The following is a 121,896-nucleotide window of genomic DNA, read 5'->3' as shown; positions in this document are numbered from 1 at the left end:
TATGTAAATGCAGTATTCCATAATGATAAACCTGCAAGTGTGGCTATAACCTTTGAGGTAGGGACTTGGGTCTTGCAAGCAACACATCATCTTTATGCACAAAACACATGTGCTAAGTAAATTTAAAATCTCTTTCTGCATGACAAAATTACAGCACAGACATGATCAACTTAACTTTGTCTCTATATCCACTGTGAATAAACGTGACCTTTGACTTAAAGGTAGTGACACGGGTCTTGCACACAACACGTCATCGTGATATGTCGAATACACGTGGCAAGTAATTTTCAAATCTGTCCATACATGAGAGAGTAATAGACCGGACACGACCACCTGTACTCTATGTCCTTATATGCAGCATTCCAAAGTAAACAACTAATACTAAGTGTGACCTTGACCTAACTAATACTTAGGGACACCGGTCGTGCATGTAACACGTCGTCTTGATATGTCGAATATATGTGGGAAGTTATTTTGAAATCTGTCCATACATGAGAAAGTAATAGCCCAGACACGACCACCTATTCTCTATGTCCTTATATGCAGCATATCAATGTAAACTAACCACTAAGTTTGACCTTGACCTTAGAGGTAAGGACAAAGGTCTTGCATGTGAGTTGTCTTTGTATGTCAAACACATATGGCAGGTACAAACGAAAGTAACAGCCCGGACATGACTACCTATAAGCATTGCATAGTAAACAAACAAGGATGTGATTTTACCTTAGAGGAAGGGACAAGGGTCTTGCACACGACACGTTATCTTGGTATGTCTAATACATGTGGAAAGTCATTTTAGGATATCACCATACAAGAGATAGTGACTGTCCAGACATGAGTTATTGAACCAAACTAGCAGACAGATGGTGCGATTTTCATATACCCACTTTCGGTTGCTTGACACCAATTTTTATGCTTGTGAAGGAAATAATTCATCTGATAATAAATTCTCAAAGTAATTGTTAATCTGTCATTGTTTAAATGTTTTTACAGATGTCAATTAATATTTATTATTTATGTCAAATAATAAGTACTTTTTATGAATGCAATATTATGATACTGCCATAATGACACAGGTAAAAATAAAAAAGCAATTTTGTAAATAGAAATAATTTAATATCATATTTAACGACTACAATATAACCCAGCACCACTGTCATCTAAACTCAGTACTCTCGTTAACAGATGTGGTGAGTTCAAAGTCTGGTAAGATAGCGGCCACTTTTTCCCTAAGTTGTGCACGTCGTCTCTCTTTTTCTTTCTCGCGTTCAATCTCCTCTGGTAGGCGGTGCCAGGCCCGGAAATGACGCTTCAGCAGCAGACTGAAAAGAACATTATGGGTGAACTTAAATTACATGTATAGCTGGCCTTTATGCTTTTAATAGTAAAGATCAAATTAATTATTTAAAATACATTTTTTAAATAAAAGATAACTGTAAACATAAATGTAACTGTATTATAGAACTGAAAAACTAAAAAATGAAGTTTTTCATAAATTTTACTTAAAATGTATTAAAAATGTAAGACCAAAGGGTTAGCAACAAACAAGCATATATGCAACATTCCTTAATGATTTAACTCAAAGTTTAACCTCGACCTCAAGGGTCTTGCACATGACACATTTTTAAGTACTGAACACATGCAACAAGTAATTTTTAAATCCCTGCCTACATGACCAAGTTACAGCCCTGACACAAAAAAACTGGACGGACGGACAGTGCCATTTTAATATGCCCTCCTTTTGGGGGTTATAAGAATAATTATGAAATATTTGCCAGCATGGTCAAATGTCTGCAAGGCAAATGTCTATAAAGAATTTGGGTCAGCTGTTAACATCTATAAGCTGCTCACACTCTGTAGTGTTCCCGTGCCCTGCGATCCTTCTCCCAGTACGCGACCCTCTCCTCGTTGGCGTAATCTCTCCACGCCTGAAAAATGCGCCCCACGATGTTACCCTCATAATGTTTCCGCGCCTTGTGCCCCTCGATGATCATGTGGTGCTTGTACTACAATGTGAAGTAACAAGTTGAAAGGAACATCATATTTAGTTCATTTTAGTTAAATTTCAAACATATCTACATGTTTATGTAAAAGTAATCATTAATTTTTCTTTAAAACAAACTCAAATGTATATCTAATTACAGAGGCTTTAGTTGGAGACTAAAATAGATCGACCATAAACTGACCTTATGACAATCAAACTAAACAATACAGATTGAACAACATCATCATTACCAGTCTCCAGTTCTGGAAAGCATGTTTCACACACAGGAAGTTGGACATTTCTGTGGCGAGGGCTTCCTTTTCCCGCCATTCTTCCTTCACAGTGTGATGCCAGGCAAGCAGGACTTTTCTGGAAACCCACAAAAATTAAGACTGCATAATTATGTAAATTAGAACCACCTGTGATCAACTTTGGTTTGGGCTCTTAATCACAAATCTTATTAAAAAATTAATCCAATCAAACATGTTCTGCTAAAGTTACTCCAGAGGAGATGTATTCCATTATTGGACTTTCATTCCTAGAAAGCATCTCTGTAAACTGACAGGCTGTCTTTTGGAAGTTAATACTAAATGTATTGTGTACGGTATGTCTAAAATGTAAGTAACTATTTTGAACAGTACAGCCCAGTACACTAACAACCCTCAACACAGCAAATATAGTTTTATAAGAAAACATAGCATATTGCCGAAACAAAAGCACCCGAGAGCAAATGACCATGATCGTCTGTTTTTATTTTTCAGTCAATCAATTAGCATAACACATCACTTATTAGAGCCAGAGTTATAAGTCCTGCTATAGATGTACCCATTGCCTCTGGCAACATGTGTACCAAGCTTTCTTTAAATATCTTTTTACCATTTTTGAGTTATGGCCAAGATTATTCTTGCATGAACACGCCAATGACAACGATACAAACACAATGACAATAGCTTGACTCTATTTGAAAAACAGACAAGTTAAAAGTATCTAACATTGACTCTATTAATATCATTCAAACCTCTGCAGTGCTGTTTTAAAATGTTCTTCCGCAGCCTGGTTCTGTTGTCTGGCCATCTGTACTAGTTTCTTGAAGGGTACCAGGCCCCTATATTTCATCACTGCCAGTTGATAGTGTTGGTCCGCCATCTCTGTCTGAGCTCGCAGTTTCTCCTCTAATAACTGTTTCTCTGCTTCTCTCTGAAATACCATATTTTTTACATCCTAAATTGCTTCGTCTCAATGGTTGAAGTCCTTATAGAGTTAACATAGTTTAATAACTTTATTTGTGAATTACCTGAATCATGTACCTACTTTTAGAGGGTAAAGTTTATAAAGATCTGACCACACCCATTGGCTGCATTATGGCTTGACCTCTTTATTCGAGCCATTTTCTCATTACCAATTCATCCATCCCAAAAATTACCTATTACTGCCCAAACTAGTGTTCTTTTTTCTATTCCTTCTTTCTCGTTCAAAGCCAATTTCCTGGCCCTCCTCAAGGTACTCAAGTCATTCATAAATCCAATTAATTACCCGGTACTGCAACCAGTACTCACCTGTTTCTCTATTCGTTTCTTCTCCTTGAAAGCCTCAACCCGAGCTCTCTTCTCTTCCTCTTCCTGTTGTTTCTGGGCCTCGGCTATTGCCTCTAACTCAGTCTACAGACAAAAAAGCGATTCGGTCACATATTTCAAGTTTTTGATCTAGATCTTTCAATTGAGTCATACAAGTATTTGAATCATATAATTCAAAAACATTAAGAGCCAAATACAAATATTTCAATATGAACCTTTTTCATAGCCTTCATCATTATTCCAGAAAGCTTAGACATCATCCCAGAAACCTAAGATATTTTTTCACTAGAAACATGAGACATCATTCTAGAAACCTACGACATCCTTCCAGAAACCTAAGACATCATCCCAGAAATCTTAAATATCATCCCAGAAACCGAAGACATCATCCCAGTTATCTTAAACATAATCCTAGAATTCTTAAACATCAAATCAGACGCTTTAAACATTATCCTGGTAATCTTACATTATCCCAGGAACCTTAAACATCATCCCAGAAACTTCATCCAAGAAACCTTAAAAATCATCCCAGAAACTTCATCCCAGAAACCTCAAACAGCATCTATGAAACTTCATCCCAGAAACCTTCAACATCATTAAAATATCACTTTGGCCAATGTATAAAGCAATTCATAATTCAAATATCTAAATACACTAGTGTTTTTCATGTAAATATTTTTCAATAGTAAACATACCAGTCGTTTTTCCTCAGCCATTCTCCGCTTCTCCTCTCGTTCCTTTTTCTGCTTGGCGCGCTCAGCTGACCTCTCATCCATGTCTGCAAAACATTTAAACATCACAGATATTGACCTCATAACCGAAACATCGGTAGATGTCATCTATTGACCATGACCAACGTGCATACCAAATTTGGAAACCCTACACCAAGTCATTAAGTAGTTAATGATCAGATTTCAATATGTAAGGCCCGTGCCAGACAAGGTTTATGATCCATAATGTCATGGTACGAATTGCTTTTGTATGCATGGTAAGTTTTTTTTATATATAACTTCGCAAAGTATAATAAAAACGTACACTACCATAAACTAAATGCTTTTTCATACCAAACAAACCAAACTGAAATTTCTACATAAGTTCAGAAGTCTTCATCAAAAACAGTAGAAACTCAAAGAAATATAAAAGACAAGGCAACATCTACTTTTGAGAACTTGGACATATTTGGATTTCTCTGATGCAGTACTGGTGTAGGATGCTGGCCGAGATACATCTGTCCTTGCTGACCCTGGCGTTGCACTGAAATGGAAAGTGTGACATGAATTTGTACAGCTGTAAGAAATTGATTTTATCATATTTATATGTATATTTGGAGCTGATAATCAGATACAAATAGAAAGATTGCAAAATGCCCTATTACTAGAAAACTAGCTTGATAAACAGATGATTTTTTTCATAGATTATCATAATGCACATAACAAGAACAGAAGCCCCTCTCTGCCTGCTCATTTAGACAGCTGGGCCAGTATCTAATACTGATCTTATCCTTATCCTTAGACATGCCTCAGGGAATCCATTCAGCCTATTGGTCAGCTAAATATACAGGCCAATCAAAACTCTGAGTTTCTAATATCAGGGATGTGATTGACCTGGCAGCTGGAGGGCTGAAACATTTTCACCCATTGGTTTATGGAGCGCTCATGGGGTCAAAAGCGCACTGCTGTAGATGAAAAAATGGCTTTTTAGAAGCTCTTTTGAGGGCTCTCCTGACTTTAAATTTGAAGCAAACTGGAATATTAACTTCAAAAACTGAAAGCAACCAAATAATTTGTTTTAGGTAATTTTTTTTTTTTTAATTTTTTTTTGGGGGGGAGGGTCTCTGGGGCCATTAAATCCGCGGACAAATCACATCCCTGAATATGGACTATGGTCATAGGTGGTCTAAATATCATCCCAGAAACCTAAATATCATGTGCTATTATCTATTGACAAAATATTATCCCTTCATTGATCAATTAAATGATCATGTTATTTGGCCTTACAAAACAGATAAGTGACAGATGCAGTATATTTCATTTGCTTTTATTTTTAGGGACCATAAAGTCAATTTACAATGTATTACCAGTGGTAAGCAACAAAATGTGGAATAAACTATGACAACTTACGAAGCATTAGAATGATCAGTCCTAGCAGTTTCAGCCCTTCCATTCTGTAGTTTAGAGTTAGACCCTGCACTCTGGGGACGTGTGTTTGGTGCCTTCACAGACTTGTTACTGGTATGGGCCTTGGCAGAAAGGGGGCGGGGCTTGGTCGATGTAGAGACTGTGGGTTTGTGAGCTGGTTCGGGTTTCTTTGAGCTGTTTTCTACAAATAAAAAGTAATTCTACAGATTTATATCAAGAAAAGACAAACGAAAAGTAGTTTTTCACTGCGTTACCAACTTTAAGAGTTATACTTAGATTGAAAGTACATGCAATACATATAAAGATTCAATTCTAAATTTTAGTACTGTGCATGCGTTGCTTTGGCTGGAAATTTAGAAATGATTTATAGTACAGAAATAGACAATGCAAGAAAAAGAATCTTAAATTTAAAAGAGTCTAGCCAATTTTGATGGAATCCCTACCATTATCGAGTGTTGTCTGCTCCGTCTCCTCCATCTGTTGTTTCATTCCCTCCAGGACCAGTTTCTGTTCAACCAGCTGTTTCTGGAGCTCTGCATGTGTACTCTGTTCAATATTTATAAACTCATCATGTAATGCTTGGATATACAATTTGTCTCTTTTAAATGCCACATGTTATTCTGTATTATTTTTAAATTTTAGAAGTCTGTTACACATGAAGGTTTTAAGATGAAATGACTGTAAATAACATGTAAATGAACATAGAATAAACATATGTAGTTTTCACTTTTTTAATGAACATAGAATAAACATATGTAGTTTTCACTTTAACATTTCAGCTGTATAAACAAATAAAAAATAAATTTTCAAAAAATCAGATATTTTTTTGATTTTTAAAAAAAAGAACAATATACATTTACAGAGTAGAATGGGTGTAATACATGCCCAGGTAACATAGGTGACAGTGTCAGTCAGACAACAAAGAACAAACTTTATATGATGTTAATATATAAACATAATATGAAGGTCTCCAAGAAAATGCCCATTCAATTTGTTTAATTACTTGCAGATCTTTTTATCAGTATATAAAACAACTGTTTCCCACCATCTCTAGCTAAGACTGCCACATATGCCCAAAAATGGTCAAAGACAACTAAATAGATATACAGTATTGTTCACAGTACAAGTACGTGATATTTATATAATTGTGAAACTGTTTCAACATGAACCTTAAACTGCAGTTCTTCAATGAGTCTGTGTTGTTCCATGATTTGTCGTTTCTGCTCCTTGAGTATTTTCTTCTGGGCCTCGTGTCTGTGTTCAAACTTGCTGACTTCAAGCTTGTGCCATGGCTGACGGCCATATTTCTATACATTGAAAGTAACATATATATGACAAATACAGTATGGATAAAAAAGTGAAAACATGGCTAAATATAAACCTTATTTGGTTAGTTTTCTCTTTCTAATAAAATATCATTGCAGTCTATGAAAAAGTTTGGCAGAATGCATATCACACATATTATAAATGTTTAAATGCAACTGGCATTGTAAATAAAAAAAATAAAAATCATGTAAGCCTATAAATTGTCCATTAAACATACAAGTATACTAATTTGTGTATGTTCATTTTTTTTCCAAATGTTAGAGTGTGTAAATCAAATGTCTTGGACCTTACAAATGAGGAAATCATTTAGAAATATGACTTTTTAAGAATGGTTTACCAGTTTAATGTCTATCTCAGGGAAAAAGTATTCTTTTCTATTTAAATAATGCAACTATATTTCAGAATTGATACATTTTTATGCATTTAAGACTTTGAATTTTAAGTTCAAATTAGAGCCAAGTCAGAGATTTTCAATAATTTTTCTCTTTTCCCCCAAATATTCATCCAGATTGGTCTGAGGGTGTGTTTTGCACAAATATAACAATTTTTATAAACAAAAATTGTTTTGATTATTGGCACTTAATTGCACATGAGTTGTATTTACCCAAGCGGAATGGGGACAGAGATTTTCTCGCCTGGTAAAAATACAGAAATGCATGTTGGTTATCCAAGAAGTCATTTTTTTCTTGAGTAAAATGATCATGCTTTCAAGGTGTAATCTATCATGGAATATGAGATCAAACAAGATGCCAACCTTGAGTACTTTAGCGTTAATTTCCTCCGGTGAGCAGTCGAGTTCCCCTCCAGGCAATGCTGCCAATTCCTCTGGGGTCAGGTCAAGGTGCCTACGGGTTACCTGTTTAAATATTTATGCAGTTACACTATAACATAGCAACAAAAAAAAAAAAAAATGTAGTAAATCAAAAGTTCCTGAAATAGGCACAAAGCACCACACTTGGCAAACATTCATAAATGTTCAGCTTATGTTTGAATACCATAAATGACTGGGTATTAGACACATTTTTTTCCCTCAGATTTCGATGTAAAAAATGCCTGCGTATAATACCCAGTAACAATTTTTTGAACTTTTTTTCTGAGGTCGATTTCAGGCCGAGCATTTGTTTGGATTTATGTAAAAAGGGATGTTACTCGTGTCATATTGATCGAGTATTTACAGGTTAAAGTGGCAGTTGAAGATCAGGATATGGTATATCGTAAGACGTTTATAATTTAAACAAAAATATTTTTTGATTAAAGTTATTCAATATCATTTGGAATAATAGATTGAATTGAACAATAATTAAACATGCTTATAAAAAAGCAAAGTTTGGCACTGGCAAAAAATATTTTTTTGTTCGATAAGGTGTGAAAAATTCACACTGCCTTAAGTTCTGTTTAACATACCAATACTACAAACTGATGCGATAATGGTCTTGTTTTTTCGTACTTTTCCGCGAAGGTGTTGACATTTTGAGAACAAACCCGTACAATATAAGGTTTATGCATTACTTAACCTTCATTCTCGACAGGTTATCATTTACGATATACTGTCAGAAACATAAAACAAAGTAAAATAAAAACATATTTTGCATTGTCATTGTATGGTTTTAAAGATAACTATCGCCATTTTCACGAAAAAAGTTTTTTTCGTCACTGTCAACAAACATGGTGGCCGAAATTGACAGACGTTTTTGACTTATTTTCTATGCGTCCTTTTACCCAAAACATAGTTTAAAGTTTTTTTCTCAGATTCTTACAGATTTTTTTGTCTGCGTCTTATACCCCCTATCTTCTTATACCCAGTCATTTACAGTACTTTATGTCAGTTTTGTTATGAAAAACACTTTTAATTGTCTGGGTATATGATTGCATTATGCTGTAAATAAAAATCAAGCATAATTAAGTTTAGATATTATACGGACTCTATGATAGGACTCAGTCTTGTTTGAAAAAGGGCCTCAATCCAGCCATTTAAAAAAACGAAAACAGAGAAATCTATTGACCAAACAGCAAAGATTGGATTAAATCCTACAACCACCCACCTGCCATGGTTCTGTGGGTATCCTAGACTGTGGTTCTCTATGATGTGCCTCTCCTTCCCGCGTCAGATTGACCTCACTCCGGTCTGTGGACATTGAATCTCCCATGGGGTAGGCAGGTACACGCCTGGTTGTCTCAAACATGGCATTCTGTCAAAGTCAGAAGGAATACAATTATTTCCAAAAGCTTTTTTCCAGGACATTACAAATCATTAAAATACAGATAATTGATTTAAACAAACATTAGAAACAATGGTACTGAATATGAACTGAACAGAAAGCTACCACATACATAGTATGACAATAATAAATATTATTTATATAACACTCACAATTTTATCAGCTGTGGTCTGCCTCTCCTTGCCACCCTTCTTATCTCGTCTCCCTGTAGGTGCCCGAGACTCGGATTCCCTAGCGGTTGATTCTGACCCCCTGGCGGTTGACACCATACTGTCCCCATCACCCCAGAGTTTCCCACTAGCGGCAGCCTCTAGGAGTTTGGCCATCTTGTTCCGAGTGTTGTTTTGTTCACTCTCCAGGTGGCGCCTCTCCTGTTCACTATGTACATACACTTGCCAAGCGATGAAGTACTTGCGTAGCAGTGCGATACGACTGTGCTTTTCAGCCCTTTGCTGGTTTCTGAAAAAAAACATATGTTTTTCGTAAAATAAAACTACAATAATTTAGAAAGCAGACTAAAGCAATGTTAAAAAGATTTAACTAGATCTATCACACTTGTGGTTTGAATACCCTCCACACAAAACCTTGACAGAGAATAACATTTATTAAACCTTCACTTACATTAAATTGTAAAACACAAAGTGCAATAACTCTTTGAAAAATATTACATATTTATACCTAGAAGTTGGGCTTGAGTGTGACACCGATTAGCTTTTAGCTTTCTTCGCTAAAATATATTGGTATAAACAAAACCCTTTATGCTTATTATGATCAAATAATTTCATCACAAGCTTCCCACCTCTGAGTATTGATGACTTCCAGTTCCTGTCTTCGTGATTCCGTGTCCATCCTACGTGCCCGCACGTAGCCCCGCCATGCATTCCACGCCCGCAGCAGCAGTTTCCAGTCATACATCGCCCGTGATTTACCCATCTGCAGACGCCGCTCTAAGGCTTGGTTGTACCAGGCCGAGAAATGACGATGGAGGATCTGGAAAATAATTATATTTGATTAGGTTATAAGTATTATATAGCAATATCATTTACAGAAGAAAAGACTTTGCAGAACTTAATAAAAAAAAAAATAAACAAATTTAAATTATTCAACTAATTTGACACAAAATTGATTGTGCAAGGTTCTGACAAAGGCCAATTAGTATTATTCAATAGGTGATGGTAAAATTTTCGCAAAGTCAACAAATTCAATTTATTCATAGTTAAAGCATTGGTTGGAAGTAAATCATAAAAGTGAAAGGTCTCGAAGAAGAGCAGATCTACTTTAAGGTTGTTTGCAGCCTCCCTAGCTTCCAGTTCCTGTAGTCGCTGCGCCAGTCGTCGTTGTTTCTCCTCATCCCGCCGTTGTTGTTCAAGCACATGCTGGTCGTCAACCTCCGTATCCATAGCAACCTTCAACCGTGCTGCAAGTTGTATCTCCTCCTTAGCTTGACGCTCCCTGTAAGGTAATAGTTTTATGAAATAACAAAAAATTAGATGTGTTTCTGGTGCATTTAGAATCTGACCCACATGCAGGTGCAGAAGCCATTTAAGCAGAGCTTCATAAGGTTTTATTTTTCAATCCGGACCTAGCACACATCATTTTCACATATATATATACATGTTTTTGTGTAAATGTTAACACAAAAATGAACAATTTTTTACATTTCATCACATAGCGTGTGCAACTTTTTTTACTGAAGTCAAGATGAATAATGAGTAGTAGTAGTACTTCAATGTATAATTCAAAATAGTTCATTAAAGACAGTGCTTTTTTATTATTATTCATTTCTTTTTCTTAATTATGTATTCAGTTGCTCCCTCCATTGTTATGTCATAATTTACATGACATTCCTAGTGAACTCTTGCAGCTCAATAACCTTGTCATGACTTATCTTAAAATGTGTGCCTAACTGTTTATCATTTTTTGTAACGCAGTATCATTCGCAAACTTTTGCTTATCAGAATGATGCCGATGGTCTATTCACAAATATATATTGAAGTCACTTTCTTTGTGATCATACAATATCTATGTTACCATCAATACATATCAGACTTACTTTGCCTTCCTATCCTCTGAAATATTTCTCTCTTCTCTCATTTCCTTGCGTATTTTGGCCATTTCCTTTCTAATAGCCATCTCCTCTTTCCGTCCCAATAGCTCTTTCTGGCGCTCCTCCCTCTGTACCAGCTGTTTAGCGGCAGACTGAACTATCTTCCTGTTTTGTTTCTCTTCCCTCTGTCTTCTCAATTCAGCCTCCCTTTTCTCTCGGTTTTCCTTTACCTAACAAGAACAAAAAGTATGACTAAGGTAGGGGAATTCTTCCTTCTCCATCCCATCATATATCACAGTACATATTGATCTGATAGTTATTGCTCCATCTTGCTTTAAGGCTTCCAAAGTTTGTTGGCCAACTTATCCAATATAAACCCTACCAACATCTTATATCATGCATCCTCACCAGTTTCTCTCTACCCCAGAACAGCCCCTATGGCTGCTTTTTTTAGGGGTCCCTCTGTTTTAACCACTTATAATGACCTAAATTTTATTTAAAAACTATTCGGACCACCTTAATCCATTCATCACACCATCTCTATCCCTGCAATTCCTTGATGTTATTGTAGCTCCATCTTGGTCCATAGGTCCTTCTATTTTACCCACTTCTCTAGATAAAGATCTTTCTTGAACTCTTGCCAGGTGACCTGTTGATCCACGCATCTAACCCAGCCCCTCCCACACCCACCTCCGCCCACTATCGCCCCCTCTCAAAAATCAAAGCACTCCTACACCCACCATTTACCACAGTACCTGTTGTTGTCTTAGTTCCATCTTGGTCCGTGGGTCCTTCTGTTTCGCCCACTTGTCTAGACCCAAATCTTTCTTGAACTCTTTCCGGACCACCTGTTTATTCAACATATTTTTCATCACCGAGGCAACAGCTTCATCCTCATCCATGTTGTAAATGTCTGGGAAAATGAATATTTGCAATTCATCAAGGTTTTAGGAATGTTTTATTGCCAAGCATAACTGTAAAAATTGGGGATTGTTCAGTCAAACATCTATTTTGGGGACCGTAAAATGTACATCAAATGACTCTTACACTTTCTTGACACTTTCTTGACAACATGTACATAAAAGGCGACCCTTTTCATAACAAGAGCCGTCATAACACAGCGCGCTCGACTATGCCGCTTTGACTTAGAATACAATATAATGATGTAATAACACCAAGTTTGGTCTCTTTATGTCAAACCTAACGAAAATTCTTCGATGCATAAGGTGACTTTGATGCTGCCCTCCCACCAGCCCGCCCAAACACGCAAGTCATTCAAATAACTTGATTTCCCGTTATGAAAATGTGGTTAAGAATATATACAAATATGCCTTTCAAAGGAAATTAAAAAAAACATAAAAAAATAAAAAAATTCAAGGGCCATAATTTGTACAAAGGCTTAAAACGGAGTTATGTTTCTTGTTGTAAGATGGTTGTAAATAATTTTGAATTTTATTAAGTGCATTTAATGAACGGTATAGAAGTTTTTTTTATTAAAATCCCAACTTGCCCTTAACTTTTACTTGCCTAAAACTTTAACCTAAGTCAATCAGGGGCCATAACTTGTATTAAAGATATGGAGTTATGTAACCTCATTGGGTGATGGTCCTGAACAATTGTGTGAAGTATTAAGGCAATTGAATGAAGGGTATAGAAGTTATTAAACAATATCCCAACCTGCCCTAAAACTTTAACCTAAGTTCCATAGTCAATCAGGGGCCATAATTTGTATAAAAGATAATATGGAGTTATCTAACCTCATTATGTGATGGCTCTGAACATCTGTGTGAAGTATTAAGTCAATTGAATGAATGGTATTGGAGTTTTAAGTTAAAATCCCAACTTGCCCTAAAACTTCAACCTGCCCTAAAACTTTAACCTAAGTCAATCAGGGGCCATAACTTGTATTTAGGATAATATGGAGTTATGTAACCTCATTGTGTGATGGTCCTGAACAACTGTGTGAAGTATTAAGTCAATTAAACAAAGGATATAGAAGTTATTAATAAATATTCCAACTTGCCCTAAAACTTTAACCTAAGTTCCATAGTCAATCAGGGGCCATAATCTGTGTAAAGAATAATATGGAGTTATCTAACCTCATCATGTGATGGCCCTGAACAACTGTGTGAAGTATTAAGTCAATTGAATGTAGGGCATTGGACTTATAAGTGAAAATCCCAACTTGCCCTAAAACTTTAACCGGAAGCCGACGCCGGGGCGAGTAGTATAGCCCACCTATTCTTTGAATAGTCGAGCTAAAAATCTATTTATTTCAGGAAGCAAAAACTATGCTAGATAAGTTTGAAAGGGACTAGACACCACAAATATTCAAGAAAAGAAGTACAAGAAAATATAAAATATCCAGAATTTTACAATAATATTTACATTTAACCAGACATTAACCTTTGGATGTTTTTTTCTCCTCCCTTGATGACAACATGAGACCGTACTCCTCGTAGTTGTTAGCGAGCATGTTGTCCCACTCTCGTTTCACATCTGACTGCAACTCATGTTTTTCCCAGGCGTCATCCTCATAGTTACAGTCAATATCTGGACCCAGTCCGCCTGTCAGGTTCACTTTCTCCTCCATCCACTGCGACAACAGCTCCTGGGCTGGAATAGATAACAAATTTTACAGTACAAAAAAAGCAAAGACAGATTTTACCCAGGGGAAGAATACTGGTAAATAATGTATTCTACTTTTATTATATATAAAACATGCCAGTATAGATTTATCCAGGGGCTAATTTAAGTGGATACATTTTAACAAAGTGGAAAGTATGCCATTTAACACATTATTTTTTTAACATAATAAAATGTTAATAATTATAGTACAAGATAATTCATGATTTTTCATAAAAATTGTTATGCAGAAGTATTGAAAATTCATAAAATTCATCATACATTCAGTTTTCTTTTCAAGACAAAAAGAATGGAAAGTGCTTACAAAAAGCATAATTTCCATATTTTCCTATCTCAAGAAAGCAATTATTGGTGTATTCATCATACTTGTTGTTGTTATAAAAACTACACTACTTGAAGATACTGACTAAGCAGTCACCACTTGTGCTATCATGGTCTTATTAAATACCACAAGATGCTGCCTGGACACAGGAAGGGTTGGTTAATAGTTAAATTTCGTAATTAAGAAGTGACATGTGAAAGAAATGGCAGGAGCACAACAGCCTTTGCCCAATGAATGTTTCCTATGACAGTTGCATAAGTGTATGTGTAATAATTTAAGTCCTACATTTAATACAATATTTTTCAGATCATTTTTTTTACTAATTCATGGGCCATAACTCCTGTTAGACAAAAATGGTAGGTGCACAGTATACAATTAATCATTTTCAATACAAAATTAAAGTGACACTCTTATTCAAAATCAATACATACACATGTACAACATAAATAAATTTTGAGAGATAAATCTTTATCTACTTACTAAATAATTCATTTATAAAATATTAATTACTGATAACAAGATTATAACCATGATTTTAATAGCTGCAAAACACAAAGATATTAAATGACTGATGAATGCTTAAAGATTATCAGTGATCTACTATAGTCTCTTAAGGTAGAAATGTTGCTTCGAATGAAGACTTAAAACAAAGATAACTTCACCATATTTGATGAAACATAGCGCAGTCTACGCCACTTACAGAGCCTTGCCTTCGGTCTTTACCAGAGTTTGATTGAGAGTTTAGTTTCTTTAAACACTTCGAAAAACCTTTTCACAATACGGCCGTCTGACGGAGCACTGTCAAAACATTATTATGGAAACAGGTTTGTTGAAGTGTTTGAGGAAACTAATCACCTAATCAAACTTCGGTAATAAAACGAAGGCGAACTCTTTAAGTGGCTTAGACTGCCCTTTGTTTTATTTAAAATGGTGTAGTTAAAGAAAAGTTATCTTTGATTTAAGTCTTCATTTTATGCAAAATGTTGCCTTCCAACGTAGCATATATCACGTAATTTATCACGTGGTATACACACACTGTGGTATATTTAAATAATTTTATTAATTGTGGTAAATCTTATTTGGGAGTTATAGTGCATCTTTAAGTTATTATGTTTGCAACATCAAACAACTTCCATGTTCATGCTTCATGTTCAACCTTATTTGAACTTAAGTACCTTCATTGTAAGCCTGCTCATCGTCTTTCACAAAGTCTTTGGTAGCCCTTGCAACAGCCTTTCCTCTGTTCCGCCCACCTGATGCACTGACGCCAAAAGTATGCTGGGCTGCTCTATCAGATGCATCTTCTACTTTCTGTCAAAAAATAGTTGGGTTTATGTAAGAGGCCTAAAAATGTACAAGGAAGGTGGATTTTTGTAGGCCTTAAAAAAACTCAGCAAGTTTGCCTATTTGCATCTTCACTCTTCATTATTCATCAACATTAGTGTTGGAAATCAGTTCTAGTTTGACTATCGATAATTAGTTCCACTCAAGTAACCGATTATCGATAGTACAATCCTTTTTTGAAAATACTTTAATTGTCATTTTAATTGTGTACAATAACCTGTAATCCTTCAGTATGCTTATGTTATGTGTATGTTTGAAGTTATTTAAATCTCTGAATGTTCAAAGACATAAAAGAAAATATTTGCTAAAATTGGCTCAAAGTAACCAAACATGAATAACAAGAGAAAACAAGAAAAACAACTCGCCGGTTAAATTGATGATCGATTATGACCAAATACAATTGATTGTTGCCAATTTAGAGTCCAACCAATCAATTTTGATTATAATCGATCATTGGAACATCACTAAATAATATACATGCATTATGTTAAGTTTACTTTTTCTTACTTTTTATAATAACTTACCTGAATCCAGTTTTGGATGTCTGTATTGGTGGTTACATTCTGAAGAAAAACAGGAAAACACTTAACTTACAGTAAATGAAACTTTTTTAAGACATACATTACAAGAGCGCCAGTGCTTGTCTGTTATGCACCAGTCAATTGTAACCACATCCCCCACAGGTCCGGGTGGATAACGGGAAAAGTGGCAGAAATGGGCTGTGTTTTTACCTTCCAGATGGCCCTGTAGTGCTGAGTAAAAGCGGTGGTTTTGTTTTCCCGCAAAAAAATAGCAGAAAATGGGCTTAACCTAGGATGTCCCCAGGGTGCGGCGGTGTATGGCTGGGATTTTACCAACAGTTTATCCAGTAGGGCCCCCCCACAACGCAGGGACTATGACTTGCAAGGCACGAACTGATGGTAAAATCCCCGCCAAATGTCCCGCACCCCAGGGACCCTTGGTTAACGTTAGGCCCATGTCCCCGCTATATTTGGCGTGAAGACTGTTGCATTCTTAATCTTAATATATCTAAGGGACACAATTCTTTATATACTACAGCATATTTGGACTGGGACAGCAGAGATTTGTCACAGTCATTCAAGTCGTTCAAGTCACATTCCGACTTTATGTTTAAGGGTCCTCTAAAGGAACAATCACAAGAAGTGAAGTGTAATTACCTAATGCTGTGGGTTGGAGAAAAAGGTCGTTCCATTTTTAGCACTTGGAGACCAACAGACGATCAACAAAAAGATCTTACATACTTCTACAACCAGTTCGAGAACTATTGTAAACCAAAATCAAACCGTATATATTCAAGATACATTTTCAAAATGAAAATACAAAAAGATGGCGAATCGTTTGAACAGTTTGTTACGGACTTGAGATTACTCATCAAAGAATGTGACTATCCAGAGGACATTCTTGATGACATGATCCGGGATCACATTGTATTTGGCGTTCGATCTGTGAAACTCCGTGAAAAGTTCATAAGCGAAGGGAACGGTTTAACGTTACAGAAATCTTTGGACATTGCTAGAACGTATGAACTTACAAAATCACACATTCAACAAATGGACAACAATAAAAGTGTAAATGCCGTTACACCAAGGACATATCACCACCCAGAGGCAAAGAGGAATCCAAAACAAAGGTCGAGAGGCAAACTGAAGTATGCTAACGCTGGCACGAAGAAGGCTATGTGTTCAAACTGTGGATCAAAACACGAGACCAAGGACATATGCCCAGCAAGAGGGAAAGACTGTAACTACTGTGGGAAAAGAAATCACTTTGTTAGTGTATGCTACAAAAAGCAAAAGGAACAGAACAAATCACGAGTGCATGAGGTAAATGATTTTTCTTCCTCAGATCTAAGTGACAACTGTGATGGTTATTTTGTTAATACTGTTACTCATGACAAACACAAAAATCAAGCTTTTGTCAATATTTCAGTTGGTAACAACAGCACACAATTCAAATTCAAGATTGATTCTGGTGCACAAGTTAATATCATACCATACCACATGTACAAATCACTTGGTAGCAAAATTCAGTTGAAACACACAAACAGCAAATTGACAGCTTACAATGGCACATCACTCAAAGTACACGGTGTAGTTAGTCTTCAATGCTTGTACAATGGTAAAATTTCAAGAAACGAATTTTACATTGTAGATACACCCTCATGTCCAATTTTAGGTCTTGACACTTGCCTTGCAATGAATCTACTCAAATTTGTATCAGCAGTAGAACCTGACGTTTCTTACACAAAAGACCAAGTTATTTCAAAATACCATGATGTGTTTACTGGTCTGGGAACACTTCCAGGTGAATGTGACATACATATAAAATCAGATGCAATACCTGTAGTACACCCTCCAAGACGTGTACCTATTGCGATTAAGGACAGACTAAAAACAGAATTAGACAGAATGGTTAAAGACAAAGTCATTGTCAAAGTGACAGAACCGTCTGTATGGGTCAACAGTATGGTAACTGTTGAAAAACCCAATGGCTCTTTAAGGGTATGCCTAGACCCTAAAGACCTGAATGAGGCAATAGTGAGACCACACTATCCATCTAGATCAATAGATGATATTTTGCCTGACTTGACAGGTGCAACCGTATTTTCCAAATTTGACACGAGAACCGGTTATTGGTCTGTTAAACTGAACAAGAAATCATCATTTCTGACAGTTTTCAATACTCCATTTGGCAGATATAGGTATCTGAGACTTCCCTATGGTGTAAATTGTGCTCAAGACGTCTTCGTCCAGAAAATGGAGTCTTGTCTTGAAGGTTTGAATGGCGTCAAGGTCATTGTTGACGATATTGTTTGTTATGGCAAAGACAAACAAGAACATGACAGAAACTTGGACAAACTTATGGAAAGATGTCAACAAAAAGGTCTCAAACTCAATGCTGACAAAACCGAGATTGGTAAGTCAGAAATACCTTTCTTTGGACATTTACTGACGTCAGACGGACTGAAAATTGATCCTTCAAAGGTAAGAGCTGTCCAGGAAATGCCGTCTCCTAAGTCAAAGTCTGAGCTAGAGACTATATTAGGAATGGTGAATTATCTGCAACGATTTGCACCCAATCTTGCAGAAATGACTAGTCTGTTACGACAGTTGCTGAAGAAAGACAGTATTTTCCGGTGGGACCCGGAACATGAAATTGCCTTGAACAAAATAAAAAGGGTAATAACTCAAAACCCAGGACAGGTACTCTCGTACTTTGATCCAAATATTGAAGTTGTGCTGCAAGTAGACGCATCACAAAATGGACTTGGTTGTGTTTTGCTTCAAAACGACAAACCAGTTTTCTTTGCTTCGAAAGCATTGACGTCTGCAGAAAGAAACTATGCCCAGATTACAAAAGAGCTCTATGCTGTATTGTATGGCATGACCAAGTTTCATCAAATGACATATGGACGACATGTTGTAGTCCAAAGTGATCACAAGCCACTTGTGAGTATAACACGCAAAAGTTTGCATGTTGCTCCGCCAAGATTGCAAAAGATGATTTTGCAATTACAGAAATACGATTATGAAATTGTTCATGTACCTGGAAAGGACATTCCAGTAGCTGATACACTAAGTCGCAACTATTTGCAAGATGAACAGATTGATATATGTAAAGACATAGATGTTCATGTACATTCTGTCATGAAAAATATTGCTATGAGTGATCAGAAAATGACCCTGATCAAAAGCAAAATTGAGACTGATCAAGAGATGCAGACTCTGAAACACACAATATTAACAGGTTGGCCTGATAAGAGACAGAACTGTCCAAATAGTATTTTACAATATTGGAATTTCAGAGACGAACTAACAGTCATTGACGATTTTTTGTTGAAAGGAAACAATGTTATAATTCCCAAAGATTTGAGACATATGATGCTGGACAAAGTTCATGATTCACACTTAGGCATAGAGAAATGTACTCAGCGTGCAAGAAGTGTAATGTTTTGGCCCAATATGACCAAAGACATAAAGAACAAAGTACTCAATTGTCCCATATGTCTTGAACACAGAAACTCCAATGTCAAGGAACCAATGATTCCTAATCAGATTCCCAGCAGGCCATGGGAAGTTGTGGCTACTGATATTTTTCACTGGAATGACAGTAACTACATTGTTGTAGTTGATCTGTATAGCAGATATTTTGAATGCGGGTTACTCAGAAATATGAGAACTGACACGGTTATTCACAAATTGAAGGGCTATTTTGCTACACATGGAATACCCTCAAAAGTCATTAGTGACAATGCAGGACAATATTGTAGTCAGGAATTTGACAAATTTGCTAGAGAATGGGATTTTGAACATGTTACGTCATCGCCGTTACACTCACAAGGCAACGGTGTTGCTGAAAGATGTATTCAAACAATCAAAAAGATTTTCACAAAATCTCTACAAGATAACAAAGACCCGTATCTTGCAGTTCTCGAATACAGAAATGCACCGCTTTCATGTGGCAAATCACCAGTACAATTACTAATGAGTAGGGAGACTAGGTCTATTTTGCCAGTAACACGCAAACACCTTGAGCCGAAAGTTCAAAATAGGCAAGAAATCAAAAGCAAAATGTCAAAATCAAAAATCAAATCAAAGACATGGTTTGATAAATCTGCCAAGCCACTCACACAATTGTCACAAGGAGAAACAATTAGAATCAAACAAGGTAAACACTGGAAACAGGCAATTGTTAGGAAACAAGTGCATGACAGATCATACATTGTTGAAACTAATGATGGTGGTGTCTATAGACGAAACAGAAATCATTTGTTGAAGACAATTGAAAAACCATTTCAAATCATAGATACACATCCATGCAATGGCAACGACATTCGTCTAACTGAACAATCACAAAATGACAGTGACAGAAACATACAAAATCAATCAGAGCGAAACTTTTCTCATGATAACACTCAGTCGCAACAACAACAACCATCAGCACCAACTGATGTTGCTGGTAATACTGATCAAAATTCTAACATGTACGTCACTAGATCAGGAAGACAGGTCAAAGTACCTCAAAGGTTGGATCTTTGAACTGATTTATGATGTGTTTTGTGTTATGTTGTATATATATTTGTGATACTTCAATATATTTCAAATGTAAAACTTTTCTTCAATATTCTGTGCTGTGAAGGAAATTCATAATCGCCTATATCCTGTAACCGTGTGAAAGTGATATTTGTGGACAATATTTCTACAATGTTAATTGGATATATCAACAGCTATCTGCGGTATGAAAACAATACACTTTCAGATGACATTTCGGGGAGGATTCAAGTGTCCTTATCTGATCTGTTAACATTTAGTTAGAAGAAATTCTCATTAATTTCCAGATACACTCTGCTGGAACAATTAATCTGTCAAGAAGATTTTCTGCTCAGCTGAAAATAATGATAACGCTAGGGTGTTGACCAAATTACTTTAGATTAAATGTGTTCTTCATAAATTTACTAATTTGTTTTAAAAGAAGAGAGATGTTGCATTCTTAATCTTAATATATCTAAGGGACACAATTCTTTATATACTACAGCATATTTCTCTATTGTAGTTATTCATACTGAATACTATGTTTCATATATAGCTATGCCTGTAGTATTGTATTTCACTTGATGCTTGGGTATGAATGAATAAACATGTAACTCCATTTGAGATCTTATGAATCTAACCCATTCCGCAGGTTGTTGTAAGAACTAAACCAACAACGCAACAAAGACAAAACCACAGCATTCACCCAGCACTGCGAGGCCGCCGTGGTCACAAATGACTGGTGCATAACCCAACCATTATTTGAACTGCAGTTCACATATGCCATACTGTTGTCTGTTACATGAATGTACCTTAGGTTTTGACTGTAAGGCATCACAAATATCACCTTAAATTAAATTATTCTTTGGATATCTACTTTTCACGCAAGGAAATGATATGAAATAACATTTAAGGGCAAATTAGCTTGTTCTTTTTATCTTTGCATAAACTCTGATAGGAACAACTGACCCAAAATGGTGTCACAACAATTTGTATGTTATAGGATTTGCAATATAAAAAATCGTTAAAAAATATATCCAAATACAATTAATTGGATGAGTCTGTATCCAATACTATATGGAGACCGTTTCAGAATAGACGTTATGCCTTTTGACCAAACACACTTTTAGATAGATTTTTGCCTTTGTTACCTGAGAACGAGAATAGACACGGGGATTTTCTTGTCTTTTCCATCTATATAAACCTGGCTTATGCAAATCATCCGCCATAAGTATATTTCAAAAGGAAAATTTGGCAACTCCTTTAAAATTGTATTGAAATGTAAATATTTCATTCTCTGGCAGCCATTTGTAAACAAACTCACACGTAAGACTATTGTCACGTGCCTTAAGTGAGATTTTACGAGATTTAAAAGATGGAGGTGGGTGAAAGTATTCTTTTATATTGTAATTTCGTTTTCGCTGTATTCAATGTGTTTACGTCAATCAAGTTTACGTAAACGTAAAAGAATCGTTTACTACAACATTTGCTTAGTCATGTGTAGGCTTAATTTGTAAATTCAAAGACCCTGGAGTGACAGGAACCCCCTGCATTTGGACTCGACCACCAAGGTCATTCGCGAGTGGGCCACTCCACTTTGACAAGTCATGTTAATTTGTAGGGAAGTCGGCCAAGTCCATTTTAATGTCAGAAATATAAACAATTGAAAACTTTCGAAGTGAAATTCTGACAATATTGTCTCTCAGCCATGATCAGTCATTTGTAGAGCAGTATTATTGAAATCTGTAAAAAATAAAAATGGTTGCCACTTGAATAATAAAGACAAGGGAAATAATTTAAAAAGAAAGACTTTTGTCAACTTATATACAGTTGATGATGAAGTGTAAACAAAAAATGCTCATTTTTTCAATCTTTATTTTTCACACAATCACTACAGAGTTGCAGACATTTTCCAGTAAGTGTCCAGTAAAGTTATAAAAAAAAGAAAAAATGCCATTTGTCTCAGTTTTGTTGTGACCTGCTTGTCAGATAAATTTATTTCAGTTCAACATGTTACTTCATAGACTTGGAATATCATTTTTTAAAGCAGGTGGTAGTTTCAGACTAGGACTGCTTGTAAAAGAATATCAAGATTAAAATGAAATCATATGTCCATTAATTTAGTATCTTAGCTGTATCTTTGTCACATTCAATTGTATTTTAATCAAATTTCACGTAATTGTAGGCCACTGCGAGAAGGTTTACTGCATATAAGATTTGTGCTCTCATCTCAAAGATTAGGGTCACACTTGATGTTCAATGTTCAGCAATTTGTATTTCATAGCAATACTTTGTGTCCCATTCATAACATTTTAATATGATTTCAATCAAACTGCTAAGAATTGTAGGACTGTTAGTGGGATTTTTTTTGCTCATATTTATGCTCCCACCTCAATGGTCACGGACATACTTGTAGGTCAATGTTCCAAGATATAGATTTTATAGCAAAGTTTTTTTTGTGTTGGCTATAAATGTTTACAATTTGTATTTGAATTTCAAAGATTTTAAGAGCATGATGAGCCGGTTTGAGATGCATTCAATTGCGAAGTCTCATGGAATGGTTATGTTCACTCTTGGAGGTGATTTGCTTTGCAGTTTTGCTGAAAATGGTTTTCATAGATTCTTAATAGCATTATTTCCTGTTCTGCCCATAGCTTTGTAAGTCAGTAACTATTCATGGGATTTCAATGAATTTCATATCTGTTAACTATTAATATGATTTCAATCTTACCTCTCTTACCTCTTTTACTTGGTAGAATAACTTTGGAAAGTGTGTCACACATAACCTTCATGCAAACAGCTTGAACAGCAAGGTCACACTTACATAATGATTGGATTTATTCACCAATACTTGGTACAGCAGTATATATAATATATATATATATATATATAACAAAGTTAACATTAAATACATTTACAAACATATAATATATTGGATAGTATTGAAACGACAGCAAAGCTTATACAATTATGGTTGATGACAGCTGTTATATATTGATTGTCATATAAATCAAATTTTATTCTTATGCATTGTTTTTCAGTCATCATTGACATGCAGAATATCTCCAGATATTCAACAATAACTTCTCCAACAGTTTTTGACAATGGGTGACTCCAGTTCCGACAGACCCCCACCCTGGGCTTCAAACAATTTTGGGGCTCCCCAGGGTGAGGATGAGCCAAGCAGCAGCTCCATACCCTCCTCGTCAGGAGGGGGAGGGGCTGACCACCAGGTCCCAGACTTCGCTGACATGTCACCAGCATCATTTGTCCAGGCAGCGTATAGGGCTGAACAACGCTATCAGTCTGATAGTGATGGCTTGCCTGGTAATGTGATCTTAAGACACTGGGCTTTGTGCTCATATATTTTAATGCAATTTATGCACCAAAACGCTAATGATATGAGCATTGTCTTTAATATGATGCATTGATGCTACATTTTTATGCCCCCACAAAGTGGCGGCATATAGGGTTGCCCTTGTCCGTACGTACGTCTGTCTGTCTGTACGTACGTACGTCCCGAAGATTGTTTCCGATCTAATTCTTGAAAACCGTTTGTCCAATCCTCACCAAACTTTAAACACATGTTTGTGACCATAATATCTTGATCAAGTTCGATAGTCATGGAAATCGCTTTAGTCATTTAGGAGTTACGGCCCTTTTTTGCCAAAAATACTTCAAAAATATATGTTTCCAATCTAATTCTTGAAAAGTATGTGTCCAATCCTCACCAAACTTTACATACATGATTGTGACCATAATATCTTGATCAAGTTCGATAGCCATGGAAATCGCTTTTGTCATTTAGGAGTTACGGCCCTTTATTTGCAAAAAAAGACTTGAAAAATACGTCCCGAAGATTGTTTCCAATCTAATTCTTGAAAACTGTTTGTCCAATCCTCACCAAACTTTTAACACATGTTTGTGACCATTATATCTTGATCAAGTTCGATAGCCATGGAAATCGCTTTAATCATTTAGGAGTTAGGGCCCTTTATTTCCCAACAATACTTAAAAAATATCTTATCCGATCTAATTTTTGAAAAGGATGAATGGCGCCATATAACCTATACAGTCTTGCGATGCCGTAAAACCCAACTCAACTCAACTTATCCTATATGTGCAGATCATCCTGAATAATCATTATGGCTTATTTTCTGTGACAAAAAATCGAAGTGGGGGCATCCGTGTCCTATGGACACATTTCTAGTCTTGTTCTCAGTTGAATGGCAATATAGGATAATTGCTCAAAGCTGTACAGTTAAATTTCTTATATATAATATGTTAGGGTTGCTTTAAAAGTATATTTGCAATTATCCAATGCCACCTCTTGTAACATAATGAAAGCATTAATATTTAATTTTGTCAATCACTATTATATGATATATATATAATATAGATTTACATTTTAATTGCCTTTTGCAGGCCGATATGCTGCTGATAGTTACAGTGTACAGTCTGTCCCACATGTTTCCATGTCAGCCTCCAACCATGTATACCAGGTGGCTGAATCTTCCTACGAGGCCCCGCAAGACCCCTACCAGGATATGGGCTCCAGCAATGAGGCCCAGATTCTGCAGGAAAACTACTTGGACAACCCGCCAGTGGCAAGCAGTTCTCCGGTACAGTCTGCTCATGTGTGTAGTTTAGATTATCACCCTTTCTTAGCTTGCTTGCTTCCGTTCGTCCTTCCCTCAGTAATTGTTAAGATAGTTTTATTCAGAAAAAAAAGAATAATGTTTAATCTGTTCTTTGTGCTGTATGGTATTTATAAGAGTATACAAATTGTTAACCAACAGTCAGTACTAGTTTGTACATTTTTGTTTTACTGATCATCCAATTTGCACGACATTTTTGTTAAGTCTAGACTTTCCTGGGTTTCATGAAATCTGATTCCAATGTTACCCCGAACCTTGTTAAATTTATTATTTGGCAAAAAAAAACAATTTAAAAAAAAAGAAGTTATTGTGTTGTTTTAAACATAACTTTAGCAAATGATGCAAAACAAAAATATTTTCCTTCTTTTTCACTGAACAATAAAGAAATACTGAATTAAAATTAGATATAGATAGTTGGGTTTTTTTGGAGTGACCCCTCCTTCTCCAAAGTTCTTATTTTGCGAATGTCTAGCATTTCACGTACAAAGTATGTGGATTTATTATTTTTAAAGGTAAGATATGTTGCCACATTTGCATTATATTATATCTTAGGCCCATATTTTATCATAAAATGTTTTTAGCACTAAATTTGATTTTTTTGTGCTAATTTGTGGGGTTGGAAGTGAACCTACCTTTGTATCTGAATATTTCTTAATAGATGCGTTACCAGATGCATCAGCTAGTGGTCAATGCCCAGAGCCAGCTGGGTACCGAGTCTAGAGTTCTCTCCCCTGATGTAGACAGCACTGTTGGCCAATCAGGAGCCAGCATTCTACACAGGCAGCCAATCACATCGCGAGGAATCAGACTGCAACAAGTAAGCTGGAGCACGTTACATGTACTTTGATACAATATTTTTTTTTAGAATATTGGCTATTTTTTGAATGTTTGATCAGTCAGAAAGCAATTTAATGCAGAGACTAATGTGAAAATAAGTTCATTATTTAAAAATATATTGAAATCATAGCACCAAGCTAACATTATTTTGCATGTTAGGTATGAACAAAACGATATCATAAAATACAAAATTCATGTCATGACCTATTTTGCAGTTAGGTATGCATGGCGTGGCTATGTCGTTTTCGCAAGGTGAGGTGTCGGCCTCAGATGACCCTCCGATCTCAAGTAGAGGTCATCTCCATGGCGACAGAGAGCTAGGTCAAGGTCACCATGATGACATGGGTCATGTTCATCATGGAGAAGTTGGGCAAGGTCATGGTGAAGTGGAAATAGCTCACTCCTATCAAAGAGGTGATTAAGGAACTATATTCTTATGTCATGTGGACTAATCTTTTTTTAATTCCAATGTATTGTTTTGTATAAGCAGAAAACTACCTTTGGTTAAAGCTGTAGAATAATTTAGATGTTTTTTTATATAGACTCATTTTTGTAATTTTTATTATTTATCATTTGAATAAACAAGTACATTTTTTTTCTTTAAACCAATAAAGCTTTCATTTACATCAAGAACTCTGCATGACTGCAGTAACGATAATTATGTCTGTGAAGAGAAAATACCACATCGATATGGGATATACAGTTATCAATATCTTTATAATAACAGGTGCATCACTGGTGATGGAAGATATGGAAGGGGCCGTTAGTTCCCTGTCTGGATCTGGTCCCAACGAGGCAGAGGTCACGGTCAGACAAATAAACAAGGTACTTTAAGTTGTTTTTACATACAGAATAAACTACTTAATACTAATAATACTACTACTACTGATGGTATTTTAATCAATTTTGTCAGATAGTTTTGAGTAAGTATACCATAGCCCTATTAATTGGGGGTTAGAATGAAAATATAACACATTGTTTTCCATATTTTGTTCATATTGTAATGTAGGTTGATTTACCAGTCAACAATGTAATTATTTAAACTTTTCAAGATGATTTGACGAGGTTTATCAGTTGTTCCATTTGATAATGCAACAATTTGCTTTTATTTGTTTTGGAAATATAGGCTTACTTTCGGGGGTCAACTGACTTTTTGATAAACAACTGTTACTGGCAACTGGTCAAGTCAACTGATTGTATGATTGACAACAGTTACTGGCAATTGGTCAGGTCAACTGATTGTATGATTGACAACAGTTACTGGCAACTGGTCGGGTCAACTGATTGTATGATTGACAACAGTTACTGGCAACTGGTCAGGTCAACTGATTGTATGATTGACAACAGTTACTGGCAACTGGTCAGGTCAACTGATTGTATGATTGACAACAGTTACTGGCAATTGGTCAGGTCAACAGATTGTATGATTGACAACAGTTACTGGCAATTGGTCAGGTCAACTGATTGTATGATTGACAACAGTTAATGGCAACTGGTCGGGTCAACTGATTGTATGATTGACAACAGTTACTGGCAATTGGTCAGGTCAACTGATTGTATGATTGACAACAGTTACTGGCAACTGGTCAGGTCAACAGATTGTATGATTGACAACAGTATGATTGACAACAGTTACTGGCAACTGGTCGGGTCAACTGATTGTATGATTGACAACAGTTACTGGCAACTGGTCGGGTCAACTGATTGTATGATTGACAACAGTTACTGGCAACTGGTCGGGTCAACTGATTGTATGATCGACAACAGTTACTGGCAACTGGTCGGGTCAACTGATTGTATGATCGACAACAGTTACTGGCAACTGGTCGGGTCAACTGATTGTATGATCGACAACAGTTACTGGCAACTGGTCGGGTCAACTGATTGTATGATCGACAACAGTTACTGGCAACTGGTCGGGTCAACAGATTGTATGATCGACAACAGTTACTGGCAACTGGTCGGGTCAACTGATTGTATGATCGACAACAGTTACTGGCAACTGGTCGGGTCAACAGATTGTATGATCGACAACAGTTACTGGCAACTGGTCGGGTCAACAGATTGTATGATCGACAACAGTTACTGGCAACTGGTCGGGTCAACAGATTGTATGATCGACAACAGTTACTGGCAACTGGTCGGGTCAACAGATTGTATGATCGACAACAGTTACTGGCAACTGGTCGGGTCAACAGATTGTATGATCGACAACAGTTACTGGCAACTGGTCGGGTCAACAGATTGTATGATCGACAACAGTTACTGGCAACTGGTCGGGTCAACAGATTGTATGATCGACAACAGTTACTGGCAACTGGTCGGGTCAACAGATTGTATGATCGACAACAGTTACTGGCAACTGGTCGGGTCAACAGATTGTATGATCGACAACAGTTACTGGCAACTGGTCGGGTCAACAGATTGTATGATCGACAACAGTTACTGGCAACTGGTCGGGTCAACAGATTGTATGATCGACAACAGTTACTGGCAACTGGTCGGGTCAACAGATTGTATGATCGACAACGGTTACTGGCAACTGGTCGGGTCAACAGATTGTATGATCGACAACGGTTACTGGCAACTGGTCGGGTCAACAGATTGTATGATCGACAACGGTTACTGGCAACTGGTCGGGTCAACAGATTGTATGATCGACAACGGTTACTGGCAACTGGTCGGGTCAACAGATTGTATGATCGACAACGGTTACTGGCAACTGGTCGGGTCAACAGATTGTATGATCGACAACGGTTACTGGCAACTGGTCGGGTCAACAGATTGTATGATCGACAACGGTTACTGGCAACTGGTCGGGTCAACAGATTGTATGATCGACAACGGTTACTGGCAACTGGTCGGGTCAACAGATTGTATGATCGACAACGGTTACTGGCAACTGGTCGGGTCAACAGATTGTATGATCGACAACGGTTACTGGCAACTGGTCGGGTCAACAGATTGTATGATCGACAACGGTTACTGGCAACTGGTCGGGTCAACAGATTGTATGATCGACAACGGTTACTGGCAACTGGTCGGGTCAACAGATTGTATGATCGACAACGGTTACTGGCAACTGGTCGGGTCAACAGATTGTATGATCGACAACGGTTACTGGCAACTGGTCGGGTCAACTGATTGTATGATCGACAACGGTTACTGGCAACTGGTCGGGTCAACTGATTGTATGATCGACAACGGTTACTGGCAACTGGTCGGGTCAACTGATTGTATGATCGACAACAGTTACTGGCAACTGGTCGGGTCAACTGATTGTATGATCGACAACAGTTACTGGCAACTGGTCGGGTCAACTGATTGTATGATCGACAACAGTTACTGGCAACTGGTCGGGTCAACTGATTGTATGATCGACAACAGTTACTGGCAACTGGTCGGGTCAACTGATTGTATGATCGACAACAGTTACTGGCAACTGGTCGGGTCAACTGATTGTATGATCGACAACAGTTACTGGCAACTGGTCGGGTCAACTGATTGTATGATCGACAACAGTTACTGGCAACTGGTCGGGTCAACTGATTGTATGATCGACAACAGTTACTGGCAACTGGTCGGGTCAAGTGATTGTATGATCGACAACAGTTACTGGCAACTGGTCGGGTCAAGTGATTGTATGATCGACAACAGTTACTGGCAACTGGTCGGGTCAAGTGATTGTATGATCGACAACAGTTACTGGCAACTGGTCGGGTCAAGTGATTGTATGATCGACAACAGTTACTGGCAACTGGTCGGGTCAAGTGATTGTATGATCGACAACAGTTACTGGCAACTGGTCGGGTCAAGTGATTGTATGATCGACAACAGTTACTGGCAACTGGTCGGGTCAAGTGATTGTATGATCGACAACAGTTACTGGCAACTGGTCGGGTCAAGTGATTGTATGATTGACAACAGTTACTGGCAACTGGTCGGGTCAACTGATTGTATGATCGACAACAGTTACTGGCAACTGGTCGGGTCAACTGATTGTATGATCGACAACAGTTACTGGCAACTGGTCGGGTCAACTGATTGTATGATTGACAACAGTTACTGGCAACTGGTCGGGTCAACTGATTGTATGATTGACAACAGTTACTGGCAACTGGTCGGGTCAACTGATTGTATGATTGACAACAGTTACTGGCAACTGGTCGGGTCAACTGATTGTATGATTGACAACAGTTACTGGCAACTGGTCGGGTCAACTGATTGTATGATTGACAACAGTTACTGGCAACTGGTCGGGTCAACTGATTGTATGATTGACAACAGTTACTGGCAACTGGTCGGGTCAACTGATTGTATGATTGACAACAGTTACTGGCAACTGGTCGGGTCAACTGATTGTATGATTGACAACAGTTACTGGCAACTGGTCGGGTCAACTGATTGTATGATTGACAACAGTTACTGGCAACTGGTCGGGTCAACTGATTGTATGATTGACAACAGTTACTGGCAACTGGTCGGGTCAACTGATTGTATGATTGACAACAGTTACTGGCAACTGGTCGGGTCAACTGATTGTATGATTGACAACAGTTACTGGCAACTGGTCGGGTCAACTGATTGTATGATTGACAACAGTTACTGGCAACTGGTCGGGTCAACTGATTGTATGATTGACAACAGTTACTGGCAACTGGTCGGGTCAACTGATTGTATGATTGACAACAGTTACTGGCAACTGGTCGGGTCAACTGATTGTATGATTGACAACAGTTACTGGCAACTGGTCGGGTCAACTGATTGTATGATTGACAACAGTTACTGGCAACTGGTCGGGTCAACTGATTGTATGATTGACAACAGTTACTGGCAACTGGTCGGGTCAACTGATTGTATGATTGACAACAGTTACTGGCAACTGGTCGGGTCAACTGATTGTATGATTGACAACAGTTACTGGCAACTGGTCGGGTCAACTGATTGTATGATTGACAACAGTTACTGGCAACTGGTCAAGTCAAGTGATTGTATGATTGACAACAGTTACTGGCAACTGGTCGGGTCAAGTGATTGTATGATTGACAACAGTTACTGGCAACTGGTCGGGTCAAGTGATTGTATGATTGACAACAGTTACTGGCAACTGGTCGGGTCAAGTGATTGTATGATTGACAACAGTTACTGGCAACTGGTCGGGTCAAGTGATTGTATGATTGACAACAGTTACTGGCAACTGGTCGGGTCAAGTGATTGTATGATTGACAACAGTTACTGGCAACTGGTCAAGGTCAAGTGATTGTATGATTGACAACAGTTACTGGCAACTGGTCGGGTCAAGTGATTGTATGATTGACAACAGTTACTGGCAACTGGTCGGGTCAAGTGATTGTATGATTGACAACAGTTACTGGCAACTGGTCGGGTCAAGTGATTGTATGATTGACAACAGTTACTGGCAACTGGTCGGGTCAAGTGATTGTATGATTGACAACAGTTACTGGCAACTGGTCGGGTCAAGTGATTGTATGATTGACAACAGTTACTGGCAACTGGTCGGGTCAACTGATTGTATGATTGACAACAGTTACTGGCAACTGGTCGGGTCAACTGATTGTATGATTGACAACAGTTACTGGCAACTGGTCGGGTCAACTGATTGTATGATTGACAACAGTTACTGGCAACTGGTCGGGTCAACTGATTGTATGATTGACAACAGTTACTGGCAACTGGTCGGGTCAACTGATTGTATGATTGACAACAGTTACTGGCAACTGGTCGGGTCAACTGATTGTATGATTGACAACAGTTACTGGCAACTGGTCGGGTCAACTGATTGTATGATTGACAACAGTTACTGGCAACTGGTCGGGTCAACTGATTGTATGATTGACAACAGTTACTGGCAACTGGTCGGGTCAACTGATTGTATGATTGACAACAGTTACTGGCAACTGGTCGGGTCAACTGATTGTATGATTGACAACAGTTACTGGCAACTGGTCGGGTCAACTGATTGTATGATTGACAACAGTTACTGGCAACTGGTCGGGTCAACTGATTGTATGATTGACAACAGTTACTGGCAACTGGTCGGGTCAACTGATTGTATGATTGACAACAGTTACTGGCAACTGGTCGGGTCAACTGATTGTATGATTGACAACAGTTACTGGCAACTGGTCGGGTCAACTGATTGTATGATTGACAACAGTTACTGGCAACTGGTCGGGTCAACTGATTGTATGATTGACAACAGTTACTGGCAACTGGTCGGGTCAACTGATTGTATGATTGACAACAGTTACTGGCAACTGGTCGGGTCAACTGATTGTATGATTGACAACAGTTACTGGCAACTGGTCGGGTCAACTGATTGTATGATTGACAACAGTTACTGGGAAATGGTCGGGTCAACTGATTGTATGATTGACAACAGTTACTGGCAACTGGTCGGGTCAACTGATTGTATGATTGACAACAGTTACTGGGAAATGGTCGGGTCAACTGATTGTATGATTGACAACAGTTACTGGGAACTGGTCGGGTCAACTGATTGTATGATTGACAACAGTTACTGGCAACTGGTCGGGTCAACTGATTGTATGATTGACAACAGTTACTGGCAACTGGTCGGGTCAACTGGTTGTATGATTGACAACAGTTACTGGCAACTGGTCGGGTCAACTGATTGTATGATTGACAACAGTTACTGGCAACTGGTCGGGTCAACTGATTGTATGATTGACAACAGTTACTGGCAACTGGTCGGGTCAACAGCTTGTATGATTGACAACAGTTACTGGCAACTGGTCGGGTCAACAGATTGTATGATTGACAACAGTTACTGGCAACTGGTCGGGTCAACAGATTGTATGATTGACAACAGTTACTGGCAACTGGTCGGGTCAACTGATTGTATGATTGACAACAGTTACTGGCAACTGGTCGGGTCAACTGATTGTATGATTGACAACAGTTACTGGCAACTGGTCGGGTCAACTGATTGTATGATTGACAACAGTTACTGGCAACTGGTCGGGTCAACTGATTGTATGATTGACAACAGTTACTGGCAACTGGTCGGGTCAACTGATTGTATGATTGACAACAGTTACTGGCAACTGGTCGGGTCAACTGATTGTATGATTGACAACAGTTACTGGCAACTGGTCGGGTCAACTGATTGTATGATTGACAACAGTTACTGGCAACTGGTCGGGTCAACTGATTGTATGATTGACAACAGTTACTGGCAACTGGTCGGGTCAACTGATTGTATGATTGACAACAGTTACTGGCAACTGGTCGGGTCAACTGATTGTATGATTGACAACAGTTACTGGCAACTGGTCGGGTCAACTGATTGTATGATCGACAACAGTTACTGGCAACTGGTCGGGTCAACTGATTGTATGATCGACAACAGTTACTGGCAACTGGTCGGGTCAACTGATTGTATGATCGACAACAGTTACTGGCAACTGGTCGGGTCAACTGATTGTATGATCGACAACAGTTACTGGCAACTGGTCGGGTCAACTGATTGTATGATCGACAACAGTTACTGGCAACTGGTCGGGTCAACTGATTGTATGATCGACAACAGTTACTGGCAACTGGTCGGGTCAACTGATTGTATGATCGACAACAGTTACTGGCAACTGGTCGGGTCAACTGATTGTATGATCGACAACAGTTACTGGCAACTGGTCGGGTCAACTGATTGTATGATCGACAACAGTTACTGGCAACTGGTCGGGTCAACTGATTGTATGATCGACAACAGTTACTGGCAACTGGTCGGGTCAACTGATTGTATGATCGACAACAGTTACTGGCAACTGGTCGGGTCAACTGATTGTATGATCGACAACAGTTACTGGCAACTGGTCGGGTCAACTGATTGTATGATCGACAACAGTTACTGGCAACTGGTCGGCTCAACTGATTGTATGATCGACAACAGTTACTGGCAACTGGTCGGCTCAACTGATTGTATGATCGACAACAGTTACTGGCAACTGGTCGGCTCAACTGATTGTATGATCGACAACAGTTACTGGCAACTGGTCGGCTCAACTGATTGTATGATCGACAACAGTTACTGGCAACTGGTCGGCTCAACTGATTGTATGATCGACAACAGTTACTGGCAACTGGTCGGCTCAACTGATTGTATGATCGACAACAGTTACTGGCAACTGGTCGGCTCAACTGATTGTATGATCGACAACAGTTACTGGCAACTGGTCGGCTCAACTGATTGTATGATCGACAACAGTTACTGGCAACTGGTCGGCTCAACTGATTGTATGATCGACAACAGTTACTGGCAACTGGTCGGCTCAACTGATTGTATGATCGACAACAGTTACTGGCAACTGGTCGGCTCAACTGATTGTATGATCGACAACAGTTACTGGCAACTGGTCGGCTCAACTGATTGTATGATTGACAACAGTTACTGGCAACTGGTCGGGTCAACTGATTGTATGATTGACAACAGTTACTGGCAACTGGTCGGGTCAACTGATTGTATGATTGACAACAGTTACTGGCAACTGGTCGGGTCAACTGATTGTATGATTGACAACAGTTACTGGCAACTGGTCGGGTCAACTGATTGTATGATTGACAACAGTTACTGGCAACTGGTCGGGTCAACTGATTGTATGATTGACAACAGTTACTGGCAACTGGTCGGGTCAACTGATTGTATGATTGACAACAGTTACTGGCAACTGGTCGGGTCAACTGATTGTATGATTGACAACAGTTACTGGCAACTGGTCGGGTCAACTGATTGTATGATTGACAACAGTTACTGGCAACTGGTCAGGTCAACTGATTGTATGATTGACAACAGTTACTGGGAAATGGTTTGGTCAACTGATTGTATGATTGACAACAGTTTCTGGCAACTGGTCGGGTCAACAGCCAAATGATTGTTTGATTGACAACAGTTACTGGCAACTGGTCGGGTCAACTGATTGTTTGACCAGTTAATTAATTCCAATATATGTATTATTTCTTTAACTCTAATCTAAGACTCAATCATTGCCCACATGTTTACCTACAGGCCGCAAGACAGGCATCAATGGACATAGAATGTGGGGAACCGGACACCACACAGACAGACGAGGAGTTTATTGGTGTGTTATACTCGAAGAAAATTTGGTTTTTACTTCAAATATTGATTAAATAACAAAAATAATCTGAACATTTATACAACTGAACAGTTTCATTTGTAGCTTGTCTGTTTTTTTAACAATCTTTACTTAAACAATGTTATATTAAACAATATTCAAATCTATAGTTAATTTGATTAACATGTTGCCCAAGACAATGTACATTACAAGGTTAAATAATTATTGAGATACTCGCCTTATCAACTCAAAATCAACAGACAAGCTTTTTTGTTTGGTTCGTGGGACTCTTGTTTTTAACAGTGTGCTCTAGATAATTGCTTTTCAATCTTTGTTTGATATTGTCACTCACCCTTTATCCTATGTATTTCACAAATAACTGCATTACTGGGCCCGCCTTTCATGTGTTTCATTGAAAACTTTTAATTATTCTCCAGGGAACCAGTATAGTAGTGAAGGGGAGGAAGACCTTTCCCAGGTTATACCAAGCCAGCCCCAGCATAGCAACATGGGATATGTCTTAGAGCCACACCAAAATATTCTGGTATATACAAGAATGATAATGTTTGTTAGACAATTTTTTTTGTCATACATAATAACATATAAGGGCTGAGGCATCTTTTTATTTTGAGTTTTGTATATGAACGGTTATACATTTTTCTGTGTTAGTTTTGAGCTTGACTATTGGTAAAAAAAAAGGAATCTATACTACTCACTCCATTATCTGCATCAGGATAAAGTTTTAGGACAAGTTGGCATATTCAAATATCTCCAATACCCTACATTCAATACACTAAATACTTAAGCCAGTTGTACTAGACCATCACACAATTAGGTTATATAACTCCATATAAACCCTAAATACAAATTATTGCCCTTGTTTGACTTTTTTTTACTGCTGAAGTTCTTGTATCAATCATTGAAAACCGTCGCATTATGACGTTTCTTGTTTACTTTTTAATTTGACTTTTTTTCTTATTGCTTTTGGCACATATTACATGTACATCAATATTGTATTCATTCTAAGAAAAAACGGTGTGAAGTTGAGCGCGCTGTCCTATGACTGCTCTCATAATTATAATTCAAAATTTTCTCTACCCTTGATGGATTTCCTATATTTGGACGTCATATGGAATGTCTTCAAACGCTTTAATCATGATTCTGTTTGATTTCCAGACATACAGGCTGGCAATGCAGTCATCGGATGCAATACCAGTGTCAGCCAATCAGATTTCAGCTTCAAATCTCCCTGACAACTACCCATCCAGGAGTTCCGCCCTTCCTGTCAGTTTTGTCTCCAGCTCATCAACAGCAATCTATCCAACCAGCATTCAGGCTGGGAGCCATCAGCAGATATCAACCAATCAAATGAATTTGCCAGTCTTATCATCCAATCATACTCCAGTTATGTCCTCCAATTATATGCCAGTTTTGACAGCAGAACAGAATTCATCCTTCTCAACAAGTCATGTTCAAGAAAACAATCAGGTGGTTTCAGCTATGGGTGTTAATGTTAGCCAAGAAATGTTTACAATGGAGAGTAAACCTAGAATAGAGACTTCAGGTATGTTTTGTTGAAGGAAGCACTGAAATACAATGGTTGAAACAAACACAAGCCTGCAAGCCATCCAACTGTTACATTTTTTACAGACTTTAAAATTCTTCAATATTATTTACTAGTAGATGCAATTGTTACAAACTATTTTGCCAAGTACTAGAATAAGAACATGGGTTCATGAATCCAATAGTCTGATACTTTAAAGACCAGTAGATTCATACATGTTTATCATGTGCATGTTTGGAGTTTTCTTGCCAAGATTTACTGCTTATATCTTTCTGAAAAGCTCCTAACTGTACAAGTAAAAGGCAATAAATCACATCTTTATCAAAGTTAACTACCCTCATGCAAGTAAATGAGTGTTGATTGTCACACATGTATATATATTTACAGGCCTTCCGATAATGGCTGGCTATGATGAGGGCGGTCTGGACTCCACCAGTCAAGGAGAGCCCCAGCCCAGCACATCCAAACCAACCACAGTAAGGACATGTGGATTCATTTGAACTTGAGTTTAATTGAATCTCAACTGAGGTTACTTATTGAGAATTTTGGGAGAAAATGGGTTAAATCACACCTTGCAAAGGTCTTTTCTTACTCTTTCCATTGTAAACCAAACTACCAAATTTTACGATACATAATATGCAGTAATTCTCCCCAGGACATTCAGATTTTTTTAGGCGTTTTTTTTCTCCCTTTTTTCTGCTTATTACTTATCCAAACGTTAATCTACTGTAACAGTCAAATTTAGTATTAAGACTCAGACAAATGAATAATTATTATCATGTCCTAAATTAAAATTTAACAAAATCTTATTTTGAATAATTCTTTATAAGTAGTGTCCACCAAGAAACAAGATGCTAGAATCTTTATTTAAAGTCGAGTATATATATATGATAACAAGAAACATTAACTCATTGAGCTATTTTCAGACATACATTCTGTCTACCAAGAAAAAAAAGATATAAGGCTAAAAAGATATGCAGGCACGTCCTGTTAACGGGAGGAAGATGTTATTTGGTTTGGTTCATTTGTAAATATTGCATTGTAACCCACAATCTGTTCAATAACTTTTTTAACTGTAAATTTATGATACCAAACTAAAATGTCGATCAAAGAATATGCTTTTCGCCACATACCGTGAATGACTAGGTATTAGACGTACTGGACCAATACGATGGTTCAAAATTTAAACAAAAAGTCCACTTACCAGGCAAACGTTTATACAAGAATTGGTAATTTTTATTTTAAATCATCTTTAAATTTATGATACCAAACTAAGATGCCAATCAAAGAATATTCTTTTCGTCACATACTGGACAAAGACGTTCTTCTAAATTTAAACAAAAAGTCTACTTGCCAGACAAATTTTATACCATAATCTGTAATTTTATTTTTATTTATTTTTTTCAACTGAACATTTTTCTCACTAAATGTTTGCATCAAACCAAATTATGTCCTCCCCCTGTCCCCATGAACACTTTTAATCCTTAATGCCCCTGACTAAAAAATCACATTTCAGAAATAAATAACCAGGCCCAGGCATACAGCTCCTTTGTGGAGCTATGCCAGTGGAGTTGATTGCTTTTTAGTTATGGTTACTTTATATCTTGCAGGGGGTAAACAGAAGGAAATCTACCCGCATCGCAGAGCAGGATGACACTGGCATCTTCCAAGCAAAGCCGGAGTATAAACCTAGGCCCTATGATCCGAACAAACTGTGTATGTGATCTTATTTCATTAAGCAAAACTAACTTAAACTTGATATTACAAAATGATTTTTTTTTAATTGTGATTTTCCTAAAGATTATTTCCAATAAAAGTCTCAAAATTCTGTAAAATGAAAAATTATACAAATGTTGCCAAAACAAAATACTAGTAAGTGTTGTTTATTTAAGATTGGGAACTTTTGAAAAAAAATATTGTCACCTTAAACACTCCATTGGCTGCGCATATGATTCAATCCAAGAACAAATTGATCGATAGGATTAAAGCTATTTAATTTTTACAGATAGCTATTAAAATGATATATAAGATTAGCTGAAATGTAGGTGTGCATACGGCCACACTGTGTCTTTGGAAAGTCGATGGCTATTATTTGAAATTCACATGTTTAATATCTTAGGGTGTGATGAATGCATGCAGAGTTACGATGTGGAGTGCTCAGCCCACACACTGATCCCCCTGCCAGACAAAATAGTATTCTCCCGTGCTTGGGCCAGTCTACCTTCCCAACTGCAGATATTCAGAATGGAACAAACCAATGGAGGGGAGACAGGTGAAGAGAAAAGATAGTTGTCAAATATGAAATCATCATGAAAATATACATGTTCTTGAAAAATCTTGACTCACAATCCTTACAGACAATTACTGGAACTGTATTTTTTTAATTTGTTAGAACAATAAATTTTACTCTGCCTTTGACTAGTTGATAGATTGTGTGTATTAAACAGGCATGAGAATCTTCAGTGAATCTGACAGCTGTTTTTAGCTCTTTTTGCAAAAAAAAAATGAAAAAATTAAATTGTGTTGGTCCGAAATGTTCAAAATTGATTAAAGTTTTAAAGCTAAATTGGGGTGACCCTATATTCAGTAGATTTTGCGAGCAAGCTTTCGTTTCCCTGATTAAAAAAATTAATGAAATGTGTGTGTGTACTTCAATTACTATTTTTCAAGACAGGTAAGGCTATAAAACAATAAAGAGTCATTGATTTTAAATGAATATCCTTGAACTTTTCAGAGCTGGGTGTGTTTACAAAGAAGCGTATCAACAAGCAGACTCAGTTTGGACCATTTGTGGCGGAGCTGGTGGGGTCTAGAGATCACCTGACCAGACATACATTCCCTCTCATGGTTAGTCTATAAAATCTCACGTTGTTTGATATTTTACTATATGTAAGTATCGTCTAATGACTGCTTATTGCTTTCAGCCATCAAAGTGAATGAAAAAACTGATTTTATTGTATATTATGTCTCATAGTGTCTGATTATGTATATATATAAGGATAAAAAATCAGTTTTTTAGCATATTTTAGGATCTCTTGCAGTTAATTGAATGATGTGTGCATGCCTGACCTACTTTTGCAGTGTTTAATATCAGTTAATTTACATAGTGGGCGGAATTAATGATTTCATTTGTGTGTTGACAGGGGCTAATCAACATTCTGGTACTGATCTGATCCAGATTGATAATCTCTTATCACTTTGGGTGTTGATTTAAGGAATGAATTGCGGGGTTGATGTCATTATCGGGGTATGCAATTGGGCTGGTCAAAGTGTGTGGAGTCCGACCAGCCAAATTGCTTTCATATCCCTGATAATGACATCAAACCCGCAATTAATTACTTATATTTACACCAATAGTTCATTATTTTATTCAAGAATTGTTAAAACAATACTTCATTTCATTTAAGAAACCTTTCAGTAATCCTTTCTTACCCATTCTGTAAATGGAACGACCCGAATATAACCGGAAACATTTTATCAAATGATGTCACAATAACGCGGGGAAAGATCAGCCACTTGAAATCATGTTTAAACATAAAATCGAAACAAATATGACAACAATACATTTAACAAATCATAAATTAACACTTTCTAAAATGTTGATTTATATTTTACGGGACTTGATGAGACAAACAATACAAATAATAACAAGATAAACAATTTTCATGTATATTGTTATGCGATGAATTGTGATATGAACACATCCGAAGATGTTGCGTTCATTGGATGATAACCTCAACTGCCAAAAGGCAGTTCATTTAAGGAATAAAAGTTGAGGTGTAAATATTGAGTCTTGAAATGTGTGTACCTAAGTTATATTATTATATAAGCATACAGCATTGATGCTGTTTGTCATTTGATCCAGTATCTAACTCCCCACACTCTGCTATTACTCCAGGTTGAACAGCCCTCTGGTGAGGTAGCATACTATGAGGCATGCGATGAAAACAAGTGTAACTGGATGATGTTTGTACGGCCTGCTGCTAGCTTCGCGGAACAGAACCTTGTTGCTTATCAGCACGGCCAGGATATCTTCTTCACAACGTCTAAGGATGTGGACTCCAGGGAGGAATTAAAGGTAAACCAGGCAATGTTATATTACATGACTGATATGTAAATTAATGGTCTAATGCATGGCCATTAGAGGACATTATCGTGAATCTCAATGGCAGGGATATCTTACGTACACATGTATAACAAAAATAAATTTTGACTGATTAACCTTTAGCTACTTACTAAATAATGCATTTATGGAAAATATTTATGACCGAGAATAATTTGTAACTGTGTATTTAATAGCAGAAAGCGCAAAAACATTAAATGATTGGTGAATGCTAAAAGATTTACTGTAGTCTACTATAGTCTCATAAGGTAGAAAGGTGTTTTATGCTCATTTCTTTCAAATTAAACTTGATATCCTTCATAAGAACCATTGTTTTCGACATTTATTAATCCTTTTTGGAATATTAAAACAATATTATTAATTGTGGTAAATCTTATCTGGGAGTAAGAGTGCAGCTTGAAGTTTATGCGGGTTTAGGTTACCCTATTTTGAACACAGCTGAAGCTGATATGAGCACCCTTGAGTCTGTTTTCCTGGGTAGAAACCAGTACTGGTTTCCTTTTTGAGTGGCCGTGAGAAAGTAAACCTGGTGGGGATCGAACCATAACTTTGTGGGTGACTGGTGGACACCTATACCACAAGATGACTCATAGCTTTAGTTTGAATAGCCAGTTAAACAAGATCTGTTTTTTAAATTTAATGATATATCAACATGGCCACATTATTTTCTCTAACATGTCAACAAGTATGGAATCTAGGAAAAAAGGCATAGTTACATAAAGTGAAGTGATCTGATTTAACAGATACACGTTTTCCCGGTACAGGTGTGGTATGCAGCCCATTATGCTGACAGATGGAACCAGCCGTACTATACAGCCACGGAGCAGGACATTGAAGGTACTTGTGCATATCAAGTCCACATTCACACGATATAATGTGCCAACAAATATGATCAGTATAATGCTGAGTTTAAACAACTTGTTAGCTCATAATATGTCCACCCTCACATGATATATTGTGCCGACAAGCATGATCAGTGTAATACTGAGTTGAAACAACTAGCATGCTCATAATATCTCCACCCTCATATTATGTATTGTGCCGACAAGCATGATCAGTATAATACTGAGTTGAAACAACTAGCATGCTCATAATATCTCCACCCTCATATTATGTATTGTGCCGACAAGCATGATCAGTGTAATACTGAGTTGAAACAACTAGCATGCTCATAATATCTCCACCCTCATATTATGTATTGTACCAACAAGCATGATCAGTATAATGCTGAGTTGAAACCACTAGTAAGCTCATAATATCTCCACCCTCATATGACATATTGTGTTAACAAGCATGATCAGTATAATACTGAGTTGAAACCACTTGTAAGCTCATAATATCTCCACCCTCATATGACATATTGTGTTAACAAGCATGATCAGTATAATGCTGAGTTGAAACAACTAGCATGCTCATAATATCTCCACCCTCATATTATGTATTGTGCCGACAAGCATGATCAGTATAATACTGAGTTGAAACAACTAGCATGCTCATAATATCTCCACCCTCATATTATGTATTGTACCAACAAGCATGATCAGTATAATACTGAGTTGAAACCACTAGTAAGCTCATAATATCTCCACCCTCATATGATATATTGTGCTGACAAGCATGATCAGTATAATACTGAGTTGAAACCACTAGTAAGCTCATAATAGGTCCACAATAATGTGATATACTGTACCGACATGTACGATCAGTATAATGCTGAGTTGTAATAAGTTGATTGCTCATAATATGTCCACATTAACATGATATGTTGTAACGACAAGCATGATCAGTATAATGCTGAGTATGGTGCCAACAAGCACGATAGGTATAATGCTAAGTTTTAACAACTTGTTAGCTCATAATATGTCAACATTCACATATGTTGTACCCAAAAGTATTATCAGTATAATGCTGAGTTGTTACAGCTTGTGAGTTCATCTTCTTTTCTTAGAAGTATATAAAACAGCCAATGTTTGAAGAAATAATTAAACATGACACAATGTTTGGCATATAATGAATATTGTTTGCTTTGGTTATAAACTGTTTTAGTTTTGTAAAGGAAAGCAAGTACAAAAAAACAAGTGTTTAATCTTTATTTCCAGCAATGGAAGAAAAAGCTTGCAAATACCAGTGTTATGATTGTACTAAAAGATTTAAAACAATGGCAGGTAAGTGTGTTACCATATTAATTGACAAATTCATTGAAGTAAGGGTTATAAGATCCAAGATATGGTTAGGTGGTCATCGAACATTAGTTTTCGCTCAATATCTTAGCATTGATCGAGTTTATGTGAAGAGCTAGCTTGGAAATGCTTAGTATGAATGTTTGCAGCGAAACTAAACACATAAGATACATAACTAAAGTAGTTTTGAGGTATTATTTCAGCTATAATTTCTGATTGCCCATATGAAAAACCTGGTTTTGTCAAAATGCAGCCCGTCTAGTTTTATATATTGTTAGAATAAATACCATACAAAATCAGGCAGGAACACAATTAAACATATTTTGTAAGTTCAAGCTTTGAGTGATCCAATTTTTGATAGCTTTTTAATTGCTATTTGGCAAAATAATGCTTTTTCTTTTACATATTTGAAATAATTGTTAACAAATATATGGCGATCTTATTTCAAATTTATCTTGATTATCCATTCCTATGTTTTACTCTAATTTGAACTATTGATAATGTTTTATCATTGAATCAAGCATTTTGTTCACATTTCACAAGGTGTTTTTTTATGTCTGACGGTATAAACGCAAACAAGTCCCTTATAATGTTTACAGAACACAAATCATTCCTCTTAAATATCATATACTATCAACCTTATTCTTAATAATTCATCAACCTGACAACTTCATGCCTTTTGATTGTAACGAGTAAAACATAAGAATGGATAGTCAAGGTAATTTTGAAATTAGATCGCCAATCGCAAATTTTTCACTCCTAATTCTGCTCTGATTGTCCAAATGCGAAACATAATCAACTTAGAAAATATAGACAATTGGAATACATGTACGTTCCAGCCCTGCAGCGTCACATGATTATCCATGAGTCCAGTAAGAACACAGACACTACAAACAGTGGCACTGAGCCGTCATCTAGCGGCGTGGAACTCTCCCCTGTACCGAAAAAGAGGCGATCCCTCGTACCTCCCCATATAAGGAAAAAAATGATTGAGGCAAAGAAAGCTAAGGTAATATACACTGCTCTGATTTCTCTGACATTAAAAACTTTAAAAGGCTAAAAAAGTATCATTTGTTTAATGAAAACAAATTTCATAATTACATACAATTTGCTTCAAAATCATATAAACAAATGTTAAGAAATGCATTGACTTTCTCTCTTACGAAAATTCTTAGTTTAAACAGGGCTTCCATTAGGAATTGGTAAGTGGAAGTTTGAAGCCCTTGCATTACTTTGGGAGTCTTTCACCCACATATGGAAGTTTAAGTCTTTCAATGACTAAGAGTTTCTCCATTATTGTATAACAATTCTTACAAACTATGAAATAATTTTCAACTAAAACATACCAACTTTCAAACCAAATATTTATCTAACTTTTATGTAACATTGGTACCAAATTTTAATATCTTAAACTTTCAAGTTTTATCTGAAGTGTTGGAAGATTCTACACTTCCAAAATTGAGTTCTTGGATGAACAGAAATTTTCAACCACCCAATTTTTGAACTTTTATCCAATTTTTAGGGAGTTATATACTTCCAAACTGCCTTAAATGGAAGGTTATTATGAGCCTGGCTGTAAAACTCCGTCTCCACTCTTTATTTCTACAGCAAGAGGCGAGCACTGCGGTGGCCAATGATCCAGCCAGCCTTCTGTACTCCAGTCCTTCATCTGGGATCTTTCACTGGAAGAAACGATCCACCAACATTTATCTTAACAAGTAAGATATTGTTTTAAAATATGCATATCTTAATTCTGCAAGCGATACATGTTGCAAATTATGTTAGTGTGTGTGATACGGTCTTACTCATTTTAAAAAATATAATTTATTATTTTATAACATGTCTTCTATGATTATATTCAGTAATGTGTATAATTTAAAGGTTAGTAGTACTGCTTTTTGACCAGAAATATGTATTTCACTCTCTGACATGGAGTAAAGCAGATTCTGAATGTATTTGGCTAGTGCCTTGTGAAATCCAAATCTGCAAATATCGACTCAAGTCGAAAACAAGCTCCAATATCAAAATGCAGTGCTATTAACCTTATTATATCACTTGGAAAAGCTCTGTAGAGGGTTTGGTACTTGCTTAAGTGTGTGACCTAAGATAAATCCTTCCTTGCAAATCAAAACAATTATCAGCCTAAAGCTGAATTAAAAATGTATCATGATCATGATCAATTTTATATGATATCCAGCTAAAAATTTATTTTAAATATACTGTTCTAATGTACATGCTAATAACATTATTGCAAATTCTGAAACATTGAACTCATGGCTTCAACTTTTCTGATTTCAGAATGCTTAAGAAATACCACAAGCGTCATGAGAATGAAGTTTTCCGGAAAAACATCCAATCCCAGATCCAGTCAGGCACATACCAGCCGCCGGCCTCAGAGCACACGTGTACTGAGTGTAACTTGACATTCGACAATCCCAGCCTGTACAATCTACACATACTCTCCCATAATGTGGATGGCGACGTGGAGAAGAAGTTTTCTCCTATACCGGAGCAAGTTAATATGATGATGAGTCCTGGATCAAACCTTGGTACCAGCACGCAACCATCGCAGAATGACTCGGGAGTGTCACTACAGACGTCCTTTAACTGCCCGGTCTGTCCGTATCAATTCTACCGACAACAGGATTTAGTCGATCATGTTAAATGTCACGCTAAGCCACCAAGCATGAAACGAGAAACAAGAGCCAGTCTACGACGCTTTAAATGTGAAGAATGTAACAGGACGTTCACATCGGAGGCGAGACTTGATGGACATGTCATTAGTCACCAGATAGAAGACTCCAAGCCGTTCCAGTGCCCACAGTGCAATAAACGATTCATGAACAACTCTGCGCTCTCCTGTCACTTGAAAATCCACAGTACCGCAAAATACTACCAATGCCCGATATGCAACCTGGGTTTCGACCATACAGCTGCTATGAGGGAACACAGCTACGTGCATGCCAACCAGAATGGCTCTTTCAACTGTCCAGAGTGTGAGAAGGTCTTCCAAGAGTTTCTGGTATTGAAGAAACACATGAAGAACTTCCATACGCACCAGCAACATCCATGCCAGATTTGCGGGAAAGTTTTCCCGAGGTCAGACAAGCTGAGAATGCACATGCTGCGACACTCAACACTACGAGAGTTCATGTGTGACACATGTGGAAAACAGGTGAGAGACTTGCCTTTCATTGAGAAAATATTGACAAGAGTCTTTTATGTCCTGTTCTAGTAAACCTCGTAATTCTCTGTTGTGGGTTCTATTAGTTTCTGTATTCGAACAAAATGAAAATCTAGGTATTGTCATAGCCTAGGTGGCATCATCATTGTCAATAGCAAATGTTAAAAAAATATGAACATCTCTGAAATTATGCCCCTTGACCAATCAAGAGAACTGCCATTCTGCTCATGGTGCTCATATTTAAAAGTAATTTGGCATTTGGGAAAGACTTATGTTGAAATTCGTTGTTAAAATCGAAATATATTTATAAAGTGATAACAGATTGCAATATTTTTATATAATTTTCTGTGATCACAAGTGAAATAAATTTTAATCTTACAATTTAACAAATTATCTGTTTCTTTTTTGTTAGAATTTAAGAAAAATGACAATTTTAGTTAAATTTAAGATAATTGAAAAATCTTGTGTGAAACGTATCTGTGTGACGTAACTTTGGTGATGTTATATCAAAACTTTTATTAAGCAGTATGGGAACGAAAAGCTATAAGAGCAGAGAAAATAAATTTGTTTTTGTTTTTCACAGAAAATCATAAAATGATATGTTCTTTACTCTTTTTTTTCCAGTTCAAGCGAAAGGACAAACTGAAGGAGCACATCCATAGAATGCACTCTGTAGAGAGACTGGAGAAGGACAAGATGAGAATGCTGAAGCCTCAGAGCCGGAGGTTCATCCCCAAAGTGGCACCCACAGAGTACCATAGGTTCATATACAAGTGTCATCTCTGTCTGCTTGGGTTTAAGCGACGTGGAATGCTTGTGAATCATATCGCAAAACGTCACCCTAATGTGAAAATTGATTCTGTTCCTGAACTGAATTTACCCATTCTGAAAACTCAGAGGGATTACTATTGTCAGTACTGTGACAAAGTTTACAAATCTAGCTCCAAGAGGAAGGCCCATATTATGAAAAATCACCCTGGGTCAGAGCTCCCCCAGAGTGGGCGCAAGAAAGTAAGTCTCACAGAAATCCCTGGCGTACCTAATCCGACCTACTCCCAGACAGTTGGTTCTATCACGACCATGCCACATCAGTGTAGTCATTGTCATAAGCAGTATGCTAGCAAGGCTAAACTACTTCAGCACCAGCGTAGGAAGCACCCAGGCACATGCCCTGATAGCAGAAACAGAGGTATACCCCTACATCTAACAAAGATGGAACACGATGCCTTACACACATCAACAGACGCAGACGGTACAGTGACTGTAGCAGTGGAGCATTACGATGCTGAGGGCAACCAGGCACAGGATGCTTCCCAAGCAACAGACCTCCTCACTCAAGCAATGAGTGAACTCACACAGTCTGTAGATTTCCGACAGATATCGGCTACCCAGGGAGTGGATGCTGCCTCCTATTTGGCAGGAAGATTGAGCCAGGGTGGCCAAGCCATGGTTCAGATACAAGCATCAGGCGCTGGCGGCTCAGGTACCATAGAACTTGCCCATCTAAGCCAGGCTCTGCAACAGTTTGCCCCGTCCCAGCTCCCTATACAGGTGCAAGTCTCCTCTGGCAGCACAAACATCCAGATACCCATCCTGGCCAGCAATCCCACTGTCAGCGGGGCCCAAATTCTTACGGTTGAGGCCCCAGAAGGGGTCAACCAAACACCGGGCACTTCCCAGGGAGGGCAGATCAGCTTTCCTCCAATCAGTATTGTGTCTGGTACATATCTACCCAAAAATTGGACAAACTATGCCTACAAATCAATTGAGAAACACTTTTCTAACAACTAGGTCACAAAAAATGTAAATAATACTGTGCTATCTTCAAGGTCTCCACACAAGTAATGTCCATGCATCCACAGTATACCTGTATCTTCAGTTTTAAAACACTTTTCAACCAACAAATTGCCAAACAACTGATTAATGTTCAACATGGAAAAGTATTGTGCTTGTTTTCTTTGTTAAAATTCATGTTGTTGTTTTTTTGTATTTTATCAGAAATTGACTTGTACACTAGGAATCAATTTTTTACATGGGTCTTTTCCCACAAAATTATTTTTATATACTAAAATATCCCTTTTAACCATTGAATATAGTTTTTTTTTTTAAACCTGCAGTTTTTCAAACATGTGAAAAAATGTACTTTTTGGCATTAGGAATATGACATATATAAATCGCCGAAAAAAAATCACTGATGTACATTTATTTCCATTTAAATTATATGCAACAACATATGACTTATTTAATTTGCAGATCTCTGTTAGTGTTATCAAATATGGTACATTTTGTCTATTGTCTAGGCAGAGTTATGTTATCAAATATGGAACATTTTGTCTATTGTCTAGGCAGAGTTATGTTATCAAATATGGAACATTTTGTCTATTGTCTAGGCAGAGTTATGTTATCAAATATGGAACATTTTGTCTAGGCAGAGTTATGTTATCAAATATGGTTCATATTGTCGATACAGAGCTCTGTTATCAAATATGGTACATATTGTCTAGATAGAGCTGTAATAAAATAAACATTTCTGTTATTTTCCTACTTTCTAGCTTGCCTGTTATTTAAAGAAAAAGTTGATGTATTCTTATTAAGGCTTAGCATTGTTGTTTGCATGCAAAAACTATAATCTAGGCTATAACTGAAAACATGTTCAAGATATTCAGATGAAACTTGGTGCACATGTTGCAGAGAAAATATGCTTTAGATATTGTTGAGAAATGTCCATTTTCATAACTGCAGAAAAACAGCATGTTCCTGTGTGCTCCACAGTGCTTTTGATGTTTTTTTAATGAAATGCACCATGTACTGGTTTGTAAACGCCATGTCCTGGTTTGTTAACGCCATGAACTGGTTTATTAACACCATGTTCTGGTTTGTTAACTCCATGTACTAGGTTGTTAATGCCATGTAATGGTTTGTTAAGTCATGTACTGGTTTGTTAACGCCATGTACTGGTTTGTTAACGCCATGAACTGGTTTGTTAACGCCATGTAGTGGTTTGTTAACACCATGTTCTGGTTTGTTAATGCCATGCTCTGGTTAGTTAACGCCATGCTCTGGTTTGTTAACACCATGTACTGGTTTGTTTATGCCACGTATGGTTTGTAAACGCCATGTACTGGTTTGTTAACGCCATGTACTGGTTTGTTAATGCCATGTTCTGGTTTGTTAACGCCATGTACTGGTTTGTTAACGCCATGTAATGGTTTGTTAAGTCATGTACTGGTTTGATTTCGCCATTTGATGATTTGATAATGCCATGTTCTGGTTTGTTAACGCCATGTACTGGTTTGTTAACGCCATGAACTGGTTTGTTAACGCCATGTACTGGTTTGTTAATGCCACGGCTGGGTTTTTTAACGCCATGAACTGGTTTGTTAACGCCATGTACTGGTTTGTTAAAGCCATGTACTGGTTTGTTAATGCCACGGCTGGGTTTTTTAACGCCATGTACTGGATTGTTAACGCCATGTACTGGTTTGTTAAAGCCATGTTCTGTTTTGTTAACGCCATCCATGTACTGGTTTGTTAACGCCATGCTCTGGTTTGTTAAAGCCATGTACTGGTTTGTTAACCCCATGTACTGCTTTGTAAACTGCATGTACTGGTTTGTTAACAATATGTTCTGATTTGTAAAGAAGCCATTTCCATTAATTTATTTTTTTCTAGTAAGTTATTGAGAATTAAATGTTGTTAACTGTTAGTTAGATATTATTTATAGTGATTTCTTGCAATAAATATACTCAAACATATCTCAAGTCTCATGTTTACCATATTAACAAACCAAGTCACTTTGACCAAGTCCAGTGAAGATCTACCGGTAGTAACTGTTGTCAGTTCAAATTATTATTATCAAAGTGCCATCTTTTGTTACTTTTCAATATTTGTTTGCGTGAATTGAGCCAAGTATTGAAGATGAACACAAAGTTGAGGAAATGAAATACCTATTGCCATTTATACGATGTTTCTTCAGATTTTAGATTTTGTATGTTTAAACAAAGTTCCTAAAATAAAATAGAACCTCAGTGCCATATTTAATGAACATCTTAGATTTCACTTAAAGAGGATAACTTTAATTATATTGAATATGACCCCTGGTCTTTATCGACTCTTACCCACAGGACCACGTTAATGAAAAGATGTCTGGGTCCAGACGTACTCAGAAATGCACTTTTATTAAATTTTAGAGAACTATCTTTATTTCATTCATCTTACAAAAGTAATAGTGAATAATTGAACCATTTAAAAAAGTATCGTAATACAATTTCATCATCAACACTCAACGAGTAGGAAATGTAGAATGTGATGGACTTGCAGTTTTCCCACTGATGTTGGAATTCAGAATACAGACTACATACAGTCCTAAATTTGAGTTCAGGCTCAAGACACAAAATTGCTCAGTCTATTTCATAACAACTTTGCTTCTATCAGAATGTGACGGTGAACATTTTGGATTTATATAACTTTTTTAATGTTTTGATGTTCTTAGAATTTTTTGAAGAAGGAATGTAGGAAGTTTTTGTCATTAGATAAACTGTTGTGTTTTTAGTTTAGTATAGATTGTACATAATCAAGTCTAGACATAATGTAATCATCACCCCTTTGTCTCATTATTCTGAACAGTTAGAAATCATTTTTTGGATTCTGTTAACTTCAAGGAAAGATTTCCAATTACCGATCTTCAAAATCCATCTGTTTGAAATTTACTCATTTGTTAGGTATTATTTCAGAATCATTCATTTAGTCAGGATAAGCTATAACTCTTATAGGCTATTGGCCGATGAGTGTGACTAGACCTATGACATACAGGCCTGATGCCCTGTTCATCAATAATACTATGAGCGATATCTTCAGGGGTTCTTAAAACAACTGAAAATTGCCAGGGGTCTGTTAAGAGTAAAAGGAATTCATCCCCGAATCACAGTAAAGGAGCTAAGACCACCTCTATAATTTATTTCTTTACTTAAGTAATACATTTCAAGGTTCTTCCTTCTGTGTGTGATGCAAAATGTCAGAGCAAAAACATGAACAACTATACAATAGTCTTCAGACAAAAGCTCAGAATCCTGACTGGATTATTCCTTAACTTCAGAACCTCTCTCCCTTAACCATGGTACAGGATCTTTACTTTTGATATGATGACCTGGTTTCATTTCTCATTACTATTTACAAATAGATTTAAGATATTGAATGATGCAATAACAATATCAAGGTGTCTGTTTTTGTTCGTCATTGATGCAAGTAAGGCTCAACACCTCATTCTCATTCATCAGATGTTTGATAATGATAAATCTGGTGCGCATTGCATCATCTCTCTGGTAGACGAGAATGTACCGGTAATTCCTCTACTACCATAAATCTGTCAAGGTTTCTTACTTTTTATGCGAGATTTGAACACGCTATCTCCTGTTGTGCCCAAGTAAATCAATCTGTCATAACACACATGTGCTGTTCAGACTGGAGTTCTTTTAAGCAGGTCTTGTAGGAGTCTTCCATCAACCGTTGTAAGTGAAAACACACATTTGCTTGTACATATAATTATTTCCATTTTGAACTTTGTTAACATGCTAAAACTATACAGATTTGGTTCTTGTACATGTCGGTCTCATCAAGATGGACATAGGCCAAGATATTATAAAATCCCACATTGCATGATCCATTTGTGGGCTTGACAAGAACTCTAGGAAGCAAACTGACTGCCATTTTAACATCAACCTGAATCTAAACACAAGCACAGGAAAATGATAATACCTCCGTGTTTCTAAATGGACAATTTCAAAAACAAGAAGTAATAGTTTTTGTGATTTTATTCATATTTTATGTATTGGATCGAAAAAAAGCTCACAGATAAGTAACAAATGCAAAACATCTTTAAAATGAAATAGTGTCACGTTAGTAATGTTACCATTATAATGCTGATTTTCAAACGGAGACAAACAAAAAGTGTAAATACATTGGTGAAGAAGATGTTTAATTTAAGTTGGCATGTTAACACAAGACAATATTGCTCAATACAGGTTAATAGATTATGAAGTTTTTAATTTCATAAGACACATTGAAGCCACATTGATTCAATTCAATTCATTTTTGAGTGAAGCACCACCGTGGGACAATAAAGAGATTCAAGGACATTGAAACTTAAGTGATAAAGTGATTTCAACATAATACACGCCAGTAAAAGCAGGTTTCTAAACAAGACAAGATTTATTGCAGACAGTCGTCACTCTAGTGCAATAACTCTATAACTACATATAGAAATAGAGACAGAAATTAATTTATTGCATTAAGGTGTCGTCAGCTCTTCTTTTGAAGTGATTGTAAAGCTTACAAAGAATATGTGTATTTATTAAGTAAAAAGTGGATGGTTATTTACAACGACAAAAGCACCAAGGTCACATCACGTTGTACTTATAAATTCATGGACATCATTCATACTTGCTGGTTGTTTGTCTACATAAAATTTAAAGCAAATACCATCAACATGACTAAATGCTCAAAGCAATTTAGCAATTGAACTGTCGTATTATTTCTAAAACTACATAAAGCTATTAAAATTAAAGGTCTAAATTGCATTTTCAGATTTTATAATGCAATTATTATTTTCCAGTTGTGAATACTAAATACCACATTCATAATATTATTGTTATGTCATGCAACTTATCCATCATATTTTGCCACTAAAAAAATTATGAGCATCAAGTTAAATAACACATCAAGAATGATTTTTAAATAGATCAGATACGAGGTCAAAAATTTCCATTCACTCACAAGCCACCACTCCCACTGTTAGATAAGATTCAATAAAGCACACTTCTATAAACTGTACTATACATTAACATCAAGATTGATTGACCTAGTAGCATGCTCAAACAGCATGATATTTTGTCATCCATGTTTCAAAATGCTGATTCACACTTAAAAAAAACTATAATCCTGAGTTTCACACATGACTAGGCATGATAACATTGTCACGGGCATCTGCATCTTTGTTAAGATTTAAATGAAGTAGATGGGCACTTTCAATAAATGAGAATCAACCTATTTTCTTCACCATGCTTTATTTGAGAACTCATAATAAATTATTTTGGCATTTATTTCATTTGGAGTTAAATAACACTTGCACAAAATGTGATGTAAAAGTAAAACAGTGTATAATTTAACACTAAAATACCGATCATGTAAATGAAACAACATTAAATAGGCATAAACCACACAAGTTAAAATCTTCACAAAATGATGAGACGATTAAACAGCACTGTCATGTATAAAATCAACCACTTTAAAATCCAGAGCTCTTATAACCATCAAATGAATGCAAAATATGCATCAGGCTTTAGCTTTTATAAAGTACATAACATTCAGAGTAAACCATAAAACAAGAGGCATGTAAAAATGAATACTGGAACATGTAAATTTCTTAATTTAAACAAATTCATTTTCATAAACTGAATTTAATGTCCCAAGCTCTTACGTCTATCAAAGGCATGGCCGGACTGATTCACATTTGGCCATTACTTGTAATTATTAAGTGGGTTATTTAGAAGCTCCTGCAAGTGCACTGCATACATGCCAAACCCCTGGCGGGGGACAAAAATCCCCATTTTTTTTATCAAATGCCGAAAGGAAACATTATTATCAACATTTACAAGAAGTGATAAATTTCTATGTAATAATCATCAAAGGCTGATGAATTATATAGGAGCCTAAACTAAATAAAATACATTCTTTATGTACAAGAAAGTAAAAAGATGCTCGCGCGGTAGCGATATGTTGATTGATCAAAATCCCCTCGAATTCAGAAGAAAAATGTCAAAATCCCCTCGAATGGTCTTCAGAAATATGGTATGTATGCACTGGCTTGTATGGAGGTACCGTAAATTCACTTTCTTTTTTCAGTCTCCTAAACAATAAAGATGGTGCCAGACTGCATCCAACCTACTAACTTAATTTTTTAGAAGACATAAAATAAACACTATTATATAAAATTGGCACTAGCAAACACTATCAGGCTTTCTGCTAGAAATGTAAAAATATTTTTCATTTTTGGCTTTAACAAACCCTCATCATAAGAAGAGTGGGTTAAAATGCTGAATATGTCTATAGCTTCATAACAGAAAGGAATTAAAAACAATTACTTTTATAAAAATGTATTCTTACCTGTATAATGTCTTTAGTATAATAATGGTTACTATTGCCTTGAAAACTAGACAATCAGGTATGATGTTTTCAAGGAAATGAATAACCAAAATGATTTCAAAATCAGGGCCTATTTAATTGATTTATCTCAAGTAAGCTTTTTAAAACATGGAACAATCACCCATTTGAATACCGCTCGTGCAAAATACTGACTAGACCTCTGCTTCTGACTGCATGAAAACGTGTTGGCATCATAATATTAGACCTTCTGTTTTCTGTCTTAACAGATCTAAAGAGAAGTTTAGAATATTCAATCAATTAGCTAAGAATTTAAGACCATTTGATGATGAAATCACAAACACTTCAATATTAACCCAGGATAGAATGAAATAAAACATACTAAGTTCATGTATAACCTATTCAAGTGGGCTCAAAAAGGAATTATCAGGGTCCTAATTATTTACAAAGCGACTTGAACAATACTCAAATATCCATTTCTCTAGATTTACTATTCAGACTGAAATATTTTCATACAAAAAAGGAATTTCAGATAAAATACAATAAAAAAACAATGTGTTTTAATATAATTTTTTATAAACTTTTAAATGAACCCCTATTGTTTGATACCTAAAATTTAAAATATACTAAACAAAATATTTTTGTACTTGAATATTTTTTTTGTATGTATAGAAAAAAAAAGTTTAGGAACTGTCAATTACGAGGAAAGAAGGGATTAAACTTTGAGAATACGACAACTGCTGTCACACTTTTTTTGGTAAAACACACAAATGACAGTATAATGGTTTGAGCAATTCACAAAACAACTGTAAGAGAGAGAGAAACAATGCTGTTTGGAAGTCACATTGTAAACATGATATTAGTGCTTGCTTGAACTACATCAAACACAGTAAAATGATAAAATCTACAGGGATTCACTAAATATCCAATGCATACAGAATAAAATATATATTTAAACAGATTATACTAAAGATAAGGATTAAAATAAAGTTCTCAAATAAATTACAATCACAAATTACAATTAAAATTAGTTAAATGTAACTCAATGGTTTGGATTGTGACAATATCTAGGTGTATTCGAACACATTGCAACATGTTAACATGTTTGGGGATTTTTATTTTTTTATTTTCATAAAAAAGAATGGTCTTTCTTGGTAAAACGATTCACACCATTTAATATTTAACGTACAACCGCTCGGCCTGCTGACTTAATCATAATCATCAATCAAAAATAAACACATATCATTACTTAAAAGTTAACATGAGGTCAAAGGAGACTTTTAAAAGACTTTATATCATAACACATTAAGGTTGTTGGTTCCAGCCAACTTAAGATTCGCATCAAATTTATCAACAAAATACTGTCATAAAATTTAAAAAAAAAACATCAAATCTTTTATAAGAGTTAAAAAACAAAATCCGTTTGAAATTGATTTCCTTGGTGGAAACAGGCATTTGAATTTACACAAACTTTTCTGAGTTTAAAACTGTTACCATAGAATATTGTTTACTGATGCAAACCAACACAGATCGTACGCTTTCTTTCACCATATCTGAGGGTGGTGGTATCTATGACTTGTACAACACAGCTAAACTCTCGTCAGCTCTCAGATATTGTATACTTCTTTCCCGGCCTTCAAGTGAATACTCTCCTCTCAGACTTAGTGACAGATCAGTTTTGTCATCAACAATGAATGAACATGTCATGTATAATGTTCAAGATGAGCAGCATTAAGTACATAAAAGTATGGGGCATAAATATCACATGGCTTTAACTGCTGTAAAGCACACATCAACACTAACATTCATAAATATCAACAGAGTGATATCTACCTTGTCATTTTCATTTACAAAAAAAAAACACTGACTCACATATGAACTCTTTACTTCATCAATACATAGTCCCGTCACCGATTCTTACATCAATCTAACCTTAATGAAGATATAACGCCATCATGTAATACTTTTCATGATTAAAGGTTGAGATACTTAACAATTTCTCTTTAACATACAATAACAGAAAAATAATGAAAGGTCTTTATCATAAATGTTGTGACTTTACGATTCTGAATACTTTTTTTCTCAAAAAGAAAGAGAATAATTTAAAGATTATTCTTTCCCTTTTATACATTGAATCAAATATTCTGCGAATTTATACGTTATAAAGATCAAATTATTTATCCGAGATTCTTTCATTAACTTAGACTTAACACAATGGTTATTTGTTTTATACATAGTATTTAAAATCTTAACACATGCTTGATACAAAAAAAACATTTCTTCATAATAAATGAAACCAACCTATATTAACAAACTTCAATCGTTTTAACATCACAGATTATTATATTTCCAAGACACCACTGCAAGGAATTTTAATTTGTTACCCTTCTCAAACTTTATAATTTGATGTTTGTCATAGACTATGTAGGACTTTGCATTTAAATTATTTTTATTCATCTAGAAGTTAGTTTAGATAAAATTCTATGCCATAAAGTGAGTTATATAAAGATCAGACAGTTTCTAACTTTAAAAAATCTTGTTATCACCTATATTCAACTTATCCAAAAACAGGGCTCAACAGAAACTGACATGTCAACTAACATTGTACAAGATTCAATAGTAAGGACAATTTGGTATTGAGCCCATATCTTCCTATTAACCCTAAACACCACAAGTCTGCTCAGACATCCACCATCTCATTGTTCCACGCTCAGACCCTCTCACCACCGCTCATTCCGAAGGTGGTCAAAGGGACTGAACTCTCCAGGCTCTCTGCGGGCCCAGCATCAAGGGCGCGTCTCTCGGCAGCGTTCTCCTTTTTGGCCGGGCCCCATTCCGGGTCAACCTTGGAGAGCTCCTTGATACTCTGAAGGAAATAAAAAGATAATAAAACTCTACAGCTTAGTTTATATTCGTTTTTTTCAGTATCAGTTAAATCTCTGAAATCCTAGAAGAAAGCAGAAACAGTGTAATTTTTGAGAAACCAAGAGAATGTATTATTATCAAGCATAGGGCTCAAATCCCGGGGCACTTGTGAGAGAGGTCAGGTGACAACCTATATCACTAGACCACGATAATTCTAATCAGCTTTCAGACTTGCACAAAACAAGGAGTATATGGGTGTTTTCAAAAAAAATGCAGCCTTTCCTTTAATCAATGTTTTAATGAGATATATAGCAAATATATGCAGATAGTGTGTACTATTATGTGGAGTGCTTGTTTGCCTATAATTGTGCCACATTTTAGAGATGTAGCATTATCTGTTAAAAAGTTACAGTGAAATATGTAGTCAAAAATGTCACAAGTGTAACGCTTTTTGTGTGACATTTTTAAATTACCCTTTGTGTAATTTGTTAATTAAAGTTCAAAACTTTTTTGTATTAAAAAATGACTTAATGTAACTGAAAATTTGCTATAACCACTTCAAACAGTTTTATACTTTCACTTATAATTCTTACTAGTTAAATTCATAACTAGCATGTTTTAATTCACACCTATTGAATTTTCAATCATTCAGAATTTCAGAGTTCTAAAAGTACTGGAGCTGCCTTGAAAAGTTATAAGGCACTATATAAAGAGACTATTTTTCTGATGAATAACAATCTGTTGACTTTGTAAAACAACTAGCATATTAACTCAAAACAAAGAGAATTTGTATCTAGTCTAGATTAAATAACATAGGAATGTCACAAGTGTAACATTATGTGTTTTAAACATCATCATTTTTCCCATTCATATTTAACAATGCATTCTTTTCTTTTTTTCACTTCCAGGAAGTCCAAAAACAACATGTATAGAAAAAATGATCAAGTGGGGAAGTGAATGACTTCACTACCTGATCATAACTGATGTCACAAGTGTAACGCATTTTGAGCATGTGGCATATTTTTAGACATCCATAACTCCATTACTCTTTGTTGTGTTAAGTTAACATGCAGGAACATTAAAATATATTTCAAGTATAGCATAGCCAAGTTTTGAGTGAGTACCATTTAAAATACATGACAATTTGTTTTTGTAGAAATGCAGAAATGCAGAAGGGAACATTTTCTTTTTAAAACTATTTAGTCAAGTTTTTTTAAAACTAAATTTAATGATTGATAATTTACATGCTCAGAAATAAAGAAAATATGAAATAAATATGATTATAGAATATAATTATTTAAGTTTTGCAACATGCCATGAAACGTTACACTTGTGACATAATATTCATCTTTTGACTTTTATGAATGATACTTTTGATTTACACAGGTAAACAGTAAAGAATAACAATTAAACATGCGACTGGTGGTCGAACTCCCTTTTAAAGGGAAAAACTTTAAGAATAAGGATAGGGATAGTGAAAGCAAGCCCTCTTCAAGCTCAAAAGAACGGGTAAAAAGGTACAGGGAGAAACTAAAATCAGATCCCAAACTTAAGAAAAAGTTTGAAAAGTTGAAACAAAAGAAGAAGGCCGAGAATGAATTATATAGACAGAAGGTTAAAGAGCTGAGAAAAAAACAACTCTAAATATGATGCAGAAATAAAAGCCAAAGCCAGATTAAGGCAGAAAAAGCACAGAAAGGCTGCTGCTCTTAAAACAGAAGCTGCTGAAAATGCAAGTATGTCATCAGTTAAGTTACTAAGGTCAAAATCAGCTGTGAAAGGGCAGACAACCAGAAAACAAACAGAACATGCAAGAAAAACTTTACCAAAAGAATCTCATGCATGGGCTAGCACAAAAATTACAAAAGCATATGTCTAACATTAAAGCGTTCAACATATGACAGTCATTTTCTCCTTATCTACATGTAAAAAGGACTGTCATATGTTGAACGCTTTAATGTAAGACATATGCTTTTGTAATTTTTGTTAGTTTAAAGTTGAATAGTTATGTGTTATAATGCATTTTAATCAGTAATTATTACATACATATATGCTTGGTATAATGATAATTTATGAAAGACTTCTTTATTTAAAGAAATTACTTTAAGCACTATTGTTGTCACAAGTGTAACAATTTCTGGGAAATATATACATTTTTAAAACATGCATAACATACTAAATACTTAACATACTTATATGAATTTTGAAATATGTCTTAAGAATACCCTAAATAGTAAGTAAATACATTTTTGTCACTGTAAGATACTTAATTTGTCAACAGCAAAAACATTTTGATCTATTATATGAATATTTAGGATTCAAATTTGAGAAAAATTCTTGAGGTTTTTTTTTTCTCAAGTTATTACATTAATAATACATCACAAAAGTGTATCTATATGTCCATCATTGGATACAGAACAATAACCAATGATTCTTAAGACTGATTATGTTTATTATCAATTCAAAATCTGCCATATGAATTGCAAAAATGTAATGAAATATAGTTTAAAATGTGAATTTTATACCATAGTCCTGTGTTTTGTCCATTAACCAATTCAAATTTCATAAAATTTGAAGTCTGGTGATCACAAAATGTTATAGTTAACATGTATAAAACATTTTTGAAATTTGACCCCCTATGTCACACTTTGGCAGCATTTTTTTTGAAAACACCCATATTTCTTCACCGCCAGTATTTCTTTCAGACAAAGACAATGCCTGCAAAAAAGACTGGTTAAGTTTTTTTTTAGGAAAAGAAAATATTATACAAAATGAAATATTTAAGTAAAAATGTCTGATTGAAAGATCAATATTCCTTTTCCATCCCTTCACCTTAAAATGCAACCAGCTGTTTAAATGACGTGATCATACTTGACATACAGTTTAAGCTTTCGTAGCAACAGCTGTCTATTCCATGAATTTTCCAATACACATCATTGAACTGCATGTTGAAGGGCCGTTACAAGTTCTATTTTGACAACAAGACATAAATCATCTAAGCTCCGGAGAACTATTAGCTTACATTGTCTATTGAATCCTTTTGACCGGAAGATTTTAAACTAAAAATAAAATGAACTTTAACTACACCACAGAGAATTTCTTTCTTAAGTATAAACCAATTATCCATCTACCATTCAAGTAAAAAAACAATGTCCCAGAATTCGACGGTAACCAGACACAAAATTCTGAAAGTAAAATGCAGCCCTGAACTAAGTGTAATCAATTCATGGCTCCCAAAAAAGCTGACACCAAGCTTAAGACAAACTGCCCTTACCTCTATAAATGACGTGCCATGTTCCCTCATATGCATGATGATCTTGTAGATCATGACGATGGGAATGGCAAGAATGGAGGAAAGGGAAATAAGCCATCCAAGCCCGTCCGCCCATCCCGGGAACACCTCATCTCTGTATTTTGTTGGCTTGAAGTCAACCCATGTGAAGATCAGAATGAACTGCAAACATTTCAAAATTGAGGTTTTGACATTATCTTTTGAAACTTGGATTAAATAATATTACATTCAGAATTACAGCTCATTTTTGCTCATAATTTGTATTACATCTTCTGAAGGTTAACAGGTGCATAATAAGCCAGAATTCCATCCTGGTCATTCAGGCAATAATTCACAATGAACGCAGAGCAGTCAGAGAGATATAACTGATCAATCTCAGTCACTCAAGGGACATAACTGGTTTATCTCAGTCACCCAAGCAGCATAACTGCTCTAACTCAGTCCATCAAGAGACATAACTGCTCTATCTCCGTCACTCAAGGGACATAACTGCTCTATCTCAGTAATTTAAGGGACAACAATGGTCTATCTAAGTCACATGATAGTAACTCAAGGGAGCTAACTGAATTATGCAAGATATACCTGTCCAAGTAAACAAGTGTAGACAGTTTTAATTTTATATCTTTAATGCTTTTTGAGTAATTAAAGGTCTTGCTCCATAAGGTGCTAAAAATGACAATCGCAGACTTCAGACTATGGCAATAGTTGGACACTACTTTGCCAAATTGACAAGCTGAAAATTCACAGTGTGGAGGAGGTAATAACTGCAGTTTATACATGACAAATAAGTGCTAATAACTGCAGTTTATACAAGACAAATAAGTGCTAATAACTGCAGTTTATACATGACAAATAAGGGACAATAACTGCAGTTTATACATGACAAATAAGGGACAATAACTGCAGTTTATACATGAAAAATAAGTGCTAATAACTGCAGTTTATACATGACAAATAAGGGACAATAACTGCAGTTTATACATGAAAAATAAGGGACAATAACTGCAGTTTATACATGACAAATAAGGGACAATAACTGCAGTTTATACATGACAAATAAGGGACAATAACTTCAGTTTATACATGACAAATAAGGGACAATAACTGCAGTTTATACATGACAAATAAGTGCTAATAACTGCAGTTTATACATGACAAATAAGGGACAATAACTTCAGTTTATACATGACAAATAAGGGACAATAACTGCAGTTTATACATGACAAATAAGGGACAATAACTTCAGTTTATACATGACAAATAAGGGACAATAACTGCAGTTTATACATGACAAATAAGGGACAATAACTTCAGTTTATACAAGACAAATAAGGGACAATAACTTCAGTTTATACAAGACAAATAAGGGACAATAATGCAGGGTAGATAACTCACCAACAGAGCAGCAGGAGCAATAATTTTCCAGCTCCAAGCCCAGATTCTGCTTGGTCGGTAGCCCAACATCGACTCAATGTCAGTTAAGAAACGGTCCGCGCCTACAAATAACAAGAGACTGATGTAACACACTCTCGGGGATGTACATGCAACATCATTGCACAATGTTTCCTACAGTATTTCTAGAAGCAAAAGCATAGCAATACTGTGGTGCTTTAATTATGAAGCCTTGCAATATGAAATTTAATATTAGGAAATTCTGAAGAGGCATAGTAAAAAAAAATTGAAACCATTTTTATCTCTCTCTCTTACCAATACTGAAATGTGGCGCCAAACATATGGACAATTAGCCATTGACTTTGTCAGTTCAAGTATTTTCTATTTTAATTGCAAAAGCCAGATTTAAATGGCAAAATTTTACCAAGTATTTATTAGTGTGGTGTTTTTAAGCTGTGAAACAAATCTGAATCTGTTTGTGGCTTGTACTGAAAATTTCATGTGACAGACGTCGGGCATTTTGTTTTAAGTCAGAATTTCTATTTTCAGCCAAAAAAATCTGTACAGTACCATATATGGTTTATAAGTCTGTGGTTCTATCAATATTTTTACAGTGTACAAAGTTAGAGTTGTCTATTGGAAACAAATGCTTAATTTATCTAAAGACAAAGTAAAATCTGGAATAATTTTTAGGGTAGAAAAAAGAACAAGTTTTTAATGCTATCAGTACTGTTTTGACCACAAACAGAACTACTGTTGAAGGTGCCTTATTTAGAGAGCCTTCAGTTCTCAGTTGTGTTCAAAGCTGTAAACTTTTAGTGACACACAACAAAACTACATGTATGGCTATGCCACACGACGTAGAATACAAATAACAATGATTTTTTACCCTTCTTTATTAAATTTAAACAGTAGCATGAATCTTGAGCTAGTTTTTTCTTATAAACCCTTCACAATGGCAAGAAATTCATATAAATTCATACATCCTCAGTATTAACTAGCATCAACTACAAGGCACTTATAGTTTACAAAACATTGCATTTGGCAATAGTTCAGAGAGAACTGCTAAACAATGAGAGGACATAAATCCCCCCAATGCTGCAAGAAAACTTTATATTTTAATAAATTAACAAAAAGAAGCTTTCATCTTCAACACAATTCTGACCTATATCACAGTCAATGTTATATAACCTCAATACCTTGAGAAGAGTATATTAAATTGATGGAACAGATCAAAATTATGACTGAATAAGTGATAAAAGCTTCTTATGTTTATATTTGGTGAACCATTTACGCTAAACACTTAAACAGATCATTCTTAATGAAAAATGATCCTAATTAAGACTGTGAGTTCATAAAGATGGATACATTTTATTTACATAATAGAAATTAGACAATTGCCTCAAAATATTTCTTTTACTTGCAAAGTAATTTGCTTAAATTTCCATATAAAGCAATCTAAAATGTATCCATCACATATTTACATATCTTTCCTTTCCAAGAAAAAGAGGTTAAATCTAATCATCTGATATAAGTCTATCTTGAGTGATAATTTAGGATACTTTCAGGACACATGAAATACATGTACCTTTATGCAAATAACCCAACTCTGGCTATACAAAATACATGTATAAGCAACTAAGCCGACCATGGCTGGCTTTTAACATTAGAAAGGAAAGATAAAACGAAATGACTTCACAGCTTATTTTGCATACATCAATTGTATGACCATAATTTATTCTTGAAGCAGTCAATCCTTGTGCCTTTATAGCTAAAAAACAAACACATCCATTAATAAGTTTGGCAAAAGTCCAAAGCCATTAGCACTTATCTGTGTTTGCCATGTGTCAATGTTTTCGCTTTTTAATGAAAATCTGAAAAAATGCTAATTTAAGAATAAAAATAGAAAGTTGTCATGGCAACAGGCTTACCTACCCTGCCATGAGAATTTTTAGTTTTCATTCTTTTCCAAACTCACCATATACCCATGACAAAGCTAAGGATTCCACTAGACCGATGACAAGGAGGGAATACGTGGCTGCGTAGTTGTCAAATAACTGTAATATGTACATTCCTCCCTATTCAAGTATAATAGAAAAAAGGGGACATTACTCCATGTGTTCATGTGCCTTGACTTCTGCCTTACAGGGCAGTAATCATAACTTATATACACTTACCGTGAATGACGATACATTGCTGTTGCAATGTTATAATAAAGTGATTGAAATTTCTGAACACTCAGTGCACTATTCCCTGTCGTAAAACATTTGGACGTAGATTTCGAGACGCAAATCTTTGTGCATTCAAATAAAACAACTATATCAAAAAAGAATTTAATCTCTTTGTATTCTTTTTAAAATTTCTCTTTACAATCAATGTGCACTTAGTGTGACAAAATTTTCCATCGTTATTAATTGTAAGAAAACATTCTATCTGTACTGAATCTGCAGACAACATATTGCAGATTTAAAACCTGTAAGCTATGCCAATGCATTGATTAATAGCATATAAGTTCCCAAGATAGAAACAACACAATATAAAAGAATCAATCTAGCTGCAAATATTGACGTTTATTTGTTTCCCTTTTTTGGTAAAAAAACAACATTAAATCATTCTCATTAAAATGAAATTTTTATGACAACAATATATCAACATGTAATCTTTATTTTTTGCAATTAAAACCGATTAGCATTCCATTCCAGTTACAGAACTGACTTTATACAAGTTAGACAATAATAAAGCATTTCTTCATTTATCAATTAAAGATAGAAGAAAGGTTTTCACAACATTGACTACAATGCAAGAAAAAATGCTACAAGACTGTACCTGGGTGGCAAAGGCTAAGCCGACTATGAATCCAAACGTGGAAATTCCGACAAGTAACATGACTCGTCGGAACTGTGATTTCCGGAACACATGTGGAAACTGGTCCAACAGTGTTGTATGAACTGTTGTGACTGTGGAAATCTGCAAGAAAGAATAACATTCAATGTATTCAAATCCAGGGTGCACAGGCTGTCTTCTTTTATGACCTTAATTTCCAATTAAATTGATGATTGACATGGGTATATGCACTAATTGGCATGTCATACAACTATAGCGCGTGTCATTAACCGAGTGACATAGAAGACGGAAATCAAATGCCCAGCACAAGGAAATTAGGCAGACGATTTAGGACGATCGCCATGATTTCAAGTACCCACAAAATGTAAATTTTCGGAAAACCAAGAAATTTCATGCCAACGAATATAAGTGATTTCACAGTATTATGTAGTTTTGTTAGTTGAAATAAGCTACTTTATTCTATTCAGCTTAAGAAGTTTTGAGAAATTTAGGCCTGAATTAGCATGTAGTACTAATGACATGGCCTACTTTATTGATGGCTACTAAATGAGGACAATTCATCCCTTTTTATGAATAAGATGTTTTACCAGTATTTACAATAAAGAGAGAGAATACATGTCTAACTTCAAAGTATGATATAATCAATCAAATTGTCTGCACTTTGCTTTCATTCGTATCCTTCATAAGGAAGAATTTCAATCAGGGAAACCAATTTCATGTTGATCATGACTGTGAGTGTTTTTGAAGTGTTCTGGTGTTTAACACATGATCACATGATATTCTAATTCCCCAAGAGGCTATTTTTTTATATAGACAGTGAAAACTCTTGACAGAAATCCGTCTGCTTTAAACAGCAATGAACATAATCAATACAACAGAAATGCCAGACTTGCAGCAGCTCTCATTATTTACATGCTTTGAATCCTGTTTTGTTTGAAAGATGTTAAGAATCCGTTTGGTTTAATATTCCATTAAAGCTGTACTCTCACATATTGACAGTTTTGGTATTTATTTCAGTTTTTGTCTTAGAATCAGCTCATTTTTTTAACAATGCCTTCAATTCAGTCATATAAGATAACTTAATTGTTTGGGGAAACTGTCGCAATATCCATTTTTCTCGAAGTGTAAGTAACACTTATAGTCATCAAATATCAATTTTTGAACGTAAATATGAAAACTGCGGTCCGATCTTTTGCCAGAAGTCTTGTACCAATGGGCTGCAGACATATATGCAAAATTGGTTAATTCCATGACGAAAAAAAAGTTGTTAAAATGGTCAATCTGTAAGAGTGCAGCTTTAAAAGATCTCAGCTGTACATTGAATGGCTGAAGTTAAGCTTTACTTTGTTTTTGTCTTTGAAGGTTGGTAAAAGTCATTTCAAAAGTCACAGTGATGATTTTGTATACAAACACAACAGAATCACATGGAAATATGACATTTCCAAACCACATAAAAACAACAAGTACTATCACATGATATGTTCAAAATTATAGTCACTTGAAACAGCTTTGTTAAACCTTTTGCTTCATAAATGAAAACAATCTTGGTACCAACAGCTGTTACATAAAATGTATCCTTCTAGCAAAATGTCACAAAATTGATCACACAACTCTAAAAATACATTTATTATGCAGTGGTCAGAATTAGCATAAGCTGGCATGCCCAAAGTGCACTAATCAATTGATTGCCAAGCTTGCTAAAATCTGAATATTATATAGTTGGGGCTTGCTACAATTTCTTCATCCAATTCGTAATGTTAGAACTCGGGCTTTTTGATTAAAAAAGAAATCCTGATCTTTTTGCAATTGAGGTCAGGCCCCTTTGAATTGTGAAAATAGCAAAACTAAATCATGAAACAGTACAATGTTTCAAAAGAAAATACAATACAATAGAGTAGTAATCAGAATTGCTAATTTTGCTACCAATTTTGTGAAGAGAAGCATTTTTGGATATGTGAATGGAGCCCATTATCAGACCCTTTTTAGGTAGAGAACAACACTGACAACACATCTGAGTTCCCAGCTACACATCTAAGTTTACATCTACACACCTGAGTTCCCAGTCCCAGGGTAATCAACATCAAGAAGAAGAGAACGGACCACAACTGCGAGATGGGCAGTTTAGTGACCACCTCCGGGTACACGATGAAGGCAAGCCCCGCACCCTCAGCTGCTACCTCGGATACGGGCTCATTCAGCTCGTGGGCCATGTAGCCAATGATACTGAAAATCACCAGGCCGGCAAACACGCTGGTAACGCAGTCCATGATGGATACAATAATCGCATCCCTGAAATGAGAATCTTGTTAATGGCACATTCCTCTACTGCAACTTTGAGCATTGTATGTGAGGTATGATAAATATTTTAGGACTGTGCAGTTGTGTTTTCTTGACTCATACTATGGCATTATGAAATATAATTGGTATACATAGTTCGGGGGGGGGGGATGACCTATTCACTTGGCATTTTCCAATATTTGTTTACACAATTTTTGTTCTTTTCATAAATACCATTGTTGTAAATTGAATATACTTGATAAACCTTTTATTAGTATTTGTGATTGGGAATTTGTATTCAACATTTTCTATTGTGTTTATGCTGTATGAACACAAGCAAATTCAATGAAATAAAAGTCACAAGTAACAAACATAAATATATACAACAAGTTCACACCTCATTCAACTACAAGACGTTTTGTATAGAGAAACCAAATAGTCTATTTAGTGCTCATAAAAAGGCTCATCTTTGAATTGACAATACTCACTGGAAGCAATTGTTGTGGAACTTGTTGTAACTAGCCAGTGTGATGAGCCCGCCCCAGCAGGGGGACAGGGAGAAGAATATCTGGATGGCAGCGTCACCCCAGACCTACAAATAGAGGTAATACATGTGAAGTGTGGATACGTAGGTAAGAAGTTGTAACTGGCTAACAAGAGAATTGTAATGGCCAACTAGCGTGATCAAAAGAATATCTGGATGGCAGCGTCACCCCAGACCTACAAATAGAGGTAATATATGTAAAGTGTAGAAGACAGTGTGGATACATAGGTAACAAGGTCTAACTGGCTAACAAGAGAATTGTAATGGCCAACTAGCGTGATCAAAAGAATATCTGGATGGCCGCATTAACCCAACATATTAAATGAGTACAAAATACAGAGCTGTTAGCTAAGCTCAATATCTACTTCAATGCTAGGCAACTTTTGCTTTTCGAGGCATGAAATGGAAAGATTCCAAGCGACATTAAATAAAGTAGCAGATTAAACCGTGTCTGCTTTCAGCTGTCCTCTTTCAGTTTTTACTTACTGAAGAGTGTGTGGCAGCCATATGGTGCGCATGTGCTCAGGTGATTCTACTGGCGTATGAATAATACAGATTGATGCAATACACACATAACAACAATTTATGGAAATCTTATAATCACTTTTGAGTGAATTCAAAAAAGCTTGTATTTAAACTTTCCTTCATTTACTAACCTTTTGTTGACAGTATTATTGCATAATCTTTGCAGAAATTCTCTTCACGCAATTAATCTTCATGTCCTGATTACTTTCAGTTATTTTGGTCTTTACCAAACCATTACAATGTCATTAATTATTAATCTGCCCAGCTCAACTGCAATTTTAATTGTTCAGTAAACCAAACATAAATAACAATAACTTTCTTAAGCGTTGGTGCAAATGTCTTTCTTATAGCCTGAGCAGGAATGCGCCAGCCACTGAATTACCCTGTGACTTCATAAAACCAATTAATGACTAAATAGAACTCTGGCGGACATTTTGCACGGAAACTTTCTTAATGACTAAATCAGAATCAGTCTGTTGATCCCATTGGCAGAGACAAGAATATATTCACAGACTTGCAGCCCTGCAGTATTGATCAGAAACAAACAGTGTCTTATTCACTGTGGGAAATGTAATCATTCATAAAAGCATGTTTGGCTTCATGTGATGTAATTCACATGATGGGTTTTATTGTAATTAGGTGAGAGGCCTGTAGCTGGAATTATGGCAACTGGAAATGTTGGCAGATTCTGTGTTTATTCTACAGTAAGTCTCTGTAGAGCTGATTCTTGTTAAAACATCATGAAACTTGCATACAGAAACAGTAAAAACTCAAGTTTTTTTTAGGAAAATGCCTTTAAAACAGGCTTCATTTTAGTGGCAAATGTGTCATGCGATCTTCATATCAGTGGCAAATGTGTCATGTGATCTTCATTCTAGTAGCAAATGTGTCATGTGATCTTCATTTCAGTGGCAAATGTGTCATGTGATCTTCATTTTGGAGACAAATGTGTCATGTCATCTATATATTTATGTTTTTCACCTTAGCTTCACCCAGTTTGCTCCACTGTGGTTTAAAGTAATAGATGATTCCGTCTGTAGATCCTTCCAGGGTAAGACTGCGCACTAGGAGTATCATCAACACCACATACGGGAAAAACGCTGTGAAGTAGGCAGCCTGGAATACATGGATTGAAATGAAATATGACAAATGCACATTTCTGAAACAGTATAGCTAACAGTTATCAGATCGCAAACACATATACACTGTACTTAATAGAGATTATGGAAAAAACACCCATGAAAGAGCCCATTAAGATAATGGTAGAACCCATGAAAGAACCCATGAAGATAATGGAATACCCCAATAAGATAATGGTAGAACCCATGGAAGAACCATTAAGATAATGAAAGAACCCATGAAGATAATTGAAGAACGCGTAAAGATAATGAAAAAATCCATTTAGCTTTATTTTTATGTGTTAAAAAAAGTGCAAAACTAGAAAACATTCTTTTCTAGTTATTTTTCAGTTGTCAGTTCTCAATGCTGATATTTGAACAAAAAATTCATGTCTATGTTAAAAAACATGTGAATAAATTCTCTTTTAGAGGACATGATATTTCATGTGTTTGTTTGTTTTTACTCTAAAAGTAATGTACTCATATGAATATGTCATTTAAATATCAGTGACTCAAAAATAGTTCAACTTTGTTCCCCATTGTGACATTGCACTTTAAACTCAGACAGCCCTTGTTTTTCTCTTTTTCAAACTGAACTTTATCTCTGGGAGTGTTCAGCTCTAAAATAAAGATATGAAATGTATCAATCCAAAGTAGAATGATCATGAGGAAAAACAATGTCACATTTTCAGGCATGAAGTGTTTACCTCATAAACAATGATGAAATATCACGCAAGCATAGTTTTCTGAATGAATTGTTTATCAACATTTTGACATAGATAAGACATGCTGAAGATATAATAGGAACAAGAGCTGTCACAGGAGTAATAAATACAAGCGGATGCTGCCTCGACACAGGAATGGCAAAATATTTCATTAAGAAGAGGCCAAAACTTTGTCAAACATTGCAGGATTGTAATAAAAGGAGAACTTGACCTATATTTTATAGTGTTAAACAAGCGTAGAATTTTGTTTTTAATCCACTGTACCTGTCATAAGTTATCTTCCAGACAACAAGTTTTAGCAAATTCTAAGTTCAAAAGGGGCCATAATTCCGTAAAACAAGAGCCCAATGAGAGCCTACGCTCTACTTGCAATGTGATGTAGCTTCATTTTAGAAGCAGCTAGTGCAATTATACACATTATATTAAGTTAGGTTTTAAGTTATGCTGTTGACTAGGAAAGGTGGCAAAGGGCAATAACTCTTAAATTGGTCAATATCTTGATGAGGTTATTGTACACTGCAGTGGCACTTGTCAAGCTTAACCAAATTACGTTTTTTAAATAGACGCCAAAGAGTAATTTAAAAGTAACACTGCTGACAAGGAAAAGTAACAAAAGGCAATAACTCTGTAATTTGCTGCAATATCTAATGGTTCTTGTATAATGAACTTCCTCTCATTTTGCTTTACCATTGAATGAAGTTTAATCAAATTTCAACCATTGGTTTTCAAGTTATGCTCTGGACAAGGAAAAGTAACATAGGGCAATAACTCTTTAATTAGTTGAAATAGAGCACAGAGTTATGGAACTGGTACACAGCACTTCCTCTCATTGTGCTTTACCATTGAATGCAATTAAATCAAATTCAGTCCCATGGTTTTCAATGCACTGGACAAGAAAAAATAACAAAGGGCAACAACTCTGTAATTAGCTAAAATAGGGTTGTTGTTCTTGTACACTGCACTTCCTCTCAATGTGCTTTAAAATTGTACAAAAGTTTAATCAAATTCCATCCAGTGGTTTTTAAGTCTTGCTCCGGACAAGGAATATGCCAACGGACCGACCAACCACATTAACAAGCTTAAGTTGCTATGTCATTAAGCCATATGTTTTTCTTAATCTTGATTTTACTAATAATAACTACTTTACAGGGCTCATCCTAGACAGAAATTTTAGGGAGAAGTGAGAACGGGGGAGGGTTGGGGAGGGGGGTTCCCCCTCTTGCAGGTCGGAAAATTTTGAGATTTTAAATGTCAAATGGTGGGTTCTGGTGTGTCCTGAACAACTTTTCTATGCATTTAAATAGGTGTAAAATAAATAGGTGTTTAAATTGTTTTAAAATAGCGATACTGGTTGTTTTTAGTTGGAATTAACTTGTTGTATATACCTTAAAAAAAAGTCAAGTTTTAAACATTTTATTACATGCACACCTATCATGCACACATAAATATATATCAGAATTTAAATACATGATAAATAAATAAAATAAGCTTATAAATACAAACAAAACTAGCTGAAATCAAACAACATGACATCAATTGTAAAAAAAAAGTAGTCAATATATCATCACATCCTAGTTCGCAAAACAAGAAGCACTATACACTTGATCAGTCTACACAATGTAGGTCTCAAGGTCAGCCGAGATCAGCACCTATGGCCCCGGCAAACTGGAGGTGGTACTGAAATTCCTCCTTGGGGAGCTCCTGCTTGGCCAGGTGGTAGGCAGTCTTAAGGAGCTTGACCCCAAGCTCGTCATCCTTGGACAGTTTGGCCAGTACAATTTTCTTCATGGGTTCCTGGGAACGCAGAACTGTCATCTCCAAGGCGGCCTTGTGCTGATTTGCTGAAAATACACAAAATATTTCACAGTATCTCATCATTTTCAGCAGTCATTTAACATAATTTGGGCATATATTACAACATGTTTTAAAATATATTAAACCAGACACCATTAAATTAATACCACTTTGAACTGATTTATCTGCAGACAAAGCAATGCTTCTATTGTTTTAATAAATACTTACACAAGCCATGTCTCTGATGATTGGTTGTTTTTGCTGGTTGGTCATGTCCACGGGCGTAGGTGTTGTCCAACTTAGCACCTCTACAAACTTCACAGTGCCATTTTTTATCTGCATCTTGTTTGTACCAACTGAAATTATTTTGATAATTTGACTTTTTGAATGATTTCTTATTTGTACTGTCGATCATGTCACCACTATCAACATCGTCAGCTTTACGTTTCAGACCTGGGGAATCCCGCAGAAGCCACGTATAAAGCATGATTACTATTAAACAGAATGCAAAATATCTCATATATAGAATATTGATGTGAACCGTTCGAAGAAAAAATAATAATGGAAGCATTTCTGAAATAAAAAACAACAAACCTGGATCTGTGATTCGCACTTGCCCTTCTCGCTAACTTCGCGGTAATCACATCCAATTAAGTTCATTTGTCATCAGTGCACATCATTTAAACCGCTATTGTCATAAAGTATAAATCCTAATTGGCACTAAATGACATTTACAAACATCGACGTTTGTAAATATTAATCCCTTACAATTTTATTACATCGATGACGTAGTGCATGTACACAAAGTCAATGGTGCAAACACGTGCCTCGATTGAATAAAACAAGCGTTCTCATTGGCCGAAGTCAATGGAGCATATATACTAGGTTTAACACGATTGGTTGTTTGTCAATCGAGCTGACAGGCGGGAGGCGGAATCGCTCTGTTTTGACACGTGTTAGTTCTTAGCGATACCGACTTTTTGATCTTTGAAAAAGTCGGCGATGTTGACTTCGCTTTGATCTTAGAACAAAGCGAAGTTGCCGCGTGCAGGGCGACTTAATCGCCTAAGTCGCCTGGTAGGATGAGCCCTGCTTTATTATGATAATCACAATCATAATTTCCTTTTAAAATCTAAAAAGTCTGATGAATGATTAAATTAAACATATTGTTAAAAACAAATGTAGTGAGCTTAGTAATCTGGTTTTAAATATTTTGAATAATTGGGGCCAGGTCTATTTTTGAAAGTGAGCAAACATTATATTGTCACCTTAATACAAGAACCCGATGTCTACTTCTATTCTTATCTCAATGGATGTAAATAAATAAATATCAAACATGAGAAGTGAAAAGAAACTTCTTCAAGGAATTCCATTTGCGTCATTAAAACAATACGTCTTATGCTGCAATTCAAATCAAAGCGCTGAAAGCGCTGAGGAACGGTGGCTTCGAGAAAGTAAGCAATTTATTTAAATGATGACAGGAATTTCAGAAACAAATTGATAGGAACACACAGGGAAGTTGAGAGGTGGGGTTCATATGTTTCACAACAACGTACTAGTTGACAGGCTTCAATTTTATTAGGCGTGATATATACATATAGAACATATATATACAGTGCAAGATAAAAATAATGTATGTAGAATATGTTTGAACATTTTAGGGTTGGGACGTTTGTTATTTTGAAGTAGTTGAAAGAGAAATACAGATACACAAGTTGATATGAAATGTATGCCATTGTATATTTTCATGCAGTAAGTATGCATATTATGGTCATTTTTTAAAACTCATCCAGGCATGTATGCTAAAAGATGTTAATATTGTTCCCAAGGGATAAGTTTCACAATGGAAATGAACATCACCTAAATGTTGAACAAGAGCTGTCACAGAGACAGCGGGCTCGACTATTCAGCCGCTTTTCAATGTAAGGATTGAAAAGTTTTGGCGAAACATGCATGGTTCACTGTTAGATAAGATTTCAATGCAATTCATGTGGTGAGATATTAACATAAATGTCACCAGAATGTTTAAGTCTAATAATAAAGGGCAATTATTTGCAAATTACAGTTATATATCTTGGTTATTCAATTACATTGAGTGGTTAAATACCATTCTATAAAGTCTCAATGCAATACATCGAGTAGTTGCTGGGAAATTTACCTATGTGTGCTTACACGCAAAACCTTAACCAAAATTTCTATGTTGAATAATAAAGGGCAATTATTTGCATTAAATGAAACTAGAGCTATCTTACATGGGGAAGTTTGATGGTTGAGTACAATTGTATGAGTCTCAATGCAATACATGAAGTAGTTGCTTTGATATTTATATAATGTGTGCTTGCTCACAAAACCTTAATCAGAATATCTAAGTCGAATAATAAAGGCCTATCTTTTGCATTAAATGCAAAGTCAAGTTACCTTACTTGGTTAATTTATAGGTTGGATGGTTGAGTACCATTGCAACAAGTCTCAATGCAATACCTCAAGTAGCTGCTGAGATATTAACCTATGTGTGCTTGTACGCAAAACCTTAACCAGAATTTCTAAGTCGAATAATAAAGTCCTATTATTTGGATTAAATAACCAAGGTGTGACGCTGACGCCGGGGCTTGGGTGAGAAGTATAGCTCTCCATATTCTACGAATAGTTAAGCTTAAAATTGATATGAAAATACCATCTGCATGCAGACAGAACATGGAAACAAACAACATAGCAAATGAAAAGCGTTTTGTACAAACGAGTAGTACAATGTTGTATTTACATATCAAAATCAACGTAAAGTAGTAATTAATACATTCAGTAAATGTCTGTGTTGGAAATATGTATGTGAGCATGTGAGCAAACTATGCATGTTTTGATGAGGTTGGCAATAAACACATGTGTAAATGCACATGAAAAATGTATCAACATTATCAACATATACACTGAAAGAACATGTACAAATATATGAATGAAACATTTATGGGTTATCAGTGTTTATGCACCATTTTCAATAAAAGTTTCAGTATAAAGCAACAACTGGTACAAAAAATGTGGTAATTGCAGCATTGCTATATTATGATAGATGGTACAGTGTAATTGCAAGCATGTTTAGTTGTGGAATACGGATGAGTAAGAGATGCTTATGAGTAAGAGCTGAGCATCGTTAATAAAGATTGTTTGTCGTTATTCAGTAAAATATACATTGAAATTGGCTGATGAAATAAACAGAGCATCCGAAAAGTTTATGGTAAGTTTGTGGTACATCTGGTATTCAAAACAAGTGACAGTTTGTGTGCTCCTCCTCATAATGATTTCCATGGCAACAGGGCAATGGTCCATTTAGAACGTCTGAATGTTCTTCGAATAGTGGCTTGAAGGCATGTTACATCACAGCTGAGTAAATCAATATCATGGCCGCGTTGACTTCCTGAAGGCTTCAGTTTTCTGAAAGTACATGTACCACATACATAGTCATTAATCGTATTCATTGCATTATAGAATTAGGAAGTGACTACAACACAATTTTTTGGAACTTAATAGAAACTTCTATTTTTATTTTATGTGTGCTGAAATTTGTAAGAAGTTGTTTATTTTATATGCACACACAAACAGGTCTAGATGAACAAGAGACGTCATTTGAAGGTGAAATGGTGGGAACTGATTCATTTCAATGTAAAGCATTGTATGAAAATAAATAGTAAATAAAACCTGACCTGTTGTTATCTGAATTACATGCAACATGTCAACATTTAATGTTGATGAAAAATATACCAAACCCTAACAATACCTATATGACTGATAACTGTGGTCTTGAGCCTATTTAAGCAACAGTTTTTCAGAAACAGACTTCAAAACTCCTATAGTTCATCTTCAGGCTATATGCAACACATACTGAAAGTTTGGAAATGATATATTAAACAATAAATGAATGAGACAAATATTAGCACCTGTGGTATTTTCATAAAAAGCAGAAACAGCCATTTCCCTCAAATGGTAAGCTGCAAACCTTTGAAGAGCCATTATTTCCTTATGCATTGGAATAATTTGACCAAGTAAAGTTTTCCTTGTAGTTTTCAATGGTGTCTATAGAACAGCAACACAAAAATGGCCTGCCTGCTCTTTTAAGATTTTTTCTAATCAAAATAAAGTTTTATATAAATATGAGGCCTATGCTCTACTGGCTGGGTTTGTGTGGTCAACATCACTGTTTTTGAAAAGAACCAACCCCTTATGGGTATCTCAATACTCAAAACTGAAGACTGTATCATGTTCGCAAGCATTTATTACACATTTTTTAGCAGTTTTTACTATCAAGGTCCATAATCTAATCATTTCAAGGCCCATAATCTAGGCATGCATGGGCAGATCTGGCTGGTTTTCGAAAGCAACCCAGCTCTAATGAATATCCAAATACTGTACAAGTTTCATCAAGATACAATCAAAACTGAAGACTGTATCGTGTTAACGAGCAATTGTTTACTGACATATATACTGATTTTTTAACTATCAAGGCCCATAATCTAGGCATGTATGGGCGGATCTGGCTGGTTTTCAAAAGGAACAGAGCTCTTATGGATATGTAGATACTGTACAAGTTTCATCGAGATACAATCAAAACTGAAGGCTGTATCGTGTTAACAAGCAATTGTTTACCGACAAGCTGGGTTTTTTTATACTATCAAGGCCCATAATCTAGGCATGCATGGGCGGATCTGGCTGGTTTTCAAAAGGAACAGAGCTCTTATGGATATGTAGATACTGTACAAGTTTTATCAAGATACAATCAAAACTGAAGGCTGTATCGTGTTAACAAGCAATTGTTTACCGATACGCTGATTTTTTTATACTATCAAGGCCCATAATCTAGGCATGCATGGGCAGATCTGGCTGGTTTTCAAAAGGAACAGAGCTCTTATGGATATGTAGATACTGTACAAGTTTCATCTAGATACAATCAATACTGAAGGCTGTATCGTGTTAACAAGCAATTGTTTACTGACAAACTGATTTTTTTTATACTATCAAGGCCCATAATCTAGGCATGCATGGGCAGATCTGGCTGGTTTTCGAAAGGAACCAAGCTCTTATGGATATGTAGATACTGTAGAAGTTTCATCAAGATACAATCAAAACTGAAGGCTGTATCATGTTAACGAGCATTTGTTTACAGGATTTTTATACTATCAAGTCCCATAATCTAGGCATGCATGGTCGGATTTAGCTGGTTTCCGAAAGGAACCGAGCTTTAATGAATATGTAGATACTGTACAGGTTTCATCAAGATACAATCAAAACTGAAGGCTGTATCGTGTTAACATGAATTGTTTACAGATGCACGGACGCACATACTACGTACATATTGCCATTGCATAAGCTCCACTGCCCAAAAAAATGACATAGAGCCATACTGAAATGCTTCAACTTGTCAAAATTTTGCTTTTCTAATCCACTTATTATAGTTATATACAAAGGTAACAGAACTGTTCAGTTTAACAAAAGAAATTTAGTGATAATGTGTTTATAGACAGTCTAAACACCACTTTATGCCAAATTGTTTGCTTTCGGGACAAATGGCGCAACAAAAGAAATGGCAAGAAAACCAAAACTGAAAGATTCATGACAACTGCTAGTGTTTTCATGTATGAGGTGGCTACATGATGTAGAAAATGCAGAGATAGCATTAATATGCCCATTTTTATTTATTTTTTACTTTAAGTATCTGTTTTGAAGGCTAGATTTGGCATTAATTTCAGAGTACAGCACTTCACCAATGTCTATAAGTTACTTATTTACACCTGATTTGCTATAAATCTCACTCATTTGATCATTTACACACAAACAAGTACTACAGAGTTGACTTACATCTTCATTCTTCTGAAATATTGGATTCAGAGCTGCATCTCCTGGATTCAGGTTGCAGGACTGCTGCCGGGAGGAAAAAGGCGCAGCTAACTGGAGCTTATTAGCACATCATGATCTGCAAGCAAGACACAAAAGCAATGTCTTACACTTATAAAACTATCTGCCAATACTGTTCGAGTTTGAAAAAGGCCTGTAAACACTCATTTGAGGCATACACAACCGTTTATGTGGTCATAAATGTGATAAATATGCAGAAAAGCTCATGAATTGAAAGATTTTCAGGGCAAATTTTATGAAATATGTAGTCTTTCAGGCATTTTGCTATCAGTTTTTAACAATTCAAAGGTTAATCTCATTCTTATTGAGTACCCAGATGCATTTTGAAAGCATTAAAACCAGACATGCTTAGAATTTCTTCTTACATGGAGACGGTATTCCTTTCTATGAAATCCTTGCTGAGAGCCGGTATGGAAAACCACATGAGACCACATACCAGCACTGGTTCTTGTCCTTGAAGATTGGCTCTAATCTTTATGAAAGCGGCTCACTTTTTATTTCTTTTGCCTTGAGAAATGTCAAGTTTTTCAATGTATAAACTGAATAAATAAATGAATATATATGAATGATTGATAGAATGAATGAATTAATTAATGAAAGGTGGCATTATTTCTTTAAAATAGGGATCTCATTGTGTTGCTGTGATTGTTGAAGTAATGTTTTCTTGTCCATAAGCTGAAAATCATATGCACACTAAATAAAACATCATTCTGCATCAAATGTGCAGTAAGTTTTGTTTTATTGCTTATAGAATTTTAAATTAATGTAATGTTTGCTTAAAAGAGAAAACAAAATGTGCGAATAGATGCACAATACAGATTAAAGACTAATACAAGTCAGCAGTTTCATTAAAAAATAATATTATTATCAAAGCCGCACCATAAATGATCGACAAACAACATGAAAGAAATTCATTTAGGAATGGAACAAACAGTATCAATGGGCTTATATGACCCAAACTTACTCACTTTATACTTCAGTTTGGATACATTTTCCATTGCATGTTCTTAAAGTACTAACAAATTACACCATGTCGGCATGTTGGCATACACCAAGTACAGCTCGGCCGGGTGGGCAGCTTGGCGGGCGGCTGCCTGGCTGGTTCTTTACAGTTCCTCCCGGGTCTGTTTAAAATAATAAGAAAGGAAAATAAATCAATCAACAACAAGGTCTACCCAAACAAACAATCATTGATGCCCTTATAGCCTATACAACATACTCAATTAACACATCTCTGGCATAACAGTTTAAATTGATGGGTTCAACTTTTAAGTGTTCCTCCACGACCAAAAGCTGCTCATGACAGGTGCTTCAAAGCCAACACTTGAAGATGAACCCAATATCACGTTTCAGTCTGAAAACTACTGATGTAACCTAAATCTGGCATTTTTCTTGGGCTTTATTTTACATAAACACGTATTTATTACATACTGTAAACATATTTGAGAACGTTTTTTTACAAATATTTAAAGAATAGACATAAAATGTATTCATTCTTAATGTTTACATCTATTTACACAAGGTGTACTTGCAGTTTGAAGCTGTCAGCAACATTACTGTTTCATGCATTAATCATCAAACATCTGACTTAGTGAAAACTGAAGTTTCACTTCGCGGCAGCCATTTTGGATTTTTGTTTACATTTTAGCAAAGTCTATAAATGGTCTAAGAACGTTCATAGTCCAGTTGTTTTTGTATCAAAAGTGATAAAAAGCTATGAGAGACCCCTCCCATGCTTAAAAACAAACCAAATAATCCTTTGTACTTGCCTTAAAATATGAAAAAAACATTTAATCAAATTTTCACTTTCGTTTTTCTTTTAGAAAAAACACGTTTTCAGTTAGTTTTCAGTGAACTCTGACTGGATCCCAGAATATTTCAACAACTAATTTTAGCTATAAATAGCCACATGGTTCTCCGCAAAATGTTGATATATATGTGTTTTAATGGGTGTATAAAACCGGTACCAGCATATGGTCGCCTTCCGTGGAAAATTAATATTCATGAGATTAATAAGGGGAGATTATTACAATCGACTACAGTACATTCCTACAACTACTTAGTAGGTCACGAGACTGTGTGTGCAGTGTTTAGTAGGACCGGTGAGCCACGAACGGCACGAATGCATAAATTGAGGAAAGCATAATATACGTCATCAAAATTAGCTAGATGAACTACACAAATTCACATCCTAATCCAAACAAATTTAATAATAGAATAAACACGCATGTTCATGATTTAGGCCTCTCAATTAATGTAGGTCACGCACATAAACAACGCACATTGACAGGTGAATATACAGTGTAAATAATGAAGCAATTTCAATAACTGTCATACCACGCACACGTAGAGCCATTCATGTGTAACAATCTGATTATAAAATACTTACAATACACATTTATTCCAGCTGAAGTCCATGAGACACTCTTAGGCAGGGCGCTTACAAAATGGCGACGATCGATAAGTGAAATGACTAAAATCTATGCTAAATACAAGCGGAGTAATCTGTATAATATACTTTATCGATATACGGTTTCCAAAAGGCATTCACTTCGTTCGTTTGTTTATTGATCAGTGAAATAGTGTTTACATATCATTTCATTTTTAAGGAAATTTTAGAATTGTTTGGAATCGATTAATCAATTATGGTAACTACTTCTTATAACCGACTTACACCTGTAACAATACACTTGGGTTTTCGCCGTTTTCGAGCGGTTGCGTATAAATATGTTGTATTCATTTTGTGATTTTTTAAGCTGCATTTTCAGGGATATGCAAAATGTACGAGTTCAAGTGTACATTACTATACATCAATTCAGATTTGTTGAAGTTTAAAGATGTCATGTGTATTCAAGCCTTCAAAGAGCGCATTATTTCGACTGAATCACCGTGTAATCATTTGTAGTAACGATCTGATGTGCCTACTATGAACGTGGCCCTAAAGATCAATAGGATAAATATACTTTACAGCTTGGAGTCTGGCACATCTTATGTTCATGAATGACAAGTAAGAACAAAGCCATTATTCTAACCCAAACATGTGTTTTGACAATAACAGCAAAACAACAAATGCTTAGAGGCAATTATAAGCCTGTAACAAGATGTTGTCTGAAAGCAAGAACTGCATACATTTACAGGCCAATTACCAAAAAATATAAAGACTTGAGTAGCTTATTTTCAGTCCCCTGAAAGGTCCAACTTGGGAAACAAAAACCTTTCCAGTGTGTTTTTGTATATAAAGCTGCAAATCCTGAAAATAGCCAGGGGTCTGTTTGAGGATGAGGGATTCATGCCAAAAGCAGGGTCAAGGGGCTAAGATCCCATTTAAGGTACTTCTTACTGTCTGATGCAATTGTCTTCAGGATCAAAAAGCAATCTTAAAGGGACTGTGTCACAGATTGGCACCAAAAAAAGTTTTTTTCTGTAACGAATCTCAGGACAATTATCTAATAGAATGTGTTACGCTTTGATATCATAATTGTAAAAAAAGTACCAAAATGTAAAAAAAAAATTGTGTCAAAGACCGGGTTTGAACCTGCGTCGCCAAAATTGAAGTCCAGCGTCTTACTCACTGAGCTACAAAGGCTTATACTAATCGGGTGACATAATTAAGCTATACACCTACCTCGTTAATATCACGTGATAACAATGACTAGCCAATCACCCATAAGGAATGAATTCAACCTGGTTGACATACCCAGTAATCTTTTTTAATGGAAAAATACGAAATAACTGCTAAACTTAAATAAATTGTAAACTATGTGGTACTTCAGTTAGTAAGCTTCAACGCATTGTACACATCGATGCCAAGTTTATGTCAGTTTTCAACATTTTTTTTTCTTTCGCTATTCTATCATACGTGAGACAGCCCCTTTAACAACAGAACAAAAGTCTGAAGAAAAAAGCTCACCATCCTGATTTCAGTATTAATTTTTAACATTAGAACCCATGTATATAATTTCTAGTTCTTCCACACAAAGATGAAAACACATTCATGTTTGTCTATCACATTTTTTTTTTTTTTGAAAGTTGGGAGTGTTGTTAATTTGCTACAAAGTTTGGCCCAATTTCCTATGCTAAAACATATAAAACTTAAAAGATAAGGAAATATATGTGCATACCTTTCCACCAGACTTGATTCCCTTAGCTAGACAGAAGCATACAAGTACCCAGGCAGCTAATAGACACAGGGCCAGCTGCCACTTGAGACCGCCCATATCATGCACCCCCTCACTGATGTCCAACACAACCTTGCTGCAAACACAAATAACACAGTATTAGGTTTATAACATGGGTTTCAGATTTAACAATTTTTATTCTTGATATTACCGTAGTCACAGAATTAGGTTACCATTATCAGGGTATTTTTCAACTTATCAGTGGAAGTTCATCATCAATTTCATCGCATTTTCTTACCCTTTTCTTTGATAAAACTCAATCTTTTTTAAATGCATAATCTGTCCTGGACATTGCAAAGGATGATTTTTTTAATAACAGGAGTATTTTTTTGTTTATAGTATTTACAGGGTATGAATGTGTTGTTTTTTTTACAAACCCTCCATTTATGTGGCTGAAATATTATAGCCTGACGCAAGGTCCCACTGTTTTAAGAGTTTAGAAAATAAAATACCTTTTAGTGCTTGATGGTAGTGATACAATTGTTTCATGGTGCAGTTGGCATTAAATTTCAACAGACTCAACAGACTATGAAAGTTAGATGTGTGATGAAAAACAACTCCTTCCTTGATGCTCCTGTTCTTGCGACATTTCAAAGCAGTCAATAAAATCCACAGGTCTGATGCCAGTTTCAGTAATATATCTTGGTCGTAAACCTTATGCAGCTTAGAAATGCTTAGGGATGCAGGTAAAGTTACAGCAGAGGCCATACATAAATGCTCTTACGGTAATTTTTATTAAAACACAGTTTTCCCCAACAACTGGGTTACACCTGGAAATTTACAATTTTAGGCCTTTCAGGCGGAGGGCGGGTTTCTATCCTGATTTTTAGTTTTGTTTGTAAATGTTCTAAGTACCAAACTTCCTTGCGGAATACCTTTTATAATTAATATCATTGTAAACCAGCTGTCACATTCTGTCAGGCGTCAGTTGTAAAAGATACTGGTTACATTTAATAAGCAGACAATTGGCCTCCTGATGACCAAAAAACCCACAGGTCAAGTAATTACAACTAATGTATCCATTACATTAGCATTTACAGAAAGCACTTCAATTTTTTTTTCTTTTAACATATAATTTTATGCTTGGGCAGATAAAACATTTTGTGCTGGCATGGCCAACATGTTAATTGATTAATGCTGCATACCGGAAAAAAGGCAAAACACCACAATTCATTATGGTATAACACATGATCATAAAATCAACACTGGCATTTCTCCAAAGACACTTTGCCATCAATTCATAGATGAACTCATTTAATTACAGATCCACTGTATCTTTTATGTTGAGAAAAAAGAGAACACTTCTGTTTCAAGGCAGTTGTGGGCAAATCCACCATATCTTTTATGTGGAAAAAAAGAGAACAATTCTGTTTCGAGGCAACCGTGGGTTGTGTTCATCTTTAATTCATATCAATGCTCCGAATTGTTAGACCTTGTGAACACATTAAATAAAAATAATAATTGGTAAGTGTGCATTTTAATATGTAGTTTAAAAACCTTTTAAGTTTTATACTGAAGATGACTTCAACGCCATTTATCATTGATGATTATAACATTCTTACAGAATGCATAGTAAAAAAATTAAAATAAAAAGGCCTAACAGCCCTATCTGTTTCAGGACAAAATGGTACCCTAACCAAACCATGGCCTTATTAATATTTTTAACCATGCAAAAAACAAATGACATTATACTTGAGCAAGATTTCAACTTGATTGGACATTTACGGATAGCATCCAATATCGTTCAATATTTTTATTGCACTAGTAGTCTGACCCAAATCCCAAGTTTGAGCCAAAGTTTAACAGAGTCTCGAACTTCAAAAATCCCTTTGGTTTCAAACTCTTGTCAAGAGGAAATTGATAAAAGAATGACAATGGTATGAAAACATAACATACAATTAATTCATGTCAATTTTATAAATCACTATTTTAAATGGACTTTGTAATGCCAGTCAGTTATTAACTGTGAATTATTAAATATAAAGAAGGATAATTGAGGGGTATAAAAAATCCACCCCCAAAAAGTAGTTACCTATCTTTACTATGTTTTCAATTCTAATTAAAGTTGTCTATCTTAACTATTTTGCCACCCGTGTTTAAGGAACTTGGAAATCCTTATTTGGAAATGCTTTATATGGAAATATGGGTTTTAGAACAAGATTTTTGTTTACCGCGTTGGGAGGATTGACAGGTTATAGTGCATATAATGAACTCATACATTGGTTTATAAGGCAGTGGAAAATTTTAACCAAATTAGACTTTAGTAACAGGTTAAAGGTCAATGCAGCTATACCATTTTCCATTTCTATTGAATTATTTAATGATTTAAGAAGAGGTCCAAAAGATTGTGATGAGATATAATGGTTTTAATACATTTCAGTACTAACTTTACTAAATTTAAAGGTCAACATGACTTTGTTGGCTGATGGATTTTCATTAATCATTGTGAAAATAAAGTAGAAATGAGTTTTAAAAAACCCAACTTCAGCCCAAATCATAATTGATCCTCATTTAATAAAAATGACTGAGTATGATATATAAACTTGACGGTACATGTATGAAAACAGTGAATTAGGTGAATTCCAATCTTTATGTTTGTGTCATACGACTCTATCTTCCCAATCCTCACGATCATTGTGGTTAAAGATGATACTGAATAGGGAAAACAATTGTTATACTTCTTGGAACTACTCAATTTTTTGTAAAACAAGAGGCCCAAAAGGGCCTATGCTCTACTGGCATGGCTTTTGTGGTCATATCAATCCAGAGCATGTATGTATGGGCAACAGACTTATAGTTTATGTTTTGTGTTTGGGTTACCTGAAAACGTAGCACGTTCAACATCTGAGCCCAGAAAGTATTGTAAGCAGATTAGTTGCATTAACTATTTTAATATGTGCCAAGTAAAAGTCATCTGACAAAAAAAAAAAAATGCTTTCAAAACTGTACTCATAGTAAAAATTTCTGTAGTTTTAAAAGTTAAAAAAAGTTGGTCAAAAGGTCAAAGTCAAGGGCATCCTAGGACAACATTGATCAATTTAAACAAAATTCACAATCAATTGTGCTGAGATGGATGCACGAACACACAAAAAGATTTTCAAACCTTTCCAGATTTATGTTTACCAAACCTGTGAACCCTGGGTGTGGCCAGTAATGACACCAGGTGTATAACTTAAACATTCACAACCAATTTTGTTAAGATGAATGCGCAAACTACAGAACTTCAAGCTAAAAAATGGCCTTTGGGCTTTCAACAAGAACAAGGCAGAGTAATTCACAAAATCAACTGCAGAAGCAAAAAGCAAATTGTCTCTCAAAATCCTAGACTTGCAAATTGTCTCCCTTAACTCTAAGACTTGAATTTACATGTACATGTAAACTTGGCTAAAAATAGAATTCGCTCATGCAGACATGGCTAAAAATAGAAAGCATTTCTTTAAACTTTCATGGCCCATAATCTAGGCATTCATGGGCGGATCTTGCTGGTTTTCGAAAGGAACCGAGCTCTAATGGATATCTAGATACTGTACAAGTTTCATCGAGATACAATCAAAACTGAAGACTGTATCGTGTTCACAACCAATTGTATACACAATAGCATTTTTTTATACTATCAAGGGCCATAATCTAGGCATGCATGGGCGGATCTAGCTGGTTTTCGAAAGGAACCCAGCTCTAATGGATATCTAGATACTGTACAAGTTTCATCGAGATACAATCAAAACTGAAGACTGTATCGTGTTCACAACCAATTGTTTACAGACTCATGACCGCACGGATGCACATACTACGTACACATTACCATCGCATAAGCTCTTCTGGCCTTTGGCCAGTAGAGCTAAAAACCTTTTCCTTCTGATGGAAATATTTCTTAAATTACAACGGTGATATTTTGGGTCCATTTTCCAAAAAAAAGGTTGTTGTTTTTTAATAAATTTAATTAATTATATATTTTATTGCATGAAAAAAATCACATTTTACAACCAGAATATCAATAAAGAACTTTCACACAATATTTGAAACCAACATAAAACATGCAAGGGGATTGGACCACAAGTTTTACCAACATCAGTTATGGCCCCCTTCCAAATCCTCTTAAAAATCATCAAGCATGGACCCTTAGACATGACATTCGAACAGCCTATTCTTCTCTTAATACATATATGCAGCTTAACATGACTTTTATCATGTGATCTTACATAAATTTCACTCAAACAGAAATAAAACAAATTGAAATCACATTTAATACAGATTTTATCTGCTTGTTTTTATTCCAGAAAGATAAAACTTTTGAATACCAATGTTATTAATTAACTTGCATGTCAAATAATGTACTGTTTTTTTTTTAAATTATTTTATTTTCCTATAGCCAATTGTACAAAACCTTGGAGTTGCACTCTATAACCAACTTAATATTTAGCTTAAAGTGACACTCTTATTCAAAATCAATGTAAAACACATGTATAACAAACATCAATTTCAAGTGATAAACATTAAACTACTTAAAAATTAATGCATTTATGAAAAATATCATTTACTGATAACAAGATTGTATTCTAGTATTTTAAAGCTAAACAAGCAAAAATATTATATGATTGGTGAGTGTTAAAAGATTATCAGTGATCAACTGTCATGTCATAAGGTAGAATTTATGTGTTTTCTTCACATTTTTTTCAAATTAAACTCGGTATCCTTCATAAGAACCATTGTTTTCAACATTTATTCATCCTTTTTAGTACATTAAAACATATAGTATTAATTGTCGAAAATCTTATTTGGGAGTATGAATTCATCTTTAAATTTTAGAATAGAAAATGATTTTTTGTTTGGACTGTAAAAAAACAACTGACCAATGGCCTGGATGGAATCAATGAGGTGTGTCCCAAGAACAAGGATAAGAATAATATTGAATATGACCCAAGAGGTTGTCTTTTTAGTTAATTCGAAACATTTAAATAATTGAATTGGTTGAGATATTGGATAAATCTGGACTTGTCGGCAAACATCAACCCAACCAAAGAAATAACCAGTTTTGGACAATTGAAAACTTGCATGTAACAGTGCTGAAACTGCAATGCCAGTTTTGAAACAAATGTCAAAACTTTCCTTTCCAAATTATTTACATATTGATTTATTTTTATTTTTGACTTGTTAAGGTCATCAACCGAAAAGTTAAATAAACTTTAATGAAAAAATTTACACACCTATTGAGAATAAATGATATTTTGATGGATTATATTAAAATATTCATAAACCATCTTATTTGCGTCATTACTTTTGCCTTACATTTATTTTCTACAAAATAATTCTATCATCCCTGGTAGAGAATTGTAAATATTTTGAATACATAACTGTGCTTAGTTTCGGTAATCTATGGGTGAAAAGGCATTAAGTTGATCCTATTTTGCATAAAAGTGGTTGAGTCTGTTTTGTCACTTTTAAACATCAACACAAGAAGTGTGACCTTTGACATATTATTTGTGACTTTCCGACAGTGTTCTATTCTATGATGTATTTAAATATTACAATGAATATAATTTTATCATGAACGATCTTCAGAAGAACCTTAGAAGTGAACCTTAGACGCTAGCTATATAATTTACCTATTGTAGTAATATAATTGAAAAAATAATCACTTTCTTTAAGTAAATGCATTCAAATCAATCAAGTTTTTTGTAAGGAATCGATATTGTAAATTCATAAAACTTTGGAAGAACTTGTTGAATCATTACATACTTATTACATCTAAAATCAGATTCTTACTTCATGTTGTATATGAATTAATTTTTATCAAATTCAACATCTTTAACCAAAAAAAAGCAAATATATACTCATAATTGCTTAAAAAATAAACATTGACAATTAAGCAAATTGATAGATTAAGACTATGAAAAACAGACCTGGTTGGCCAAATTTCAGTTTTTCAAAAGGAAGTCCTGGATTGAAGTGTAACTGTTATTGAAATTTATACTTTCAGAACATGGTTTATTGCATATAACTTTTAAACTTAGGGGTAGGTTCACAACATTAACATGCATATATATCCCTCAAACAGAAAATATGATTTGTGACCAACCATTTACCAAACCAAAACTTTGATTTTGCTTATTTTTTGTTTCTTGTCTATTGTAAGATTGCTTGGCTTTTTTTTTTACCAGACCTTACTGGACTGAATGGTCGACTGAATTTCAAGAACTTAAAACCATGGGAAACAACTTTAGTGTTAATGGTTGTTTTTTTAAATGAGTAAATCTGCAGGCCAGACACAGCAGACTAATCCTTTCAAAGACCAAAACTCAATTCCAACTTTCTAAGTGTTCAGCAAGGAATGCCTTGCAAATGCCTCTATATTTGCAAGTGCACATGCACTTGTAAGCTTCTAAACAACTCCCTACGGAACTACTTACTGGAAATAGTCGTCACTGGGTGAGACAACGGCGGAGCTACAGTTGGCAACCTTTGTCCAGACAGTCAGGTTGACCTCGGCCTTCAGGAAACATTCGTTGTTACACCACGCGGAGTCGTTCATGGACGAACAGTTCACCTTCTGCTCCATATCCTCACGCATGCACTCTGTGGAGCAAGGTAAACAGACGAGATACAATTGGGCTAGATCTACAATCAAGAGCAAATCTAACAATAGATAAATGCCCCCCCCCCCCAACCATTCACCCTGCGTCACAAACAAAGTGGGGTCATAAAAATAATGCCGTCATCATTGCCAACTTTAAACATTATTTTCCAAATAATGCTTAATGTATGAAAGAAATGGTAACAAACACAGAAAGAGATAAAGTAAACAATCAAAGAATATACATATAACTTCTTTTTTATTCACTTCATCAGGGGTATCAACTCATCGTACTATCAACTGATAATTACATCTGGATACTGTCTGTTAAAAATATTTCTTATAATTTTAATAGTCAGATAGTCTCCCTGTCATATATTTGCCATTTTATTGTGCATTTCAATCACAATGCCCTTTACATATTTATATAACACCTGATTTTGCATTTATGAAATATATACTTTTACTTTAAACTGTGCATGCAGATTGCATGTAAAGTTTGTGTTTTCCATAAAAGGAATGTAATGAAATAAAATAAAGACGTCGTAAAAGCCCACTATTAGACAGATTCAAAGTTGTGACACACTTCACTTTTTGCTTCCTGACAAGATACAAAGTCAAGTTTCAGCTTCCTTTTTTCAAAGGATATGTTAAGTCCAAATAATCTTATTCATAAAATCAGTTGGTCAACCTACATGTACAAATATCTAAATCACTTGAATTATCAATTTGAGACAGAAATTATGCATAAATTACACCAAAATTGTTTGTGCGCGACGACAGCTTTAATCCCCTTTGCCATGTTGAGAGCCTATTTTGAGGATTCCTGGGGAGTGGACTCACGCCCCACCATAAAGTGCGCCCCCTCTAACCTCAAATCCTGGATCCGCCCCTGTATCATGTCTCAAGGCTTATAAAACAAAGTTATCCCGTTTGTTTTGTTTGCCCTTTTCGGGGCAGAAATTTGGTCACATTCCCCTCCTGATTTTTTTTATATTTTTCCCATACCGAGGTAAACAAATCCCATTAATTTAAAAAAAATAATATATATATATATATATATATAAGAAGAAATATAAAAAAATGAGAAACATTAAACTCTTGACAGCAAATGGAGCAATAGAGTGCCATTTATAAATATGTCTTTAGGTTTGTTGAATAAAAGGATTAAAAACAAGTTGGCCATTATTTTCCCCCTTTTTGCCAAAACAACACTCTTTTTTCCCCTTTCAAAGTTCCCCGCCATCATTACCTTGATAGAGGAAAAAAACACACTATAACCTACCACTGATCAATTATAATCATTCAACATTAAAAACAGCAATAGTTCATAACACATGAATGACCTGATTTATTTTATAAAAGATGATGGGTATTTTGTTCATCAGACTTCAATTATAGAGAAATATTTTGCCCCTATTTTTCAAATGTTTTTACATCATAACAAGCTTTCATAAAGCCTGATTTCTTACTTAATCTTGATTATACCAAATAACAATGAGTTTATTTTGATTATCAAAAGTTTCCTTTTTAAGTCCAAAAACAAATATAATGAGCTTAGCTTGGTCATTTTATATGGGCGTAAAATGTTTTTTTAACATGGGATTATTTAAGATTGAAAAAATATTGATCGACTACCCAGCATTCTCTTTGTCAAAAGTCTTAAGTGACTCCCTTCAGATTAAATAGTTTTGTTGTTTAATTTACAATTTCCAATTAAACTAAAAATCCCCAAGTTGAGATGCATCTATAAATTACAACCAATTCTTTCTGACTGTTGGACATATTGCAGAAAATACAGTCTGCCTGTTCCTATTAAATTTGATCAATAATTCACAAAGGGAAATACGCTGTGTTTCATGTGTTTGTGTGACAAAGTGAGACGAAGACAGATATTTTTGAATAACAGCGCTAGACCCTTGTAGCCTGGATGCAACTAGACAGTTAATGGGAGATGTTCGTTTCCAGGCCTAGTGTGTCTCCATCTTGGCCTGTTAAGTGTGTGTTGTTGCTATCATTCTATCATTGAATCCCAGATCATGATGCAATGATCACAGGGGAACAAAATGTCCTTCACAGTCCTTGAACTCCATTAAAATATCATGAGCCTTCTCCATTATTTGTCATTCAAGTGAGTCAAGTAATCAATCATTCTCAATTAATGCATAATGTCATATTATGAATGTTTTAGAAACTTGTGATGTTCACAATTTGCAGAGTTAATAAAAGAAATTATCAATGCTTTCTATAATTTGATGTCACTTGGTACCTTTTGGTATTAACCACGAACAATTTATAATGTACCAATCCATGGTGATCCAAGTACGTGACATTATAGATGTAGTGTCTACGCTCATGTCCCTGCCATAAGGATCACAGGTTGGATTCGAATATATCTAGAGATTGCTTGTTTGGAAAAAGCTCTTGTCTCCCTACAGTGTGGTCGTAGGTGAGAAATAATCAATAATGGACATGCAATTTGTTCTTTTGGACTGGAGACAAACCAACATACGGGTCATGACCAACCCATATACCAAGTATGAAGTTCCTTGGTCCAGGTATGAAGTTCCTGGGTCCAAGCGTTCTTTAATTGAGCGGAAAGAAGTGTGACGTATGGACTGGTGACCAAATTTTTTTAAGTCAATATAATACCAGTCATGATCAACTCGCTTACCAAGTTTGAAGTTCCTGCATCTTAGCGTTCTCAAGTTATTGAGCGGAAACGAAGTGTGATGTAGAGACTGACCGACTGACGGACGGACGGACAAGACAATAACAATATGTTTCCCCAATAAATCATTTTGAAAACATTACACTTTAAAGAAAACACTAACTATTACTTACAACTTGATGATATAAAGTGCCCTTTATTGTACATTCATTCCATAAATCAGATATTCCAACCTAATTAATCCCAAAATTCCCTGAAAAAGGGATTTCCAAATGAGTAGGGGGTCTATACCTTCAGAACTCCAGGAACCGCATTCAGCCCAGGGTAGCATGGCCTTGAAGGAGGCAAACAGGTAGTAGATGGTGTAGGCAATGATCATGTTGTAGTAGATTGCGATCAAGACAGACACAATGAACATGGCCCAGCCCACACCTGAAAAGGAGATGACAAACATTTTGAGACAAAATCCATTGTTCAAAAAGAGCTCATGCTAGAAAGCTCTACACAGTTATATAGTTCAAAATTGAATTTTTTCAAATGGGCTTGTTATTTTTTTATACAAAGTGATACTGCAACAATTTTAGCAACAATTTCCAGACATTAATGGCTCAAAAATTGTGATCTTATCATAGGAAAAGAAATTGTAAGGTTTTTTTTCTAGTATTTTGGGAATATAACCAATATCTTTGGAATTGGAGAATTTTTTCATAATTTTACACAGAATCAGGTATGTTTAAATATTATAATTATGTAGGTTGAATATTCTTTAAACTTTTATAACAGTTACTGCAACTTTAGCTTTACAAACACAACGTTTTTCTTTGTTTTCCAGATTTTCTGAATGGGAGTTGTTTTTCAACAATTTACATTTCAGCAATTTTTGGCAAGATCAAGGCCAAAACAAAGCCAGGTAGGGGCATGATAGTACAAATACAAAGCCAGGGAGGGGAACATTACTTATTAATGAAATAAATTATATCAACATTCACATTCAAAAGACATGAGCATGATATAGTATAAGGAAGTGCTGTCAGTGGCGAGATCATTGGTTAGATTACTGTCAACATTTGAAATTGGACACGCGCTATTTTAGAGGGTTTAAATTCACTACGGGGCATTCCCCACTCATTGATCTTTATGCCTTCAAAAAGATGTGAATAACAATTCGAAATGATTGTAAATAAGATAACATAACTCTACGATATTTGTACAAATACTTCTTTGAAGAACACTGAATGTGAACTATAAACATTATTAATCTGTGTTAAAACTAATCCAGTTATAGAAATTACGATCTGAACTTCCATGCAACTTCGAGCTAGTACTTTTACTAGCGCACATGAACATTAGTTAAAACCTTTTTTTATTTGTTTTACAATGATTGTGAAACAAGTAACAACAACATTATATTAATCACTCTTATTGGCCGATGTTATGCGAAAGTGAGGTATGTGTTTTGGGGGAAACCGGAGTACTGAAGGGAAACCCACTTGTCCGACTTGGTGACCATTATACCAAACTCACATACGTCCAGGCCGGGAAATGAACCCAGGTCGCATAGGTGAGAAGCAATTGCACTAGCCTCTGCACTAGCAGGACAACCAGAGGGGCTATAACAAGGCCAAGTATTTTTATAATAATTTGTCTTCAATTACTGATAATATTAACCGGTATATTCATTGTGCTTGTAATAGAGCAAAAACACTGGACACGTTATTATCTTCAGACTGTTGTGCTCCAAACATACACATACAAACCTTGAAACAGTGGTGATGCCTTCCATATAGACACGACTCCAGAACTCGCAAACTGGCCGAACGACAACTCCAGGTAAACAAGCGGGATACCCGTCACAAACAGCATGATGATGAACGGGATGAGAAATGCTCCTGTAATAAAACAACACAAATCTGGGTATACAAAACACAAGTAATCAGCTCTGTTGTAGGTTATCATGTATTGTTACCATTTAGCAAAGTGGTTGAAATTGGCATATTTAAACCCTGCAACTGACAGACATTTCAATGGTACTAGACGTGCTCACATTGTTAAAAACATTCTTCTTTTTTTAAATTCAAAAAAATATAAATGTCACAGCAAGGATATTAAACCGATTTGGGGCTTTTTGATCAAGATTCTTATTTTCAAGAATAATATAAGAACCAAAGGATTTTATATGCTCAATCAGCAACTTGTGAGGTTTGAATGATAGACCAGATTAGTTCATGATTATATTGTAGTCAATCTATTTAAAAGCAGAGACATGATCCTACCTACATGCATACTTCATGACAAACACACTAGGAACCATTGTGTAATAAACAAGTTCAAATTAAGTTTATTAGTCCTTAATATCCATAAGTAGGGCAATTATTAATCATATGAACTTTTGATATCGAAAAAAAATGTAATGTTCAATCTTGGGTCATCCAACTTTTGGGCCAATATGCAGGTACAAACATACTAAATACCTGGCATTCTGTTGAAACATACTACAATACACAACTTGGCAAAAGAAGACTCTGTTTTTCTCCACTCCATGTCAAGATGGACAAGAGATGTCATGATAATAAGGGGAGACAGGATCTAATTATCTGTTAACAAGAATGGCTTTGTGCCACAGGTCAGCCAAAGCCAATGCTAGGTTACATGAACTTTTCCTCCCACGCCAACACTCAGGATCATTGAAGGGAAACAATTTTCCCTGCTTGCCTTGTGTTATATTTATGACCCAATGTTAAAAATCAAACAAGCAGAAGTGATTAATTTGTAGGCCAAGTTGCTGTTTCTGTCAAATGAATACTTACTTTCATAATTATATATCATAGAAAACTGGATACTTACTTTCATAATTATATATCATAGAAAACTGGAGAATATCTTTGATGTTCCTCAAGAGCCATTCTTAATTACGCTGATTATTTTTATGATATTGCAGATACTTGGGGCAAGAGCAAAAGCTAATTTTATAAACTTAAAAAAGCAGCAATCCTATGTAAACTAACATGCCTAGGTGGATTTCATCTTTTTTTACAGACCAAAGTTCGTCGGCAGTGCATAGAAATTTGAAGTATAAATACCATCTTGACTTAATATCAAATAAAAAATTTGAAAGTATCTACTAGCCCAAAAAACAGATATCCTTGGGGTTTTTTTTTGTGAATTTAAATACATATTTAAATTTACATAAAAGCTGCTGTTATGTCGAAAAAAAGGGTTTGTTTGCAGTTTGCCGGTTACTCAACCGACAACATTGCCACTGACTTATTATTTTATAATTTCAACCCTTTCACATTGTCTTATAACGATGACAAAATATTTCTCCACATAAACCTGCATATTTCTGAATTGCATTCACGTAGGAAGGCAGAATTCTGAATGGAGGAAATGATTCTGTAAACAACAAACCTCTTGCGTTTCATTACTCTACTTTTTTACATTCTTTTGCCTACTTGACTTTACCATACCTAATGCCTATAAGTAAACTGTTTCATAGAGGCATTCTATCATTTTAGACATCTTTCATTAATTTACTTGCAATGACTGCAATTACAAATTAAGAAAGATATAAATGATGTGTTTTTTACCATTTGCTTGATAGCCACAAAGCAATTAACCCATCGTAATACATTATCATTAACAATGAATTTTTCTCAACTTATTAACATTGCTTCCTCTGTACGCAGAATGCAAAAATGGCAGAACAGTAATTGCATATTTCATGTGCAAAGAAATTCAAATATACAATAGTTGATGACTAAAATTATCTCATACATTTTCGGGATATTCAGTCATGTATTATGGGTAAAATCATACAATGGAAATTACAGAAGCAAAAAAATAACAAGACCCTATTTAGAGGCATAAGATTAAAATTTAAAGCCTAAAAGCAACAAAAACATGTCATTTAAAAAAAAGAAAAAGTTGTGTAAAAAAGATTGTACTGGAAGATTTACGGTAGAAGAAATATTCTGCACATCTCTGGCAGAATGCTGCAACCCACCTTTAATATGTTCCTACCCACCTAATATTTCTACCGAATTCTGTGTATCAAGGTTAAGCAGTAGTCTGTGTCTTAGATAGGTAGAACTTGTCTACATGTTTTATAATATATAGAAAGCAGTGTTCGACACTAAAGGGGTCCCGGGATCCCAAGGACACCAATTTTTCGGGAGGAACACCTGAACTTCAAACTCCAGTATTCCGTCGGGACACTTAAATTTTGACCGATAAAAGCTAAATCATCAATAAATAAATAGCGTTTCATGAATTAATTACCTAAATTTGGGTCCCCCTAACTTTCTTGACAGTGCATGTGAAAAAGATATTAATATTAATACGTCGCACACACTAAAGCGAAAGTATGGCTGACCTTTTCACTATAATTACGTCATGAATCTATAAATAAACAGGTCACAGTGCGCATGCGGTTTAACGCTTCTGCTTTGTTGTTTACATTATCAACAAGGTCAGAGGTGACGGACTTTAATAATCGGTACAATAATTATGGTGTCAGAGGTGACAGACTTTTATAATCGGTACAATAATTATGGTGAACTAGTTTGCTCATGTGTCAGAACTGCCCAAAAAGATGCCAAAACGGCTGACTTTGATGCCTTAATGATGTGACCATCAAGTTATTACAGTAACATTTACAAAAGACTGGCATCTTTCGGAACTAGTTTTCATGGAAGCCATCCTACTATTCAGCATTCTTTGTTTTATGCCTTGATCAAAACATTATAGAAATAAAAGTTTTATTATTTATCTTCAATCAATGGATAAAAAAATTATGACATTTTGGCGCGAAAATAAACATACACTATTTTCCAGTTGTCTGCTCTTCCAGTATGCACTACACTTGTTGGGCAGTCTGATTGATTCACAAGCCAGATGTAATATTCCTACTGTTTTTTCAATCAAAAGCAATGACATCTGACAAGACCCTGAACCATGGCATTTTTAATGCGTATTTTCCGAAAATCTAAAAATAGTAACAACATCAAGTTTTTGTTTACATTGTCAGTGTTCTTCCAAGGACGCGCCCTTGTGCCATTGGCGCAGAAAAAATTGGGATGGCGCAAAGAAATACCTGTAGACGGGCCGATCGGCACGCCTGTTTTTCGAAAAGCCGTTTTGACTTAATCGAATTTTCGAAGAGCCGTTTTGATTTAATCGATTTATTTTTCAGAAGTTTTACAGCATAGCGTTCATTCGATAAAACAACGATTCAAACAAGCATATTTTTTTTACTAAATTCAATGTTATCATTATGGCTGAGAAAAAGAAAACAACCCAAACTATGTTTGATTCTTTCACTGTTCCTGAAGCGAAGAAACACAAAGCAAATATATTGGACGGCAATATTAATACCGCGAAAGACATTACTCCCCCAAACAGTTCAATAAGCGAAACTGACTGCATATTAGCAGAAAATTCTAATACATTGCCGGTAGATAACTGCGATGCTAAAACGTCTGCAAATCCATCTGACAAGAAAAAAAGTGAAACAAGGTCATTCCAGAAAAGATGGCTCTCCGACTTTTCCTGGTTGTTGTTTGATGAACAACCTCAATCTATGAAATGCACTATTTGTTTAAAACATAAGAAAAGTAATGCACTCACTACTTCTGAATGTAAAAACTTTAAAATCAACATTAACAAGACATGCATGTGGATGTTACACCATGTATATAATGGTTAAATAAAACACTTTCATTTACAAGTTTTCATTTTTCCCCTTTTTTTGTGCAAAGGTCATGGCCCTTCACTTTTGAAAATGGCCCCTAATTTTCATGACTGCTGGGCCATTCGGCTCCATCTTTTTCAATCCTTGGCAGAACACTGCATTGTACACATTGTGTGACTTAGACATTCTACCACTTTTGAACCCAATCTACCGACTTAAGACCCAAATCTTCCTCTCTGCCATTGCCAGAGGTTCACATGGGTGACATTGTGTTATAACTAACTTGTCATTGCATGCTGTTGAAAACATGTGTAATATGGTGTATACTTGAATTACAAATTGAAAAGTAAAAGGCACTAGATTTGTATGTTCAATTTAATATTAAAACAGGCTCATTAATGAAAAAAATGTAAAAAATGTAAGGGACTTTTAATTTCAGGAAGGGACACCTGATTTCAGATGTTGGTGTCCCTTCGGGATCCCTTGGGAAAATGGTTAGTGTCGACCCCTGGACAGGGTACATTCCGACAATTAAGTATAAATGAAGCTGATCTAGAGTAATACTGTCTTACATATCATTATAAAAATATATCACTTCAACCAATATGTGACCAATATGATACAGAAATATTCAGTCATCAGCTTTAGCCTTGGATTAGCCTTAACCAAAGTTCTCGTAACAGTGATTGGCCTACTAGTTCTGCTTTATAAAATTCATTATATGTCAATTTCAGACGTCATCAATCAAAGTCATGACCAGAAAATTTAAATGCATACTTATTTCATATCATTAATACAATTCCTTCCTACATGCAATCTGTTGCTAATCTGCATTATAAGCAATAAAACAAAATACAAAGTTCTCCTCAAAATGAATGAAAATGAGCGACTTGCAAATGGTTACCAAGCTCCGTTTCCAATTTTATGATAGGGCTGATACAGTGAGTTTTTTTCGGCCCTTTTTGCAGCCAAAATTCAGCCCCATCCCCCCTGAAAAGGTATATATATTCCCCTTTACCTAGGTACAAAAATATTCCCATTCAATTTTATTTTTTGAGGAGCATTGACCTCTTTACATTTCGAAAATGTAGCAATATAAAAGGTTTGAACCTGAACAATATATTAGTCATGTTATTTTTCCCCTATCAAAAGGCTCCATCACAATTCCCTTAAAAGTAAACATAAAATGAAAATATATTTTTTATTTTATTTTATATCAATACATTTAGACATGATGAATTCAATTTGGCAATGCACGTTCAAGAACTGTCTAATGAGTTGACAATTTATTAAGCATGTGAAATCATACTAGGGGTTATCAGTTTACATCAAATTATCAGTTGTATTAACAACCCCTGTTATATAATAACGATAAAAGTAAAACCAGAGCCTTGACAACATGTTTTTATGTTTGAGGCGTGCTCGAAAACATTGAACTTGACAACATGGCAGAAGCGCCATGCTCCAAATGATTATTGGCCCCAGACGATCAATAATCAAACAGAATTTAAACACAAATGAAGGAACCTCTTCAACTAAATCTTATTGAATCGGAATCAATCTTAAGCAAGTGCTGTCTTGACAAGAAATTTTCAATTACATAATTCATAGACAAGACTCAATCAGCAGCCAGGGATTGCAGTGAGCAATATAACACACGCCAGAGTACATTTCACAAGACACATGGATGCTGATGTTGGCTTTTCTGTTAATCTGGTACTGGTATATTTCAGCTCAGTCACATGACAGCATTCCTGAAATTTCTACTCTGTTATTGTTGTGGATATTTATAATATGACCATCTGTCTGTACTGTCAAAGCCTTAATCGTAGCTACATATTTAGTGTGTCCTTATAAGATTATTGTCAATCGTAGAAGAATAATTAGTCAACTAAAAAGATAAGATTTACAACCTAAAACAACACAGTAATCTGTAAACCAACTGAATGACCAATGTCAAATGAATCAATTTCAAGGAAACAAAATTTAACACCAGCATTTCAAGTGTTTTGACAATATTCTTCCTGAATCATTTCCTTTTTGTATTATTTCAAGTGTTCATTATTTTAACCAGTTTATTTCCAATGTTTATTGTTAAACTTTTATTTTCATGTATGACCCCAAGTAGAGGTATTGATCCAGTTGTGCTATATTTTCTGAACTCATGATCATGGCAAGAGAAAGATTGGGAACTACATTGGGAACTTTTTTGGGGGCTTACCATATGGTCAAGAGTCTATAGTCAAAAATTGATTTTAACAAGTAGTAGGGGTTGTAAATATTAAATTATTTCTGTCAGTGAATTAAACATGTTTAAGGAAGTCTACAAACCTGAAACAAACTGGACTGACTCAGACAACGCGAAAACTTTTTCTTCTTCACAGGACATTGCGACAGGTAAACACTGAAAGTTTACCTGTCGCACCAAATTTTTACCTGTCGCAATGTTACAAACAGTATTCATTTACATCAGCCTACACCTTGATTTTAAGCCTCTTTTTTTAAATAAGTTTTGTAATTCCCCATTATAACAGGTTTAGATCTTTTTGGTTAGATTTGTCCTACAGTACTATAATAAATTACAAAAAAAAAAAAAACATCATGTAAAAAAAATCAATATTTGGATCTTATAAATGTCATAATTTTTTTCTTCCCATGCCTCCAAAAAAAACTCATATCTGGTTCGTCTACCCATGGAACAGCTAGATCTTACTCTTTTAATTCATCTTTAAATTAAAGATACAGTACGGTTATAAAATGTAAAGAATTGTACTACAAGTCAAACCCAGGCACAAAATTTATGCAAAAACGAAAGTAGAGTTCTTCTTATTGGCAATGTTAAACAGAGCGGAAAGAAAGTCAGCTCGGTATATTAATCATCATATTCAAATTAACACGATTGCCGGGAACCACTTCGCCATAAAAATACATACGGAATTTTGTAATTTCCGAACTTTTCCAATATAAAGGTATTAGAGTACGAGCTGAAATCGGAACCTTACGCGTTTTATCGGCTTTTACGGAAACATGTCGAAACGGGGTTTACAAATAGTGATACACTGATTAACACGCTGAATAATCATGATATAATAGTTAAAAATAACTCTGAACATTTATTTAGGAACTGAAAGTAAATTTTCCGAAAATTAAACGGTGCTGACTGTAATTTTTCACCGGACATTGTGACCGACCAAAACAAAAGTTTCGTCGGTCAAAATGAAAATATACCGGACATGTCCGACTGTCCGACGGACATTTGCATTGTCTGCTGACTGACAAGTCGTGGTAATATTACAAGAATGTATTTCATCATCATGTGTTTTGTTGGCCAAATTTAGGTCATATTCACTTTCTTAAATAGTGCTGATTCTCTATGATTCTCCTTATCCACCCAAAGTCCCCATTATATCCTGCAGCCTTTTTTTCCATTATGTGTAACAATAATGTTCAGACAAAGCTCTATTTCCCGGTCATGGAATTTAGAATTTTGGATGAACAAGCCTGAATCCCTATACTAATGCTATCATATAACCAGTGCAGGGCTTGAGGCCTTGTGCTTATTTCGACCATTGAATTTCCATTAACAAAAAACATTTTGAATATCAAAAAAGTATTAACCTGATCATAAATTAAATGGAACATTAAGATATATACTCTTTGATTTAAAAATTAAACACTGCAATAAAAGCTGAAGTATGGAAATGCTATGCTAGCTCAAATGTAAAACTATCCAATAAAAATTATGGTCACTTAAAAAAAACGAACCTGCGCCATTCCTGTAGCATACATAAGGAAATCGCCATACATTCCCCAGGCCAACAGCATAACTCAAACATGATAAAATAAAGTCCATTTTTCTTGACCAGTTTCCGCGCTCCTGGTTTTCATCTTCACCAGAACCAGATGAGGAGTCGTCCCCATTTTCATCCGCACCTTTAAGGTGGTACTGGTACTCCGGTTTTTCGTTCAATGATGTCATGATGAACTACAATGATGGTTCTGAAAATACATTAACACAAATATTAGCAAGACACAAACAAAAACCCACTTCAAACATATAAGCACCAATCACAAAAGTAAGATAAAAAAAACAATGCTATTTAACTAACTTGGAACCATCTTCTGCTTACTTCAACTCTAATACACATGTTATCCTCACTTATAGTCATATCTACAGGTAAATGTCATAGGTAAAATATAGTATGGCCCTTAAGCGATTATTATTACAAAAATAGCATGTATTATTATTAATAAAACATACCATGTACTGATATGATTAAGGAGTAGGGCTTTTAAATTTATCCTTTTAAGAATGTGTTGCTAAATATTTTAAATTTATCCTTCTAAGAATGTATAGCTAAATAAACTTCTTAAAAATAATCCTTCTAGGACATTGGTACTACAAAATGATCCTGTTTAAGAAGAAAACACCAGAACTTTCTGTCAGATGTTCTCTGCACACCTTGACAACTGTTGAGGTTCTATGGAGCAATTACACTGCAGCCTTTGCCGATAAACTCAATAGTGTGGAAGACAGACTGGTATTAGGCCAGAGTTTTTATATCTTTAGATTTACGGGAGCGCCGTACCTAAATATTGCAAAACCCAAATAAAAATAAAATTCATTTTCGTAGTTTAATTTTTATTTTTTCCGACGAACGTTGCTCCAATGTTAAGAAGAAAATAAAATTAGTGTTCTATAACCCATATCCCAGAACCAACTGGTGTACCAATTGTCATTAATTATAGGTCTTTTTACTGCACAAACCACGTAAACCAGTCGGAAATACGCGGGGAAACAGAACAGGTACCCGTTACCATAACAACGTCCTGTCAAAAGTGAAAGTAGTTTTTGTCATACCCCTTATTTCTCGCAATTTCTGCAGCTATATAGAAATGTTTTACAACAAAAACGTTCCGATGTTTATGTTTCATTAGTTAAATCAAACCATGGAGAACTTAAAGCGTGTTTATTGTGATTTTTTTTATAAATTCAGTATGTTGTTCGCGTTTCGTGGAATGATTGCGAAACTTCCGGTCAAAATAAGGAGACAGAAATTCTTGGGTTGTTTTGACTATTAAAAGTCGTTGGCGCACGTCGTATAATAACAAGGATGAATTGGATTACAGTGCAAAAATGTATAGCTTCTGACAAACACAAACTGCAAAATGATATCGTGTTCATCCTAGTCAAAATAGATATTTTTTTCTGAATTTGACTCTGGGGAGCATTGAACACACTACTTCACGATCACATATTTGAAGAGAAAAACACAAGGTATCGTGATATTCGTAGTTGTTAATTAGTTTAATAATGATTTAGAATTTAAATCGTTATAGAGTACTGAAAATGATGTAATAATAACATAGTGTGTGTTTCCGATAAAACAAAAAATCTGAACATAAGATATCTGGCAGTCAGTGCAAGAAGTCAAACTTATCCGTTGCTTATTGCCAACGGGCATAGCTGGAATTAGAAGGATATTTTTCAGGACTGATTCTAAAATCAGTTCTTAGACCTGGTTTTTTGAAACATATAACACTTGTCAAATTTATCTTAATGCTCCCGAATTTTCTTTGGTGAAGTACATAAATGTAGATTTTGACTGTCTGTGTATCCGTAAGCCCTGTCAAACTTTGAAGTGAAGAGGAATTTCCATCAGGGCGTCAACTTTTTTTGGTTATTTTTTCTATATCAAAACCACATCACGGTAAATTGTCACGGTACTATTTCGTTAAAAACACATTTGACCTCCTTATTATACCGTGTCTGAAACTTTGTTCAATGTTTGATTACTTCACAATGGAAAGGATATGCTTATACTGTGGGCAAAAGGTTAGAAATGGCCATTTAAACTTCTTTATTACACTGACATGTTTCATAAAATCCATGGGTTGATAATATATGCACCTCATATGCATAGATGCATTCGAACAAATATATACAATTAATTTCAATGAGCGCTTGAACTCCACAGTGTTGAGGTCAATATTTTCAGTCATTAAAAGGATCTTATAATTATGCTTTTGAAACTTTATGGTGATCTATCACCCTTTTTTCAGCCTATGAAATAGCTGACACAAGTAAGGTGTGTTTTGTCTTCATGATATAAGAAGATTTAAAAAATAAAAAAAATCGGAGAAAAATCCATTTTATTTTTATTTATTTCTCCTTCGGGACATTTTATGCATTTTATTTTTATTTTTATTTCCTCCTCCTTACCCAACTTTTTGAAAAATCTCCCGTTAATCTAAAGATAAAAAAAACTCTGGCCTTAGTGAGCTTAAAACATTACTCCTGCTATTTGGTTGCAAATCAAATAGGAAGCTTTAATGTTAAAAGACACATGATTTTAATACACAACATTATACAGCACTACAAATAAATAATTTGATAAACATCATGTACAATAAACAATTTGTCAGGTACACAGTACTGCAAACAAGGGATCAATATTAGTTCATAATGTTATTTAAGCAAACAAATTGCTCTTAAATGTCCACAAAAAATTATCTCATTCTTCAAAAAATCTCATATAACACATCAGGTTTGTTTGGTTGATAAAAAGTAATCAATACTTTAAACCAATATAAAAATCTTTCGGTCACAGTCTGGATATCAGCAAAAATGTTCTGGTAAATTTCCATGGTATTTTCCACTGCTCACAGCTGCTGAGCATTATAGACAGAAGGGCTAGGAAAAGCAGACAATCTCTAGCTAACACACAGTTATCTTCAGCTGTATGATTTAAACCTTGTAACAATTTAAAAGAGGTTTCAAATCAAGCTAGAACTAAAACAAAAAGTGTACTGTGAGCAAATGCAAATGAGTTTCTTTATGACCAAGTTCAATCAAAGGGTATGTTCACTGGTTAGCCAAGTGATTGGACTGAACATGAATGTTTTAGTGATGGTGTGATGATCATATATCATATCATAGAATAATCGTCAATGGACACCCATTATAAGCCAAAATAATTGGTTGTGGTAACCAATATACAATTAACATCAAACTTTTTTTTTTATACTTTAAAACCATAAAATGCATGTGTATAATATCAGGTGCTGAGGGAAAACATAATATTAATATCTAAGCTGGCAGTTTGTTAAAAAAAAATGTTCCAGTACCTCTCTTCAAGTGAAGTGTTAAAAATAAACTGTTGCATTTGGTAGCTTCTTAAAGGCAGTACACAGAATGCAGCTTTTAATAAAAATGCAATATCTAGAATCAGAACTCAGAAAAAAAAGGGCAATGGGTATTCAGCATGCAATCTCTAAAAAAAATTTTTAAAGTACTTGTTCCAAGTTATATATGATCAGATTTTGAAATTTTTTTTATAATTTTGTTCGACATTAATGCTCTTATTTTCTGTTTTGGCATTTTGCTGAGCTGCATTACTTATTCTATCACAGGTCACTATGGCTATGTTATGGCCATGCACACGCCCCCCCCATTCATCACTTACCAAAAAATGCCCCTGTATATTCTATTGAATGTTGATTCCAACCCATTTTGGACTGTAATTTAAGCCTGATTTTAACAAGAGCAATTCCCTAAGGAAACATAAATGGCAGTTATTAACTGACTTTCACAAATGAATTGTCAATATCGCAACATTTCATTAGTATATATATTGCTACATGCAATATCCGATATGTAAATATAAGTAAAAGTATATTACGTAACTCAATTTCATCAACTTCCACAAAATAACAAAATTAGTCCTCAATTTCAAATATAACAGCGAGTCCCTTTCCATTATTGCAGTCGTTTAGTTATTCCGGATGCTTCATTTACCCACGTGTTTAACAAGCATTTTTGCCATCGCGCAACTAACTGTTTACTGTTTTTCTGTTAGCACGTTTTTAAACAGCCACTTTTGCTGCAATACAAAAGAAATGAAGAAATTAAAACATAAGTAAACACAACAATACCTTTTCGATTAAAAATGTCCAAGAGAACGACAAATTCCTATTTTCTTTAACTTCTTTCATTAAAACATAAAAAGCACAAAGCGTCGTCTGTAGTCCTCACCAAGCGGAAGAGTAGCAAATTCTATGAACGAAAATATTTGTATAGATCTATAGGAGTAGCCTCCCTTATTCTATTAGCAAATAACTTCATATTAAGTGTGTGCCATTTGGTTTATACACTTATTATAACAGATTTATAATAAACTTATGATCGTTTATGGTATGTCTTCTTTATTCAATACAATATTTTTATTTTACATTTACAATGGTTGGCACAAATGAACGTCACTGCATTTTTCAAAACAGGGGAAATAAATCCTAGTCTGATTTTTTTATTGCAGCTCAAGATTTATCTCGCTTGTTCAATGAGAACATGTGATTGGACATACAAATATGGCTCTAAAGTTATGTGGAATTGTTTAAAAGTAATCATATAACAATTCAATTAAATTCTAAGTTTTTTTACTAGAAGAAATATTATTGTATATAAATACTAAATATAACGATTTTTTTTCGAAGCTCTTAGAATTTTATTGCAATGTTATAACACTATTTTTAAACAATGTCGAAGGACTGAATGGCCATATTTCAAATATTATCCAAGCAATGTGACGGACACCTGTTGAAAAAAATGTCAATTATACTCCGACCTAGAGAGCGCACCAAAATCCTGGCCACCTCAAAAGCCGCGTCATTGTGGACGTCAGCTTCTAGTATCCAATTGTCTTTTCCAACTGTGGTCTTTACCACCCAAACCAGTGAAAGAATTTGTTCAATTTCTACAGAAATGTTATTTAATCGTTCATGTAGTCACCCTATTCCGTGAAAGCTATACAGTGCAGGTTCCAGCTATGTAACATATAACATATGGGTCAGCATTCTGAACACAACTGCCACTTTCCATCGAAAACGGTGAAAAATGGCCGAGGTTTTCTGAATGACGGATGAGATTTTTCATTTCAGGTCCATTACAGTTCAAACCAACGAGAAGTCGCTGTCACGGATCCTGTAATAGTGATTTTAAAAATGTCACACTTCTCACGCACCTTGAATCTTAAAACCATTCTCATGCAACTCATGCTCCTGTTCACTGTTGGCTGAGCTGTTCATCGAACTGAGCGTTACTCCGCTTAGAACTACGGCCTGACATGTTTTACTAACGCGTCTTGAGTCGGAGTTTGAGACATAGGCAAAAAACAAAATTTGTTGATATCACTCCAATTGAAAAAAATGAGAATACATAAAAGTAATACCAGTCATGTACAACATATACGACAATTTTTAACATTAATGCTAAATGTTTCATTAATTTAGCTGTACATTATGATTTAAAATTGTGTGTTTTTCTTGTCAAACTCAGACTCAATGCGTAAGTAAACACGGAAACATAGTTGTGTCTCCCCTCTACTGTACAGCCATTACTGATTATAAAAAATAACATTACTTATTGTGTCCCTGATTAAATACTTATATTAAAAGGTTCATGTTTCTGCTGCTGGTCCTTTCCCAACTGGTGCGCGTACTTCTCCTGCGTCTCCTGCTATTTCTGCTACATTTATAAACGCGTCTCCAGATCTGCCCAAGCTCGTGCTGAATTACGACTAAGTATAGATTAGAGTCATAAAGTAATGCCTGTGTAAATTAGTAACCTAAGGAGCAGGGGAAAGCGAAACGATCGTGTATTCTTATTTACGAAGAAATTACTTAATAAATTCTAACCGACATAGTTTTAGCCCCTCCCAAATTGCATCAGCTTCAAAATTATGACGTGCGCCTTTAAAAAGTCAATTTCTGCATGACCCCGCCCCTCCCCCTCCCCCATTTGCACAGTTACAGCAATTAACTCAATCATGAAGAGTCGTATTCAGCAAGAAGAAACGATTCTTCACAAAAAGAAACTAAATATTTAAAAAAAATCTAATTGGCTGAAAATGTAGGGCAAACACTAAAATGCATTTATTGCTGCTCTGCTTCACACGAGTTTGAACTTTGTCCTGAAATAATACCATTTTGGCAACGAATTCTGAAGAAAAACAAACGTAAAGATTATTTTCAGTATTTTGTCTCAATGTCTATTCTTAATTTAGACCAAACAATGCTTGAAAATTCTGCGCTTTGCTTGAGCTGCTATTTCTAATGTCATCCTTTTTGTGCTGCAAGGCCCGTCTGGTATTCTCCGGGTCCCTTTTTAATGTATCTGCTTTTCAATCTGCACCTATTGTTGCCATGCAAATCCTCGCTCCCACCGTGATCATTACAATGCCATCCCAACTACTTCTGCTGACTACATCATCCTGTAAAATGCGCATAGCACTTCAATTGTTTACTTAACTGCTAAAGCTGCCTTCGCTGCAACTTCCTCATCCGTGGAATTTGCTACTCCTACTGTTCTTGTTACGCCTATTGCAATTCAAAATCCACATGCTCTTAATAACTCAATTGCTCCTGATAATTCCACTGCTGCTGCTACCCCCGCTGCTCCCGTTACACCTACTGCTCATGTAGACATACTCTTCCTGTACTTCACACAGCTCCTATGACTCCAATTGCTCCTACTAATCCTATTGCTCCTGATACATAATGTTTCTCAAACTGCTCCTGTTATTTAAATTGATCCTGCTACTCCCACTGCTCTTGCTTCTTCCACTGCTACTCTTTCCAAGGCTCAAGTTACTCTACACGGCTCCTGTTTCCCAGAATGACCCTCTTCTCCGATCCCCTCCCCTATCTCCGTTGCCTATGTCAATCCAACTACCCTTGCTACAACACTGTTCCTGTTATAACCACAGCTCCTGTTACTATAATTGCTCCTGCTACACCAACTACTCATGCCCCTACTATTCCAACCGCTCATCCAAATGCTCTTGTTACTCCCGTCGCTCTACTCCAACTGATCCTGCTTCTCTAACTGATCCTGCTACTCTTACTGATCCTGCTACTCCAACTGACCCTGCTACTCCAACTTTTCCTGCTACTCCAACTTTTCCTGCTACTCCAACTGACCCTGCTACTCCAACTGACCCTGCGACTCAGACTGATCCTGCTACTCCAACTGACCCTGCTACTCCAACTGACCCTGCTACTCCAACTGATCCTGCTACTCTTACTGCTCCTGCCTCTCCAACTGATCCTGCTACTCAAACTGCTCCTGCTACTCCAACTGATCCTGCTACTCCAACTGCTCTTGCTACTCCAACTGCTCCTGCTACTACAACTGATACTGCTACTCCAAATGCTCCTGCTACTCAAACTGTTAGGAGCTAGCTACTCAAACTGTTCCTGTTACACAAACTGCTCCTGCTACTCCAACTGATCCTGTTATTTTAAATGCTCCTGCTACTCGAACTTCTCCTGCATTACTTCAACTTCTCCTGCTACTCCAACTGCTCCTGCTACGCCAACTGCCCATACATCTGCTACTCCTGTATATTCCAATGCTCCTGCTATTCCAACTGCTTATGCTACACGAACTTCTGTTACTTCAATTTCTCCTGCTACCCTAACTGCTCCTGTGACTCAATCTTTTCCTGTTAATCCAACTGCTGTTCCACTGTTCCGGCTACTCATGTTACTCCAAATGTTTCCATTGCTTCAAATGTTTATTCCACCGTTCCTGTTACTCACGCTTCCCCTGCTACTCTAACATCACTGTAACATCCCACAGCTCATACTTGTTCCTGCTCACTTTTCCAGTAACTACAAATACTCCTACTTCTCTCACTGCTTTTGTGACCCGCCTGCTCCTGCTATTCCACTGTTCATGGTACAACAACAGTCTCTGTTTGTTCCACCGATACTGCTATTATCATTGCTCTAACTACCTACACTGCTCCTGCAACTGTGTTTGTTATCCTAATTCTTCTGCTACTCTCAATACCCGAGTTTCTTCCACTGCACCTGCTTACCCCACAATCATATTCCCACAGCTCTTGTTACCCCATTTTTGGCTGTAATAATAATAATAATAATGATAATAATAATAAATAATAATAAATAATAATAATAATAATAATAATAATAATAATAATAATAATAATAATAATAAATAATAATAATAATAATAATAATAATAATAATAATAATAATAATAATAAATAATAATAATAATGATAATAATAATAAAAGCTTTATTTACCGAAGGTTACACATTTAGACATATGCGAACATATATTCTAAATTTCAATATGGCATTCAAAGTAAAGAAACAAAAGGAAAACAAACACACAAACATTATCCTTGAAAATAAGTCACCTGTCAATGTAAAAACTAGAAAGATACATTTGCACATACAACTATTAAACATTCTGTTTATAAATGCATACATTCTTAAATATTCACTGACAGACATGCATTTAAACGACATGACTATAAATTAAACATATACATATGTTAAAAACATGTAAAATAACTTATCATTCACACAAAAAATGAAGCTTTTAATTTCCTTTGAACGTTTTAAGGGTTTTCAAGGTACGTATATGTAAAGGAATGTCATTCCATATATTTTTGCTATAATTTGTGAATGATGTTTCCATGTATTTAGTACGAGGTGTTATCTGTAAGACAAGATCCTTGTTCGATACTGATCTTAACTGGTATGTTTTATGGTCAGGGAACGTTACAACATCTGCCAGATATGAAGGGGCCTTGTTATTCATAATTTTGTATACCAGGACAGCACAGTGGTATATGAATCGGTATGAACAATTCAGCCATTTTAATTCTTGGAATAGCTCTGCCGATGGTGTTCGCATCGGTTTATTAAGTATTATTTTTGCAACTCGTTTCTGCAGTATATTTATCTTATTCACATAGTGACTTGTATCTTTGCCCCAGATCGTACAACACAAGTCCTGCTCCACTGCGTCCATTACTCCTGCTGCTCACATAATTTGTGGTACTGTACTGCTCGTGTTATTTCCACTGGTCCTATGATCATTTTGCTCCATCTATTGTTTCGACCATTTTTAGACTATCTGCGCATGCGCGCAGGTAGTCTTAAGACCGCAAACTCCAAAGAACTACTTCTATTCATGTCATTTTAACCCATTTTTTTTGTCTCAATGCGCTCTATGTTTAGCAAAATGACGTCAAAACCATAAAATAGATTGGTGATATTGCAGTCCGAGTTTGAGTTTTTGCTTGTTCGGCAATTTCCGCGCTGAAATTCTGTATCCCGGCGTTTATTTTTAGCAGAATATAACTATTTATAGATCGCTTTATGTATCAGATAAATGTGGTTCAAAATAATGGAGGCTCTGGTTCCTATTGCTCTCATTGTTCCCGCTACACATACCGCTCATGTTAACCCAAACGCTTAAACTACGCCGACTGCTCATGTTACACCAACTGATCAAGTTTCTCCGATTGCGCCTGTTTAAAATACCGCTCCGGCTACTCCACAGCTTCTGTTACTCATACTAAACCTGTAACTCAAACTACTTTTGATACGAAGCTTAAATAGCTCCTGTTACTCCAACTGCTAACGTTACTCCACAACTCTTGCTGCACAAACTGTACCTGTTTATCTAACTGCTCATGTTGCTCAAACAATTCATGTTGCTCAAACTGTACCTGTTTATCTAACTGCTCATGTTGCTCAAACTGTACCTGTTTATCTAACTGCTCATGTTGCTCAAACTGTACCTGTTTATCTAACTGCTCATGTTACTCAAACAATTCATGTTGCTCAAACTGTACCTGTTTATCTAACTGCTCATGTTGCTCAAACTGTACCTGTTTATCTAACTGCTCATGTTGCTCAAACTGTACCTGTTTATCTAACTGCTCATGTTGCTCAAACTGTACCTGTTTATCTAACTGCTCATGTTGCTCAAACGGTACCTGTTACTCAAACTGCTCACGTAACACAAACAACTCATGTTACTCAAACTGCTCCTGTTGCTCCAACAGTTTATGCTACTCTTACATATCCTGCTGTTCCAACTGCTCCTGTTGCTCAAACTGCTCACGTTACTTCCATATCTCCTGTTACTTAAACTGCCCACGTTATTTCAATAACTCTTGTTACTAAAATTGCTCACGATACTTCCATAGTTTCTGTTCCTCAAACTGCTCACGTTACCTCCATAACTCCTGTTGCTCAAACTGCTCACGTTACCTCCATAACTCCTGTTGCTCAAACTGCTCACGTTACTTCCATAACTCCTGTTGCTCAAACTGCTCACGTTACCTCCATAACTCCTGTTACTTAAACTGCCCACGTTATTTCAATAACTCTTGTTACTAAAATTGCTCACGATACTTCCATACTTTCTGTTCCTCAAACTGCCCACGTTACCTCCATAACTCCTGTTGCTCAAACTGCTCACGTTACCTCCATAACTCCTGTTGCTCAAACTGCTCACGTTACTTCCATAACTCCTGTTGCTCAAACTGCTCACGTTCACGTTACCTCCATAACTCCTGTTGTTCAAACTGCCCACGTTACCTCCATAAGACCTGTTGCTCAAACTGCCCACGTTACTTCCATAACTCCTGTTGCTCAAACTGCTCACGTTACCTCCATAACTCCTGTTGCTCAAACTGATCACGTTCACGTTACCTCCATAACTCCTATTGCTCAAACTGCCCACGTTACCTCCATAAGACCTGTTGCTCAAACTACCCACGTTACTTCCATAACTCCTGTTGCCCAAACTGCCCCACTTACCTCCATAACTCCTGTTGCTCAAACTGTCCACGTTACCTCCATATCTCCTGTTGCTCAAACTGCTCACGTTACTTCCATAACTCCTGTTGCTCAAACTGGTCACGTTACCTCCATAACTCCTGTTGCTCAAACTGGTCACGTTACTTCCATAACTCCTGTTGCTCAAACTGCTCACGTTACTTCCATAACTCCTGTTGCTCAAACTGCTCACGTTACTTCCATAACTCCTGTTGCTCAAACTGCTCACGTTACCTCCATAACTCCTGTTGCTCAAACTGTCCACGTTACCTCCATATCTCCTGTTGCTCAAACTGCCCACGTTACCTCCATAACTCCTGTTGCTCAAACTGCTCACGTTACTTCCATATCTCCTGTTGCTCAAACTGCTCACGTTACTTCCATAACTCCTGTTGCTCAAACTGCTCACGTTACCTCCATAACTCCTGTTGCTCAAACTGCTCACGTTACTTCCATATCTCCTGTTGCTCAAACTGCTCACGTTACTTCCATAACTCCTGTTGCTCAAACTGCTCACGTTACCTCCATAACTCCTGTTGCTCAAACTGCTCACGTTACTTCCATAAGTCCTGTTGCTCAAACTGCTCACGTTACTTCCATAACTCCCGTTGCTCAATCTGCTCACGTTCACGTTACCTCCATAACTCCTGTTGTTCAAACTGCCCACGTTACCTCCATAAGACCTGTTGCTCAAACTGCCCACGTTACTTCCATAACTCCTGTTGCTCAAACTGCTCACGTTACCTCCATAACTCCTGTTGCTCAAATTGATCACGTTCACGTTACCTCCATAACTCCTATTGCTCAAACTGCCCACGTTACCTCCATAAGACCTGTTGCTCAAACTGCCCACGTTACTTCCATAACTCCTGTTGCCCAAACTGCCCCACTTACCTCCATAACTCCTGTTGCTCAAACTGTCCACGTTACCTCCATATCTCCTGTTGCTCAAACTGCTCACGTTACTTCCATAACTCCTGTTGCTCAAACTGGTCACGTTACCTCCATAACTCCTGTTGCTCAAACTGGTCACGTTACTTCCATAACTCCTGTTGCTCAAACTGCTCACGTTACTTCCATAACTCCTGTTGCTCAAACTGCTCACGTTACTTCCATAACTCCTGTTGCTCAAACTGCTCACGTTACTTCCATAACTCCTGTTGTTCAAACTGCCCACGTAATTTCCATAACTCCTGTTGTTCAAACTGCTCACGTTACTTCCATAACTCCTGTTGCTCAAACTGCTCACGTTACTTCCATAACTCCTGTTGCTCAAACTGCCCACGTTACTTCCATAACTCCTGTTGCTCAAACTGCTCACGTTACGTCCATAACTCCTGTTGCTCAAACTGCCCACGTTTCTTCCATAACTCCTGTTGTTCAAACTGCCCACGTAATTTCCATAACTCCTGTTGTTCAAACTGCCCACGTAACTTCCATAACTCCTGTTGCTCAAACTGCCCACGTTACATACTTCCATAACTCCTGTTGCTCAAACTGACCACGTTACCATCATAACTCCTGTTGCTCAAACTGCCCACGTTACCTCCATTACTCCTGTTGCTCAAACTGCCCACGTTACCTCCATAACTCCTGTTGCTCAAACTGCCCACGTTACTTCCATAATTCCTGTTGATCACACTGTTCACGTTACATACTTCCATAACTACTGTTGACCAAACTGTTCACGTTACTCCCATAACTCCGGTTGATGATACTGCTCACGTTCCTTCCATAACTTCTGTTGCTCAAACTGCTCACGTTCCTTCCATAACGCCTGTTACTCAAAGTGCTCACGTTCCTTCCACAACTTCTGTTGCTCAAACTGCTCACGTTCCTTCCATAACGCCTGTTACTCACACTGCCCACGTTACCGCCATAACTCCTGTTGCTCAAACTGCCCACGTTACTTCCATAACTTAAGTTACTTCCGTAAGTCCTGTTGCTCAACCTGCCCACGTTACTTCCATAACTCCTTTTGCTCGAACTGCCCACGTTACTTCCATAAGTCCTGTTGATCACACTGTTCACGTTACATACTTCCATAACTACTGTTGACCAAACTGTTCACGTTCCTTCCATAACTACTGTTGATGAAACTGCTCACGTTCCTTCCATAACTTGTGTTGCTCAAACTGCTCACGTTCCTTCCATAACTTCTATTACTCAAAGTGCTCACGTTCCTTCAATAACTTCTGTTGCTCAAACTGCTCACGTTACTTCCATAACTCCTGTTGATGAAACTGCTCACGTTCATTCCATAACTTCTGTTGCTCAAACTGCTCACGTTCCTTCCATAACGCCTGTTATTCAAAGTGCTCACGTTCCTTCCATAACTTCTGTTGCTCAAACTGCTCACGTTACTTCCATAACTCCTGTTGCTCAAACTGCTCACGTTACTTCCATAACTCCTGTTGCTCAAACTGCTCACGTTACCTCCATAACTCCTGTTGCTCAAACTGTCCACGTTACCTCCATATCTCCTGTTGCTCAAACTGCCCACGTTACCTCCATAACTCCTGTTGCTCAAACTGCTCACGTTACTTCCATATCTCCTGTTGCTCAAACTGCTCACGTTACTTCCATAACTCCTGTTGCTCAAACTGCTCACGTTACCTCCATAACTCCTGTTGCTCAAACTGCTCACGTTACTTCCATATCTCCTGTTGCTCAAACTGCTCACGTTACTTCCATAACTCCTGTTGCTCAAACTGCTCACGTTACCTCCATAACTCCTGTTGCTCAAACTGCTCACGTTACTTCCATAAGTCCTGTTGCTCAAACTGCTCACGTTACTTCCATAACTCCCGTTGCTCAATCTGCTCACGTTCACGTTACCTCCATAACTCCTGTTGTTCAAACTGCCCACGTTACCTCCATAAGACCTGTTGCTCAAACTGCCCACGTTACTTCCATAACTCCTGTTGCTCAAACTGCTCACGTTACCTCCATAACTCCTGTTGCTCAAATTGATCACGTTCACGTTACCTCCATAACTCCTATTGCTCAAACTGCCCACGTTACCTCCATAAGACCTGTTGCTCAAACTGCCCACGTTACTTCCATAACTCCTGTTGCCCAAACTGCCCCACTTACCTCCATAACTCCTGTTGCTCAAACTGTCCACGTTACCTCCATATCTCCTGTTGCTCAAACTGCTCACGTTACTTCCATAACTCCTGTTGCTCAAACTGGTCACGTTACCTCCATAACTCCTGTTGCTCAAACTGGTCACGTTACTTCCATAACTCCTGTTGCTCAAACTGCTCACGTTACTTCCATAACTCCTGTTGCTCAAACTGCTCACGTTACTTCCATAACTCCTGTTGCTCAAACTGCTCACGTTTCTTCCATAACTCCTGTTGTTCAAACTGCCCACGTAATTTCCATAACTCCTGTTGCTCAAACTGCTCACGTTACTTCCATAACTCCTGTTGCTCAAACTGCTCACGTTACTTCCATAACTCCTGTTGCTCAAACTGCCCACGTTACTTCCATAACTCCTGTTGCTCAAACTGCTCACGTTACTTCCATAACTCCTGTTGCTCAAACTGCCCACGTTTCTTCCATAACTCCTGTTGTTCAAACTGCCCACGTAATTTCCATAACTCCTGTTGTTCAAACTGCCCACGTTACTTCCATAACTCCTGTTGCTCAAACTGCCCACGTTACATACTTCCATAACTCCTGTTGCTCAAACTGACCACGTTACCATCATAACTCCTGTTGCTCAAACTGCCCACGTTACTTCCATAACTCCTGTTGCTCAAACTGCCCACGTTACCTCCATAACTCCTGTTGCTCAAACTGCCCACGTTACTTCCATAATTCCTGTTGATCACACTGTTCACGTTACATACTTCCATAACTACTGTTGACCAAACTGTTCACGTTACTCCCATAACTCCGGTTGATGATACTGCTCACGTTCCTTCCATAACTTCTGTTGCTCAAACTGCTCACGTTCCTTCCATAACGCCTGTTACTCAAAGTGCTCACGTTCCTTCCACAACTTCTGTTGCTCAAACTGCTCACGTTCCTTCCATAACGCCTGTTACTCACACTGCCCACGTTACCGCCATAACTCCTGTTGCTCAAACTGCCCACGTTACTTCCATAACTTAAGTTACTTCCGTAAGTCCTGTTGCTCAACCTGCCCACGTTACTTCCATAACTCCTTTTGCTCGAACTGCCCACGTTACTTCCATAAGTCCTGTTGATCACACTGTTCACGTTACATACTTCCATAACTACTGTTGACCAAACTGTTCACGTTCCTTCCATAACTACTGTTGATGAAACTGCTCACGTTCCTTCCATAACTTGTGTTGCTCAAACTGCTCACGTTCCTTCCATAACTTCTATTACTCAAAGTGCTCACGTTCCTTCAATAACTTCTGTTGCTCAAACTGCTCACGTTACTTCCATAACTCCTGTTGATGAAACTGCTCACGTTCATTCCATAACTTCTGTTGCTCAAACTGCTCACGTTCCTTCCATAACGCCTGTTATTCAAAGTGCTCACGTTCCTTCCATAACTTCTGTTGCTCAAACTGCTCACGTTTCTTCCATAACTCCTGTTACTCAAACTGCCCACGTTACCTCCATTACTCCTGTTGCTCAAACTGTTCACGTTACTTCCATAAGTCCTGTTGCTCAAACTGCCCACGTTACCTCCATAACTCCTGTTGCTCAAACTGCTCACGTTACTTCCATAATTCCTGTTGCTCAAACTGTTCACGTTACTTCCATAAGTCCTGTTGCTCAAACTGCCCACGTTACCTCCATAACTCATAACTGTTTATGCTACTCTTACATATCCTGCTCTTCCAACTGCTCCTGTTACTCAAACTGCTCATGATACTTACTTAAATCCTGTTACTAAAACTGTTCCTGTATCTCGTACTGATCCTGGTACTTATTGGAATGCAGAATACAGGAAAGCATTCCAGCGAAAATCGGACCACAAGTTTCTGGTAGATTGTTGATTAGTTGTGTGTGTTTTTTTCTAATCGTGTTAACCCATACTATATATCCAATGAAAAAGTACCATCTGTAAGGTTGGTTAAAATTTGCTACGAAATTTAGGAAGAGAAGACATTACATAAAGTACATTTTAACGAATTCAGGAATTTCAATGATCCAAGAAATCGATAGTTTACAGTATTTTTAATTGATTCTTCACTTTAAACGCAGCTGCTGTATGGTTGCATAGTCAAACATTCTATTAAACTTTAACTAAAATGTCATTGTTGATAAAGGTCTCCAGCTCGATGGTATATTGTCGAACCACATTACCCAGGTAAGCGATCTGGGACCATCACTATCTTCTTCTTTGGTACTAACCGCTGGCTTGAATTGACAATTTCTTTTGACATATGTCAGCCAGATAAGAGAAGTGTACATACGTTTTAATTACCTCCATAGAAGATTCTCAGACTAGGACTCAAATTTGATTGACACTGCGCTCCCCACAGAACATCGGTCTTCTTTAAATTTGTTAATTACATGATGTCTAGGGATAAAAGTGCCTACAAATGTGCTCAATTGCCCTTATTTACAAATTGACAGTTTATCTGCCGTCTAAATATCCTGTATTTTCACACAATGAAAGAGATTTTTGTATTAATTGAACAGAAGCGAGTCCCTGGGTCTCTTTTTCCCGCCATCAATATCCCAAAATCACGTGAACCTGTCAATCACTCGCGAGATTTCCATTTACGAGATTGAACGGGATTCGGGGAACCATTTGTAAACGTCAATTACTTTATATGTATTTAATGTTTTCTCGTAAATCTAGCAATTTTCGTACAATCATGGCTGTGGAAATAAATCCACGAGAGAGCGGCGTAATCAATTTTGTTAACATTTTATTTGTGTATTTTGGACCTTTAACACGTAAAAGGTTTTCAGTCGTTAATTTTCGCAACAAATGGCGCGCGAATAGGCGAAGCTTCCGAGAAATCAGAAGTAATTCTCTAATGAAGCGACGGCCCGTAAATCGCTGAAATTGTTCATTTGTATCTGCTATAAAAGCTTTTATGGAATCAGAAGTGTTCCTTTAATACGCATATGAAATCTATAGACATTCCGCGTAGACAGTCCATAATCTAGTTAAGTGAGGAACATAAGTGAGGTATTTAGACGGTTCCTTGGCCTAGCCGTAGAGCGTCCGCTTCGTGTACATATGGTCCTGGGTCCAATCCCCGACCGTTTCATACAAAATACGTTAAAACAAGGGGAACCAGACCCTTGTCGTGCAAGGGGAAATGGTAGTACCCCGACAGTCAATAAACCTTGCGAGGTACCGCTAGACGCAGTGATGACCAGTGGAAGGCATTATGTGGTGGCAAAAGGCAGGGAGTTGAGGATTGAGAGGTGGACTAAAAACAATGGAATCAGTAGCCTGCCATTGCATGGTACTTATATATTATACTACTTGGTACATTTTTAGAAATTCAGCTTCTATATATTTAAAGTAAAGGTCTATGTGTACGTTCGATCAAGCAGTTACATAACAATCACGTTTTAGCTCCCTGGTTTGACCAGTAAAGAAAAGGAGAACACATGTGTGTGGATATGGTATAGATTAGATGGTTGCATTTTTTTGTATAGATGTATCATCATTGGGAGTAGGACACAATTCTATTCCTCTCCCCTACCGGGTCAATTCCGGTCATCACCAGCACGGTCATCTCCGTCCCCCCGGTCATCCCCGCCGATCTCCATCCCCAACCTGGTCAACCCCCTCCATATCCTGGTCAACCCCGTCTCCACCCGGTCATCACGCTTCATACCCCGGTCACCCCCTCCCCATCCCGTTCACCCCCATCATCACCCCTGTCATCCCGGGTAATCACGCTCAACCCCGACTCCACCCCGGTCACCCCCCGCCCCTCCTAGCCCCGGTCAACCTCGTCTCCCCCTGTCATCCTCCCCAAACCCGGTCACCCCTGTCATCATGCACCCACCCCGGTCACTTCCCCTCCCCTCCCCGTCCCGGTCAACCCCATCCCCACCCCGGTTTTTCCCCCACCCCTACGTGGTCATCACCCCACCCCACCGGTCATCCCCGGTCATACAACCCCCTTTCCTACCCCTTGCAATTTTCGGTTGTTCTAAAGATGGCGGAGGGATATCGCTACGGACTTCTTTAAGAATACTCATGGAAAAACAAGTATGTGTTACTGCCCTTCACATGTATTCGCGAAATTGTCATTAGTCGATTTTCATCGTCTTTTTACAAAAGATAATACATTTTCTCCCGGGTAATACCACTTTTGATGTTTCATGTATTCGTTTCTTGTCACCTTAATGTTAATATATGACCTTTTGAAATGCTCCAGTTCTTTCATCGTTTGTAAAATTTAGGGTATGAACATTACTCAACCATTATGAACCCATTATTGAAAGATTTTCCATATTTCATGTAATAAATAAAAACCCTTCAAGTGGACTTTGTTTGCAATTTTGACACTTTGGACAAGTCTAGGTGCGTAATAACTCATAAAGGTATCATTTTGTTATAAATAAAGGTGCAAAATAGCCTCTCAAACAGGAATATTAGAAGTCAATCGTTTGCTGATTGCGATCATAAGGGGTCATCGATGGGCCCTTATCATCGTATGGAGTGGCTTTTATTTTCACCATCTGGGTTATCTGTGTGAGATCTTGTGACTTTAACGTAACTCAGCTCTCGAAGTTTGTCCTAATAAGGCAATAAATTGGGGGAGAGTTATGTTACATAATATTTTATTAGACGTCATAAGGCTACTTCGTCTGAATACAGAAATATATCGAAACTTGTTAATTTCGTCATTTACATTCTTTAAATGTTTTAATAAAGTATACTTTTTTAAGTTTAGCCTAAAGTACTCTCTCATATTGACCGTTTTGATAACTTTTTATTCCCGGACCTGGGAGGGCCGTGGTTATAATTGACCGGTGCATTATAAATGTTTGTCTTGGAATTAGCCAATTTTTGCGTAAATGTCTGGAAACCAGTGACACAAGGCTCAAGTGACAAAAGTTTAGATAGCAGTTTTTCATATTAACGTTCGAAAAGTGTTGTTTTATGGGTAAACAAATGTTAAAACTGTCAATATGTAAGAGTTCAGCTTGTACAAATAATAAACATAACTAATATTGACAACAACAACACTGCACAAGCAAATACGTATTTTTTTACAATCATATACATTAGACAACTTAACTCGGTACAAATACCACTGTCCAATAGTAATAACGCTTAGCTTTAAAGCTTCGTTTTAATGCATAATCGGTTGAACTCATTTGAGATTAATGATTTAACAAAAAATGCATTAATGATATGATACAAAAAATAGCTATTTTTGTTGCCTTTTTTAACTGTGGAATGTTTGGGCACGTAGCTATTATAAAAAGAAACATTTATAAAGAGTAATATTTTTTGTTAATATCCTTTAAGTCAAATGCGTTAAACATGATAATGCATTAAAAAAATAACACATATATTTTGTGCATCAACCTTTATTTTGCGCCCACAGTAGAATATAGTGTATGTGTTAGGCATTCAAGCATGTTTGCACGCCATTATTTAAGTCATTATTAAGTCTGGCGTAGCTCCACGTAAGTACCATAGGCCCAACCCTGCACGTGATTTTCAAAAATAGTATTTTTAAAAAGTAAAAAAAAATACACGGAAAAACAACATTTTAAAAGTGAAGGTGAAGTGGGTATATGCTTAATGTAAGAACATTAGCCAGTTTTTTTTCTATTTAGAGTGCTTGTAATTGGCTTTTTCATGTGTACGTGTCCTTTTTTCTTTTCCAATATACAGCCGAAAAAGCACCTAAGTGCACACTTTAGAGAGCATTTCCTAACTCCCCTGACAGACCGAATGTGCACACCGATTCTGGTCCAGCTACGCCCCTGCCTTAAGAAGTGTTTGCGTATCACACAGTAGTCTGGCACTGCCGCTTCTGTATTTATTTATGACACCTCACTTCTAACGAACATATCCTAAAAACGCCAGGGCTCGTCTATCAAACCGCACAATCACCCTCGACTTCGCCTCGGTCGACAGTATTTACCCCAGCGGTTGACAATATGCACTGTCACCCTCAAGGCAGTCAATATTTATGTAATATAAACATGTATATATATTATAACGTATATTTAGACAGCCATGTTCATCGTTAGTTTAGATTTCTTCTTTCATATGGAGGGCAAAAGGCTGACATTTTATCACGTATAAGAGATCCGCCAATCTAATTCGAGACATTAATTTCATTAAAGAATCACATATTTACAATGCATGCATTTGTGCGGTTATCTTTGAGACTGATTCGCACCTGGTATATTTCGTACCAATTGGAAATATATTTCTTTAATTCCACTAATACCTCAAAGCGATTTTTGTCGATCTAAGATGTTTGATATATTTTAGTTCTCTTCACTTTTTTCTTGTAATCACGTTTTAAAGCTTTAATGTGTCGGTTTTGGAATATTTACAGTCTTGTTAAGTCAACAAATTACAGTTAAAAACTTATGAATTTGTGATAACAAACAAACAACCCAAATAGTACGGCTGTTATTTAAGCAATAACATTTCTCATGGAAGTGTTGATTAAATAAACTGATCAATATAAATTTGAAACAGGTGTTTAGGCCTAAGTTTTCAGTAATAAACGGTGGGCTGATAAACCACAGCCAGTGACTAAGAAAAGAATAGAAGGCGGATTTATTTCAGTTAAGACCGTGCCATATTTTTTCTTTGTGTAACGTCATAATGGGAGGGAAGGTTTTCGGTTTTTAAATCGCTAAAAACAAACAATTACAAAAACTCATAATTTTGCCGAAAATAATGAGATTAATTGAGCTGATAACGATGAAATGAATCAAGGAAAAAGAAAAAAAATCTCATCAGAAAAGGAACTACAAATATATATGACTTTATCATTAAAGCCCTTGTTGTCTAAATAAGTCAGTTCTGTTTGATATTAAGAAACTTTGTTGCTGATTTCCTGTCAGGTAGGTAGGTGTTTCCAGAATGAAGCCCGACGCTAAACATAGAATAGTTTTGGTACATATACAGCCTTATAGTAGAACTTTTCATTCTCGATATACACTTTTATTCTGGTGCTCAACATAATTCATTGATCGGAAATGTCTGTGTATCGAAATGGGGATTGAGGCGTAGGGGTTGAGGGTATGGGCAGACAGACATAAGTGTGTCTTGTCGTGATAGACAAAACACGACGACAGACAGAAATGTGTCTTGTCGTGATAGACAAAACACGACGACAGACAGGAGTGTGTCTTGTCGTGATAGACAGACAAAACAGCACTGAGACAGACAAAAGTGTTTTGTCGTGAGAGAGAGAGACACACAATAAGA

At 36.0% G+C, this 121,896-nt stretch overlaps 6 protein-coding genes and 1 long non-coding RNA gene across 14 annotated transcripts; 2 read left to right on the top strand and 5 right to left on the bottom strand.

Annotated features, from left to right (window-relative positions):
* Positions 1–1,094: 1,094 nt before the first annotated feature.
* On the bottom strand, positions 1,095–21,964 carry LOC128235003 (coiled-coil domain-containing protein 191-like). Its single transcript, XM_052949678.1, has 21 exons — positions 21,803–21,964; positions 16,125–16,163; positions 15,432–15,567; positions 13,695–13,904; positions 12,044–12,201; positions 11,295–11,518; positions 10,519–10,693; positions 10,041–10,231; positions 9,394–9,700; positions 9,065–9,211; positions 7,777–7,878; positions 6,866–7,003; positions 6,140–6,242; positions 5,679–5,877; positions 4,718–4,812; positions 4,254–4,336; positions 3,541–3,642; positions 3,003–3,181; positions 2,236–2,353; positions 1,852–2,006; positions 1,095–1,322 (listed from the first exon to the last, which is right to left on the bottom strand). Exons 1-21 carry the CDS (start codon positions 21,878–21,880, stop codon positions 1,157–1,159), a joined length of 3,105 nt encoding a protein of 1,034 aa, XP_052805638.1. The 5' UTR covers positions 21,881–21,964; the 3' UTR covers positions 1,095–1,156.
* A 33-nt stretch (positions 21,965–21,997) lies between these two features.
* LOC128234716 (PR domain zinc finger protein 10-like) lies at positions 21,998–50,065 on the top strand. Of its 3 annotated transcripts, none has more exons than XM_052949142.1 (20): positions 21,998–22,032; positions 23,693–23,978; positions 25,077–25,288; positions 25,968–26,126; positions 26,362–26,560; positions 26,874–26,971; positions 35,193–35,265; positions 35,697–35,803; positions 36,436–36,823; positions 37,211–37,299; positions 38,434–38,539; positions 38,943–39,095; positions 39,558–39,670; positions 40,722–40,901; positions 41,711–41,783; positions 43,046–43,111; positions 43,966–44,135; positions 44,735–44,844; positions 45,425–46,301; positions 46,935–50,065. In XM_052949142.1, the coding sequence occupies exons 2-20, from the start codon at positions 23,756–23,758 to the stop codon at positions 48,099–48,101; spliced, it is 4,563 nt and encodes a 1,520-aa protein (XP_052805102.1). In that variant the 5' UTR covers positions 21,998–22,032; positions 23,693–23,755; the 3' UTR covers positions 48,102–50,065. The 3 variants fall into 3 exon arrangements, with proteins under 3 accessions (XP_052805102.1, XP_052805103.1, XP_052805100.1); XM_052949143.1 differs by lacking the exon at positions 21,998–22,032 and adding an exon at positions 22,266–22,566 and having other exon boundaries at positions 25,077–25,273; XM_052949140.1 differs by lacking the exon at positions 21,998–22,032 and adding an exon at positions 22,267–22,566.
* A 2,040-nt stretch (positions 50,066–52,105) lies between these two features.
* LOC128235173 (sodium- and chloride-dependent glycine transporter 1-like) lies at positions 52,106–104,894 on the bottom strand. 5 transcript variants are annotated; one of them, XM_052949915.1, is made up of 14 exons: positions 104,789–104,894; positions 100,619–100,852; positions 92,922–93,053; positions 91,456–91,596; positions 88,330–88,495; positions 81,866–81,998; positions 69,188–69,322; positions 67,626–67,729; positions 66,912–67,149; positions 64,843–64,983; positions 63,995–64,094; positions 62,020–62,120; positions 60,607–60,786; positions 52,106–57,333 (listed from the first exon to the last, which is right to left on the bottom strand). In XM_052949915.1, the coding sequence occupies exons 2-14, from the start codon at positions 100,830–100,832 to the stop codon at positions 57,178–57,180; spliced, it is 1,941 nt and encodes a 646-aa protein (XP_052805875.1). In that variant the 5' UTR covers positions 100,833–100,852; positions 104,789–104,894; the 3' UTR covers positions 52,106–57,177. The 5 variants fall into 5 exon arrangements, with proteins under 5 accessions (XP_052805875.1, XP_052805876.1, XP_052805878.1 ...); XM_052949916.1 differs by lacking the exon at positions 104,789–104,894 and adding an exon at positions 104,541–104,675; XM_052949918.1 differs by lacking the exon at positions 104,789–104,894 and adding an exon at positions 104,536–104,651.
* On the bottom strand, positions 71,267–72,931 carry LOC128235174 (uncharacterized). Its single transcript, XM_052949919.1, has 2 exons — positions 72,072–72,931; positions 71,267–71,890 (listed from the first exon to the last, which is right to left on the bottom strand). Exons 1-2 carry the CDS (start codon positions 72,412–72,414, stop codon positions 71,682–71,684), a joined length of 552 nt encoding a protein of 183 aa, XP_052805879.1. The 5' UTR covers positions 72,415–72,931; the 3' UTR covers positions 71,267–71,681.
* Positions 72,947–81,859, bottom strand: LOC128235175 (uncharacterized). Of its 2 annotated transcripts, XR_008261158.1 has the most exons (5): positions 78,713–81,859; positions 78,110–78,251; positions 77,688–77,802; positions 75,613–75,716; positions 72,947–75,269 (listed from the first exon to the last, which is right to left on the bottom strand). It is a non-coding gene; the product is annotated as an uncharacterized LOC128235175 (long non-coding RNA). The 2 variants fall into 2 exon arrangements; XR_008261157.1 differs by lacking the exon at positions 75,613–75,716 and having other exon boundaries at positions 72,949–75,269.
* Positions 104,895–107,407: 2,513 nt separating the features above from the next.
* On the top strand, positions 107,408–108,091 carry LOC128235481 (integumentary mucin A.1-like). The gene has a single exon (XM_052950297.1). It carries the CDS (start codon positions 107,408–107,410, stop codon positions 108,089–108,091), a length of 684 nt encoding a protein of 227 aa, XP_052806257.1.
* Positions 108,092–108,461: 370 nt separating this feature from the next.
* Positions 108,462–112,998, bottom strand: LOC128235480 (uncharacterized). The gene is made up of 3 exons (XM_052950296.1): positions 111,088–112,998; positions 110,348–110,485; positions 108,462–108,581 (listed from the first exon to the last, which is right to left on the bottom strand). The coding sequence occupies exons 1-3, from the start codon at positions 112,996–112,998 to the stop codon at positions 108,462–108,464; spliced, it is 2,169 nt and encodes a 722-aa protein (XP_052806256.1).
* Between the last annotated feature and the right edge of the window lie 8,898 nt (positions 112,999–121,896).

The sequence above is a fragment of the Mya arenaria genome, chromosome 5 (genome assembly GCF_026914265.1).
Source record: "Mya arenaria isolate MELC-2E11 chromosome 5, ASM2691426v1".
NCBI classification, from domain to species: domain Eukaryota; kingdom Metazoa; phylum Mollusca; class Bivalvia; order Myida; family Myidae; genus Mya; species Mya arenaria.
This window is presented reverse-complemented; position numbering and strand designations above follow the sequence as displayed.

Coding starts and splice junctions, on each gene's coding strand:
- LOC128235003 (XM_052949678.1), bottom strand. CDS start 21,880: ATGGCGGATGATTTGCATAAGCCAGGTTTATATAGATGGAAAAGACAA. Junction 13,905..15,431: donor TGAGCAGGCTTACAATGAAG/GTACTTAAGTTC, acceptor TATCTATTCCAG/CCCAGGAGCTGTTGTCGCAG. Junction 2,007..2,235: donor CTTTCCAGAACTGGAGACTG/GTAATGATGATG, acceptor TTCACATTGTAG/TACAAGCACCACATGATCAT.
- LOC128234716 (XM_052949142.1), top strand. CDS start 23,756: ATGGGTGACTCCAGTTCCGACAGACCCCCACCCTGGGCTTCAAACAAT. Junction 23,979..25,076: donor TGATAGTGATGGCTTGCCTG/GTAATGTGATCT, acceptor TGCCTTTTGCAG/GCCGATATGCTGCTGATAGT. Junction 44,845..45,424: donor ACCAACATTTATCTTAACAA/GTAAGATATTGT, acceptor TTCTGATTTCAG/AATGCTTAAGAAATACCACA.
- LOC128235174 (XM_052949919.1), bottom strand. CDS start 72,414: ATGCTTCCATTATTATTTTTTCTTCGAACGGTTCACATCAATATTCTA. Junction 71,891..72,071: donor TCATCAGAGACATGGCTTGT/GTAAGTATTTAT, acceptor GTGTATTTTCAG/CAAATCAGCACAAGGCCGCC.
- LOC128235173 (XM_052949915.1), bottom strand. CDS start 100,832: ATGACATCATTGAACGAAAAACCGGAGTACCAGTACCACCTTAAAGGT. Junction 67,150..67,625: donor TTCCACAACAATTGCTTCCA/GTGAGTATTGTC, acceptor TTCTCATTTCAG/GGATGCGATTATTGTATCCA. Junction 64,984..66,911: donor CCCTGGGACTGGGAACTCAG/GTGTGTAGATGT, acceptor TCTTTCTTGCAG/ATTTCCACAGTCACAACAGT.
- LOC128235481 (XM_052950297.1), top strand. CDS start 107,408: ATGTTTCTCAAACTGCTCCTGTTATTTAAATTGATCCTGCTACTCCCA.
- LOC128235480 (XM_052950296.1), bottom strand. CDS start 112,998: ATGGAAGTATGTAACGTGGGCAGTTTGAGCAACAGGAGTTATGGAAGT. Junction 110,486..111,087: donor ACAGAAAGTATGGAAGTATC/GTGAGCAATTTT, acceptor TAACATGAGCAG/TTAGATAAACAGGTACAGTT. Junction 108,582..110,347: donor ATGAGCAGTTAGATAAACAG/GTACAGTTTGTG, acceptor TACCATGAACAG/TGGAATAGCAGGAGCAGGCG.